Raw genomic sequence first — 123820 nt, 5'->3', positions numbered from 1 at the left:
TCATTAAATACCTCTTAATGTGCAAAATCAGTAGAATGTACAAATTGGAAGAGATATGGCCACATGAGTACAGGCTCTTGCCCCCATCAAACCTCTGTATATTCGTCACCAGGCCAGAATAACAGTAAGGGCTGATTTATACGTCGTGCTTTTCTCGTGTTGAATCAATTATTTGACCTTGAAAATGTTTAAATGTCCATTTGGCTCGACGGTAGCACGACGTATAAAGTGAATCGATTCACTAACTCTTAATTGACTCGAATCAAATACAAAGCTCGAGTGACTTGGCCGTGCTACACGACTAAAGCGCGGCTTCGATTTAAACGTCGCGCTTAAGTTGAGTCAAATCGAATTGATTTGTTTCCAGCCCGACAAATTTACTCCTTGCACATGCGTAGTGCTACCATTTTAGGCGCGAAAAAGTTACACGAAACTGCCTTGGAGTTCTGCTTCACCGTTATCTCTTCAAAAGAATGGATCTAGAAAATTAAAACACAAAATACAGGTATGGTTTTTTGGGGCTGAAAGTGAGGAAGAAACATCATTGGGAAAAGAAAGTGAAGAGGGGAAGAATAACATAGACAGTGAAAGTGAAACCGAGTCCAAAAAACCGAAGGTATCCAAGAAGATGACCCTGCATATGAGGCCACTTTTGTCGCAGACATACAGAAAAGCATATGGAACTGTGTGACTTTTCACATAAGCACCTTCTCATCCTTAGTCACATTCGTCTCAGATATAAGTTCATTCCGTCAAACCCATGTATAGAAAAGCATATGGACCTGTGTGACTTTTCACATAAGCACCTTCTCATCCTTAGTCACATTCGTCTCAGATATAAGTTCATTCCGTCAAACCCATGTATAGAAAAGCATAAGAACCTGTGTGACTTTTCACATAAGCACCTTCTCATCCTTAGTCACATTCGTCTCAGATATAAGTTCATTCCGTCAAACCCATGTATAGAAAAACATATGGACCTACATAGTACTTTGATTGAAACAGCTTCTCGTCTTCGGCCACATTCGACTTTGGCATGCGTTCAGTACGTCAAACACATGTAGTGGAAATCATATGGACCTACATAGTACTTTGACATAAGCAGGTTCGACTCTTCGGCCATATTCGACTTAGGCATAGGTTCAGAACATCAATCTCGTGTAAGCCAAAACATTGGATATGTTATTTGAAATTAACTGCCTTAATGTCAATAAACACTAAGTATTAAGAGTTGTCATTGATATCAATCATGCGCAATTTTATTTAACTCTTGGATGCCAGATTTTTGAATACTTTTCAATCACCTTTCTTTTCATCCTGTCCGGATTTTTTAGATTTATTTTTCTCTGATTTATATTGCTGCAATGTTGCTTCGATTTTTCGATCAAAATTTGTGCATTATTTTCTTGTCAATATACACTTAGATTTGTTTAAGTTTATGTTAATCCTGCTCTGTTCGTCAAACCACATAATATCTTTTAACGCTATAATCGTTCAGGGTTACTCGTCTCTGACGATAAAACATCCCCTATGAGCATGAATGGCTTGTCAATGAAAAATTAAGCGAGCATTTTTCACACAGCTTGAAAAACCCACTCTTCATTTTCATCGACTTTCAATAGCCATAACTGGTTTATAAAAAAGCGTGGGAACATCACCGAAGATAAAAAAGTTCTTGATGGGAAAATGTATTTGTAAAAGAGATCATTCATCAAAGTAGGGAACTGTAACTACGTGCTCATTTTTATCTGGAACACACAGGGCGTTGTACGTTTGGTTTTATTTTTCACTCGATTCTATAGCATTCCCAAGTTGAATATTGTCCAGCTCAAAATATTCACCAAAATATTGAGTTCAATTTTGTTTGGATTGGTATTGGAGCAAACGGGATGCTTGCCAACTGAAACAAGGGTAGTGATTCACTTATCCGGAGAAAGTGGAGCCCTGCACAGGAGCAAATAGGCTCGTAGCGATGCTCCCTCTTTCGAAAAAAATTTATCCCTTTCCTTTGTTATTACTTAACTTGAATTGCTATACTATTTCTCGTCCATTTAAACTCTTCCAGTATTGGTTGTCTACAGTCTCTGATTTGATAATACCAGTGTATTCTGAATATTTTTATTTGACTTTCCCCCCATACCTTGAAGACCCCATCTGATTTATAATGATTCAGTCCAATTCGTTGCTTATTTCTTTTACCGCACTGACGACTAGATCCTATGTTTTCCCAATCTACTTTATCATCTGCAATTACATCATCGTCATCATCAGTCACACAAAAGACTGAATGGGGCGTCAAATGTCATCTTGAAAATGTGCGAAGATTGAAGATTTTCAGTTTGAGATACTGCAACCACCTTTTAATTATACAGTAGCTCCTATGATAGAAAACTTTTCAGCGGGGCTGAAATTTCTTCAATACAACTGCAAAAGAGTATTTTTGTGCCTATGGTTTGATGAAGACAGTTATTTGATTTGAACGAACCGAGCAATCTACAGCGTGTTGTTGCTCAAATGGAATATGGGATTTACAGAGAAGGGGTTTAAAAGGCGTATTTTACACGTGTTTTTTATGAAAAACTAAGGTCCAGTGCTGGTAGGCAATTGTTTAATTCTTCTGGCCATTTTGCTATCAAAAGTTTCTTACATGTTTCTTGAATTTCTTAGGTAATAAATTTTTTAAACGTGCTTCCAAGGTAAAGTAAATAGTTCACTCACATTCAGAGATGAACTGACAAAGTGATCAAGGAATTTTGCTTTCCTAGAATGACTAACTCGGTTGAGATCTGTAAACAGTTAAGTTCATTGAACTTCATCAATATCAAGTTGGAGTCGAAACAATATTTTTAAATGGAAACTTCTTGAGTGTGCAATTTACTGAGAATGAATGCAAACTGCATGTCAAGTGTAGTGTTGCAATATACAGTGATGTTCAATGTCAAGACTATTTCGAGTGCCGACTCGGAAAATTAAAACTCCAAATTATAAAAGTTTCTTAGCTTTTTTCAATTTGGGTAGGGTTGTTTCTTAACTTTCGAAAAATTGAGCCTACCGTTTCTTATTACCTGTTTCTTTTGAAAAAAATGAGTGTAATTGTGCATAGTATTTTAGTAGGATGCATCTTTAGAGTATAACCATCGAAGAAGAGAAAAACCCCAAGAATATTTGCCATCAGAAAGAAATCAGCAGAAGATTGGAGAAACCCTCCTTTTTCGTAAGAACAATTTTATAAGAACACGATCCTAAAAAGTTAAAAACAAATTAAGAATACACTCAGGCTGAGCTACTGTAAAGTGCAATATAGAACAACATTTTATCTCAAAAACGAGGATTTTTAGCCATATGTAGATGCTTTTTCGGTAAATATTGTTTCACTTATTTTGTTGGCAAATGAGGCCTGAACACCCACTCCCCCCCCCCCCTATAGCGAAAATTCAAGCAATTGCACTGCTTCACCCTAATAATTTAAAAGCAAATTAAGAACAATCCAGCCTCAGATTTTCGAAAAAAATTTAAAACCGTTTGCCTGAACTTAAATTTACTAGTTTAGTAAAGAAAAGAGTGTGCTACGGGGGCGAAATCTGCAACTCAACTGGAGATATAAAGCATTCCAACACGGGTCAACCTTTATTAGCATGTTAAGTCTATATAATTTATCTCATTCAATATCAACTAGGCATATTTTTAAACCTTAGTGTGGTGACAAAACGCATAGGAAATGCGATGATTTAGAGACGCTGCATAGAAAACTTGAGAACTTCGAATTTTCTCACGCTTGCATTCCATACTAACAACTGAGAGACCTGGGAAGTGTTTTGTGTTCAAGGCAAGTTGCGGTAACACCGTGTGCAGATGTTTTTCAAGCACGTCGACTTAGAAATTGTCGCCTTGTCTTGTTTTGCTAACAATCCAGCGTTCAGAAGTATGGCTTATTGAGAAACTATTGTGAACTGTTTCCTAGCAGTTGTAATATCAAAACGATTTCAGGCAAACAAAAATATTAAATCAATAAGATTTCTACAAACAATAAAATCCTTGATGTTTCATTGCCCTAAAGGTTACTGTTAAGATTATACCTGCAAGCTTTACATGTGACTCCTTAATAGTAAGCTTTTTGAGAAAGCTGGACTTTACCATGGGAGTTTGTTGTAATTGAAAACCGTATATTTTGGTTTTTAACATTGTCACAAAAATCTTTTCTGGACCATGAGCCTTCAATATTTTGATAAACGAGGGCAACCTGTATTGTTGCATGCTAGGGCTTTCTTATGCTTATGGCCTCGTCTACACAAAATATCAGTAGCATAACCTCATTGCTAACATTTCATGCACCTCTAATCCACATTATATGATGTTTCCTCTCACGCATTCTAATAATTATATCATCTAGATTTTCTTTTTACCATGTACAGCACCTTTTAGAATTAGAAGATTCTCAGTTTTTTTTTCGAGATAAAACCAAAGGCTGATATCTGAACCAACCCAAACAGTTGCTTACAATATCATTATAATGACAAAAGTCCACCAATGAACAATTTAGGACTTCTTTATCCCGCTGCTACTTTCAAACCAAAATAGGCATAAGCTGATACCACTAAAATCATCGTGGGAGTGTTTTCTCAAGATTATTTCTACCTATTCCGGCTAACGTCAGTGCTACATCGATAGCTTAAAGTATTTCCTCTTGTTAATGCAACTAGACCTAAAAATGTGCTATTTCGTCTGTGAGTAAGCAAATTCGTCATTGTGGCGAAATGCTCTCGTTCTACTAGCTGAGCCTTTCAACGCCACCAAGTGTATTGATCTATATCTAATATTTGCGGGTCAATTTCCTTCGTCCGTTATGTATCATTGGTGTCTGTATATGCTCGTTATTAAAGTGACAACCTGTGACGTCGCCTTACAGATTTCCAGCGGCCACCCTTTTCTGTTAAAAGTTTGCCATGTTTTCTAATAGGCTGTCTCACAGATCTATAAAAAAGCCTGGATCGAGCTTCTATTGTGACTAGAGTGTCGCCATCCGAGTAGAGGGCCCAGAAACAGCCGGTGCAAGGATAGGCCCTTTACTGTCACTCCTAGCAATGTTTTCAGCTGCTCTGGCCTTGTTCTTTTTCTGCACTCATACACACAGCATAGCAGCTCTCGCATATTCATAAGTATTGGTTTTGAGGAATGGCTTCTCGCTTTTGTTTGGGGCCCTTTTCCTTTTGAATTTGAGCGGGCTTCAAACTTTGGTAATTTAAGACCAAAGGAAGCTCGATCCAGTATTTTTTTATAGATCAGTGTGCTTTCTAGATTGCAAGAGCTTGAACCAAACCAATCCCAAAGGTGCAGTGGTATGAAATAACAACAGAAGCCCTAGCCCTTGCATATAATTTTCCATAAGATAAAGCTAATGAGGAGAAGATATCCTCTTTTCGGCATTAACAAGGGAACCATATCCCCTGGGCCCTCTATCTCTACGCCGCCGACCAATAAATCACATTATTACATCGAAAACAAACTTTCTTCGACTATCAAAAACTACAACCTCGGCAAAAACTTTGGTGATTTAAGACCAAAGGAAGCTCGATCCATTAAAAAGGTGGCAAACCGTCCCCAAGCGCCACATTTCAGTGTTGAACAGGGACCCCCGCCATGGATTTCAAAATGGGGGGGGCTAAAAAATAGAATAATTTTCCTAACAATGTCGCCTACTTTGGTTGACGGGGGGCCCTGCTGAAGTTATGTGAATTACCCGTAGATGCTGGGGCTGAACAACCTCGACACTCAGAGAGATAGAGGGGATAAGGCTATTTCCGTTATTTTTTCGTTATTTATGAATTTTCCAAAATTGAAGTTTGTCTCAAAATTTTGTCGAAAATCGGGCAACCTTAACAGTCATGTGCTCGTGTTTCTGATTGGCCTATTTCGATCCACAACTGGATATATATATTTCATAGCGTAGAGTTTTCGGTCTATGTTCTAACGTTTCAAACTCTTGAAGAGTGTCAGACTAAGAACTTTAGTTTATTCAAATATTTGCTTTTTTCAAAGCCATTTTCAAGTTTTTTACCACCAAAAGATTGTTATCAGGAATTGTATTCAATTCATGCCAATTAGGCAGATAACCTCTGAGAATATCCTAAGGGAATGTCCGAAACAATTTACAGGAGCCTTGCCTTAAGACCACTTGTCCCCATATCGCTCACCTCCACCAAATACACTCTTTTTTATAAGAACCAGTAAATTTAAGACTGTTCTCAATTTTTTCGAAAATCTGAGGCTGGATTGATCTTAATTTTGTTCTTAAATTAAGAGGGTGTAAGCAGTGCTATTGCTAGCTTTTTCGCTCTAAGGAGGAGTTCAGGCCTCATTTGCCAACAAAGTGAGTGAGACAGCCTTAATTTGCTGACAAATTTGAATATTCACCGAAAAAGCACCCACACATCGCTAAAAATCCTCGATTTTGAGGAAAAATGTTGTTCAAAATTGCATTTTGCAGAAGCTCAGCCTCAGCTTGTTCTTAATTTGTTCTTAACTTTTGACCAGTTTTGAGACTCGTGTTCTTATAAAATTGTTCTTATAAAAAAAGAGTGTATGCCTGACCCACGCCGCTGTTTGGATATGAAACTGGCATCTTGGGTCTGTACCTTTTTATCTTTCGGTAGAGCAAGTGAAGCAACGAGTGTGCAAAGACTCGTTGCTATGTTTTGTTTTTGTTTAGAATTAAAACTCTCCAAACCCTTGAAATACGTATATTTGTTCTAAATGCCCATTTGGTATCGTTTGGTGTCTCTTCTTAACCTAGGTTACTCTTTTTATGAGAACAATTTTGGTCGAAATCGGTCGAAACATCGTTTGATTTATACGCGAGACTAAACATTATGTCAGTAAATTTTTTTAATCATTTTGTATAGTCTATTCAGGTGGCATGGAAGGACAATTGCACTCATTTAAAACCAAATTAAGCTCTCGAATGAAACTAAATTAATCTCTTTTGTTAATTTCTTTAAAGATTGTGCCTACATGATGCATATCCAACGTGTTTAGGTTTTTAAATAACGGCCTACCAATTTAGGAACAAAATTAATCTTGCCTAAGGGTTTTAGAAAAAATAAGAACAGCCAGTTTGGGCCTAAATTTACTGGTTCTTATAAAAAGAATGTACTTTGTTTGCTCTTTCCCCTTCCACGAGATAAATGGCTATTAAACTTATGAAGCGATCTGTCTGCATGTTTAGTTACATAATCAGTTGCATACATTTTAGTAGTATGTTTGGCCAGACGAGGGGGGAGGGGCAAAATAATTAATAAAACTTAATTCTAGCGTAATTTTTCAAGACATGGCTGGAGCATCCTAACTTCCTAAGCCTAAATGGTTGCATTTCCAATTGCCTGTTAGTCTGACCTATGCAGCAAGGATTTTTGAACGGAATATTTGCAGTAGGTCAATCTGAAATCAGGGTTACATGAATGATACCAGTCCAAAATCGATTTTTGTAAATAAACCCACCCTTAACCACATGAACAGGGTTAACTCACAGGTCCTTGATTGATAGCAGTAAACTCATTTTTGCTGAACACGATTACCTGTATAAATATGGTCTTATTATTATTATTATTGTTATTATTATTATTACTTGCTATAGTAATGAAGTATGTTATGTATTCAACACAGGGGTAAAAGGAGTAATTAGAAGTAGCAGGCATGCGAGCACGTTAGATGCACATTCAAATTACAGATCTTGTTGTTATTCGAAGAGAGTATTTTCTTTCCATACTACTACAACTCATAGATTTTATACTTGCCACCCCTTTCGCCTCTTTATTGAGGCTACCTCTGCCTGTAACCTAAGATGCAGACGAAGGAAACGCTGCTCCTAGAGATACACATCTGGGGTCACTGCATAATCGGATCCGCGAAAACACGGGGAATTTAAGCTGATGCGTGGTGGTCAGGAAACTGATCTCATTGTCTGCATGATTTAACCGTGAAATTGTTGCATAAAATGCGATGGTAGATCATCTGCTTGGCTGGATATTAATCTTTTGATTCTAGACGAACTTTTTACCAGCTCAGCCTTGCCCAGTAGTTGTGCGAGGTATATAACACGACGGAAAGCTCATTATAGAAAGCTGAAATGATCAGGTTTTACCGCTGTAGACAATTTAGTTACGGGGAAAGAAGCAACCAGATTCTGTGATGGCGCTTGCCATTAAGGCATTAGCATGCAAGACAAAATTTTCGCGCTGAAGTTTAATAATATCCTACGTTATGATTTTTTGTTGTCAGGATTAAAAATCAGTATTTTCCCTGAACATTTTCTTTTTCAATTAACAATGAAATAACCAAATACGTTTTTTTGTAACGCGAAATTTGAAGATGGCACGAAACATAGCATAATAAAGTAGATTTCGTCCGACTCAAGAGTATAAACGTTAGGTAATGACCGAAAGAACTTTCTTGAAAGAACCAATGAAACACATCTTTTTGCCTCTCACGTTGCTTTCGATCCACACCTGGATGTAAATTTTCTGCTTACTGTCGGTCATTATCCGACGTTTACACTCTGAAGAGTGTCGGACGAAAAGTACTTTAGTTCAGCATGCTACATATCCGCTATTTTGTGCTTTCTTCTAACAATGAAATCAAGGTGTGCTGCAAAGTTAATGCTTTTGCACTGATGGATCAAATGTTCCTAAAATACTTTTGTAGGGCCTTTTTTGTGTGAAACACGTACAAACATACAAAGATTATGTAATTCTGATGTGTTGATTTATACTAAATTATTCTAAACGTCACGATAGTTATTGGACCAGTGTTTGTTAAAAACTCTTATCTTTTATATACGGTATTATAGAAGATAATATTTAAACCCCTTCTGCAAATTATTCACCTTACTGGCCCAACAAGCCCCACCTGACAAAAGAGGCTCCCGCAGAAAAATGGCTGTGGAGTTGTTATCTAATGGACATCTATGCAAGTTATGCTAAAGGCAATGGATACAAATCCCCCATAGATCTAGCCATGCTATTGAAAGCCAGACACCGAAAAAAGATCTGCTAAAATTGCTCAAGAAACTATCAAATATACTTCCTAGTAGACTACAGTCTTAACTTTATAAGAAATAGATAATTTTATAATAACCGATGTAGCGTCCATCAAGTGAGGCAGTAGCGAAACAGAGGCTCATGGAGCAAGTATAGGCTCAGGTGCTCTTGATGCTGTTCTTACTTCAAAATTGATTGTAAGAAATTGATACCCATGACACATGGAATTGTCTAGTTTCCATACTGCTTGACCTGATAGTCATAATAAGCATGATTAATAGTCATAAATTAGCATGATTAATTTTTTAAAGTAAAGGGTTAGGGTTAGATTTAGGGTTAGGGTTAGGGTTAGGTTTAGGGTAAACTAATTACGTCATCAGGTCGAGCAGTATGGAAACTAGACAGCTCCATGACACCTTTGCCCTCCTTAGAATGTTGGTCCATTGCCTCTTTGTGACTCGTTTGCCCAATACGTTTTGGCGTTTCTATCACGAATTTACCAAGAAAAACGCGCGCATCCCAGAAACAAATGAATGAATTTATTTTAGAATAAGTTTAGTTGCATTGCATTGCTAAAGAAGAAAGATTTCTTACATTTTCAGTCTTGTAATAGTTTCTCTTTGTTGCAAAATGTGTGCGATAGTTTTTAGAGGTGAATCTATTCAAATTGTCCTGGAGATGCACATTGAGGAATAGCTGTACGATGTTATCAACCAATATAAAAAAAGTTTCCCATGACGTCATTATACATTCTACATGATAAAACCTTCGGTTGTCAACCAGTGTCGAAACAAACGGTAACAGTAAGAAACATTCGTGGCAATATCAAATTCAAAGAGACGTGCCGACGACCTCCATTGGATTGTGGCTGTTGAATCAGTCATAAGATTAGAAATTCCCACCAACTGCAATTAGGTCTTATTTGCAAATTAATCCAAACACTAAAACCTTGATAATCACGGGCACACAAATGATCCCGAACCTTTGACAATTCCACTTATCCTGTTAGGCAAATCGCGCTTGGGGAATTCAGGTTTTCGTGAGCCTTCAAATGCGCATCTTCAGAAGTCCCACGGTTATTAAAATTGAACAGCTCTCAGAAGCAGATCTGTTTGTAAAGGATCAGTACATCTGTTTTTAGAATGATCAAATTTGAATTGCCAGGAATGATATTTTGAAAGATGAACCAGCTGCAAGTTACACATGTTTATGTATATCACTACCGTTATTGCTGTCCGTACATGCATAAAACGAAAATACCCGTTTATAATGAAGCTGCTTATTAAAAATTGCAGCAGGATCTTTCTAAGTATTAGGGTGTTTACAAGAAATTATCAGAGGTCATCTAGAATTCAAGGACTGTTTCAGTTTTAATGCTCAAATACAGTTTTTATCCTCGATCCCAACTGCCCGTTATCTGAAACAAACGCTGACGTTTTTCCAATTCTCGTGTTTTCTTGTATAGAAAGGCACTTCTCTATATCTCGACTGCCTGTCTCTTTGTTTGATTCTTTTCTGTGTCCTTTGGTGGGAAAATGCTCTTTATCTCGAATTATACGAATTTCTGTTGAATTGGGTAAAGAAACACAAGAACAAAATATTTGTCAGAACCAAATGCTACTTTTACTGTAAAAATAGCATTTATAAAATGTTCACACCCCCTTAAATGTGTTTCTGGATCTTGATAACGTGAATCAAAGAGCTGCTTTGCTAGCCTGCAATAAAAATTTACATCTAGTTTTTTTATTATTGCGTTCTTTCCTATTCGTGAGACTGAAAATTTCGAGACGATCTATAGTAAGGCAAGTAAGTTACAGAAAATTAAGAAAATATTAAACTACTTGCATGAAATTTGTTTTGATCAACTGTGACCAAATAGATTCTAAGAAAGTCATAAATGCAGAGGAAAGCTGTTCATTGCACTGTAATAATGTGCATTGTTTTTATATTTTGAACAGTATTTTGTATATGGTTTAATTTAAAAAGAAAAAAAGGTAAGCTAAAAAGGAGCATTGAAAATGTCTACTACACCTTTCAGTTATATTAAACTTTTGTTTGAAGTCCCGAAAGGGAGAGGAAAGGATAGGATAAAGGGTGAAGATAGAATTCCCTGTCTGGTCTTGATTATATGCTTGTGTTTTCGTCTTTTGCATCATGTTTGAATTAAAATTGTTCCTATCTTGATGCTATTGACCATTTACAGCTCCACACAAGTTGTCGTTAGCATAAGCTTACTGCGAATTAAAGCGAAATTTTCGTTTCTCTAGCATAGCACTGGTTTTAAATACTTATCGGTTGTGCTTAGAAAAATTATTTGATATGTGATATTTCAAGGATGCTGGTGAACTTGATAGCAGAAACAGGTGAGCAGTTGCAGGTTAAGATTCTCATCTTGTACGCTTATAAGATTGCAGTTCCTGATTATAAACAACTATATTTTCAGAATAACTTGCTATTCTTTATAGTAATCTAGATTGTTGAAATGAACCAAATTAAGTGATAGTCCTTCAATTCAACGAAAAAGTCATCATGTTTTTGAATCATAGCTTTATATAAAAAGAAATGTGATGGCTGGCCTCTATGCTTAAGGTGGAGCTCTGTTACCCTCTGCACTTTCTAGTAATCATGGTGGGGATTAAGAAGGTTGTGCTCAAAGGGATGACCAGGGGCGAAAATACCGGGGGGGTGTGGGGGGGTGTGACACCCCCCCAATCTAAAAAATAATCGATTTCGCAGGGCAATCGAAGATTTCGCAGGGCGCCAAGAAGAGCTTTGTTGCCACGTAGAAATGTCACCTCTGAAGTTCGTAAAGGGCCGTTTAGGAATTTTGAAATGGAAATATCATATTTGTTATGAACCTACCTTCCTGATATTGCATTTTAGAGAACGGAACAGGTATGTATAGAAAAGCTCCGTTATTTGCAAAGCGAAAGCATGTCTTACCGAAAGTCATAGCCAATGGATGCAATGATTGATGCATATGTTTATGAGGGCAAGGTTGAGTCCATATAAATAAATTCAAGTTGTAAAAAATTGTCATGACAAGCACGGCGTCACTGGGGGGAGTAGGGGGCTGAAGGCCCTCACTTTGGTCAAGATAAGAACTTTTTTATCATTTTTTCTATTAATTTTTAACAGTGCATGAAATAAAAAGAGAGTAAACTGTTAAGATGCCGATTTTGTTTGATCAATTTTCTAACTTTTTCACGTATATTTTATTTCTTTTATTTGCATTAATTCAGTAAATCACTTTCTGTATTATTGCAATGTTTTAATTTTGGATGGCCTTCTCGATACAAGAAACTGCACATTTCTGTTCAGGAAATAAAATTTCCCCAATCAAAACAACATCTTCGTCTGTCAGTCACAACTATGTGCAGTCTGAAACAAAAGGTTACTGTTTCTTTCCTTCCCCAACGTCTATCACTAGAGTTTTAGCATGACATGTCCCTCCCTATTTTTCCCAATAAACAATAATCAGTTTTTTAGCACAATAGTATTTTGCTAAATTTTATTCTGAAAGATGCTTTTTAGCCCTATTACAAGGTATAATTTCAAAAATTTTCTTCACGTCGGACCCAACCATGGTGGGTCCTCCTATGTCACTAAAGGTGATTCTTAGTCCCCCTGGGCTCAATTTCGTTGCTCCGCCCATATAATGCACCAAAAAATCATTTGCCACGAGATAGAAGCTTTATTATCAAGGAAAACCAAATTTGACATATAATTTACGCTCACGTAGAGAAATAGATGTTTCAAGTTTGTTTTTATTGCTTAGAAGTTTTTCCATGGTAAAGACCAGTGTACACTGGTGAAGCTTTCACTAGTAACCTATAGAGTAAAGACAAACCTTTGCTACCTTTGCGAGGTCTGCAGGGCACCACTCAGTTTTGCAGGGCAGAAACCCTTTTCACCCCCCCAAACCTACTGGCCAAGTTACGCCCCTGGGGATGACAGCTAGGGTGTTGGAGAATAGCAGACTCTTATATGATGGATGTTTCCATTTGAGGACTGAGATGCAAATGCTAGTTTTGTCTTGGTCATTCAAAACTTCTTATATTGCTACAAACAGTTTCCAAAGGCTTCCTTCCATTCCTTCTAGTACCATAATGGGAAGCAGATTAATAATATCACTCCGGCCAGGGATTTCTTTAAACAGCAAATTATGCCTAAGAGCTTCTTCCAACATTGGAAAGTTAGACACATCTCTAGACAGCAAGTTGAAAGTGGGAGGGCTAAGGGCAAATGAAAGATCCATAGCAAAGGATATTGCAGAATTGCTCTATTGCTTTTCAAAAAAGTGAGGGGTGGCTCTGGATAGAAATGAAATTCACTGTTTATCGGTCCTCATATAGTGCTTGAAACCGTACACATTTGGATCCAGTTTCAACCTGGCGTTTCTTACTTTTCCGCAAAATCGCAGCCTCACATGTTTCTTATTTTGTTTCTTATTTGCTATAGGAATTTCCTGTGCAGAGTGTCCAGACATAACATGTTCTTGACAATGTAATTAATGCTATATTGCTTATCGCTTTCTATTTTTCTGTTGCTTTTCTTTTATTTTTCAATTTTTGCTGGTAATTTTATTTCTTGAGTCAGGTTTAATTTCAGCCTGCCTTTCTTATGTTGTTCTTATTTTCTGGGCAAATCTCAGCCTAATGTTTCTTATAAGGGTTGTTCTTATAAAAAAAGCGTGTATAAGCAAAAGTTGCCTTGTGATCGAGTTAAGTGTGAAACCTTCCTGCATATCAACAGTCCTCAGATATATATGTAACGACTCTATCAGGCCCGGTCTACGATATTTGTTATCACATCCACGCTCGGCCATCACCGGCTCCGTGTTCTCAGCTAGATAAATATAAATAATCTTGGCAGGGGCGGATCAAGAGCAAATTTAAAGGAGAGGCAGAAGTAGCGGGGGCGCTGAAAAATTGTCAGAAATTGGTGACGAGTGTACGGTGTATACAGCAATTTCAGACCCTTACTACTGACTGAAGGCTCTCAATTCACTTTATAAGGAAATTTTCACAATAATTTTTTTATACTTTGAGGAAATCTTTGAAGTAAACTAACCTATCAGAAACGTAAACTCACCTGTTTCTCGTTCTTCGAAAGGGGTGCAGTATGTCCAAAAAAGGCGCCAGACTTGCTTGAACTCAGCGAGAGAGGGTCAACTGCCCATAGTTGCCCCCCCCCCCCTTAAATCCGCCACTGAATCTTGGCAAAGGCAGTTCCTGAAAGTTTAGGTAAACATTCTCTGACCTGACAATAATCTTTGATCTAGAATTGAGTCAGAATCTTGCTGACTAAGGCACCCCATCTTAGAAATGGAATGAGCATACCCCTTTCAATCTTAGAACTATCATACAGCTGTGGAAAGTCAACAAGGCTCCACAACCTAAAGTTTCTTCTAAATATTGCAAGACATATGTCTGTTATCTGTCTAGTAAGTTTAAAACATACAGAGAAGAACATCAAATGTTATATTATCTTGTTTCCGTATGTTTTTTTCGATTTTTGAACATCCAGCCCGTTTATGACGCAGCATGGAAAAGAGATTTTGCCAACGTTTCGAGAAGACCAGACAGAGCTATCGCTGGCTTCTCTTTAGTTCTAAAATAGCTTCTATTCAGTCAGCTTAAAGCCATATATTCCTCTTGATTTCCATCCATCTTTTTCACTCGTTGTTCGCTGCAAAATGCATGTAATAGACTAGATAACTTGGTTGTCTATCAATTGCAATGCGAGACCATTGCACTGATCTATAGAAAGACGTGATCCATAGCGAATCCATAGTGTTCTAAGATTCTTTATCTATCTACATCTACCAATTACTGTCTGCCTTCTATAGAGAAGATTCTGAAAGGGTGACATGCCAGCGTAGGAGGTCATCAATATGTTCTCAAAAGAGAGACTGTTCAAAAGTTCAAAACTGAATTACTGGAACCCAGGCCAAGGCAAACCATTAGTATCCTCCATATTTCTGGGCAGGCAAATAAATACTGTGGTGGTGTGGGGGGGGGGGTGACACCCGCCAATCTTTCAACTAATAATCCTAATAATTCTATCAACTCGAGCCCCCAGCCCCCCCTCCCCACTTTGAATTTCTTGGCGCCGCCACTGTGAAAGACTAAACGATCTCATGATTCTTACTTGCGAGAAAGACATTTTGGACAACGTAAATTTAGATAAGATAGTGGAGCAATGGGCAAGTCGTAGAAGGAGAAAAATTAACACCTGATTTTTGGACTACGTTTTGATGCATCAATTAAACTAACAGTCTTTATGCTCGATCTTCCAAATTTATGAAAGCTAGAAACTTTATCATACAGCTGAATAATTATTTACGAGACAATTTATAAGGTTTCGTTGATAAAAAACTATTAAAGTTTAGGCCCTCATACAAAATTAGAATTGACCTTTGTCAGTCGGAAATTTTGAACCCTTCACTCCCCCCCCCCCCCCCAAATATCTGCCAATTTACGTCCATGTTTCTGGGTATCCATATAAATCCATATATTCTGGGTATAAATGGTCTCTGGGCTGAAGGAATTGCACGCAAGCTTCAATTTCGCACATACCATTGCCTTTCTACCCTGGCAGTCACAATCGAACATTAGAACATTAGTTTTTAGTTTTTTTTAAGTTTTGTAAAATAAAATAAAATACTTTTGTGTTTAAATTAATGGCATGTGTGATGTGGCACTTTGCGATAGACAACTTTGCTCACTCTCCCCCTCTAAAACAGTCAATGCTTGGGCTGGTGATCACTCTCCTAACAATAGAAGCTCGATCCAGTCTTTTTGATAGCTCTCTAAGAGTGAAATCTTATAATCTTATTCTTTTGCCCGCCATAGACTTTATAAAAAAATTGTCCGGAATTTTTTCATAGAATGTCTCTGTAATCTACTGAAATTCAGACTGGAATATGTTTACCAGAATCTAGTCGTTGTAGGATGCAAGGACTTATCCCCCTTCTTTACATGCAAATACCATTTGTTTTGCCTAAGAAAAGATAAATGCGGATTCGTTGCAAATCTCTTTAAGAATTCTGAGGATGTTGACCTGAAGACGAGCTAGGGGATGAGATTTTGGAATCTCATATTAGGGGATGAGATTTTTGCAATCTCATATTAGGGGATGAGATTTTTGCAATCTCATATTAGGGGATGAGATTTTTGAAAAGTAAAGGTTACTTGAGCAGTCGCAAAATGGAAAACTGAAAAAAGTCAGAAAATTAAAATTGACTAGGGCTGACATCCAATCCTTTCTAAAAAATCTGGGACTGGATATATTTTCCTTTCCAATTAAAGTGAAGGAAACTTGTACCACGATTACTACTTCCGATGCGAAATTCTATTTTGCAGAAGTCGAGAAGATTTTCTTAATCAAACTAGCATCAAGTAAAGTCAGGGTAGGGTGGTGAGTTTTTCGGAGCGTGATAACAGATTATTTTTTTAGTACATTTAGCTATTCGATCCTATTTTAGTACATTTATCTTCAATATATTTATTGTGATCTAAAGATTGATCTTTTGAAAATTGGGGCTAACTCAAAATCTGCTTATTTAGCGAAAGAGTTGGGAACATGGCCCTTTAAGAAAAACTTTTTCATCTTTAGACTTTTTGATAGAGCACGATATCAATTTTTTTTACTAGAGAAGGGCTTTATTCATATTTTCTGCCTAATCAGGGCGTGCTAAGCATTAGCTTCGAGAGGGGATTCGGAGGGACACAAGTTGAGGGGCTCCTGCTCCAATGAGACCTCCAATAAGACTCCTGCTCCAATCTTACACTATGTTTTTGCTGTGTGTGCAATTGTTGCAAGATCTATTTACAACACAAAAAACCTATTCTTTCTTCAACTTATACTTATATGCAATGAATGCCTGTAATTTTATCACAAAAAAGAGCGATGTCCATGCCCTTGATTTACGAATACCATTTTTTGCACTTTCCTGTTACGAATCCTTAAACATTTTCAACAATTGTACCTGAAGGGGGCTTTGCCTAGTTCTCAGAGAGATGGAAGGGCAGGTTTACAGAAAATTTTCTTGGGGGGGGGGCAGTTTTGTAAATCACTCTTGGGCCCGAACTGGCTCTCGACGGCCCTGATGGAATCAGATAGGGGCCTGAGCGTTCGCTGAAGATTAGGAATAAGTAAATGGCCCTGTTTATGTTTAAATGGCCCAAAATGGCGCTGTTAATGTTTTAAAGGCGTTAAAAGTAAAAACTACACAATTATGTGAACATGTGAACAAAAATGTAATATCCAAAATGGAAAATTAAGAAAAAGGAGACAAGGAGTAGTTACCCACGAGGGGCATTTCGGGGCTTTAATTCGGTATGTCCATTTCTCGTAGGCGCCTCTCGCAATCCTGCGTCCAGGATCACGGTTGCAAACGTAAGGATAAACAGATCAAAAATATATGTTATAACGATCAACAAAAGTAGCAATTGACACAGATTGCTTATTAAAGCATAACAGAGTGTATGGAGGCACTTGAATTGAGTGGGGCAGGATAGACAGTATTGGGCGTGGCTTTGGGAACGAAGAGTTGGGAGAAGTGGGAAGTGTGTATAAGGTATATAACCTGTAGATAGGGTTGGCGGAGTTGGGTGTGGCTATGAGAAGGGAGTGTCAAATGGGTAAGGGAAGAGGGTGTAGGGTACCTTATTTGGAAATGGGTTGATATGGATATGGAAGGAATGGGTTTAGTAGCTACGGGGAAGGGGTTGCCGGTAACTAAAAGTGTACGGGAAAACTAGATAGAGCATGTAGGAGTGGACAGGGCTTGGCGCCGATATTGAAGGGAAGGGTCACTAAGGGAAGGAGAAGGGAGTGTAGGGGACCTCATCTGTGTAAAGTGGGTGGTAATGGGTTGGGCTGAATAATGCAGCGAAGGGTTCAATGGGTTGGAGAGGGGGTGGGTCCTGATCTGTGTGCGGGAACATATCGATAAAATGGATGGGGATAGGCTAGGCGTGACTAGAGACGTGAGAGGTTCAATAGCTTGGGACAAGGGGGGGGGGGGTTGTAGGATGCCTTACCTGTTTCAGGGGCCCCGATCTGAGGCCCCAATTGATTGATGTAAACTTTATATTGTGAACATGTGCATGTTTCTTGGATTGCTTTCCACAATATCATTGTCCATAAAAAGTTGGGTGAAATTGTCGGTAGCAAAAAATGTTTGTTATATTATAATAACAGTTATATCAACGGGCTATTGTAAAATCACTCTAATAAATACAGCTGATAGGTCTATTGAAAATCGAGCAAGTAGGGTCTTTTAATAGGTCCCCTGATATATCAATTTAAAGACTCCGGTTTACATTGTTTAGATAAAATCGAAGCAGTTCGTTTTACATTACACCAAAGCCGTGACTGCTCTTCTGTTGGGCTGCGTTTATACTACATGTGTGTAAACATTACAAGCAAACACACCGTTATAAGCTTGTTGAAGCAGCACGACTTTAGAATTCTTGTCGCCTCTTTTCTTCCATTTGAAAAGCGTAATTTTAAAAAAAATGACTTCACAGAATATAGGATTTTCCAGCTGTTGGGAAAAGTTGTTAATAGCGATAGCAATACTCCATCGTGACAATTGCTAACAAAAACGGAGTAAAGATATGTAAGATGTTAGGAGCATTACTAAAGTGCCTGAAAGAAAAGGATTATATCCCTTTGAAAAGCGCATTCAGTCAAGCGACTATTTGACAAACCCCTGGTGCGAATTTTCATAATTAACTTTTCAAGTGCGATAATAATAATAAACGAAAACAATACTGAGCCTCGGCTGGAGGCCTTTCCACTATGACATGTGATGTTTGACTGGCCAATCGAATCAAATCCTAAACAATAGGCTATCATTGCAATGACTTCAGAGAATGTCAATTTCTCACGATCATAATACGCTGCTCACATAAGTCCATAAATTTCGAGAACGCTTTAGATTGTTATTGTCCACGGTAAACCGCATAACAACTGTCTCAGATGGGTGATTGAATGGCCTAGAAGTCGATCTACCTTGAGATGAATCATTCTCAAGCCCAAGGACAATTAGCGAATTTGGCGGTGGCCTACTCCTGCGAATACGTACAAATTAGGCTGGAAAAAGCTGTGGAGAATGGCAATCCAACGGAACTCAAACGGCTGCTGCAAGAGGAAACTTCTCTTGACTTAAATGCAATGAACTCAGAGGGGCTCAGCCCATTTCATAAGTGTGTAATGAGGGGCAATCTCGACTGTTTAAAGATTCTTGTCAGGCACGGTGCTGATATCAAACTGGCTACAAGGGACGGTTGGTCGCCAATGCATCTTGCGACTTGGAAAGGCCATCGAAAAATATTTCTTTATCTTCTAACGCAAGGAAAAGGAAGGTAAAACCGTAAAACTAAAGCTTGAATCATCTCGTTTTATCACGCGAACAAGGGATAAGAATCGGAGTGAGTACAGATGCTATTTTCAGAATAATATTACTTCTATCGACAACATTCTTGTGCGTAAAAAGAAGTCTTGTTCAGATGAACAAAATCTTAAGTGGGCAATCTGTTGGATTGGGTGAGATGAAATGGTAGCTAATTGATGTTTTAACACCCCTGATGTTTTGACGAGGGCTGGAATATCCAGATGGAAAATGCGTAATCGGACATAAAAAGTGCAGGTGAAATTTTCGCACGATAATTTGATAATTTGAATGTACGTATCCTGACAGACTAATTAAATTGCTAAACGGTCGTCGCCATAATTGAATCAGCAGGTATTTCATTATGTACACTGCAAATTCAAGCTTTACTCGCCTTCGCATAAGTGCTTACTAAAAACTGATTGCAGTAAATATGAAGTATTTCACGCCCGCTTGAATATTTGTAGGCAGTGTCAAAAACATAATGATGCCGTTCGAAATTTTACGAACTCTATTTAGATGGATCCCGGACTAAACCAGACAGCGTTTTTTATTTGAAAGAAATTTCCCCCATACTTCAGCAATGCCTAAGACAAAGCCATTCTATTGTCACATGAAATATAGTAGTTATTTTTTCAAATGAAATTCGCAATCGTTTATCAAGATTATCTGAACTATTTCCCCTTGGTCACTTTAATAGTTTATGTAGTTAAACTTTATGGAAAAATCACTTGGCTAACTTTGTGAAATTAAGATTTGATCAAAATTGTTACTTTTAGAGCATCCGTAGATCGGGAAATTTCTATCTTTAGCAACCAGCCTTGAGATAGATTCCTTCCGTTGTGGACTGATTTTTAAGAAAACCGAGACCGACAGGGAATTATTCCAACCCGTATCTCCTACATCAAATTTCGTGAATATCGCAATTTACCAACTCAAACACTGTGCATTTGAACGTTAAAAACTTTACCCATGTACTATAGCTTTGAGTTTGTTTTGCTATGATACTCGATACACGGAGTAGTGTACACAAGCTGCAAAGTTCGTATTTTTGAAATGGGTGTAACAATCTCAACGTAAAGTAGGCTATCAGATCTTGTTCAATATTGTATGATAGAACTAACAACCCAAGAGATTGGAAACCACTGCAGGAACCTCATTTCATCAAAACTCACTAAATTCCAACAGCTTTAAAACTTGATTGAAATATAGAACATTGGTATCCTTTTTATTTTCTTGACTGGTCCCATATTTATTTTGAGGTTCAGAAATTTGTTCTTTGGAAGTGTTTTCAAAATTAGAACTTTAGAAAGCTAAGGTTTACGAATGTTTTGCGTATTGTCAAAATGTTTAACTAGCCGTATCTTCAAGCCCTCGAATCATGTCTCTGTAATTTACAAAATACCTAATGTCTCTGTTTTTTCTGCTAGATCGAGAATCGCTACCCGAACTGCTAGATCGAAAATCGCTACCCGAACTCTATGACGTTTGCCTAAAGGCACAACAAAACGTGTTTTTGTGAAATCTTTTGCCACTTTAGCCGGGATTTGTGTCTATAGAACCTCCCCAACAATTTTTCCCAGGCTAGGAAACCAATTTTCTGCTTGTACACCCAAAAAACTATCTGGATCCACTGATAAAAGCCGAGAAATACAAGTTCAAACAATGCACAAGTTTAGAACCTTCACAATTTTTCAGATTTCGAATGAATGCTCGAAAAAAAATATTTTCGTCTTTAGTTGATTTTATTCGACTTTAGTTGAACCATTTATTTCCCCGTTTGGAATAAGCATAAATATTAACTAGAAAACAGATGTTTCACCCCGTGAGACATGTTTTGTTTACTAGAGTTCTCATATTTTGTGCATATTTTCGTGTATTTACGATAAACAAAAGTATGTTCTCTTATCAAAGATTCTGTCTGTTAATTAGCCAATAATTCTATATTTTTTCCTATACAGTAAATAAAAATTGTTCTTTGCAAATCACAGTCCTCATTCACTATTCGAAACGAATTTAATTTGTAAGAAAAAAAACACTTTTTCCTGATGCCCCGGACAAACACACGATTATAGGAGCATTTCACAATTTATGTTCCACTAAAGTTTATTGATTCTTTTATGACTATGACTATTTTTATTGATTCTTTTGAGCCTTTAATATTGAAAAATTGCGCTTTTATTATTTGCCCCAAGTTTCTAAATACTAAGGGCACATGTGATTTAACCCCCTCCCCTCCGGAGATTTGTTGCACACTTGCGGACGAGCTTTATGTCAAAACTCAGAGAAAGGCTTGTATTATCCTTTGCTCATTCCGAGCAATAAGCTCTGCAGTTAAATCTTTGTAAGATAAATTCAATTGCAATATAAAACGTTTTCCCTACGTAAACCTCGTCATTAATCAGTTTTATCTAGTCCTTTCGAATATACTTTGTTTTCTGGGGCCATCCCCCTCATGTGATGGTCCCCTGTGGAGCATACTCTCTAGTTTTGTTTGTTTGCCCTACATATGAATATATATATATATATATATAATTATATTTTGCCCTACTTAAAGTTTCATTTGCAGAAATTCTGTGTTTAGAGGTAGAAGGCAAGCGTCGATAAAATGGCCTAATTTTTCACGATAGAACTGTGAGTTAGGAAGTTCACGTTTATCGAAATCTGTGCATGTTAAGTCGTGGATTTTAAAATGATATTTCTGTTTGTAAATAAAGCCTTGTGAAACATCTTGAATGGAAATGTAATAACAGAATATTTTCTACATAAGCATTTAATTATTTCAAAGTTGTATTTGTTGATAAATTCGACTTTTAAAGCATGGGTTGCCAGAATATATATGCTGTTTTGCTTTTAGATCTTCCTCTCAAGTTGCTTGTTGGTAATTCATTGACGTTCAAGGTGCGATTTCTGCAGTAAACTAATAGATTGTGGCCTATGTAGGGCGATTTTTACCAGATATAAAAAATGCCTTATTTTTATCAGAAATTCAGTGCCCAAAACTGTAGACGAGATTACATTTAGCAGAAAATCGGTTTTTATCAGAAATTTAGTGCCCAGTACCAAATATAACTTCATTTTTTAATAAAAATAACTGCAGAAGAGATTACATTTAGCAAAAAATCGGTCTTTATCAGAATTTATATAAATGTTAAGTTGCAATGAACAGAAACAAATTTATGTATGTAAAATATATACGAGATATGCATATATGAGCAATATAAAAATCAATTGTCCAACATGCCCGGTTCCTTGTCGTAACAGGTATTATAAGGTTTAAGTAACCGAACCCTTAACTCTCATTTGAAGTAACTCTCATTTTAAGTTTTAATTAACGTAACTCGTTTTTGTAACGAAACCGAACCCTGGAATGACCAAATGAGGAAACCGTGGTATTGAACATTTGATATCTTAAGAAACTGTTCGAAAATCCTCCTTTAAACACGATTAGACATCTATTTCCTTTTTAATTGACATAGAAAGAAGGAAGTTGAAAGAAGAAATGCTGAAAGAAGAGCTTCTTGTTGCTTATCAAGGGCTGCGTTTCATGTTTTCTCATGTTTCGTTTTTGTGCTTCTAAAAAGAAGCTCATTTGGTGTTTAAGGAATTTTTAAGGAAGTTTTGGCACTGAAATCAAAAGAAATATCAGGAAACTCAGTGCTAATCCCGGGCTTGGTTTGATATAAAACAAATTAATGTACCCTCAAGCCGTTTTTGAATGGATAAGATAAGAATGTTGATTACAAACTCGAATGAGTGAATGGCTCAGGAAAATTCACGTAGATTCAACAAAATGATAACCATATCTCTTCTCTATAATGCAAACAAAGGGGAATCCAACGATTTCCGAGAACCTTGGGGCATGGTCATGTAGTTTTTGTCGTTGGCTGTATCCCTGAAGTCTGATTTATGTTTTGCGATTAGCGTGATAAGACTTAAACCGCTTCAAACCCCATATTACACCGCACTTGTAGGCTGCAGAGCGGTAAAAAGAACTAACGCGAAAGGTCTTGAACTTGTTTTGATAAGGCAGATGTCTGCTTTTGCATAAACATGTTTCAGAGATCACAAAGAATATTAGCAGTACCTGCAATTCACCCATTCAGATGGTCAAATCGTCCTATTTAATTGGTAGGCTCTGGTTTATGTACCTTTCAAGTAATTGCACAAAACAGGTTTTTAACTAAAAACCTCAATTAGTTTCCAATTTTTGTTGAAACATCCATCCGGCTAATTTCTGTAAGTTCAACATCTTAGAAGCATTGGTGTAGAAGAGATAAGCAGTATTATAAAGTGTAGAAAACTTGCAAAGAGTACTTGATTTGTAGCTGTAAACTTTTTATCGTAGACTGTCATGATGTGGGAGTGAATGTACAGTAAGTCCTCGAAGAAGGCCCCGGGGTTTATATCACAAAAATATTGCTATGTGTGGTTGGGGACTTAATGGACAGGGGGCTTGTTCGAAGGTGGGGCTTATTTAGCGGCACCCAGTAGAATCTAATGGTATATTTTTTCCTCTATTGGGGGCCGAACAGTATGCTAAAAGATGCAGATACCGTAATGCCTTGAATAAGTGCTCGGGTGCTTATTTTATTTTTGAGGCTCCAGAGTGGGCGCTTAATCGAGGGAGGCGCTTAATCGAGGGGGCGCTCATCTAAAAAAAGATTTGGAAGTCATTCAAAAAAATGAATGTGCTTTTAATTGAAGCACTTTTTTCTTTCTTTATTAATAATGATAATTTGAATTCGCGCCCGTTTCTGAAGGTTGAAGGATGGGCGCTTATTCGAGGGATGGGCGCTTATTCGAGGGGTAGGCGCTTATTCGAGGGGTGGGCACTTATTCGAAGGGGAAGGGCTTATTCAATAATGTCACCTCTAGTGTGGGCGCTTACTCAAGGAGGGCGCTTATTCGAGTCATAACGATGTATTTGGATAAACCTTAGCCCATGCGGGCTTATTCGAAGGTGAGGGCCTATTTCACAAGGATAGCTTTAGAATGGGGGCTTATTCAAAGGTGGGGGCTTATTTTAGGTAGTACTTAAGCAATGTTGCATTTACAAGCCTTGGAAAAGAAGGATGCTATCGAGATGAGTTAAAATGTAATATGTCAGATACCTAATTTGTTCAAGTGATGGATTTAAGGCAAATGTGTAAATTCAAAAATTTGAAGTCTTTCTTTGCATACATGATAAATTTCTCATTTTGATATGTATTCGATAGTTAGATGATAAGGGGTTATTTTTAACCTGCACTGTCTATCCAGGGCAAATTACCCTTGAAATAAGAAGAAAATGTTATGTTTTGTCACCAAGGTGAAACTCAAGAGTACTGAATCCTTTCAGATAAAATTTACAATTCTTATCTAACTGAATTTTTATAAACCTTTTCCTTGATATTTTATTTTCAAAATTTTCGTGGGGTTCTTGAGAGAGGAGGGTTGCAGAGGGCTATTGGTCTTGCCACTAGCCAACCTTTTTTCATCGACATAACGCCCCTGGCATTGAACTTGATCTTGACACACGCCCTAGAGATTCTTGAATGATATATAAATGATATTATAGATAATTTGTAATAGATATGTATTGAGCTAATAAAAACAAACTTTTTTATACAAGTAACACTTAATTTCTATACGAAGTTTTAGCAAACAATAAAAATTTTTGAAAATGCATTTAATCTACCTTTTACACAAACTTTCTCCTGTAAGTTAAGCCTTTCATTGCACCTAAGCCTCTTTCTAATCAAATACTTTCGATTCAATGATTTAAAGCCCAGAGACATCCTAAATCAGTTCTCATTTCATAAAACAATGGACGTTTATTACTGGTTAACCGTGGATATAAATAAACTCACTTTTCCCCGAGATAAAACCCTCTTCAATAACCTAGAACAATCCATTTATTTGCTTGAACAGCCTAATCGCGTAAATTAAGAATCCCAGCTTTGTCTGATGGTTTCGAAACCGTGAAACATTATGCATAGTTTAACAAGATTTCCATTCTTGGTTTTCTTGATACATTCACGGACCATTTAAATTAGAACCTACCCCACGCGCCATTACAACCTACCCCACTGTTCAGGGGCCTGGGAACGTGTTTAAAATGGGAGCATGTCGCAAAAATGCGCTTCCTTTTTGTATTGCTGAGACTTGCAAAAAGGGTTATAAGAACCTTGGCTGATAAAAAGTAGATGGCACAAGCCCTCGGGCCCCCGGCTAGAACGCTACTGCTAGTGCTACTGCCCCTAGGTCGAGAGGAAACAGTCCCTGATTTGGGGTGGGGGCGGATGAGCTGCACAGAGCTGTGCACTGTATGTGCTGTTTGTGATAGGAATAGATAGGAATTAAAGTTGATATGTCATAGAAAACTCTACTGTTTATGCTTTTATACTTAAGAGATAAAGCTCTCTTAATTCTTAGTTCCTTTCAGCATGCATGCATTTCTTTCCAAATTATGTTTTCTTGTTGTGGGTGATTTTGAATATTCAAAGCGAGTGAACCCCTGTATGTTACACGTAGAGTAGGGAACAGTTCCCCCCATGTCCCCATGTTTCGTTCCTGTGACCCTGATTGTAAGAAGTAACTGGATCCGACATTGGAAAGAAGGATACTGAAAACAGTTACAACAGCAATTTGGGGAATTGTGTCCGACACTCGACAATCACATACACCTGGCTTGACCTCGACGCGTTGCTTCATTCTCATCGAATTGTCGTGGGAATCACAGTTTCGTTCTAGCTCCCAAAACCACTCTACCTGATAGATGCAACTTTTTCACGATATTTCTTTACTGCAATTTTCTTTTTTTTCTGAGGGGCAAGTCACTCCATGGAAATCTTACACAAACCTTTGCTTGTTTACTTACTTATTTTTAAATACTTGGAGGAAGTGTTCAAGAAATAGTTAAATTATTACAGCTAATTGATGCCTACTAAATGGGAAATATAGAAAAGTTATTATTCATTGCTACGTTTTGTAATAAAATTAATAAAGTTAAGATGTAAGTAAAAAAGATTTGTTACAGAAACTAACCTTGTGCTACATAATTCCTGCATAATCGGCAGTTGCATTCGTCGCACTTCTACTCTTTTATACTTTTTTTAAAAGTGGTTATATTCAAGGACTGTTTGCTGTAATTTGAGACTTCATGTCACAACAGATTAAGTTTTTAAAAACTTACGCTATTTGGTGTCTGGAACAGAGTGGTTCTGAGTTGCCACTCCCAGTTCCACGCTTAATGCGATCATCAGGCCATCGTTCTGTCCCAAATCAAACTGTCAGGGCTTTGGACAATTTGAATAGAGGGAATCTTTTCAATGAAAATTTCAGTTAAAAGGCTTGGGCTGATATTCAATATAGTTTCTCAAAACTCTGTCATTAAAAATTGCAGATTATTTTTGTTGACATACACAGAGTTGGTCAAAAGTGGATCAAAGTCAGATACTATATCCTTGTATGCGATGCTTAGTGCTTTTTTGTGAATGTGGTTGACCTTGTTTTCAGGACGTCTATCGCTGAACATCCACAGTAAAGGACAGTAGCTGAACTGGGAAAGGGTGAAAGGCCGAATATGTTGAAATATAGAAAAGTAAACAAGTATAAAAGGTGAAAAGTTTTCAGTGTCAAGTAAGTAAGAAATGTGAGAAAACGCGTGAAGCTGCTTTCATTCGAAAACAATTTTTTGTGTGTCTTCAAAGAAAGTTGTTTCCTCTGTGCTCTCCAGGGTGGTTGTGTTTTTAACTCGTCTTTAAATCATTATTTTTTCGACCGAAAATCATCAAATGGCACTCATCGCCATTTAGTTTCACGTAGTTACTCTGAAACCACTCTGGAAAACATAAACTGGTTATTCAGGTAGATGTTAAACAAGAAAAGCCCCAGAACAGATGCCTGTGGAACACCTACGCTAGTCTCCTTCCATATTCTGAGAGCCTTATTGACCTTTTCCTCCACCCAAATAGCTGTGAATAAGCTGCCGTGCTCGTCTGCTAAAGCCATACGCTTCTAGTTTTGCAAAAAAATACCGTAAAAAACAGTTGAAAAAAGAAATACCATACTTGAAAGAATCTATTGTTGACAAATGAAATATTGACAATTTCTGAATTGAGAGTGTGTATGCCAACAAGAACGTAGAAATCTACCCAACAATACGCATTCATTCACAGTAATAGCCCCTGCCCTCCCAATTCGAGTTAACAAGATTTTGTATTCATGGAACTTCGAGTAACCCTGAAACAATGCTGGCATTTCACCTTCAATATAAGTTGGTAATTACTGAATATATCTCTGTTATATGATCATAATGATTGTTAAAAAAATTTATAAGCAAGATACGTAAATAGGTCTAGGCCTATTAAGGTGTATAAAGAGAGACGAACAAGATCGCTGGACCGCACATTCTAACGAGAAAACATAAGACACGCCGAAGCCGCACTCAAAATTGTATGGTCAGATATAAATGAAAACACGCAGCCTATAGTCCAGAAACAGTGTTTGTTTGAACGAATTAAAATAAAATTTACGACAAAATTGTGAAATTTTATTGAATCGTATTAGAGTCCCTTTTTAACTCTTTGTAAATTATATGATCGCCGTTGTTTCAAAAGCTTTTGTAACATAAAATTTTATTTTTGGCATGCTGATGTCTCCTAGCAACATGAAATATGCCGATAAGAGGATTTTTAGCTTTAAATCCGTGCAGTCTTTTAATGCCTTTTTAATCTTCGTACAATTCATGCAATGGATCTCAGGTTTATTCAACCATGTATCATCTCATTCATTTTTTTGCTCATTCATTCACCTATTCATATGTTCGTTCCTTCGTGCACTTATTCATTCATTCGTTCCTTCGTGCACTTATTCATTCATTCGTTCCTTCGTGCACTTATTCAGTCATTCGTTCCTTCGTGCACTTATTCAGTCATTCGTTCCTTCGTGCACTTATTCATTCATTCGTTCCTTCGTGCACTTATTCATTCATTCGTTCCTTCGTGCACTTATTCAGTCATTCGTTCCTTCGTGCACTTATTCAGTCATTCGTTCCTTCGTGCACTTATTCATTCATTCGTTCCTTCGTGCACTTATTCATTCATTCGTTCCTTCGTGCACTTATTCAGTCATTCGTTCCTTCGTGCACTTATTCAGTCATTCGTTCCTTCGTGCACTTATTCATTCATTCGTTCCTTCGTGCACTTATTCATTCATTCGTTCCTTCGTGCACTTATTCATTCATTCGTTCCTTCGTGCACTTATTCAGTCATTCGTTCCTTCGTGCACTTATTCAGTCATTCGTTCCTTCGTGCACTTATTCATTCATTCGTTCCTTCGTGCACTTATTCATTCATTCGTTCCTTCGTGCACTTATTCAGTCATTCGTTCCTTCGTGCACTTATTCATTCATTCGTTCCATCGTGCACTTATTCATTCATTCGTTCCTTCATGCACTTATTCATTCATTCGTTCCTTCGTGCACTTATTCATTCATTCGTTCCTTCGTGCACTTATTCATTCATTCGTTCCTTCGTGCACTTATTCAGTCATTCGTTCCTTCGTGCACTTATTCATTCATTCGTTCCTTCGTGCACTTATTCATTCATTCTTTCCTTCGTGCACTTATTCATTCATTCGTTCCTTCGTGCACTTATTCATTCATTCGTTCCTTCGTGCACTTATTCATTCATTCGTTCCTTCGTGCACTTATTCATTCATTCGTTCCTTCGTGCACTTATTCATTCTTTCGTTCCTTCGTGCACTTATTCATTCTTTCGTTCCTTTGTGCACTTATTCATTCATTCGTTCCTTCGTGCACTTATTCATTCATTCTTTCCTTCGTGCACTTATTCATTCATTCGTTCCTTCGTGCACTTATTCATTCATTCGTTCCTTCGTGCACTTATTCATTCTTTCGTTCCTTCGTGCACTTATTCATTCTTTCGTTCCTTCGTGCACTTATTCATTCATTCGTTCCTTCGTGCACTTATTCATTCTTTCGTTCCTTCGTGCACTTATTTAGTCATTCGTTCCTTCGTGCACTTATTCATTCATTCGTTCCTTCGTGCACTTATTCATTCATTCGTTCCTTCGTGCACTTATTCATTCATTCGTTCCTTCGTGCTCTTATTCATTCATTCGTTCCTTCGTGCACTTATTCATTCATTCTTTCCTTCGTGCACTTATTCATTCATTCGTTCCTTCGTGCACTTATTCATTCATTCGTTCCTTCGTGCACTTATTCATTCATTCGTTCCTTCGTGCACTTATTCAGTCATTCGTTCCTTCGTGCACTTATTCAGTCATTCGTTCCTTCGTGCACTTATTCATTCATTCTTTCCTTCGTGCACTTATTCAGTCATTCGTTCCTTCGTGCACTTATTCATTCATTCGTTCCTTCGTGCACTTATTCATTCATTCTTTCCTTCGTGCACTTATTCATTCATTCGTTCCTTCGTGCACTTATTCAGTCATTCGTTCCTTCGTGCACTTATTCAGTCATTCGTTCCTTCGTGCACTTATTCAGTCATTCGTTCCTTCGTGCACTTATTCATTCATTCGTTCCTTCGTGCACTTATTCATTCATTCTTTCCTTCGTGCACTTATTCATTCATTCGTTCCTTCGGGCACTTATTCAGTCATTCGTTCCTTTGTGCACTTATTCATTCATTCGTTCCTTCGTGCACTTATTCAGTCATTCGTTCCTTCGTGCACTTATTCAGTCATTCGTTCCTTCGTGCACTTATTCAGTCATTCGTTCCTTCGTGCACTTATTCATTCATTCGTTCCTTCGTGCACTTATTCATTCATTCGTTCCTTCGTGCACTTATTCATTCATTCGTTCCTTCGTGCACTTATTCAGTCATTCGTTCCTTCGTGCACTTATTCAGTCATTCGTTCCTTCGTGCACTTATTCATTCTTTCGTTCCTTCGTGCACTTATTCATTCATTCTTTCCTTCGTGCACTTATTCATTCATTCGTTCCTTCGTGCACTTATTCATTCATTCGTTCCTTCGTGCACTTATTCATTCATTCTAATAGGTTGCCAGAGCTCGAATGTAGCAAATATATCTTCACCACTTCCCTTAACAAGGCCTCAGTCAGTTATCTAAGAAGGCAGGACCATTTGATTTCTCAGCAAGGTGTACGATTTTCACATTTAAATGGATTCAATGCATTCGTAGGATTCTAGTTATCTATGCCAATCTTCTGTTTCCATGCAGAAAACTGATGCTATAAAGAGCAGAGTTGAAGTAGGTAAGCCTAAACTGTCCAACAGTATCGTTTTTAGCCATGATTAACGAAGAAATGAGGCCAGATTCCTTTTAGACCCAAAATGCTCGATTTTCTTGTTCTTTAAAGTCCTTCAAGGGAAAATAATGCATTTTGATCAAATTCCTATTAGTACCCATTTATTTTTTAAGTTGCATTGAAAATCTCTATGCTATTTATAATTAATATAATAACTTTCTATCTTTGTTTTTGATCCAACCTTAACAGTTTGACACTGAGTTTTAGTTTTAAGAATCTGGAACAGAAAAATAGGCGATGCTATATCCCTGTGTCTCCTTTAAAATTTAATTGTCAATATTCGCGTTTTTGTCAATATTCGCGTTTCTGTCAATATTCGCGCCAAAGTATTTTCGGAACACTGCATCTGTATGGCCAAGATAAAGATTGATTCATTTATGGAACAATAGCATTATTTCATCTTGGTTTGGCATATGCTTTAAGTTGTCACAGTCCGGAAACATGGCAAATATACGGTCAGAAAACGTGAGAAAGGCCCATGAAAATGAAATAAATGCACCTCGCCAAAACTTGATATTGTTTTCTTTGTCCTGAGGCAGGATGAACATTCCTCTGGACTGATAAACCCTTTTGTCATTAGTGAAACATGCAAAATGTCCTTCCGCGAGGATAAAAGCTATTCCTATATATTTCCCAGCTATTCCAAACAATTAAACCTGAAAATTTTAAACATTGTTCTGTTTGTATAGCTTTTCTGTAGATAGACTAATTGCTTTCGAGAGTTTGTGGCTTTTCTTAGTTTTGGCCTAATTTTTAGAAATCATTTGTGAAAGAGGTATTTTCTTCTGCTGTGCACCTCTTGACGTTATTACAGCATTGGGCACTGTTAATCACGACTTACCTTTTGATAAGCTCAGATATTACGTATGGTATAAGAGGGCTTGCCCTGCCATCTTTTAATTCATACTTAGATAAACTAATTTTGAACTGCGATACATGGCGTAACTGCAAATACTCTTGATCTTAATGGCGGTGTGCCACAGGGAAACGTTCTTAGACCCTTACTATTCTGCCTTGCCAAAATGATATCTATACCACTTTTAAGAAGCTGAAATACCCCCTTATTGCAGAAAACACGAATACGTTACTTGCTTGACTTAATTTGAACGAGTCTCGATCAAGAAATTCGTGTAAAATATCATGGTATTATAATAGATGAAAAGTTAAGCTGAAACTATCAAGTAAAACAATCACATCTTGCAATTTTTAGTGGTTTTAGAGTTCCTGTCTCCCAAAAAGTTATCTAAGAACATTATAAAAGTCTTTCATTCAACCAGGAATGTGCTGCTAATTCAACTTTACAACCAAATATGTAGTTTACGCAATGCTATCAGAATATTTGTCTCTGCAGGTTTAACCGCACCCCAATTTTTAAACGTCTGTAACTCTAACTTTTTGACAAATCTTACACGCTTGCTGTGGCGTAGAAGAGGCAAAAAACCCTGTTGAGCTAAATTGATATTTTGTCGGGAAATTTCTGGTCTTGTTGGAAATTTAACATGGCTGTCATTTATATCTGAGTGTTAAATTTTGAAAGGAAAGGTTCTAAAGGTAAATATAACGATTCCTGCCGTTGTTTAGAATCAGATTGGCAATCTCTTTCAGTTATATATTGTACTTGAAAATGCCTTTCTTCAGAAAAATCGTCAAGTAGTATGACTTATGACACCAGACTTTTAAAAATGATTAGAGTTTATCTCCAGTCTAATTTCAGTAGCAATGTCGTTATGTTTTGCTCAAATTTATAAAAATATATTGCTTCTTAGACTTGTGCTGAAAAATTTAAATATCTCGCCTCTTCTATGAATTTTCCTATCTTCTAAGAAAGCATCTAAAGTTACTTTTGAAATGAACAAAAACTAAGTAACACAATTTCATCAATACAATACGATAGAAAATGATTCTCCCATCTTGGCTTTTCTTTCACGACAACTTTCTCATCTTTGATGGTATTCAGCTTTGGAATTCTCGGTCAAATTTTTTGAAAACATGTATTGCCAAAGCATCTTTAAAAAAGGTAAACAAAATAATTATTCTCGTGAGAACTGGTCATGTGGCTTTGATTGCTCTATCGTGTTAACTGTTGTAACATTAACACTGATCAGAAACAATAATGTTAACACTGTATTATTGTAACTAACAAATTAATGTTGAAATAAGAACAAGAAAGAGTGAAAAGGCAAAAATAACAGCTGAATGGAGACTCAAGGTGCCGAGGGAGCCCTATGAGACGATGGAGGAACGAGATCGAAGAGGAGACTGCAGACTGGGATCAACTGGATGCAAAAATGAATGAATAAGTTGTGGAGCAGACAGCCAGCAGTTTCTCAGATCTCTGGGGCAGACTTTCAGTAACTTTCATGGTCATTCATGGTAAGAAGGTATTGATTCAAAATTGAATCCTTCCTTTAGCCAATCTGTTATCTTCTAGATCTCGTGAAGCTATTATAATTCTGGTTACTAAAGCTCTTGATTCTTTGTTTTTCTGTTCCCTCTTTCAAGACATTTCGATATTCAGTATCACATTTTCACTGACTTTTCACACTTGAAGCTGCAATAGAGCTAACCCCGCCCTGCTTTAATATTCTAGGCAACCCCCCCCCCCACTCTGAAATGTTGTTTGACGTCAAATAAGATTGGACCTCGTCTTCACGATAGATTTTGAACTGTAGGCCTGGAAACTAGTGTCTTCGTGTAACAAGAAACATGACAGCCATAAGAGAGGTGGAGAAATATTTTCTTAGCTGTAACAAATAAAGAGACAGGAAGATTTTTAATACAAAGAAAGCTATATAGACTCAAAGGATAGTGCAAGATGTCTGAGACATCACGACAAGAGAAATTGGCTTCCGCCAAGCGAAAGGTATGGTTTTATAGTGACATTTCCAATATGTGGCTAAATTTTTTAATGATTCCCCGAAGATGTTTTCATACTATTTGACTCGGCTGCTTGCTGTTGGATGGGTTCCAGAATAAAAGCAGTTGTACTTTTATCAGTATTTTTGTTGGAATAAGTTATTTTTTACTTATCTCTGGACATGTTCTGCAATTTGTTGTGATATCTTGCGATTTCGTTGTAGGAATTTAGGCCGTTTCAATTTATTGCGGGTCCTGTAAAAATCATTTGAAAACAAGTCACATTGAAACCGTGTAACCCATGTAATTCAGCTCCACCCATTAACTCCATTATTTTCACTGCACATATGTGGCTAAATAGTATATAATATCGACTGAGAAATCACAGCACAACTACTGGTACAATTGGTCCCAAAATCTGCGAGATCGTGTGTTGCTTGCACGACCAGACAAATGGGTTGACAATTTGCAACTCTTGTTGATTGTGTTAGTCATAACTTTTTATAAAATGTATCTAAACAGCTGGTGACTTGCTGCCCTTAGCATTTGCAAAATGTGTAAACATAAAATTAGACCCTGTTGTGTTAAGAACTGAAAAATGTCACATTAATACATTTGCTATATTCCAAGTATACTTCAACATATTTTGTGAACACAAGATTAGAAAGAAAAAAAATGATATATGGTCAATGACACAAAAAATGATATGATATAAAGTATGATATATGGTCATAACATTAAGGACAAATCCATTCATAAAATCTAGTACATGGTATCTTATAGCAAACTGAATTCAAACACTCTAGCCTTTGATTGTTCCAAAGTTTTTGGAAGCATGAATTATTTGAGTAAAGCTTGGGTAACATGAGGCAAGGAAGCAAAAAAAGTTTTTATTCATTTTCATCCTTACTGGTGTGAAAATCACTAGAACTTCTTATATGCGAGTTCAGTCAGACAAAATTGTTTCCTGCTTGCAATAAAACAGTCTTTAAAGTGTTTCTCTAAGAACTCTAAGGTAAAAAATAACTTAGGTTGAAAAGTAAATTTTACCAATCTGAATTCAAGTGTTATTTCGGAATTGCTATATATCATTTCATTTCTTTGCTATTGTCACTCAAAGTTTGGCCTAGACTGTGAAAAAAGCAAAGAATCTGTGACGTAATTGGGAGTCACTTGGTTCCATCCACATAAACAGCTGTAGAGGTGGTGTCGACACTAACTTAAACGAATTGAGTTCTCCTTGGTGACAATATCAAGTAAATAACAAAGATAGATCAGAGATAGCCATTTGTTTTTTTAAACAGAAAGAGATAACTGTGCAAAGTTTGCTGATAAATCTGATTTTCGAAAAACCATTGGATACAGTTGATGCTAAAGACATGAAATTGTAAAAGACAGACAGACGGAAGGTAGAAGATAGCAGAACATGGACAAATTTCAAATATGTGAATATTTTACATACTGAAGAAGATACACGTTGATGCTTTGACAAAGGAAACCCAAACCCGTGCAAAGCTCTTATTACTTAAAATTGAAATTTAGGTCATTTAAACTTTTCGAGCAGGGAATAAAGATAGTATATTATAAGCTACAGAAAATAAACATAAAAGGTGATGAATTGAAAGTTCTTTGTTCAGGAAGCTCTTAAAACAAGAAGCATGTAGTCCACACACTGTTGACAGTATTGATACCATTTTAAATATAATGTTTTTAGTAAAAAACATTTATGCTTGGAGGGCAAAAATTGCTGAGTAGCATTTTTTTTCAGCTAAAGCAGTTCCAGCAGAGGAAAACACCAAGCAATTCTCCTGCACCAAACCCAAGTCCTAGCCATAGTCTTCAGAAGACATCTAATGAACTCATGTTTGGACCAGGCTTTCAGTCACCATATAATCAAAGTCAGGTAATACTGTTTTTTGGACCATTGAATATGCTTTAATTGTCCGAACATACCATCTGTAGATGTGATGTAATGTTCAGTTTTGAAGGCCCTAAATCAAAACTGTCATGCATAACTGTAAGCTGCAACAACAAATTCACAAAAATATGAAAGCAGCCCCTTGTCTCAGTTCTCAGTTTCTCAAGTATCTCTTTTCGTATTATCCCTAAAGAGCATGCATTTTGTATGGATGGTACAATACAAGTAGAGTTTGTAATATGTTTGAATTTGCCTAAGGAAATTGGAATCTTATGAGGAAAAATAATCACCAAAGATTGGGGCTTATTCAAGAAAGGGGTTCAATAAAAGGGGATGATAGTTATTTAACTGACATCTGTTGAGATTCTACATAAGTTGATCAAAGTCAAGTTTGGAGATGTCTTATGCCATTTCACTACAATTCCATACTTGACAACCTTTAGAAATGTTTACATTTTTTGTGTGTGCTATTGTGCATTTTGATGCCCTTCTATACATGAGACATAGAGGCTCCTGTTAGACATATGTGACTCAAACTGAATTTCTTACTCTATAGAATTGAAGGATATACTTAACATAATGGTTTGGCAAAGAATGATTACACTGGTGATTGTACCTAAATGTGGTTCTGATTTACCTTGAAAGTTAGAAAATTATATTTTTCCTTGCAGACTTTGAGTCCTCAGTCACTTCAATTTACTCCAAAGTAAGTATAAGAAAGTAGATAATCATGAGTTGTATTTTCATAAAGCCTGACCTGTGGTTTATTTGTAAGGAAACATCAATGACTATTTATTCAGCTTTGAAAATATTGTGGTACAGACACTGTCCAAACAACAGCAGTTATCCAAATATCTAAGCTGTTGAAAAACAAGTATATACCTGCTTTGTTTTAATAATCTTGTAAAAGATATGTTTTATCTACATAAATCACTTCTTTCATCACAGAGTTTAAACACAGGTCAATTTACATTTATCTCAATGCTGTAATTTACAATGTTTGTGACAAATTTTGAAATAAATCCAGGATGTATTATAGGGCCAACTATTTTTTCCTTACAGTAGGTTACATTAACAACAAAATAAGACAACAAATTATAATGAAATTACATTTGTTTATCATTTTGTCTGTTCAATGCAAACTAACATCATTGATCTCAGTTTCATATTATCTTCATATTATCACCATCATCATCAATATCATCATCATCATTGTTTGTTTGTGAACTGAATTCATTTTTGCCAAAGTGCTAATTGTAATTGTTGCTGTTTTCAAAATATTCCACCTCTGCTTTTTCAAAATAACTGTACTCTTTCATTTGTTTAAGGTATTTGCATCACAATTACTGAACTTGGCTGAAATCAAAATTTCTAGATCTCACTGCAAAGTTTTGGAGAGAAAATGACAGATTGCACTATTGTCTTAACAAAAACTTTGACTTTGAGCACGCATGAGCCAATATAATCTCTTTTTATTTGCCTTCAAAAGGGCCCAAAAAAGATATATACTGCCTTTATTTTCTGTTTTCCAGAAATGCTTCTCTGTATTAAGTTGCTGCCTGGGGGGGAGGGGGTCAATTCCCTGCCAAAAAATTCCCAAGGGGGATCAAGCCCCAAATTACCTAGAGTCTGTACTTATGGGACTGAATATTTAGAAGACTTTATAGCTCTGCCCCTTAGAATATTAGTAATATGCTCTTATGTTTGGTATCTTAAAAATCTATGATGGAATTTTGTCAGATCCAATTTCTGAAAATTACCTATTCAAAATTTTTTCACAAAGTTTATTTGCCCATAACTTCTTAAGCAGAGTTCAGTTTCAACTACTTTCGAGTGTTCTGTAATTTCTGTTTGGTAGTTGAATGATCTATCATGGATTTGATATTTGCAGTATCCTCCTGAATGATATGTTTTTTTGTAGAAAAATACAAGATGCAGGCACACCCAACTCTCCAGCTAAAAATGTTAATGGAGATCATCGGGTCAGTAGCACCAAATTTTGAGTCTTTTTTGAAAACTTTTTCATCCTCCTTCTAAAACTTTTTTGGCGATTTGTGCAGAAAGAATATAAGCACAAGTTAGTTATTTCTATTGATCTATATTACAATCAAAACAAATTCAAGCTTACACTTTGTACTGCTCATAATGATCTCCTCAAAACCCATAGGGGTTGCTACCTTGCAAGTACCAAGTACTATGTGTAACCAGAAACCTCTAGCTGCTACAGACATGTTATGATTAATCACTGAACTTTTTTCAATATGGTATTGTTGTGTGCCATTAAACCACTTATTAACACCCAACTATCCTTGAGATTTTCCTTGAGATTTTCTTTGAGATTTTCCTTGAGATTTTCCTTGAGATTATCCCAAAAGTCCTGATAAAAGAGTGTGTCTGTCTAATTTAGAGTTGTGTAGCTGTTTAGTCTTGTTTTGTAAGCTGGCCATAAATATTTATATTACAAGTCAAGGAATGTTGAAAATAGATGTGAAAAATCTTTTCTATAATGCTTTTAATTTCACTCACAAAGTGTTTGTCTTGCCCCTTTCTACAGGACTTGTTGATGTATTTTCCTTTTCTGTTTTCAAGGAGGCTGACAAAAAGGATGGAAATCCAGCCATTCATGCAAATTCACCTGATATTACTAAAAGTGAAAGTAATAAAAGACATGCCATCCAGACATCAGAGATGATGAAGGCAGAGGATAACATCAGCATTCAAAGGTTTTTTATTAGTCACATGAATTTTATCTTTTCAAGCCATGTAGCTTAAATTCAGGGATTAATATCCACCAAGACTGTTTTACCCATTGATCTAGTAATTCTACCAGAAGAAGTCTTTTTAAAGGTTAATCTTAAGGTTTTGTTTCCAATAGTAAAGATTAAGAGAGACTTCAATTTGATTTGCTTGCTTATTAAGGCTGAACAATCATTGAATTGGTTCCGATGCAAATGTATTTTGTTGTATTCTGCTCCGAATCTTTATTTGCAAAAGCTATGCTTCACAAAGATAATTGATTAATTTATGTTTTTGCAATGGGGGAAATGTTTTGACAGTGTCACATTAGTCTCATGCTTTCCAATAACTGGATCCAGTGACAGCCAGGTCATACAGAGAGTTTCATTCGAGTTAGTGTCATCAACTCTTTGTCTTCATATTTGGCAAAAGTGAATCAATGAATTCGAATCTCTTTGTCAAAACCAGTCTGTGCTGTTAAAAATTCCACTGCAGCACCAAATCTGGGGAAATCTTAAGATATATAATATTGAAAACGTAGTTCACCACAGAACCGTCCAACCGATATGAACACAGTATTTTTTCAACATGGTGATTTAAAATTTGAGGTCCATTTTGCAATGGTCTCTAGATAGCAACCTAGATAGTTGACGTCTTCCTGAAACCAGAAATCGACGTAGCAAATTCAGGCTTGCCTAATTATATCATCAAAGTTTTTCATAAGATAAATGGCTAGCATTTTAGTCCAACAGTTTTCTGCAAATTTTGAAATCTCTCATTTCATAGTTACAAAGGAGGGTTTTTGAGAAGCCAGTCGAATTTTAAAAATCACCCTCAACAGGCTGTCAGGCCAAATGAGCTGCGTGACCAAGGGTCTAAACCTAGGTTAAAGCTAATTTTTATCTTCTAAAACAAATCGTTCAGTGGGTGAAAGTTGGCAAAAGTAAGCTACAGTGATAGTTCTTTTATTCTAAATTTTCTAAATCCTCCATAGAAAAGAATGGAATTTTATAAGCTGGAAAAATTGTGACGAGTTAAGCTTAAAAAGGAAATTTGTTGGTTTGTTGAAACTTAGTCTCGATAACGAAGGGAAAGTTTTCTATATTGTTTTGCAATACAGTTATCAGAGTTAGATTTTATAATGAAAAATTCAGAGTGAATGATTAATCACCGAAAAAAAGTCTAAAGTACACGATCTCCTACTCAATTAGAAATTATATATGTTATGGAGTAAATATGTTATTAGTTAAAAATTCAAAATATTGAAATGTAATTGATGAAGTCAAAAGTATTTATGATTGCGAAAGTTAGAGTGGGCATATTTGATTGAGGAAGAGATAAAGCCTGAGTATGGTCTTCGTCTAAAGAGCAATTATTCAGTTCCAGATCCCAGACTGACTCATTTCCAGACAAAAAGTAAAACGCGTGTTCAGTTAAGACAGTGTCGGCCAAGACGAATGAGGCTCTCATTTCTTTTTATCACCGTATTCATTTTTTTGACAAGGTTAAGACTCTTCAGGAAAATGTAAACACGGCTTCGCTTGCACAGCCAGTTCTGTTATTTGGGTCAAGAGGGTGTAGTGATCCGCAGACCTCAAAAGTTAGCTCGCGAATGTGGTATGGAAAACATGCTGGCTAAAGGTCCAGTATTGCTTGTGAACATTCTTTCGCGCATCTTTTATGAAAAAAACAGGTTTACATTCGGTTGTTTTCACTGTGATTTCATTATCTATTTCGCACTAGAATTTAACCAACTCTCTGACGTTTCATTATTCTGATTTACTACAATTTGTTGATATGAGGCAAATAGGAACTGGGTTTATATGAAGTGAAAGTCTATTGGGCTCATTTTTCAAATAGGAGAGGCCCACTTCCCTCAAGACTCGAAATAGCTAGAGAAAACTTCTATTTTTTCATTTTCAAGAGTATATCCTTGTTCCGTAAAAGGGCCTGCTATCAGGACTGAAAATCGATTTAGTATTGAAGTTTATAGTGAACTAAAAATCTTACAAAATGTCGTACATTTGCGAAAATTGTTGAAAACAATTATTTCCGATTTACTGGGAACAATGAGTCCTTGAGGCGAATGAAAAGATCTTGTAGTATTATAATGCTAGACTAAGCTCCTGGGATATGTTATATGTAAAAAATGACTAAAACTAGTTTGGCAGCTCCCAGTCTCCCTGAAAAGTTCAGCAGCCTTCCTTCGGCTGATAGAAAATGAATGTTTTGCTAAGACTCTAAGCTAGAACTCGAAACGATCCTACAAACCTAACGTACTATGGGGATATGCTGAATTCGAGTCAGGTTAGAGGCGCGTATTTCCAACGGCTGATAACCAGATATTGATTCTACATCCCGTTCTTAATTTCTGGTTTCGGAAAAGGAGAAGAACTTATTGACGGTCATCAATAGGAAATGAAGGTTTTCTAGGAGAACAGGCATGGCTGAATGAAATATTTTTTACTGTATTACAAAAAGGCGATATTTTTTGAAGATCGCTTTGACGGAAAGGAAGGCCAATTTTATTGCCGATTCGCCCTCTCTGGCTCTCATTTTTATATTTCTGGATAGGAGATTCATTTTATATTTTGCAAATTCCTTTGCACTGATATGTCTCTTTTGAGTGCCTTGCTGACGAGTTGCTATCATAATATCAAGTACCTTTCCTTTTATATGTTTCTCTACCCTTTTCAAGCGATTATCCTCTACATTTTCAATTTGCCCTTACAGCCCACGCCTTTTTGGTTATAAACTGTAACCATGGTGGTAGTGAATGCTTCTTTGTCTCAATTGTTCTTATTCCTTCGTTTTGAATTCTCTAATTTTTATTTGCATTTCGTGTTTACCTTCCATGCCTTAACAAACATTTTGACCTGTTGTTGGATGTTCTTTTTAATTGGCTTTTCTTAAAATTCTTTTCTTTTTACATCCCACAGAGATTTCTCTCCAGCTGAGAAAATAAAGCATATTGTAAGTATGTCTACGGTTTCATCAAAGTATTTTAAATTCACCAACTGACTTAAACAGTTAGTAGAATACTAATTTTTGAACGAAAAGGCAACTTTTATCCTCAAACCCGAAAAACGAATCTGCCGGCTTCTGTGGGACCTTGTCCTATACATTTCGATAGTCAATGTAATAAAGTGTCAGGACCTTTTTTGCTATCTATAAAAACGTGTTGCCCCGTGTAATTCCTTGCATACAGGTGCAAATCTGCTATAACAGTTTTCAGCTGTGCTTGATTTTTTACAGATTAGGCTCTATTTTGCCAGGTACGAATAAAATCTTTGTTATTTTCCAGTCAAATCAGTTAAATGGAATGATCACAAAGGTGAGACCGCTGATTTTGTAACTTGATATTACAATTCATCATTTTGATCACAATTTGTGCTACTTGTCCTTGAGATATATAAATGCTTGTTGGTGCTTACCAAGAAGATCAGAATAACATAGCGTCTCTTAACTTTACTTGTTTTTTCTTTTCCTTGTGGTTTGTCTGCTAGCCTGTCTGTTTGATCCCGTTTCCTATTATATAATTTGATAAATTTGGTATTTAAAATTCACGCAGCAATACCGAATTCATTTTCAATATCCCTAAAATATGTACAATTTTGGATTTGTTTTTGGAATTTGAAAATAAACTTTGTCAGAATACATTTTCTTTCTCATGAGCAAATTGTTTTTGTAACAAACAGTTTCATTTAGTAAAAATTACTATTTTACTTGTCTGTCTTATAGTGCTTCATACCATATAGTCAGCACGCTTTGGTCTAAAAAACAATACGGTTCTAGGTTTCAGGATCAGCAGCTGCAACTCAGAACCGTCGTGTTCCGTGCACCTAAGTGTGCCCTTTCATTGATATCATCACCCATATCTTTGCAAATGGCCTAACAATCAGCGTTATCTAACCGTCGATTTACCTCTAGACAATTCAACCTCGATACACTTAAAAGTCTTTCTACATACAAGTGAATGAATTACTGATTGTCCACGCTATCAGTTCTTTGGGGCTATATCTTAAACTAATACTGTATGTTCCGCTTCGATGAATTTTTTATCTTTCCAACAGGACATTCTTCTAAATGCAGATGAACAAATTCTAAAGGAACTAGGATCACTTGAGGTATTTTTCTTGTAAATATTCTTTTTAAAGTTTTGTGAATTTGGACTATGTAGACCCAACAACCACAATTTTATTCATTTATGATCTGATTGCAATCTTTTTTATATCTTTCCAAAGAATAATATTTATCCTGATATCTTTCATAGAAAAACAAATCTCGAAAATGCTATCTGATAGACGTGGGTGTCTGAATCGAACAATTGAAGTTGAGAATGCCTTGAGATAGCTTAATTTGTGGCAGCTTAAACACTGTCCCATAGTATTCCGAATGTATTACCATTCTTTTGGCCTCTTAAATTTTTTTTGCTTCTTCTGCTCGTTGAACGTCAATAATATAAACTTATAATGACTTGTGGCCAGCTTTAGATAAGAAAGGTATTTCTTGTGTTCTAGAAAAGAAATAACGAGTTAGAAAGTAGCCTGCAATCATACAAAAGATCAAATCAACAGTTAACCAATCAACTTAACGAACAAGTGAGTAAAACTTCAGTTTAGAGGTTTAAAGTTAAACGTTGCCTCCAATATTGCCAACTTCTAGGACCCTATAAACGAAAATGTCGGTGCAATTAAATCGCTTGTTTCTGGACTCCTTCAATCAAGGCACAAATATTTTTTCAAAAATTTGATACCACTTTACTTGCTCTTTGATCGAAAATCAATGGGTACTGCCTATTGCTTTTTCGAGATTTTTGAACACCCGCGCTCTTTAATTCAACCCCTTGTCCTATTTCGTGGTCCTACACACGGAAGTAATTTCCAAACAATTGAAGGAGAATGAAAAAGGCACGGAGCAAAATAAATTCGTTTGTGTGTTTATTGCATTTTCACGTTGCTTTTATATTTTCAAGTAATTTTGGCATCTTTTCTCTAAATAATGGAAGTTACTTGCCCTATAGTATTCGATGCCGTACAGGCTTTGCTGTACAAACTGATCCTCTAGGGTTACTTCCTGTTAATTTATCACGGATGGTGCACCCTTAAATGTTGGCAGATTTCCTATCCCAAGAGTAAATATTCTTTCTATTAAGCGATTTTCAGTTAGTGGTCATCGAAGCTATTGTATTTGAAACCTCAATTAACCATATCTATCTTCGTCTCGAGGCTATGCCCCAATGTGGCTGAGTATGTCTTCGTCCTTCCCTTTAGAATTACCATTGGTTTATCGCCTTATTCATTTCCAATTAGGTTGCATTAACTACATTTTGTACCTGGTATTGGCCTTTCACCTTTAGTACATACAGTATGTGGGGATTTAGGGGATGGGGTACCTGCTTAAAAATGACACATTTAGAGACACACCCGTTAATGCTAGAATTTAAAGAAATTTAAAGATGTAGAAAGTTTAAAAGATGGATTTAGTACATGGGTTTTTATTCAATTCACAACGGTATATCTCCAAAAGACTTGATTGAAATAATTTATTGGGATGTTCCACAGAAGGGATTTTGCATTCTTATGTCACCTGTATGATTTTTGAATGTTTTAATGTTACATATAACGTCAAGCCACAATGTTTACTCGTTTCGTGCATATCTCTGTCAATGGACCCTTGTTTTTGACTCAGTTCACGACCGTATCATATGTTATGCGATTTTTCTTTTGTCTATTAGAGGAAAATGTTAATACATTATCAAGAGAAATTGAAAAAGGTATGTTAAGTGACGTTTTAATTGAAAATCCAGGTAGCTCATCTGTTTGTCAAGTATTGATGTTTCCATCGAAGGACGATAAACTCTCCGTCATGACTGCAGTGTGATTTTCTTGTGGCGTAATGCGTGTATAAAAAATCCAGATCAAACTTCTCAGCCCTTGAGGCAGTCAGACTTAGATAATGGTTTTCAACAACAGATCTTTTCAGTAGCCCACATAAAGACTTTGTTTTTCGAAGGAAAATGTTGTTTGGAGTTTTTATAACGAAAAATAGTAGATACTAGCCCCACGATTCAGGGACCACCTACGGGTTTGATAGGCTTCAAAAACGTCTGACTGAATTGCAGCAATTCCTAAGGTTTTGATTTGCAAGCAGAGAACGCATGCATATTGTGGGGAGAGGGGCATAAACCTATACGTGGTTTGTTAATATTCATTTAATGTGTTTTGAAGCAGCTATAATGTACAAAACCAATAAACCAAGTAAATAATTGCCAAAATAAACAGACCACGAAACAGTCAATCTTAGTATTCTTTTCAGTTTTGCAAAATATTTATTTTTTGTTTTGTTTTTCTCTTGTTAAGGAAAAGTCGGAAGGCTCTGGGGTGCAGTCGCAAGAACTAAGAGCAGCAAAAGAGCAGCTTGAGGTATATTGAGTCTGTGTCTTTGAATGTCGACTCTGCTCTTGCTGCGTCATTACGGCGTCATTACTGCGTCATTACTGCGTCATTACGGCGTCATTACTGCGTCATTACTGCGTCATTACTGCGTCATTACTGCGTCATTACTGCGTCGTCTTGAATATTGTGAAGAGAGCTTGTAGAAAGTGTTCTGTATGTATCATCTATATTCTTATACATTAGACTCTGGTTACATTAACACCAAAAGTTGTTTGAAAATTGAGACTGCAAACGGAGTATAACTGTAAGCGGAGTTAAAATCAATAGTTCTGCATTTTTGGGTTTGAATTTCATGTGACTGTAATGGGTAGTGAGACTTAAAGCAGTGTGACTGTAAGCGAAGTCGACTGTATGAAAGTCAAGTAAATTAAACGTGTAGTGTGATTTCGTTGGTTAGACGAAAGAGGAATATCTTGTAATGAGCAAGGCGATTCCCATCTAATGGCCCAAAAGTGACTGTGACTGTAAGCGAAGTCGACTGTATGAAAGTCAAGTAAATTAAACGTGTAGTGTGATTTCGTTGGTTAGACGAAAGAGGAATATCTTGTAATGAGCAAGGCGATTTCCATCTAATGGCCCAAAAGTATTGATTTCAAATATAACCTGCATGCATAAACCCAGCCAAAGATTCTTTTTTGTCAGCCAGGCTTGGATTGTACCCAGGTTAAGAGAATCCAACTCAAGCAACTTTTAACGTTTCTCTTGTTTAATCTTTTGCAATCTTACGTTTCCTAAGATTGCATTGGGCTGAAAATAGAAAATTTTAAAAGTTACTTTTTACATATAATCTGCCATTATATCTTCTACAAATGCGTATACGCATGTGCTAGTTGTTATTATTGGTTCACACCAGCCTCGATTTAGACGAAGGTTTTGAAGAATTTTTTTGTTTATAGGTTCATATTCAAACAATTGGTATTCTGGTTTCTGACAAAAGCGAATTACAAGAAAATCTCAAAAGATCGCAAAAGAAATTGCAGAAAAAGGAGGGTCAGTTTTAGTGTTGACGCATGTTTACTTTGTTTTTATTCTTTTTCCTTTCAAGAAACCTGGCTTCTCTTCAATGACAGTTTCAATTTACTATTTTTTTCATGAAAACTGCGGCGTCTATTTGAGAGCGGATTCTATTTGAGAAAATACAGTACCGTATTTCCTTGAAAGAGCGCCCTCCTTCAAAAGAGCGCCCCCCTCGAAAGAGCGCCCCCCTCGAAAGAGCGCCTCCCCTCAAAGGCGGACTTTTAAATGAACGCCCCGAGCCCTCTTTTGGGGAAATACGGTATACATTTTTATGTATATGATACCCATTGTCGTTAGTTTTATGATTTGTCTATGTTTGTGTTTCTGTAGATTCATTTTTGCGCTTATTTTTACTATGTTTGCTTTGGTTTTGTAGGTGAAAACGAGGATTTACAGAACAGACTCCAGGCCGTACGTCAGAGAGTTGTTGAATTGGAAAGAAACTTATCCAACTTGCAAATGAATTGCGAAAAATATCAAAAGGTAAAAATCTGTAGCGATAAATATCAACCAAAACAAACATATTTGATAAACTTTTGCCCCTCAAAGAGAATAGCCTCCTCGATCTTGTAGGTCTAAAGACACAGTAAAAACTAGTGACTCTGCCATCGGACAACATCTTTTAGACAACCCATATTGTGCAAAACTCTATAATGACGACATGTTTCAGATAATTGGCAGAGCTCAGTCGTATTTTCATCTAGCAATTTTGGAATCGATCTACATTACATACAAACGAAAAAGCCACCATTGTGTAGACAGAAGGAGTTCGTTTTCTCTCTTAGTCTCTAGTGGTAATTTTTCTTTAGGCACGCGGCACTGATTGGACAACTTTGCTGGTCATGTGCTTGCGTTTTTCTGATTGGCCTATTTCGATCCACAACTGGGTATACATTTTCCATCGTGTTCTTTCAGACCCTTGTTCTGGTTTTTTATACTCTGAGGAGTGTCAGACGAAAAAGCTTCTAGTAATATGTTGTGAAATGTTTGTTTTTTCATAGCCATTTTTAAGCTCTGTACCGCAAAAGAATTGATAAATGTTTATGAAACTTTCGGATAGTCATTCTTCTACGGACCATCCTCTATCAGAAAGAAATGTAACAAGTTGGATACCTCATTCCATATAATCGCTTATTTCCAATTCTATTATAAACTTTGTTTGCTTCGCAGCTACTAATTTTTGCTGTTGGCTGCTCGCCTTGAGAAGTTCACGGTTGCAAACATTTAATCAAAGTTTTGAAATCCCTTAATAGTTCTACGAATCAGTAAAGTCGATCAAATACCCTGTGTATTTTCCTTTGTAGCTTTACTTGGTCTCCAGTCATGCCCCGTTGCTCATTATTTAATTAAAAGAAAATTTTAATCATTTACACCATACTTATTTCCCTATTTTAATCATGATAAAATTCTTCAGTGGTTTTCTGGTAGTTTCCTGTTTTAATTAAATTAAAGACCCGTCATCCGCTATCTCTTTTCAAAAACTGTTATCTACTTTATGACTATGTCACCAAATTTGCTTTCATTGATTAAGTCTCTACTTCACCTTTTCGTATCTTATCCGTTTATAAACTGATTAGGCTAATCATGACTTCTTCTCACGTTATTTCTATTTATCAGTAATATCTTTTTCAATTTTCTGCCTTGTTCCTGCTTGTTCTAGCATTCCCTTTGATACAATGCTTGGTGTCAGCTTCAACATGTGTATAGAGTGTTTTAATATATTGACTAAACAGGAATTGTTATTAGAGAAAAATATTTTTGTGGTCGTTTTGATAACTTTAATTTAAAATGTTTTTCTCTTGGTGTATTTCTAAATGTTTAAAACAGAAGTTTCAGTTGATGTGTAAACTATTTTCTCAGACATTATATAATTGGCTCTTTATAATTGGTTCTTTATAATTGGCTTGTTTGTTGCTGAGGGGGTGCACCGTGTTGATTTTAGTAAATGCGATCTTTTTCTGAAAGTACCCCCGCCGCCCCCCCCCCCCCAACACACATCGATCATAGTTCGTGGATGGCTCAGTGGTTAGGATCGCTGACTACAGACCCAAGGGTACGTGATTCGAGTACCTGGAATGACCAAACTTTCACCCAGAGAGAGGAGAGTTGCCAGCAATCTGTAGTTCCAGGCGCCGGAATCACGAGGTGTGGTCACATCGAGAGGAAGGACCAGGGCACTGCCCGAGATACTGCATAAGCTTCTCAGTGTCCTGAAAAACTACCTTCGGATGCTAGGTAGAAACAGATACAAAGACAAATACAAATACATCGATCATTTATACTGCTCCTAACCAGATTCTGTGCTGTGAAATAGATGCAATCTGAGAATTTTAAAAAGAAGCTTTGGCTTGTAGTCTAACTTTGTCTTATTTTTTGTTGAGTTTTCATTCTCCTTTACCGTCCAGAACAACAAAGACCTGGCACAGGAATTAGAGAAATCCAACACTAGATGTCACTCTGCTGTGTGAGTATAAAGGAATCCTTAAGTTTCAAGACTCCCCATTCAATTATCATTTTCATTTATTGGGATTAGATTGACATGCTTAATGAAATGACAAATGATACTATATGAACAGCATTCGTAATTCACATATATTGAGTTTACAGCAGCTCACAATATACAAACATTTAAGTAAAACAAAATATTAGTGCCAGGATATCTTCAGCTACAGTCATATGCGCTTAGAACTACTTAAAGTGTGTTTGCCTTTCTTTATTTATTGAATGAATGGGCCATACGAATCATAAAGATACTCAACCCTATAGTGTTTTGTGATTCTGAACCCATGGCTACAAAGCTATCTATCATGTTCTCGATGTCTAGTGGATTGAATCTCTTCCGCATTGTGAACATTGTTCACTGATACTTCTAAGATCGATATTTAGAATGGAACATACTAAGATCTTTCTTAGTATACTTTGTAACCGCTAACGTTAGCCATTTGTATAGTCTTAGAGTTGCTTACAGGTTAATTTCTAGTTATGTTTCTTGTTTGAACCAAGAAACCTCGGCTGCTCTTGTGGCAAAGACCTTGCTCGTTATGTAAACGATTCTTGTGAATAACTGTAAACATTCCACGTAGATTTTAAGTGTATCAGCGTTGGCGTGGCTTTTAAAACTTTTGGATGAGTATAGGCGAGAAAATATTTGAAAGAAAAGCAGGGTCATTTCCCCTTAGGCAAATGGCTCTCACAAGAAAGAAAGTTTTCCAGGAGTAACTGGTCCACTTTTCTATTTGGAATTTGCCATTCATTCTGGTCAAAAAAACAAAAAGAGACCTACCATTGTTGAAAATTGGTATCTTCTTTAAGGCGCATTTATTTCAAGAGGAAGTGGATGGGTAAGGTCCGTGGGCACGTATGAATGTTTTATGTTTTAACTCGTGATCACTACCAACATTCCAATAGCGCTATTGGTTGACTTACATCTACCAATCAGCAACTGTCCATCAAGTGACAATCGGGGTCTTCTGTTATATCTCACTTTTCGCCTTTTCTTCACATAATTCTTCAATCAATATAATGTGTAAATTTTCATTATATCTTCTGATTTTTATGTCCATCGTGTCTATATTATTTGTGATAATTTTGCTTCTATTTTTACTTAAAATCTGTATACTCCATTGCCATAATCTTTACTCAAACTGCTGATGTCCGTTTTTTAGAAAAGAAAAAGAGGATTTATCTCAACAGACGTCTGAGCTGCGTGAAATCCTAGCCACGAAGGTTCGCTGTTGTCAGTCTGTTTATTCTTTACAAATAAAAATTAAACCACTACCCAGACCCACAGACCACTAACTACTAACATGCTGGGTTGTGGAGCTGGAGGGAGTTGGGTAGGATAGGAGTGTTTAGGGGCTGGATAAGTTCGGGATTATGTAAACTCATCTTTGGACATTAAAAGGTCGATGACAAAACTTTAGATATCTAAAAGCAATTGGTTGGCTCAGAGCCAGAGCGCTCTTTTGTCGTTGGTTGTATGGGCATGTAGGGTTCTAAGTGTGTTTGATGCTCGAAAGTTCCCTTCAAAGTAGACTTTGACAGTTAAATAAAGGATAACAAATTGCTGGCACAATTATTAGGAAGTTGGTTAGAAGTAACGAAGAAACTATCTTTGTTTTGATTTTGAGGACCTTTAATTCTACCTTGAAATCTGCTTTAGTCTGTGTTGTTTCCTTGATGTCCTTACGAAGGGAGCAATAGCTTTGTGATATCGCGAAAAGCCATTGGTTCCACTCTTACTAATAAACTTGAGAGTCAACTTTTCGTCCCCTACTTACCTTAAGTTTTACTTTTTTGATGTTCAAATCCTTTATATTTTAGTCTGCTGAAAGTGATAAGTTGCAGAACAAAGTTTCTGAATTGACCAACAAACTTCAGAAAGCGGAGAACATCGCTCAACAGGTTCCCTATTTCTCTATATTTCTCATTTTTGCAATACCACATGTTTTTTGCTGCTGTTTTGCTGAATATTTTTAACTTTTTTGCAAATATTTTTTTTAATAACAGTCTTTCGTTCTAAAATAATGGACAAATGTGACGTCATCTTATCGAAACAATAGCCTTACCCCCCTCCCAGTTTTTGACCAAATGAAAAGAGGGAGGGGGCATAAGCTTGTTATTTTGACAAAGTTGATAAACTGACACCTTCTGAAATGCTTTTTCATTTGTTGAAGGCTCTCTTGAGAAATTGATTGTGTTTTGTATTTTTATGCAGTACAATATTAGGCCGGTTTTTAAAATATAGTCACAAGGCATGCCGGTTGGGCAAGAGCCTTTTAGTGAGATCTTTAAAAAAATTTATGGACACCCAATTTTATCTATCCGCTTTTTACGCAGAAAATTTTACTGATGGATCGGTTAAATTCTTGTCCATTAACGTAACCTTGTTTGTTGTCACAGTTGTCATCAGACTCGAGTAGCTCAGAGTCGTGGGATAAACTTCACACTGAATATGACATGTTAAAGCAAAAGCTCAGTGAGGTATGTGTTGTTCATCGTCTTTTTCCTTTAACCATGTATTTGACTGTGATGTTTGCATATGGTTGCTGAAGCTTAGCCAATTTCAGAATACATCGCTTTATCGGGTTAATGGGTTTGCAAGGACGGGCAACGTTTTACCGAAATCATCCTCGGGTGAGATTTCTGGTGCCTTTCGTTAGTCTGAGATTTTCAGATATCACCATCTTATAGACTGTTACATGGAATTTTCTTCATGACCTGATTCGCTAGAATCAAAACCCATTGTACAAAACAGAGTTATTAAAGGGATTGAATCATCATAGAGGGAGAGGGTGTAGGTATACCCAAATGCATTGAGTCATGTTTTTCATGCTGCAATGCTATTGGTTGGCCTGAAACTGATCACATGAGCTTGCCTTGTACTGGTTTACAAAACAGCTTCCGTAGATAGAATTTTTCCAACTGTGCATGCCGATATCACATGAAGCTATTGTGATCATGCGAATGCAAATTGTCTCCTGTAGAGCAGGCACATATACAATGGCTCAATGCCTTTAAAGCATATAACGCCCCTCGTTAGGGTTTTTCAATAATTAGCCCCCTTACAACCCCTGTCGGAGGAAAATCTCTATTTCATTGTTTCTTTGCTGCGAATCATTGTTCGTTGTATCAGAATTCAACTCTATTGTAAACAAATATAGGCATAATTGTTCGGGTTGTTTCGTATGACCCCACATGACTTTGCTCCAACATAACCCTATAGTTCGGCGCCTAGTAGTTAAACCGTAAAATTTCACTCAATGTCTACAGCGAAAATATTGTTGATGTTTGTTTGAATTTTTTTCCAAAACCAGACGCCTGCCAACAAAGTATAGTTAACTGAATTCTTCTTGCATAGTTTTGTAAACATGAAACAATTCTTGAATTCTTCTGTTTTTCATCCTTGATATCGTTTTGCTTTTGTTATTCACACTTTCATGATTTTTATTTTAGCAAACAAAGCTTTTAGAAAAGCTTAGTTCAGAAAAGGGGGAGATTCTAGAAAGAAATCACGTGCGAATTGAAAGCCTCGAATTGGCGATTGACGATCAGCGTGCACTGGTGAGTGGTCATGTTTACTTTCAGTTTTGGGGGTGGGGGTGATATTAGGGAGGGGGGAATTGAAATGGCGGCTACTCATATTTTTGGCTTCGGGCTGTAAGATTCAAGCCAATAGATGAGCAAAGTGTGATTTTTATTATTGCCCGTATAAAAACATTGAAGTGACAATGCTGCTTGAATTGACAGAGGATTTTGCGATACTGATTAAAGCAGAGTCCTCGGCACTAGCTTAACATAAATGTCATTGTTCTTAAGTTCCCTACACTGCCGATAGCCAAAGGTACAGTTTTTAAATTCAAAGTTGTTAAAATTCCACAAATTTCTTTCAGTTCCCTGATGAATCGCAACATATTTATTCTTTACATTAAATGCTGATGCATCATTTTACAAGCTCTTTTCCTGCCAGCAACTGCAGAATATCAAATTTCCAGCATGTCTTTGAAAATGAAAATTAGTAAAACAGCCATAGTTTTATGTCCCGACATTTTAAAAAGGGTTGTTTTATGGTGTCACGGTTTCCATGTCTGGGGTAATCAACCAAAGCGCCTCCATTACAATGCCCACACTTGATCCAAACATTTGCACGCCCCCGCATTCCGACCAAATATAAGACTACCGTTATGAAATTTGCATGCCTTGACGCTGCCAGTACACAGCTGGTACGGCACGATACCTTCGTTGACCAAATATTGGTAAGGATTTTCAAGATACATTGTACTTGAGTTCAAAGTTTTCGACAGCTGTCGCCGGTTTTGGGTACACAGGAAAGCTACAAGCAAATTGAAAGATGTGGGCCTAATCCGCTGTTTTGTCCCCGTAATCTTTTACTTGCTTATACCACGCTAGAAACATTATTTCTTATTGCATTATTAAAGTATAATCATTAGCAACTATGCATGATGTAAGGCCGATTTTTACTAACGAAGGTTAAGCAAGCACAGATTTTAAACTTGCTAATTTCCCCTTGGTACATTGCAAAGATTGAGCAGCTTAAAGAAAGATGCTTAGAGCCAATTTTTCAGCCCTGTGTTTAAGACTGCATCATATGCTACAAATCCTGATTACGATGCAGCTAATTTTTTTTTGTTTTTATTGCGTTTTATATTAACCCACCACCATGTCAGCGAACATAGATACAAATGCTGTAAAACACGACAAAACGCTCCACGGCGCCGCATAGCGCTGCCCAACGCTGCAAAACTCCATAAGGTTAAGCTTAGTGTTTCCACAAGTATGATACAAAATACATCGGTTTATTTTTTAACCCTGTCTTTTTTATGTACTCTGCAAATTGTTTGCTGCGTACGTTCCGTGTGAGATTTGGCATTTCCTAAGCAATTGGCTGCCTCTCTGCGTCACTTTGATATAGAAATATCACCGAGACTTCTTGATTGTCTTCTGTGGCTATCTTCCTTCAACAAACGCCCCTTCAAGTAAGATACACTCGAGTTAACATCCACTCATGCAGATTTGAATGAAAAGAGTAGGTTGTTTTATCTTGAGCAAACTTTGACGATCCATCTAGTGGCGATAAAAACCGAGAGTTGGTCATGCACTTGGGCAAAAAAATAAACAGGGTTTTCGGCACCACAGCAAGGTACCCCATTTAAGTTAATGCTAGATCAGTTCCCTTGAGAAAAGTGTTTTCAGCTATTGTGAAAATACCCAGAAAAGCCTTAGGTGGGCATAAAACTTTTAATAATTTGCAAAAGAATAATTTTCAGAACCTTCTTGAGACATAATTTGAAGAAGCCTTGGCTTTAGGTGCTAAACATGTTTTTAAATTCTGAAATCAAAATTTTGATTGTTTTTAATGTTATCTTGCTTTCAAACTCTGACATTCAATTTATTAATATTTACTATTTCAAGAGCAGTTTGATTCACCTGATTAAACTGACAGATACTGAAGGAAGGTTTTTTTAGATAACATAGCACAGTTAGATTTGATTCTCACAACATTATATAAAATGTCTCAATTGTTTTGCTCTGATACATGACAAAATAAATACACTTTCGATGACCCTTCCCTAATTCCTTTCTTAGAGCTAATGTACTTACAAGTACAAATAGTGTTATTTTTACAAATAAAAAAATTAATGTCCCCTAGTCAATATTCATGCTACACCTCATTTCTTTTAAATTCATTATTCTTAGTTTGGCAAAACAGATTATAATCGGAAAATAGAGAGTTCCTCTCTGAAACAATCTCAATACTCTCATCTTACACAACATCAATAACAAAAAAGGCCATTATAAGATTGAAAACTGAAAAGACTGAAAAGGTTAAGACAATACTAATTTCATGCCTCATTGTATCTCAAACTTGCATTGCATGTCTCTAACGAGCAATTAAAAATCATTTTCTGGAAAGTTTTTTGGTCATGCTTGGCATGACCTGCATGACCTCTAGCTTCGCCACTGGATCCATCTTGCGGAGGTGATGGGATTGTAAGAAGGTACTAGACTCCATTTACTCGGCCACATTGTACGGCCAATGCCAGGCACCTTTTAGCAAATAGAATTGGTAGTTGAACTCTTTTTCCATTCTATTGACATTGCCAACATTGTTGATTTATTTTAGGCAAATGTCTAAATTCTTCTACCATTTTTCCGAACCCTCCCAAAAGCCGTCGTGTCTCAATTCTCACACAATTTTCAAATCAATTGATTTTTCCCACGAAAAACTTCTATTCCTTTTCAGATATTTTGTCTGTCTTAACAAAAAGAAACCCATTTTAATCTCAATAAGTCTGGAAAACATTTTATGATTCTTCAATCTGCAAACATTTTTTATTTGTTTTGTGAAAAGCGGAATTGTAGCTTTTGAGGCTGCATAAGTTACTTCAAATTATGAATTTTTGCCTTTATGTCAATCCAAAACCTTATGTTTTGCCGTATAGAGATAGCCAACATTTTTTTGTCTTTCATAATCAGATCGAAAAGTATGAGAATCGAATTGAAGAGCTAGAATCGAAGGATGCCCTTTCACAGCAACAGATCGTTGAATTTGAAAAGAAAATTGGTGAGTACGTGTTTATTAACGATGAAAGATTTCAAAGTTAGTTTATCGATAATGTTTCTTTGCCAAGCTAGACGTCTAGGCCCAACATGAATATTTGAATTCCGTGAACATCTTTTCGCATCAACACATTTCTTGCTTTTCGTGAAAGTTCTCTTTACTTCCAAAATTTTTCTTGACGATTTAGACGCAACTAAATGTATACCAGTTTTAATGTGAAATTGGTTTCTTTCAAGTATCTTCTTGGCGTTTAGGTATTGGTAATCTACAATGCATCTCAATTAGTTGATGCAATGCCAAAGCTAAAGTTTCCGTGAACATTATTTATCAGGCATTTTAAACAACGCGTTTTTTAGGTTAGAAGCCAAAACATGGTTGATAGATTTAAACTTTGAGGCAGTAGCTCACTGCTTTAGTTATGCTTTCCGTATCAAATCAACAAACAATTGTTTCATTGTTTATTTAAAAAACATATAATCATTTTTAAAATGCCAAAGTGCTAAGTCAAATATATTTTGAGAATTCAACCAGGACTACAGATGTCTTTCTATTGACAGCATATCCTCCGTCAAATCGCAATTTTTCTTCTGCCATTTTTACATAGTTTCCACCTCTACGCTACTAAAATGATTTTAATCTAGTTAGTTGCTTGTCTTTTTTAGCATTTTGTTACTTTGTAAACACTGCCTTTTTGTCTGACTTTGTCAAGATGTCTTCCAATTAATTTCTTTTTATTTGGACTCTTGATTTAAACCCAACTTTGTTACCAATGTATTTGTTAACATGGCAGATCAAGTCATAAAAATGGAATTGTATGTTAACTCTCCCTTACAGCGGAAATGCTCGATAAAGAGGCAATGCAACAGACAAAAGCCACCCATCTTGCTGCAGGCGAAATCGAGAAACTAACGAACGAAAAGTCAAGTATAGAAAATGAACTGGACATACAGGTAAAACGATAATATTTTTGAGATGACAAATATTATAATATATTTGAAATTAATTAACATGTTTTCCCTTCCACGCTCCATTGTCATTATTTGGACAGAAACTGTTCTGATTCAATTTACGATCTCTCTTTGAAAAATACTCCAAACGTTTTGGTACCAAATTTGGTTTAGGGACCAGAGGTTTAATCTACTTATAAGTTTTCAAAATGCTGGCGCTTATGATGAAATCAAGTGGAAAAATTGTTTGACCTTGAATAGAACTTAAGGTTACAATGTAGAATTGCTGACGTTAGAGTCTGTGCTTATATCAGCTCCAAATGCTCTAAGAATCAAAGTTCTTCCAACTGAAATAATGTTGATTCTCCTTTATGTTTCAGGTCAGCGAGAATAGACGATTAAGCAAGTAAGTATTTAATCAATATTTTCTAGGAGTTTGATATGGCAGCTTGTCATGTTACTATCAATGCGAATTTTGACAATTTTTTTAGATGGATTGTGCCAACTCTCTCCCATAAAACGCTTGTGTCAAGGAAATTCATATTTGAAGCATTTTGTTGTGGTCTGGTGGGGATGCAGTGTGGTAGGGTGGGGTATGGTGCCTTGGGGGTGTGATGGGGTTGGGGAACAGTGTCTCGGGGGTTCGGTGCGGTGGGTGTGTTATATAAAGGGAATATGGCTTTAAGACAGGATGATTAGTCAAAATGCATTTATTGAGAAAAGAAGGCAGTCCTACGTGAGTAAGGGAGATAGGAAATTTCCACAGAGGCAAGACGACTACAATAGTCGTGTATCAGGATTCTTTTGCAGGTTTATCAAGTGCACTTTTTGTTCCTTAAGGCGTTCTTTTTTTCAACATGTTGTTTGTTTCGGAAGACAATTTCCGAGAATCTCGAAGCTCGTTTGATTGCTCAAATGCATTTGGAAATATCGTGAAGTGGAAAAGCTGAAATTTTACATTTTGCTGCAAGACTGGAAAACACGTTTACGCAATACCACGAAACGCACGCCACACTTGCTAGATGACCGAAAATACTATCCCATCATCTGCTTGTTAATTATTCGATTGGTAAAGTTGTTGAATCTCACGACCCCCTATACCACCCCCTCTATATCATTTCCTCTGTACCATTCCCTCTATACCATCCTCTCTTTACCAATCCCTCATACCACCCCCTATGTGCCACGCCCTCTAAATTACCATCATCTATCCCCCCTCTATGCCAACCATCTGTACCATCATCCAATCTTAGAGGTCAATATACACGACTAATGCTACAGTATGATTTATTTGTAAAATATCGATTTTAGGCTAGTTTTGGATCAAGATGAACGAATCCAAGAGTTGGAGTCTGCCGTTGCTAGATTAGGTGAAGACGCCGTTGACCGTGTGTCATTGCTTGAAGATATGCAGAGCGATAAAGAAACAATCAGTCGTGCCATGCAGCAAAACAAGGCGCTCAAGGATCAATTAGAGCAGCTGGAAAGAGGCTTCGTCAAGACAGTAAGTTTAGGACATATGCTTTTTCAAGTTTCATTCGCTCTTGTAGATGTTTTTCGGCCCTAAGTTGTCGGTGGACAGTCTAGAAACATTGTAGAAAAGGAAAGCGAACTTGTCGGGCTTGCGACTCCTTTGAATTGGGGCGGGGAGGGTGCAGTCGGAAGTTGGTTTTTGACCAGATTGACTTACTTGATTTTTTTCGTTGTTATCAGGAAAGTATCAGAGACATTTTAGAGTTCAAAATATTCTCTTCACTAAAGTGCCAGACCATATTTTGCAATTTATTTCCACTTTATGTTGCGTATGGCCCCCAAGCTATATTGTTCATTTCCTACTATAAAACGCGATAATGCTTTTATGTCTTGGTCCCCATTACGTGCTTTTGTTTTAGCTCAATCCGTTCTTTTTCACGTGACAGTTCTTTTGTATTACTTGTATTGTCACTATAGAAGGATTGTCAGGTAAGCGTTGTCAAAAGTGCAAGCTAGGCAATTAGGGTGATTGGAAATTTTGATGCAAAGAGTGGCTATAAAATGCTGTCATTATTAACTGTTCTTAAAAACTGTGCTTAGAGCTCTTTATTGGTCTGAAAACTATTGTGATGTTGTGTTATACTGAATCATAGGGCATTGGGATCTGTATGCCAGGCTTAAATAAAGTAGTACATGCTGCTGTGTTAACGGTAACGCTCGAACTGTTTGCCTCTCTTGAACTGTGATTAAGTGTATCCCATTTGCAATACTTATACGACTTTTCCTTCAGACCAATGCAAATGCCGAGCTTACCACCAGCCTGCAGAAAGAGCAACATCTAAACACAGAATTGGCTTCAAAATTGAGTGAAATTGGCGTTGAATTAGAAGAGAAGAAAGCCGAGGTAGGAAATGGCATTTTACTTCTTATGCACGTTCGATACTTAAACCCGAGATGCATCCTCCTTCGAACGAAACCTAGGAAATGGTTGTCGAAGTTAGTATAGCATATTCTTTGGAGCTTTGGTCAGTGGGCCAAAGTATCCGAAATCAAATGAGGAAAGTACCGTGTTTCCTTTAAAGAATGCCGCGGCGTTTAATACAAAATCCAACTTTGTAGTGCGGCGTTCAATAGAGAGCGGCGTTTATCAGAGAGCGGCATTTATCAGAGAGCGGCGTTTATCAGATTATGAAAAGTTTGTCAAATGAAGAATGACAAGAAAAATTCGATGAAAAAAATAAAAACAGACTTCAAACAAAGTTTTATTTTTCCCAAAAACACGTACTAAAGATTGGATGTAAAAATCATTTAAAGTTCACTAAAGATTTGTTCATGTTATCGAAATGTCAAGGAATGTCAATATTTCTGTATTTGTCAGAGTCCTCGTCCCTATGACATAAAACTTTCATAGCTTTCGAATAGTAAGCGTATCAACTATTTGTTTAAACTACTATTTCAGATCGCATGGAACAAAACAAAAGTAGACTGTTAAAAAAATCAGTTCGGTTGATAGTCTACAATACGTTAAATACAAGAACTTGGAACCTAAGTACGTGTCTGTAGAGTGCGGCATTATCATACAACGTTTTTGCTCATTAGGCCTTAACTTATCAATGAACACAAGCGCACTTATTTCAGGGTTTGGGCATTCATTCAAGGGGAAGGGGGTCTCTATTTATACTGTTCAAGGGCTATATTCATTCGAGGGAGGAGGGCTTTTTCGGAATATACTAAACTCCATTATTTGCGTTTGTAAAAGCAGCTCATTTGGATATACGAAGGTGACAGCTTTCCTTAAAATTTATTGAAAGCTTGAAACTCATTCATTCAGATGTTATCCAAACCATATTTGTGACACAATTGGTCTTTCAGAGAAGTTCTCAGGGAAGTCTTGGTAGTTGTCGTCACGTTCCTCAATGTGACAAGGAAGTGATTCAAATTTTTATCAGTGATTTTTTTTGTGGCCGTCCCACATTTCATTGCTTTGGATTTTCCCATCCTCAGCTCTTTCTTAAAGACAATCATGGAACCTTTAACTTGATTATATTATAGCTGATTAAAAGATTTATTTCTGTTGTGAATTTGAGGTCTTTGTTTCAAATTAGATTTGCATCGACATTGTTAATTTGTATTCAATATTGAGGAGAAAATTTAGAACAAAGTTAATTTTGCTTTTGACGAAAACTTAAATTTAATACTTAATGCTATCAATGGTTTGAAATGTAATAGTATTTTCAAACTCATCGTCAAACCACAACAGTTTCAGAAGCAAAAAATCCTGTTTTATATTATGACCTGCTATCGTCAAAAGCAAATTTCCACAGTATGAATCAATGGCTTTGTGATAATTTTGCAATCAGATCACTCAGATCTAATTCAAGCTTCCTGATTTATCTGTTTTGAAATCCTTAACCTTTACTAAGCGATTTCCCAGCACAAAAGTAAATTTCCAAACTTGAGAAAAAACAAACTAATCTGGGGTTTAAACTTGAAAACTTGTTTTATTCCTGAAAGGTATTTTTTCGTTAGAATCTATGTATTTTTTATATATCTAAAATATTAAAAAGCTTTAACATTATAAGCATAATCCAACTAAATGAAACATGAGAATTCATTGCAGCCGTGTAGCCTCAACACGACAAGTGATAAATTAACATAATTTTATATAATAATTAGCATATTACTAAAGCATAATTTGCACATGACAAAAAATAAAAAAAAAATAAAAAAGGGTTGTGAAGAAGAGAAGAAATTCCATCGAATTGATTTAAAAAGTATCTCTGATAATTCAATAAACTCTGGTGTTGCTTTGATGATTTTTTTTACATTGATTCTCTATTTCTGCCAATCATCGATGTTTTTTACGTTTTTAACAGCTTCTGAGTAAACAAAGCATTTGTCATAGTTTGAGGGAGCTATCAGAATTAAATATTGATAAGGAAAAATATTTACCAAGAATCGATGATACCTTTTATGAAATTGTACGTCCTAGCGAATATCGTAGCATACATTATTGTTTGCTAGAATTCAAATTGATGGTATTACCCTATTATTGCAACTCAGTCTGGCTGATGCTTCGCTTAACGATAATAAGTATTTCTTATTTTTCTTAATTTTTTATGATTTGGTAAGCAGACCTAAATTTACAAAACAACATGGCAGATTTGTACCAGTTATGTCTGCTAACAGGTCTATACATTTCCCGTACGAACTAGTTTGAATTTCAATTTTTTTGTGATAAGGAAATTCCTTCAGAGAGTCAAAGGAATGTAACAAATTAAACCAGGAAGCATTTTAGCACACTATGTTGACAAATTACTTGGATAAGAGTTACATATTCCAGTCTTGTACGTCCTAGTGCCATTCTTGCCTTTATTTTGAATATCTATAGTATTAAATCCTGATCACAAGCTTTGTTATATTTTAGCTCCAAAAGATGGATTTTGCGTCGAGGAGTCTTCAGACTGAGATTTCGGAATTGAGAAACAATTCTTCTCTAATGGTAACAATTTATATCACCTATCATTTTTGGAAAGCTTACTTGAACACTCCTAGGTTCACAGAATTTTATTTTTTTGGAGGTGTTGTTGCGTATCACCCTATGGTAATTTTCAGGACACACCGAAGCCATACTTACGCCCCTCCTCGTGATTCCAAAGTCCAGGAATTACAGACTGCTCACCATCTCCCCTCTCTTTGTGAAAGTTTGATCATTGAACTGTTATATCTGTAGTCCGCTACACCAACCACTACCTAAATGTCATGTTGATTTCAAACCTAGGGTTTGTAGGGAAGAGTTGCTAGAAGTCTTTTTATAGCAAAGCAGCGTTTATGGATTTTAGTTAGCATATTAAAGCAATTTGCTTAGTTCTTATTTGTCATACTGTTCGTTATTCGTACTTGTGTTGCTTTCATATTCAAAGAATGTAATATAATTTTTGTGGCAGGAAACCAACGTGGATAGTGAAAAGCAAGAACTTCTAACAGCAATCGAAAAATTACAAGAGCATTTAGACCGCCAGGTAGAGTTACCGTTATTTATTTGAACGAAAATGAGTTTGATGAATGCTTGGTGTCAAAATTGTGGAAAATTTCATGAATGGTGATAAAAGTTTCTAGGAAAAAGTAACTTAGAACTTAAGATGTCTTCCTATGGAACGCAAAATTTTGTCCTGATTTATAAAAATCTGGAAGTAAATTGTTAAGATGTGAAGGAGATAGAACAACGCATGGGTTTAACAGAACAGAACGATAACTTTATATTAACTTCAAACGGCCTACACACATAACTGTAATATTGTAAACTGTAATCTGAAACTCTATATAAACATGGGTCACATAAAGTAATGCTCCTGCGCATAGTCAATTAGAGTACTACATAAATTATTAGAGCCAATATGATTTGAGGAGTTGAGAACTCGAAAAATTAAAGAGGGCATGCTGTTTTCTATGCAACTTGGAAGTAAAATCATGGATGGATTGTTTGAAACAAGGGATTTCAAGTGTCGACAAAATGGGTCATGTTCTTGACCATATAGTCAAAGGGCTAGCACAGTCAAGGGAAGGTAATTGTGCACACTCCATGTCTGTATCTATGGAGGTGGCCCCGTCTTTCGCCCCCCAGACAGGTGCAGCATTATTTTAGCCTTATACCTATTTAGAATTGTATAAGTGTGATAATTTTGGTAAAATATAATTGTTCTCATGTTTGATCAACAATGTTGCCTTCGTTTAGCCACCCCTTGAAACATTTGTTTTACTAACGCAAGCGCAGCAGATTAAAATTTGGCAAATGCAACGCAGTAACTGTAGGGAGCTGTGCGGCAACGCTTGACCACCACAGATGTTTTAACATCTGTTTGATTCGTTTGGCCAGGTCATAAAACATCGTCCAACATTGTTGGTACAAAAATGTTTGACAATGTTTTACGGATGTTTTATTCATTTGGCCGGGCCTAAAGAGGCAGTTTGTTCGTCATCAAAGTCACACTTGTTTTAATTTAGACAAAAACTTGTATTGTGGTATGGATTTTAAGAAAACCTTCCTCCTTGTTCAATTCACTCCTAAGTTTTGTCAGGGGGTGTACCATAGTGTTGAGGATTACCATAGTCCAATATGAAGAGGTAAAACCTGACGGTATTTCGTTTTATGCAGATTCAACAGAACGAGAAACTCAGACATCTGGAAGGGCAGTTAGCGCTAACAGATAAATTACACACGGAGCTACAGTCTGCACAGGTAAATGATACTGATCTTATCTTTTTTAACTTTGCTATCAAAATCGCTATCAATATTTGAACATGGTTCTGAGTCTCCTTACAACTGCAGCTCTCCAGTATCAGTTTTGATGCTTTTAAAAACCAACGACCGATGGATTTTACCTAATGTAAAGGATGTGGATCTAATTGTTTATAACTGCAATGAGCAATCGCCTGTTAATTAGGTAATAATTTGCATGTCGTGTCAGTGTTTAATGCGTTTATACGTTTTCTTCACAATATGTTCCAGAAAACCTAATATTTTCCAACAAGTTTTTATAAAGTTCGAAAAATGTGTCCGTTTTCCCCCTTGAAATTAGAATCTGTTCAGTCCTAGTTGTGGATTAGGACTCGAAGCTTTTTTATGACGGGCCTAGACAGTCATTTAAATCTAAACATATATTTTCTTGCTGTCTGAGACGCTATTACGAAGCCTGAAAATCTTAGTATACAAAATAATTGCGCGGTGTTTTATCTGGTGGGGTTTGAAAATGGCGTTTACCATAAAATGGAATATTTTTGGTTATTCTCTTCTTCCGAGAGAACTGTTATCAGTTGAAACTGAGTACCGTAATCTTTATTGAATCTTATTACGTTTTTGAAGGACACTATCAACTTATTGTCGGTGCAAAATGGACAGCTGCGAGAGCAACTACGCAGCAATGTATACATTACTAACCAAGGTAAATGATGCTGTTTTTCATTCGTACAGAATTTGCACAAAAGAGGAAAGATTAATTTTTATAGATGATTCGACTTTTACTTAGGTTTTTGTTATTAACTTGGTGTGTTGAGTAGAATTGTTTAAATGGCTGAAACCATTCAGTCACCCACTCACAAAATTTTTGAAATTTTAGCGAACCATTTTGTCATACATCCTCCCCTTTTTCTTTTTCTAATGACACAAAAAATAGCTAGAGAATTTAGATGGCCGTTCAGGGTTAAATTTTTCAAAACCGTTTGACTTTACTCTTGTTAATTGCACGCGGTTCGAGTATATCTAAACGCATTTAAAGTGTACAATGTTTTATAGTGTTAAACTTTTTTTATATTGATAATCTTCAACCACTGAAACAGTTATGCCAAGGTAGCTTTTATTAGAACTTAAAAAACTTTCGTCTGTTTTTCTAGCCTGCATATGTTTATATTTTAGCTATTTGATCAATGTTTAGAAGACGTCATAGAATTTCTACCGAATGATGAAATGGGATGCGGTGAAATACCTCTAAATGTGAAAAATTGGCAAGGCCTGGGTTTTACTAAGGGATCACTGTTGTTTTGGCCTGGTTCATAAGGTTTCAAATCAAGGCCTAATCACAGTGATTTGATATGGAGAGCCTCTTTTTAGTCGGTGATGTTAAGGAAAGGCCCATGAGCCAATAACAAAGCTTTAACAAGGAGAAGGAAGGAGTAATTTGAAAGAAATCAGTCTTGTTTAGGCCAGGTTGTTGACTTTAGTTTTGAATAAGGGTAGGCTACAAAAGTCCGCGAAGAACAAAGCCATATTTTATGTGGCCATATTTCAAGCTATCTGTAACAATCTGTTCTCACTGATTTTGCATTTAGGGGTATTTATGCTGCTGCTCTTTTTGGCTGTGTTTTTTAAATTCAAAAAATTTGAATACCGGTTGCTTGAATTACGCCACTTTCCACTCTTTTATCATTGCTATTATAATTACTTTTTATAACATCAGTTTCATTTCTACCACATTAATAGAGAGTGTCTTTGTAAAATAGCTATGATTGTGTTTTGGTTATGTTTGGGGTGGCCTTTCTGAATCCTTCTGTCTTGAAAACAGTATAATACTTTCCAATTAACCTTTTATTTCAGATGACGTCGACTCTGGGATGGACCCAAGGAGACAAAATGGTTATGATCATGATCATAACGCTGATGATGGTGATTCGCATTTGGATGACCATGACCATTCTGATGTGGATGATCATGATACACAGAGCAACGAAGAGAGCTCGGAGGAAGTCGATCACGACTCATATGGCCAGCAAAATGATTCAATCACCCAGGAAGTGGTATGCTAAAGTACTGAAAAATCGTCTGAAAAATCGTCTGAAAAATCGTCTGATTTACGTGAATTTGTAGATGAGAACAGGGCAACCGAAAGCAAGGCTAGGCCCTAGAGCATGCCTAATGCTTAGGCCCCTACCTGCCAAAGGCAATAGGGTAGAATTCTCCACATTTGACCTAAAGTGTGATGATTATAAGTGGAAGAATCTTGCTAATGGTAAAAAACTATTTCAACATGGAAACCTACAAGCCTTAAATCAGCGATTTTTAACCACTGCGTCGCAGCAAACATGTATCATGAAAGATTTCTATTTGTGCCTAGGGGCCTATAAAACCATATCTAAAATGAAATTGATTATCTTTTCTATTTCATTTGCCATCGCTTAATTTCTATTTTGTAAAAGTAATCGTCTATGCACTGTGTAAGTTTTAACAACGACTGAGTTTTCTTTATCAGGCTGTGCATGTCATTTTGTAGGGTATTTGGTGGGACGTTTTTCGATGATGTTTTTAATGTGCTGTGGGCCAGAAAAGGGGGAAGAATAAAACCCTAATTTATTTGTCCTGTTATTATTGTTTAGATTAGTAGAAAATCTTAGCAAATTCTCAGTTTAACTTTATGGCCATCAAGTGCTTTGCTTAACGATAGTCGACAGATGAATCAAAAAGTGACCAATCAGTGACTGTGATTCCACTTACATGCTCATTGATTGGCTAATATTGATTCGCAGATGGCTTAAACCACTTAACTTCAGGCGGTTGAGTATTAAACGTTTAAGAAAGAAAAACTTTTGGCCTGCCTCCAGCCTCACGCTAAGGAATTTCGCTGATTTTTTCGTTTTTTGTTGTGTCCACATGGCTCCTTTGCTTAGAATATCTTACAGATTACTGTTTATATTTATTTTCCAGTTATACTCATATCGCAATGCCATTGGACAGCTAGAAGCAGACCGTGATGAGCTCTACGAATTACTTCAGAAGGAGCGCCAGGATTCTGCAGAGGAGACGCAAAAAATCAAAGATCACATGGAGATGCAACTGCAACAACAGTTGAAGCAGCAACTACGCCATGTGCAGGAGCATTACCACCAACAAATCCATGAGCAGCAATTGCAAATAAATAAATTACAAGAAACCATTGATGACCACAAGAGGCAGGAAAACATTATTCAAGCTGATGTTAATGACAATGGGATCAACTTCGACACCTTAAAAATCGCGTTTCACCAACTTCAGGTAGACTGATACTTTCTTCGGTTTTTTTCTACATTATTCCAGTTTTACTTTCAGCTTTACTTACTAACTTTCAGCTTTACAAACTACTTACAGTTAATAGCTTCAGCGTGTTTCAACATGTTTGCTTTTTTCAAAGCCATTTTCAAGTTCTGTACCGCCAAAAAATGGTTCAGATTATAAAGTGTTATTTGTACACGGGTCGAGGGGACAAATATGTAATAGAGTTTTTAAGAAAAAATGTTCGTTGCATTTTGTCAAATACTCATATTTGTTATCTGTATTCATCGTCTGATATTCCATAATTGATGGTCAGCGTTCATTTGTTTTAATCCGAGTTAATAATTTTTTTCAGAATCGATTCAAATCACTTTTGGATGAGAAAATAGCTTTATCAGACAAACTTCAAGAGATGGAGCATAGCAACTTCCAGCTTGCGTCTGAAACTGAAACCATTGGTAATTTCTTAGTTATGCCTTATAATTATGTATAAACCTTGTGTAAACCTATATTTTGTATAAACCCTGTGAGTACCATCGTGTACATGAAACATTTATTCGATATTTAGTTTGTCACAACACATTTTAAGCCTCTTTCAGACTTTCCCCAGTTGTATGTGAAAAGCACATTGCCTTTCATCCAATATCGTTTTGCCAAACCACTGTTTAGTTTTTGCTTTTGCTGCTAAATCGAGCCGTTTAAATGTTTGGTGCTTACTCTAGGTGTTAACAGGTCGCAACCTTGTTTCGTGCAGTTTGCCTTTGTTTTCGTTTCTGATTATTACGAAATAAGTTTCACTCTTATCCTTTGTGCAGGTGAATACATAAATCTCTATAGAACACAAAGATTGGCTTTGAAGGATAAATTTTTAGAGAAAGATCGTTTGATCTCTCAGTTATCAAATGAGCACAGCCGAATGCAGGTTTGTTTTTTTTGTATTGGTTATGTGTTATTATTTTATCTGTTAATAATAAGATGTTGTTCTAATGATAGGCTATTATATTACTATTTTTTTAAACAATGTACATTTAGTATTAAGCACTTTTTCTCTCAAACTCGGACCTCTTTGTTATTTATTGCGTACTATGTACTATGAGCACTATTCCAGACTTTTTGCTTTATTTGAAAAATATATTAAATATATTCCCAGAGACCGATAGATATCTTCCTTTATGGAAATATAAAAGATTTTGTTGATACATCTTGCAAAGATCAATCAGGTAGACACAGCTGGGGGAGAGGAGGGGTTGAATCAACAGCCAAAAGTTGGTGATTTTGTTTAAGATGGTATCCTCACCCTTGGAGTTGAAATTTCCAAGCGAAATAAAGTGCCATTAAATTGTTTCATTTATTTAGTTTCCACTATTCGCTATGTTGATGTTCTGCAATTTTTGCAACAACTGTATACTTTAAGTCTGATGCTGTGTGGTATATATTTATGTATAACATCTTTTTAAAAGTTTTTATTGTGGTGTAATTTTTTCAAGTTTCAGTGTTTTGTTACTTTTCTTGATGATATCAGGATAAGAAGATTGCATTCATCAATATTTACTTATATTTCAACTCTCATGCTGTCTCTTTACAGTCGAAGATTTCGCATCTTCAAGAACTTGTTATGCAAACTTTGGCTGAGAAATCTAGAGTAGAGGAAGAAAAGGTACAGCTACAAGAGCTCGTAAACAAAAGACTTGCAATACAATCTGGCGAAGAACGAGAAACTGAAATCCCTAAATTTGATCTATCGAACAATTCTCTATACGATGAGACCATATCTTTCCCATCAAACGACGAGGATCATTCGAAACACATAGCGGGAAGGAGAGAAAGGACAGAAAGCGAAACAAGTGGTTTTAGTGATGGTAAAAGACAGCAAATTATGCAGTTATTTGAACAATTAAACGACACTGGGGAGGGGTATCAAAGGGGGTGGTTGTCGCCTGCTGTCAGGCGAAAGGAGTTTACTCCATGCAAACATTGTGGGGGTAGGACAATTAATTTATAGGGTCGGGCATTATTGCCCATGGCTAGGTGTTATCCAGGCTGTACATGGTTGGTTTTTATTAACAAGCATGTTGTTATTAGTATTTGTATTCATAAGCAGTTTTGTGGAGGATATCTTCAAGATGGTGATTATTTTTGTTGATAAAATAGAAGCGAAAAGTTAAACGAACACCTAGGCACTGAAAAATGCTTGAGTATAATGACATTTTATACGCATTTGCGTCGGTCATACAGAATGCCCAGCCTGGATATCTCCTGTCCAATCATACCGTTTTCTGAGGCAACTAGAATTTTTGGCAAATTGCTTAACAATAAACAGAGGTATAGAGGCAAACTTTGTATTTCTACTGGAAAATATCAGGTTCAGTAATTGATTTTCTGCACAAAAGGTGAATTGCCTTTGCCATATCTGGGTATTAGACTGCAATATTTGGCAATACCTGGGTATTTTACTAGTTAATAATTGAGTATTTTTCTTGGTAATAACTGGGTAATTCACTGGTTAATACCTGAGTATTTAAAAATGTTATGTACCTAGGTATTGTACTTGGCAATACCTAGGTATTTTTCTGGTAATACCTTGGCTATTTTTAGTAGATTTCAGGATAACATCTCATTCAGGTAGTATAGGATAGGCAAGCATATCTTGACTAAACGAAAAGACATCAGAACGTCATGAAGTTATAGAAAAAGTTGCCAAAAATTCTAGTTGCCTTCTTAATGAATTTTAAAATTGTGCTATTATTGAATGGCAATGTATTGTTTGCTATGCAGAGAATGATATTTACATTAGCAAATTATTAGATTGGTAGAGACTTTGATGTACTATTCTTAAAAAATCACTCAAAAAGCTATCGAATTTACACGTGGGTTTCTCTTCTGTGCTTTCTAGCTTTCGTCTTGTGATCTTCTTCAGGAATATTTTCTTGATATTTTCTTTTTGCTACTGCATCATTTGCTACGGTGACACACGGTGCAAAACTAACATCAGAATACACCAAAAGAGGTTTTTTTAACATTGCACCACATAACATAACATTTCTGTGATTGCACACTGTACAATGTCCAATTGCTTGGAATGATATCCCACAATGCATTAAAGGTATCGATTTCAAAAAAAACAAAGGTCTCATCTTTTGAGCTAGCAGAAATCAGCTCACGCCCAATCCACAGAAGATCAGGCAATTTATATTTTTAAACTCCGACTGACCTTAAAGCCTGGTTTCCATATAGCTTTAAGCGAGGCTTTAAGGCCATTTAATTTTAATGCATCGGTGATACGTTGGCGATGCATCGCCGATGATTCTCTTCAGCCTGGCTTCCATATAACTCTTACGTGTCGCCGACGGAAAAAAGTTTAACGCTGATTAAAATCGGTCAGCCTGATTTCAAAATACAAATTTCGAAGCCTGATTTGACCTCACTCCCAAAGGCTAATAGCTTGATATATTGATAACACTAAAACACGGAACCATTGGCTGATTAAAATATTTCACTAAAGTTCTACAGCCACATAGAGACTCACTGAGAAGATCATTTGCTATTGCCTTTATTATAAAGAGAAGGTTAAGAAAATTGACTTTAAATTATTTGGTGAACTTGCAATTGAGAGAATGAGCTGGTCTACCCTGGGTACCAGACTCTCTATTTTATTTTATATATAGTGAGTCTGGTACCCAGGGTAGAGCTGGTCATACCAGTGTATTTGACAGGAAGGATTATGACGTCATAAAACGATGAGAACGTCATGCAAAAACATTAAGAAGTAAAAAAATAGTAATTCCTTACATTCTTAAAAAGCACTGAGCATGTGATATGCAAATATGGAGCTTGGTTTACAAAAATAGTTGCGATAAAACAATTGATGCTGTTCAAAGCGAATTTTCCTAAGTTGATGACGTCATCAAAAAATTTGACTTTTTGAAAAATTTGCATGGTTTATTTAGTTTAAAATACAATAAAAATGGAGGTCAAGTCTTTGGCTGGTTTTCAAAAGACTTTTATCAATTTTTGATGATGTCATCAAAAACAAGCAACTTCAGGTGTAAATTTTTTTGGCCCATCTTGGATTTGAAATCTCAATGGTCATGGTATGTGAAATAAAATTTGAGGTTAGGCAGTTTGCTAGTTTTTTCTACAAAACTCCCTGTCTATTAACCATTCTCAGCAATGCGTAGGTATCCCTTGTAGTAATTTCGTGTTTTACACAGCCTGCGTGCAGACTCAGAAATTTAAAAGAGGAGAGAAAGTAGAGTCTGCGCAACAGAGCCGCTTTTCTTGTTCGCTGACATCAAAATTTTATTCTAAGCACTAGAACAACAACTCCATTAGCGTGCAATGTTTTTCTGTAATTTTATTTGTTCAAAAGAACAAACAGACCTATTCTATCACCCTGATACCATTCATTTATACTTCTGCTCGAAGGCGCCACTTTGAAAACTGAGAAAAGCAATTGAAATTCCCCCAACAAATCAAATTCGGTTCCTTGATTTTGAGGAACCTGTGAACAAGAAAATCGGCTCGGCTTCACAGACTCTACTTTCTCTCCTATTTTCAATTTTGACAACAGAGTCGGCATGCAGGCTAGTTTTACAGGGCTTTTTGAAAGGTCGTGTTCATTTGTGATAATTGGCCTAGTTCTTCAGGAGATAATGGCTTTTGTACAAGTTTCCGGACTTTCGCTATAGTACAATTGTTTGCATCGGAAATTCCTTTGCTTTGCAGTATTTCGTGCTTAAAAATGTCAATTTCCTTTCCTTTGGGAAGAAAGTAACGTCCCAAAGAAAGGATGGCATCTGTATTTTTTTATGTTGGTTTGCATAATCTTTGTTGTTTTTGTCTTGTTCTGAGTTCTGAGTGTTGAGAGAGACGAGGCCTTAATGTTTAGACCGCGGGCACCCAATGTTAATGTTACGGTCTGAGGTCAGACAGACCTTTGGTCTATCTCTCTAGCATTGTCCAATCATTGTAAGATTCTATATCACGTGGTGATCCCTTGCTGGTCTGTTCCTTGCATTTAGCCAATCAATTTCGAAATTGAAGTCACGTGACAGAAGTACCTCATATTCTCCTCGCAAAAATTGCAAGCGTATTGCTTCATGACAAAGCAAAATGGCGGAGTCACGAGAGCATCTTCATTGCTAATTACCTGTGCCGTTCGTTGCCATGGGCGAATAGATGGCATGTCATGTAGAAGAAAAGAGCAGTGCTCGCTCTTTTAGTATATTTGTTGTGCCCAGACTGAAAGATCTTCGAAATTTGCTTTCCTGGAACAATATGTGTGCCGCCGTTGCCTGTCTGAGTTTTTAGCCCAAAGCACAACGACGGCTTTCAAAAAAAGAAACAAGTTATGAACAACATGAAAGCCGTATTATTTACATTTGCTGGGACATTTATGTTGCTTGTTTTGAACCTTTGGTAAGTTTGCAGTTATGACAAGTCAATTGTCTTCACTAAATTTTTGAATTTATTTTAGGGCCAACCAACTTTACTGATGTGTAGACTTAGTTTGGCTTCCCGCTGAAATTCTCCTTTTACTTGCCAACAGAATTCCTGCCTTCAAGGATGCAATATTCAAATTCGAATAAATCGAATTGGCAATTTGTATCAATATGTTTGGTAGGCCTGGCCAAATAAATAGAGGAAGTCGAACCCTCTTCCAGGCTTGGCTGTTTTCAAAGCTCGTATATGTACTGAATTTGTAAAGTTTGATAATGTGTATTCTCAGAGCTTATGCTACTGGTGAAATAAAATGATAAATTTTTCTCTCAGTTTTTCTATTTTGAAAAGGTGCTTCTCTTTTTAGGCCTTTTACAATCAATTTCAAATGATTGAAAGTTAACTGCTGTTTATAAGCTGCCCTTTATTCGTGCAAACAATATTTAGCAAACAGTGATGATAATTGCCTAGTTGCACTTAGTGACTTTTCAATTGACCCTGTTGAGATGAATAAAAACGCTAGGCATTTTATTGTTAAATAAAAACGCTAGGCATTTTAAACTGGTAATATTTTGTAGTGGTTTTTCCTGTGCTATTGTTTGATTGCAAATTGTTGATTTTGAAGTTCGCTTTTTGGGCCTTGTTCATAGGTTCCTGTCTTTTTTTAAAGATGAGCCATGTATTTTTCATGGTTTTTGAAAAATTCTGTTTGACATTCTGCATTTTTCTTCCAAACTATTGTTCCCAAGATTTTCCCCCACCAGACCATTGAGATGGAGATATGGTCATAGTGTCACATAATAACAAGAAATTGTGAAAATGTCTGATTTATTTATAAGAATACAATTTTTCCAGCTTCAGTATCCTTAAAATATTTTTTTTAAGTTTTTTAATTTAAAATTTTTTTAAATTTTGGGTCTGAATATTTCCTATAGTATTCTTATTTTTTCAATTCTGATTTGGTTGCAGGGAACATCGCCTACCCTCAAATAAAAACCATGCTTTTTGAAAAAAACAATAAACATCAACCATGCTCTTCTTTGTTCTGAGCATCACAAAACAGGCAACTGCTGAAAGTGATGCACAAATATGCAAGCTGAGGCTGAGCAAATTGGTATACAATTTTTAAAAATTGGATGAATTTGAGCCTCAATATTCCTATAAAAAAGAGTGTATCTTCTAATGTAATCTGAGGACTTTTTGTGTTACAATAGTATGAAGGTATGCAATGCCTGTTTTATTTTCTGTTTATTTGTAGCAAGTTTAATGCAGAAGAGAACATTTTGCCGGTTGCTGAGAAAGAGAATGCAAAGAATGAGACAAGTAAAAGTCCAAAGGTTGGTTCTGAAAAGTAATATGTTAGCAAACGCTGAATGTGCTATAAAAGAACTTTGTTTTAATGTTTTCATGCCAAACAGATTTCAATGACAACAATAATGGGGGAGTTTTTGGCTATTTGATCAGCTAGGCAGCTGTGTTTACAACAAAAGTCATCAATTGCTTCTCGATTATTTGTATGCTTCTCTTGAAATACCTTCAATTGATATTGAAAGTTCAAAGTCAAAGTTTTTGATAAGCAGTGTCTGCTTTCTGGGAGTAAGATCATGTCTGCTGTATTTTGTCAAATTATTGTAGAAACTTGGAGCTAAAAATGGAGCTAAGATATAAACTTAAATGAACAATTTCCACATCACAGAAAGCAGGATAAAGTTATGGCCTTAGTACCTTCATGGTAGTCATGCTATTTTGAGTTTTATGTTAGAAATTGGAGATTTTTAGATAATTTTAGCAAGACTGATAATCTTTGCTAAATGATCCTATGACTGTTGATCTACACAACTATGACATAAGAAGGGCATTATAAGTAGTTGATTAATAGCTTTTTAATGTCATTTAGACCAGTCATCATCAGAATTCCATTTTATTGCTGATATTCTTGATTTGTATGTTTTAGAATGACACAAAGGTTCAGCAGCAAGATGCCCCAAATGATAATGGTCCAGAAGAGGAAATTGGTAGAGACGAAAACATTGTTCTACCCACAGTTGCCCCAGCAACACCTGTACCATCATCTTTCATATTGATTTCAACATCAGATAGCTTACATTCTGTTTTGCAAACTATAAAACAAAAATCAGATGAAAAAGAAGAACGTAGCATCATACAGGAAGATGATTCTCAGAATTCAAGGTATGCAGTATCGCAGGTCTTACATTTGAAAAGTTGGTATAATGAATAGAATAGGGTTGCAGATGTTCGCCTGGCGGGAGACGATAACTCAGGAAGAGAATCTGTTCAAGTTTCATGACTTTATGATTAATGGACTCTGACTACAATTCCCTACAAATCTACTAATCATAGGTTATATACAAGTTACACTTGACCGATTATGCTTGATATGTAATTGGCAGTTTGATTACAATTATTCGGTAAAAGCATTTGAAGATGTTTCACTGATGTTATTGTCTTTCAAAAACAAGGTGAACTTGCAAACGAAAACGGGTCGATTTTCCTTAAAACAATTATGTGACAAATCCAGATATTGGAAACGAACATTTTGTAAATTAAAAGACTCAATACAATTAGAGCTAAAATCTAGATTTCTGCAGTTTGTTTTTACGTTATCTTATTATATGATTACAAGGGGCTGGTTGGAAAAAATTTCTGCCTTTTTTCTCTGAAACCTCTTGGCTGTCCTGATGATGAAAACTTTGTTTTTAAAAAAGATGACAATTGATTCTAATAAAACCTCCCAATCCGCTGTTTTGAATGTGATTTTCTCGATAGGAATGCTACTGAATACAATCTAGACATGATTTCGGTATAGCTAATGAGAATGCAGCATGGTGCTTGTACTTGCCTTGCCATTAGGAGAGTAGATAAATTATCCGCATGCATGAAAAATGCCATTATATGCAACCCTGTTATGATTATGTTTAGCTTAACTCTTAGGTGAAAAATTATTTGTTTTATGAAATTTTGCTATATGTTTGTGAATTATAAGGCAACATTGTTTTTATTTTTATCCATCCCTGGATCACCTATGATAGTTAGTTTCAAAGAGTTTTAGCTAGTTTTATTATAATTTTTGATATGATAAAATCATTAAAGCAGTTATGCATCCGATAATTTTAGGATTCAGAAAGAAAGCCAAGTTGATGAGGTTGAATTTGATACATCTGGATCAGATCTGGCTTCACAGCAGGTTTCTTTTCAACATGAAACAAATCAGAAAACTGAAACACCCCAAGTAGAACCAAAGGATCCCATAGCTGAGCAGTCTGTTGACATAATGAAGTATAATGTTGATCCAGGAAAGGAAGATGGTGACATCGAAACCAAAGATCCTGTAGAGGTCAACAAAGAACAAGAAACTAAAGAAAGTAAAGAAAGAGTTGTTGAAAACATTACTGAAGCAGCCAAGGATGTTACAAGAAGTACCAACAGTGCTGATCAGTTAAAAGGAAGCTTGGAGACTGAAGCATCAGAGAAAGGAATTTTAGAATCATTTAAAGACTGGAAAGAAAAACTAGAGACAAATGAGAAAAAAGTAATTGCAGAAAATGTAGTCACAAAACCAATAACAAAGAAAAGAACTTCCAAAAAAACAAATTATGCCTCATATGAGTGTGGAGCTAAAGTTATTGCATCAAATAATGAGGCAGAGAACATTGGAGCAATATTAAATGAAAACAGAGATCTATATATGCTGAACCCATGTAGCTGTAGTATTTGGTTTGTGATTGAACTTTGTGAAAAAGTCAGAGCAGAAACAATTGATGTTGCAAATTTTGAGCTGTTTTCATCCTCTCCTGAAAAATTCAATGTTTATTTTAGTACCAGATATCCTACCAGGGAGTGGGAGTTTGGTGGAAATTTTAATGGCAAAGCAGAAAAGACTATTCAAAGCTTTCACATGACAGAAGAGTTCTATGCAAAATTTGTCAAGGTTGGTTTTATATTTTAACATAATACCTTTTTTATAAGAACACATTTTGTGAGGGCACAGAGGCTCAATTTGCCAACAATAACAGGATAAGAACATGTCCATCCTCAGATGGAAAATTGAAAGAATTGTAATGTGTTTTCAAAAGTTTTACCTGTGTTTACGAAGTAGAGCAGATTTATTAGGCTGATAAACTATACTCTCAAAAATGCCATGCATCTATAACTGTTATTTTGTTTTCTGAGAATCAGTTTTTGGTTTGTGGTCGTAGAAATATCAGCGTGAAAATAAGAGCAGCTTTAAGAGCACCAGAGCTTCAACTTGTCTAAAAATACAATCATTGAGCCTTGGCAAAAATTATCTGTTTCTTCTAAAAAATATTGTATGAGCAATCGTTTTTATTTTTGATTGAAGAACTGTAGAATAAGTCTGCTTTTCAAAAATTTTTAATTTCTTGCTTTCTTGAATTTTTTAGACTTGCCATATGTCTCATCTTAAAATCTCAACAGCTCACACACATTGTTTATGATTTGGTCCATTGAAGTGATGCCTCTATTTGGCAAAAATAATAAATTCTTGATCTTTATTATACCAAAATTTTTCAGTCTTGTGTCACACAGTCTGTTTCATCCAAACCTCCTACCTATTGGTAGAGTACAAGCCCCCTCCCCTGGAGTGAGGCTGTGCTCTGCCAGATAGTTTATAGGTTGTTTCGTAATTATTCTCCCTTTTAAAGAAAGTAACCATCTTACATATGGCACTTATAAGTCAACTAATGCATATACCTGCACGTTTTGGTTTATAAAGGGTGACGGTTCAAAGTTGCATCTGTAGGTTTCCCGCAAGAGATTCCATCACCAGGCAACTGGCAACGTCATTAGGCATAAAGCTCGGAGTTGCAACTTAAAACTGTCCTGTTCTTTACACAAAAGAGTGTCAGCTATGCCTATAAGGCATAGATCACTTGATGCCAATAAAGTAATTTCATTAATGCACTTGTTTAGATAGCAAGTATTTAACTACCAATATTTAATCAGAAATTTTTAAATTTTCTAGATCGAGATGGTTAGTCACTTTGGCAAGGAACATTACTGTCCATTGAGTTTGGTGAGACTCTTTGGAAGGAGCGAAGTTGAAGAGTTAGATGATTCTGAAGACACTTCTCATGATCACGATGGGAGTACTGAGGATGCAGAGTCAAATGGAATTAAAAGCGGGGAGCTCCCGAATGGGGTAAAAGGAGGGGAAAAGAATTTTTTGAAAAGTGCAACTGATATGGTTATTGGCCTTGTAAATAAAGCAACGAAGAGTTTTACTGGTGTCGATGAAAAAAAGCTTAGCAATAGTACTGTTAATGGTGAAAGGAATGCAACAGAACAAGATGCTGAGAATAAAACTATTGAAGGGGACAATGCAGATGCAACAGAAAGGCCAACAGTTATTCAAATTGTGGAGACCGATGAAAAACTTACGAATGATTCTAATGGTATTGACTATGAGAATAATTCGACTTTGACAGACAATGGAAATGCAACAGCAAGTTCCTCAAAACTGGTTATATTACTAGAGGGTGATGATACAGACGAAGAAACTGAAATTAAATATTTAAGTAAAAACTGTGTTTTCTATGGTGAAATTCAAAACCAACGCTGTGCAGATCCGAGAAAGAAATTTTGGATTGAGTTTCTTTTCATTCATAGAATGTGTCCTTCATTTTTAAAAACTAAAAAAAAAATTGAGATTCGCTCTGTTGGTTCTCATAACCTTAGCTCTTCCATTGCACAAAAAAATCAGACTAAAGAAAATTTAAGTTTTATTCAAAGAACTGTGGAAACCAGTAGTGGGATTGTTTTAACCGGGGAATCCATGTTAGGATTGAAAAACACTGCGTCTTCGTCTGCAGATCAGGAAATAACCACTGCCTCCCCAAGCAGCAGCCTTAATAAATCAACAACGTCGTCACTAACGAGTAGTGTTAATGCTAAAGATGTATCTAAAGAACAGGAAAATTTGTCGGCTGCCACAAAAGTGGAAGCTGTACCAAAAACTTCTCAAAGCAAAGTTACAGAACTGACAGAGCAACAAGTTGATAAAGAGATGAAAGAGTCTTGTAGTGAGCCACTTCATGTTAATCCTGATCTTTCACAGATCCTTGAAGCTGCAGAAAGCTTAAAGGCTAAAAAACAGAGAGAGGATTCGATGAAAAAAGAATTTGAAACCATAAGTATTCAGAAAAAAAGTGACGGTACAGAATCAGACTCCAATAAATTGGCACCGGAATCAACAGAAAGTGTCCAGAAGGCAGCTAGCGAACATGTGGACGTGTTGTTTATAAGCTACGATGAAAAACTAAAAGAGGGTAAAGCAGAGGCATCCGAGAAGGAGAACCGAGGGGCAGCGGAGAATCAAACGAATGATCCAGATGCAAAAGATTTGGGCAATCTGGAAAAGGATAGCTCAAATGACAACAAAACAGAACAGGTCAGATCTTCAGATGACCCTGTGGAAGATCAACAAGCGATGAATGGGCACAAGGAACAGTCCTTGAATGATCCAGAAAAGAATGGAGCTTTTGTAGATGCGAAGAATGCTGAGAGTTCTGAGCTTTCAACAGCCCAAGAAGCGCAAGAAAGTTCCACGATATCTACTTTTGTTGCAGAAAAAACAGTATCTGTTCATGAGAATGCTATTGAAGATCTTGATTCGGTGGGATTGGGGTCAGATTTAGACATGGCTGCTTTTATAGCACCATCCTTTTCGCAGCCTGTAAGTGTGAGCCAGAGCTCTGAGAAAACTAGTAGTGATTTAGGTGTTGGGTTATTTTCTTCGAACATTACTGGCATTGATAAGCTTAACCTGCCTGTTAGCCCTGCTGCAGTTCTAGAGCGATCGCTTGAAAGTGACATGCTTACAGTTCCTGCCACGCAATCGCTAAGTGATATTCCGCAGTCAAAGGAAGAGTTTACACCACAAGGTATGCCTATTGACTTAAAGGAAAGCTTTACCGTTGCCACAGAGCGATTGGATGTACCAAAACAGGAAAACACTGAGAAAGTTGCTCCGGGAGACGCATCAATGAAAATTGGCAGTGGTTCATTTGGGAATAACAAAGAATCTGCAATTCTGAAGTTAAAGAGCAGGGTAAAGGGGTTGGAAACGAATCTAAGTTTGAGTATGCAGTACCTTGAAGAGATGAGTAAGAGGTACGGAACAGCTCTTGAAGAACAGCAAAAACAGTTTAAAGTCAAAATAAATGCGCTAAACCTGACGTTGATAAAGAACAAGGAAATCATGGAGAGGCAAGAGAAGAATTTAGACCAACTAACGAAGCAAGTACTGTTGTTATCGATGCAGTTAAGAAACTTGACTGAAGTAAGCAAGGAACAGAATTTAAAGGTGAATTTCTTTTGTAGTTTGCAAGCAAAGTGCATTTTTATTGGTGAGGAATATTTTCGCAGGTAATATTGAGCTGAAGAGCAGGGAGACTAACTTACCCCCATTTTGTTTACATTGTATTAGGATAGGCCTACTAATTCTCTTTTTTTAATTTGATACTAAACGACAGATATGTATAAATTGAAGTCTTGCAGTTGTGGTGTGCAATTTCCGTGGGTTTCTGCTTCTCGGCAAACGATTTCAAAGATCTCTCTCTATGCCTTGTCATTGACCTTTTCCCTCCAAACTTTTCCTTACAAAATACCAGTTAATATAGTGTTTTAATTGATGTACGTTCTGTTACTGAAAAACATGCCGCTAGAACTGATTTTCTCTGGATTTGCAGATGGCAGAAAGATACGCGTTTACATGTACGGTTGAGGTCGTCATTATAATCATCATACTTTGGACCTGCATTCGAAGACCACGTGCTGCCGAGCACCAGTTGGAGCAGCGAAGGCACAGTGCTCCGTCGGCCTACAGTCATCACAATGATCATGGTATGTATTTTATTTAAGTAGTAATAATTTTACACAGAATATTTTAAAGGCAAGGTAGTGACTTGAATACGTCAGTGGGCAAAATTGTGGTAAGTGTTAATATCCTTGACATTTCGGTTCCTTTGAAGTGTTTTTCACAAAATGGTTTTCACAAATGATTTTATTAAGTTAGATTGTAATTCTTTTTTCCTCCGAAATTAAAAAACCTAAAATCCCATCCAAAAGTCTTGGAACATTGTCACTAACTTTTCTATTGCATCCTCTTCGTCTACTCCGAACAAGGCTGATTTATGTAATGTTTAGCGGTTCGGTGTGGCTTGATTGATTCCAAGCAGTTAGTTGTGATATTTAATGGTTAGCGGTAATGATGTTTAACTCGACAACCAAACTGCTTTTGGGCAAGTGGGGTTGTGGTGTCGGTCTTTTTTACCGGAAACAGTTGATTTTTGGAAACAGCAGTTAATGGCGTTGCATGCTGGCAGGGATTTTAATTTCATGCCAGCAACTGCTTACTTTGTAAAATGTAATAGTGTTAAGGTTTTCCGATATTTTTTACCAGACTTGATTTTTTGAGAATGGAGTTAGTGACAGGTTTTGTGTATGGTTTTATTGTGACTGGGAAACCGTTGGCAAAACTGCTATTTTTTGTACATTCGAAATTCATTTCATTTCTAACAAAAGTTCCTTGTTTTTTGCATTTTATCATAAATTTTAAACCTTCATTATTTACCATCACAATCTCCTTAAAAATTATTTATCGCTATGGACAAGCTTTTTCTCTAGAAGTCATATTTTTCTTCATATTTTCAAAAATGTACACGGGCCAAAGATATCGCAAATCAGCTGAGCTTCAATCAAGTAGTCAGCTGAGATTGAATTACCAAAAAAAAAGGAAATTTGGAGAGCTGCAATTGTAAACCAGTCAATAAAGACCGAACGGCTAAAAAGATTGTCATGTAAACTTTGTGTTATTTTGTTACATTGAAGAGAAGAGAATTTAGAAAATATTGTAGGAAAGGGTATTAGAGAGTAAAGAAACGGGTTTCACTTTGAAGTCATAGAGGCAGAGGAGAACACTCTACTGTTCTTTGGGTTTGTTCCTAAAAGTATTTTTAATTCAGGGACAAATGATCCCAAAATGCCTGTCGTTATTCTATGTCCTTTACTTTCAGATACCAAAAGCTTAGTTCTGGCTGCAAGTGAAAACCGCATTGATGACCAACGACCGTCCAGACATGGATATCTACCATCACTGGAAGCTCCTGTAAGTTCTTTGTACTCAAAAAGCTTCCACCACTGACTGTATTCCTTGTCATTAAGAATAGCATCTCTCATTAGAGTTCCAAAACGGAATGATTTTTTCTTCTAAATAAAAGACCTCCCATTTTTCTGTATTTCTAATGTTCTCTAACATGAATCGTTCCCCCCTTACAGGTAGCAACAAAGCGCAGGCGACCGAGAAAGAAAAGCAAAGGTGCGGATGAACCGGTGTTTGATAATTTAGCCCAACTCGAGGCCAGCAGTGCAAGAGAGGCTGCTATGATCAGTAAAACTGCAGGAGTCCTGTTCTCCGCTGGGAAGGGAATCTTCAATGGACTGACAGGTCGGTTAAGTTATGGTCCTTCGTTGCCTTTTCTCTTTGATTTTTCAAACAATCTTTTGGTGGTACAAAACTTGAAAAAGGCTTTGAACAAAGCAAACAGTTAGTAAACTAAAGCTTTTCGTCTGACACTCTTCAGAGTTTAAAACGTCAGAACATAGACCGAAAACTCTACGCTAGGAAATATATATTTATCCAGTTGTGGATCGATAGGCCAATCAGAAACACGAGCACACGACTGTTGAAGTTCACCAATCAGTGCCGCTTGTCTATTGAGAATGTTACCAATGGAGTCCTAAGGCGAAAACAAACTCCTTTTGTCTACACAGTGGCGGTTTTTTCGTGCTTATGTAGATAGATTCCAAAACTGCTAGGTGGAACGACGATCGGGCTTCACCAATAATCCGAAACCTGTCGCCAATATGTTTACCAATATCTTTGCTTTTTGTTTATCTAAAATCCAGTTTAATTTTCATCCTAGCTAACTGCTTCTGCTCAGTTAGGCGCAAATATATGTTGGCAAGCCTTTGGTTTTTTGCCTTACATGATCCCAACAATCAGAATCCGCCATTTTAGCGTGACACCTGTTTTCTCAGATATCGGATATTTCGGAATCTTAACTGGAATGTTTAAAAAATGAACCTTTTTCTGGTCACGAGAAAGCCATTGTCAAAATGTTGGGACTGAATGTTCAATATTTTCCTATCATTTAAATACGACGAGTTCCCGTCATCTTCTTGAAATGTTTGTTGTTCTTTTTGATGGAAAATATAATTTATTATGTCAAACTATCAAGAAACTGCTCACTTCTTCTTAGGAGCATTTACAAAGCAACCAAAGACGCAGATAGCTTCTAGACGAACTCGCGCTCTTGTTGACGTCACAGGGTACGAAAATATAAATGGCTTTGGAAGATCTAAGAGCTTGGAGACTGTTGATGAGGACGAGGAGAATCTTCCTCCGCAGAGGCATCGAAGCCTTGATAGCATTCGTGGAAAGAAGTACAGTAGGATAGCTGCGAGGTTGTCCGACAAGAAACGAGGCTGAGATGTGCTATATAATGACCCTATGATTATAATTTGTTAACTCATTCTTTTTAATCAATAAGGTGGTTGCCTGAAACCTCAAACTGATTTTTGAGGATTTGAAAGTTAAGGGCCGCGCTGATACCGTGCAAAATGGTGGGAAGAAAGTAGGTAATTCAATTTAGATCATTTTTAAAAATTGGTTTTGACTGAGAATATTTAATTGTAATTTGATGGAACTGTGACAGTTTTGAAAATTGGGACTCGCTGGATATTTTGATTTTTTTTAAGTAACACTGCATGGGCGTGAATGAGACAACGGCAAAAACATGCACATGATTTCTCCATGGTTCAGATCTGACACGTTTTGAAATCCACCGCTATGCTATTGCTGATTTCAGTCTTAGAATGTCCAGGGAATTAAGAACACAATCAAATGATTGAAGTAAAAGAAACACTAAACAATTTTGTGTTTAAAACCCCGTTGGGACTGGTTATTGAGAAACATGCCAAACGTTTCTAGAACGTTCCTTTTTGTGTCTGCTGGAGATGCCAAAGATTCATGCTACTAATTTCAGTGTTTCATGGCCTAGATAAGATGCAAATAAATGGATTCAGTGTCAACTATTGTCCAGGTTAGCACTTTATCATTTTAGTTTAAGCCTTTTCAAATTAAGGAGAGACTGCTCTCTGCGAACTACCCGAGGCCTCGTGTTAGGCCCAAAGAGTCCTCACATAGATCCGTTTGTTTTAAATCGGTTATGTATTTATCTTGATTTGCAATAAATGTGAATACCACCATAACATTTTCAACTCACCTAATTATATTGCTTTTGCACACAAAGTAAAAAAACTGAAATTATTTTTGTTAAGCTTCATTGTTATTCACAGCTGAAAATTTATAGATTGACATATTTTATCACGACACAATTCACAACCTGTTTAAAATTTTGTACTTAATCATTAGTTAATATTATTAGTTGAACGTTCTAAATTTGTGTTAAACTTTCCTTTTTGCAAGCGCGATTATTCATTTATAACCTCCATAGCAGTTTTTCGTTTAATACTTGTAACAGTAATTCTTTTTATGTTATCTTTAAAAAGATGCCTAAGCTTTTAATAAATCTGTATTAACATTGACATAATATGTCAAACATTCATTGCTTGCATATAAGTTTTGTAATAAAAGTGCTCTAAGTACGAGATTTAATGAGAACAATACCTTGAGATGTGGCCGTTTCTTTCTATCTACTCAGTTGGTTTATGATACAGAAAAGAAGGCTGTTTTCTCCTCGAATCCTGTCCGTAGATAAGGGTGGCCCCTCAATTAATGTGAACCTCCAAACAAGAAGTTTACTCGGATTGAAGGGGTTGTACACGTTTGTTTTCGAAAGTTCCACATGCGGGACGGAACACATCACCTCACTTAGTGACGCCAACTCAGTTTGGGAAACTAAGATTGGAACATGCAGATATCTATCTACAAAGTAATAAATTGGTATGATAATCGTATATTATTGGCAATGCCATAATAAGGTAATCGAATTGGCAATGGCATCACTGCAATGCCTTCTTTGAGTTAAAAAGCCTCGAAGTTTTTAGAAACGGAAACTGATCTTCATCGCTTAGTTAAACCCTTTGGTGTGGAGATGACCAACCCCTTCCCTCGAATTGAATTGCCTTGATTCTTCAATAAGACCTGCTTGATCACAAAAGTTTGATCAAAATGTACACCCTGTACAAACTTTAAGAATAGTTTAAAAAAAATTTGTGTTCTCAGAATTACATTTTTCTCCGCAAACAATTCACCAAGCAAAACCATCGAAAATACTTGAAAATTATGGTTATCTCTGAATAATGCAAATGATAAAATTAATTATAAGAAGTTATTATATGAATTTAACTTACCAATTATATGAAGTTAATCACCCAAATAGCAATTTGAATAAAATGTTCTCCCTCTGCTCAAAATTGAGTAACGGTCATCGAATTCAAACAATTTTAGATTAATTCGAGTTTCTAGATTAATGCAACGATTCAACTCTAAACGCCATGATGAACTGATAGGGTAACACATCTGACTGAATTTTTCTTAACACTAAATTATTTCCCCGAAACACAGATCATTTCCATATAATTTGCCATATTCCTTTATCATTTTAGCCATAACCTTTTAGTTTCGTAAAATTTGCCTCAAATATTATCAACATGCAGGGCACAATGTATTCAAGTGTAGCGAAAATTCGAATTTTCTTTTAAGGGGGGGGGGGGGGGGGGCTCTGTAACGTAGAACTTTTTATGTGCAAAACTAGAATAGGCATCATTAGATTTGAGTTAATTAGAAGCAGAAATGTGTTATTCAACATTCCTCACCATGTCAACTAAGATACACTGACAAAAACATCGTCTCTGAAACTATTTTCATTTGTTTTATTCTAAATCTGAATGGAACAATCAGAATCGATATAACTCTTCTACGAAGCCTGGTTAGATTGAGAGGACAAGCAGAATTTTGCAGGAGATTCTTTTGGGCTTCAAAATTAAAAGATAGCTTCAAAAAAGGACACGCAAGATCAAAGCTATAGCCTTCATTGACTGTGTTTGTAGCAACTTCAGATACAGCTGCATGTGCAATCAACTGCTGGATCTCCACCACGCCCCGCTTAACATGAAGTACCTCTTATGTGAAGTACTCTCTAAAGATAATGTACCAAACGTCTTCTGTTCTTACAACCCTTATTGGTAAGGGATCAGAGGCTTGATTCAAAGGGATTTCTAGTTTGAAATGTTCAACAATAGAAGGATACGTACGAGTCTACGAGTCCCTTAATCTAAATAAAATCACATTTTGCAATCTGACGTTTTGCACTAAATGGTGAATGCAAAGTTAGACTTAAAAAAGCTTTTCTACTCCTTGGAAGCCTAGCTTTCCTCTCAAGACACGAATAGCTGAGTAGATCTCATCCCAGTCAAAAAAACAGACATGAAGATAGCGTTGTGACGTAGCATCAAAGGCGCCTCTCCCATGCAGTATCCTCTTGTTGTTAAATGCAAGCAGGTCTCCTTCCCTCATCTTGTATGTGACCAAATTCTCAGGTGCATACATTTTTTTTATTAGTTTGGAATAGGCCTCGTAGGTTTTCTTCACTGTTTCGGCAGGGGCGTTAATGAATGAAACTCTCGCAGGATTATTGTGTGCAATTTCCGCAATGTTTCCAAAACTGTCCAGGCTGAAAGAAGCATTTGAACGGGATTCAAAAATGGATACAAATAAGTTGAACAAGGAAGTACAAACATAACTAGCAATGAAATATAAATCTAAAAGAAATATTCACACCGTTGAAATTGTGAGATAAAGTTTGAGCTACATTTTTTTGTTAAATTATGGGAGGGGAGTAGTTGCTTCCCAAAAGGCCAATAACTCTTGCCACGGCATTAAGATAATCTATTGCTAAGTTGGGGAAAGAAATGAAGGGAATAGAAATTAAATGGAATGAAAAATGAAATAATTTCAATTGTTTCAAGCACTTTTCTTGACAATGACGTGTTATTTATTCAAAGCTGCAAGCCTGTATCGTGGTTATTAAGGAGGGCGAAGGTGGGGGCAGTCACAAACGTTTCTAAAAGCCGCCAGATTTTTGGCCTGCTAAATCTCTCTATATTTAGATTTTTCTCTTTGTAACTTTTTGTGTTGACGATGCTTTTGGTGCCGAGGGGGTACTTTCTTTAAACGTGTAAAAGATGCTCGTGTGACTCCTTTATCATATAATTTGAACACTTTCAAACATAGGTATGTTGCAGAATGGTAAATTGCCTTCCAGAAGATAATAATGGCTCTTAAATTCCAAAACATTCATTTGAGGATATTTCTCTTGCTTTCTATACAATTTTTTATTTGGCTGCCTGTCCCCAGCTTAGAATCAGCGCGAAATCTGTCTTACTTCATCTTAAAAGATTATGCATTTCTTTGCAGGACTTGTTCAATTCAACTAGGAATTCATAGAGAACCAGCGTGACAAATCACCTCACCCTATAACTGGTTTCTCGTTAACCTTATTGAAATCGCCGTATTTGTCAGATCCCACGTCTCGAAACAAAAATTTGACAGAGGATAGAAGTTGGAAAGCATCTGGGTCTTCGTCTCGAAGCTGCTCGGCAATATGTCTTCCATCTACCAAATGGTTTTCACCTCCCTCTTTGGCTTGCTTGATACAGAGAAGCAACTGTACCTATTGGAAAAATTCTTCCATACTGATAATGCTTTAACGAACAATTTTAGGTAAGGGTCAAAACAGACATTGAGTATTAGTTACAAGCTTAACTGTCTGTCAATATTACTGTTTTATACTACTTAATTCCCTCTAATTAAGACGTATATAAGAGATAGGCTTTTCATTACAGGAGTTGTTTATAAGGAAATTTAGAAATTGAGCTTGATATATTACTTACAAAAGTTATATCATTATTCATGAGAGAATAAACGTTAAATTATACAGTCGATGAAACTATTCGGCATTACTTTCAGTGGTGTAGGGGCTCCAAATCGGCTAGGGGGCACCAATCCTTTTTGGCGCCCCTTAAAGAACTCCACCCTTGGTACAACTCTATCAGGGCCAGCAAGCGTAACTAAAAGTGGGGGGGGGGGCCTCAATGTTATGATTGTGCCAAAGATTTTTGAAGGCTGCAACCATGCTTGGTGATCAGGACAGTATGTTGCTCTATGACAGCGGAAAGCGGAAAATTTAGACCATAAAATCATCCTAGGAAATGTTAACAAATTTTCCTTTATTATTATAAGCCAAGATTGTTATTCAAAGAGCTGAGTGAAGGTCGCCACAATATTTGAGGTAGCCCGAAAAAGAAAAACTTTCAACGGGCTTTTAGCACCCTTTCAAGAGTTGGAGTGCCTTCGGCGCACCCAAGATTCCTGCTCATTCGGAGGGGGACATGTTCCTATCACCACGTCACTGATTACTTCATCGCGAAATTAAGCAATTTTCTATAATTTGCTATTGTTTACCCTTTTCCTTAGCACGTGCCCCCCTCAGCAGGCAGCTTTCCCAGCGTCTCTGAACATATGAAACACAACTTTAACTTAAAATTAACAACTAGCAACCATGGGTGTTCCATACTTGGAGAAAGAGACAAACGGTCAATCCTGCTCTATTTACTGTTCACTTACAAAATCGATTGAGGACTCTGAGGACTCTAAAATTTCAACTGCAAAAAACAAAATTTAAAGGGCTCAGTTTTGTTTCTTTATTGTGACATAATGTCCATAATGAAAAATGAACCCAGCAGTTTAAGTATATGAAATCTTTTTTGCTTTTTTCCAAAAGTTTCCTTATACAGTTCAAATCTGTTATTGCGACCTAATCAATGTTCGCTTGAGAGACTGGCACGTGAGCTAGCAATAACAGCCAACCTTAAATAAAGAAATTATTATTCTTATTTTATTTTTATTAGACTGGCATATATTTGAAGCTTGGTGCCTATTAGAGGAAATACAGTAAGGGTGAAAGGGAGCCAGATATGAACCCTGTAAGAATTGGAGCTCGACTGTAAATTTTTCCATGAAGATAAACCATGCACAAATTGTTCTACCCTGAGTACCATAGCCTCATAAATCGGGGTTTAAAGTATTGTAGACAGCTGCGTTGCTAAAAAAAATTATCTGTGACTAGTTTTGAACTATATTTCTGAGACGAAGTTATGGAGACTCTGGAACCCAGGGTAAAATTTTCCATATTTTTAACCGTCAAATTATAAAAAGTACAGTCAAAAAATTTTAGCTTCTTGATTTTATATGACTACTTATTCTTTTTATCTCATCAGAGGAATAATTGACATAGAAAGCTAAACGAGGTCGCTTACCTCTGGCTGGTATTTGTAATACGGAAAATCAACATGCAGTGGTAAGTCGTCTGCCGTATATGCAAGATTATTTGGGCTTGGTTTATTCTGTATAACATCGGTTTCACTGCAAGATGAACGAAGTCAATTAGGATCTTACCTTTTACCAGGATTTGCTTTTACCTCTAGCTGTTTAATTGTATTCATGCAAACTTTAAACGCTGCTGAGTAAAATGTGTTTGAGTTTGAGTTTTATCATGACTTTTTGAACACAATAATAGAAGACTGTCCTGTGTAACAAGCCCATGGAGATGAACAAGCCACGTGGAAACTGTCCCCCGTATTTCCTGACCGGGGAGTCCCCTTTCGAAAAGCATTGTAACGGGGGCATGGAAGAAGGGGGAGAAGGTGACAACTTTCTTAGAACACATTTCATAGCAAAAACTAGGAGTGTAGTGGTAGTTCGTCGGCAAATGTCCAGACTTTTCGGCAAACAAAGGATGGATTACCTACGTTGTTGCCAAATTGGACCTGAACACGCCCCTTGAGCACAATAGCTAGCGATGGCCCTGGCTGTGTCTTTAAAAAAAATGGAGACAATTTGTAAATTGATTTCTATACATGCTCACATTTTGCAGAAAGTGCTACTTTCATTCTCAAAGTAAAGACAGGCAGTAATGCCAGCCTAACAAGGCTTAGTCCCTAAAGTTCCTTATTTTCGGACCTCTATTGATCAAATTGTAGCACCAGCTCCTTAGTGGTTTTTAAAATTCAATTGCATATAAAATTCCATGAAAAATGTGCAGGCGCATGAAAACATCGATATTCTGAATTTTTCTTTAATTGCGGCTTTATAGCAAGGCAGTCATCGCGGGGCAGGAGGTGCTGGGGGGTGGGGGGCTTAAGTCAGATTTTTACAACAACAAAATGAAATGGAAACTATCAAAATTTTTATCAATAGTTTCTTTGGCAAATTCTTTAGCAACGTCCGTTCTAGGTCTGCCCCCGTTGATTCCAACAACAAGCAGAAGACGGGGCATATATTTTGCTGACCATCTTTCGGCCTCTGCACAGAATAGTCGAGTGATGATTCTAGGCACTTATCTGGTCCGTATTTTCTGAATCCAGAAGCTTGTTTGTCAATCGAGAGCCAATCACCACTTGTTTGACCTATGCAAACGTCTTGTAAGCCAATTTATCAAATCAGAAGTTGAGCTTGCCTCTGCAGCGGTACAGCCAACCCATAGGAATCAGAGTTGACAACACTGCTTCACCCCTGCTAAGGAACTTCTAGCTAAGTCAGTAAACCTTGGAATGTCTGTTCAGTAGTGTTGTGGTCAGGGCCGCGGAGAGGATTTATGGGCCTCGGGTCGAGACGAAAGATAAAAAGTAAAGCATGCCTAAGGCAGATGTTTCTAGGGGTATGAGGGATTTTCGAAAATTATGGTTGCTTAAATTGCCCTGGTGGCTATTTTCGTTGTTAACAATGCTATGATGGCTGAACTGCTCTCGTGGCAGTGATGTAGATAGAAGAGGGTCAGAGGGGGCAAAAAACCACTGTAGAGCTAAACTCCTCTGGTCTTGCCGGAAGTTTAACAAAATTGTCTATGTTTATCTAATTATATGTTTTGATAGAAAATAATTTAAAGCTAAATAAAAATAAGAATGTCTGAATATGTCAGAATATTTATTTATTTCTTTTCCGATGTCGTTATGCTATGTTAAATTCCTGAATATAACTATTAATACTTGTTGCAAAGTCTACATTTATTGTTTACTTTAATACTTGTCTACATTTATTGTCATCTTGTTTTGTCTACATTTATTGTCATTTTGTTTGCATTCAGCCCAAGCCCACAAAGATGAGAAATTCTTAACAAAAATATATTGAACACTCAGGCAGTCAGACTCAAACTGCCTCTACCTTACTTCATTCATAGACTTTTGTCATTATTGTCTTTATTAATGACAGTTTGTTGTAATTGAAAGGCTGGATTATTACTCAGAAATGTCTTAAATTGAGTTATTACTTATGGGCCCTCGGGTCAGTGACCCCCCTGACCCCCTCCTCTCCTCAGCACTGGTTGTGGTATGACCATTGCGCTCGGAATGCGGGTGGCTCTGGATCGAGCAACTCAAAGGCTTTTCCTTTGCATTGCAGGTAAATGTAGTCTTCTCTTTCCGGTTCGTTTCCTTAGAATTCCTTTTTGGAACCCCCTATTCAATATCAGTGATACTGATTTTATTCAGAAAAATTTGGGCGTTTCTAACACAAAAGGGCGTGGCTTCTCTTTCTGACTACCTTTGCATAGGTCAGAATTCAGGCTGGATCCGCGCCTGCGCATTCCCCTCTCCGGCATCCCCTCTCCGACATCCCTGGAAGTATCTTTTCACTCGATCCTATTACTACCGGGTATTTTGGATCCTTTTAGCACATTGTGCCCCCACCCCAACTCCAGTGGCTAATTTTGGAGGGTCATGGAAGAACTTTTTCTATCAACCTGTGAATTTACTTCACCTACTGCATCGATATTTACTCATAATAATTAACCTTTAACATAAAAACACTAAATGCGATAAAGGAAATCTCTAAATTTAGACGAACGTAACATGAACATTTAAACTTGTCTTAAGAAGTAAAGCAACATCTAAGCATAACCAGGACAGTATTCAATAAATTTAATGATAAAAAGCAATAATCTTTCTAGTAAGGTATTTGCTGCAGATTGATTTTATCTAAAATATCTCTTTCAATCGAAATCGGTGGTTTGAGAGCAAGTGCATATGCTCGTATATAAGAACCTTGTTAAGAACCTTTTCGACTGGAAATCAGTATAGCAGCCTGTTAACTAAGAACATATGCAGGCAGCCAAAAAGCCTAGGTTCTTCTATGCGGGTGTCTATTGTATTCAAAATCTCTTACATCCATTGTTTTCTCACAACCAAAAAGACTTTTAAATAGCATTGTTGTGGTCAAGAAAGGAAATCTCGAGCAATTGAGGCCAGATAGGCTGTCCACAAAGATTTGAAAGACTTGTTTTTGAGAGTTTGAGTTGATATTTGAGAACTTAATCGAATACTTACCCATAATGGATTGGTCGAAAGACACATCCTAACTTGTCCCTAATCAATTCGAGAGATTCACTTGTTCCAGGCGTGTTCTCCAGCAACGTCAGACCTGTCACAGCCACTGTTTCAAGCCAGGAAAGTAAGGTGGTGTCATCCGTTAACACTTTGCCGAACTCGTATTTTGGGATCTTTTCAGCAAGCTCGCTCCCCCAGGTAACTGGTTTAAGGCCACAATCAATCATTGATCCTATCTCCTTCTCTGGTTTTGGAAACATCCTGTCCCTCAGCCACTTGAAAGAAAATGAACTCCGATGTCCATCCTCCCATTCCATTGTAACTCCATCTTCGCTCAGCCAAGTTGACTCTGGTTTTATGTCGACAGAAAGTTTTCCTACAACATCGCAAGTTCTTTGCATTGCTGTTGCATGAAAACAATGCTCACATTGACAATTGTCACGTAGAAATATAAAAGGATACTTGCTTTGATCGCCATCGTCCCAATTTACTTGCAAGCTATCGTTGGTTGTTTCAAAGTCTGTGTTCTTGCTTGTTGGGATTTTTCCTGCAGTAAATGAACTGCATAAACGTCGTTCGGCTGTCAAGACAGTTTTCGGAAGGTAATTGTAACTTTTTGACCTCGCATAATGGATGAGAACCCTGAAATTTGTAATTTTGCGTAAAGCAAGCGCCATTATCGTCCCGTCAAAAATAATGATGTATCCTTGTCTATCCGAAATATTTCAGTGTTGCCAGGTTTGACTTTTCGTTTCTCCCTACTGCGCAGGCGATTTCTACCCTTACACACGTCAGCGCTCATCCATGTCATTCATCCAATTCACTCTTGGTCGACCTCGCTTTCTCGACCCTTCCACAGTCCCATGCATAATGGTGTGCGCCAGGGTCTCTGATCGGCGTGTTACGTGTCCAAACCACTGCAGCTTCCATTTTCTGGCGATTTCAAGTAGTGGTTCGTATGGGCCTGCTTTCTGAGTAACTTCTTCAATCGCTGAGATGTTTGTCCGATGGTCTTTAAAGCTGATCCCCAGGCTTCTACGAAAGCACCGCAGTTCGAAGGCATTCAACCACTTTTCAAGTTGCTTCTTGTCAGTCCACGATTCACATCCATAAAGTGCTATTGATGCTATCATCGAGTGCATCAGCTTTATCTTTATTCTAACCTGAATGTTTTTGCTGTTCCAGATGTTATCCAGTTTGGCTGCCTGGTTGCCATTCCAAGTCTAGTCTTCATTTCCTTCTCAGACCCTTTTTACACTTTGCCGCATAAATTTTATCCGCATAAAACTTGTTCGGGTTGATTTGCATTTACACTGTGCAGCACAAATTTTGTCTACTTTTCCCTTCCGTTTACAATGTGCCGGATAACAGCAGTCACCTGACCTAAATCATGCACAGAACGTCAAAAACGAAGTCAACTCTGGGCAACATAATAACAACTAAATTCCAGCCAACGTAAAAGACTTTTAATTCTCTCTTTAGAGTCATACGCTTCTCTTTCAGACGAAGTCCGAAGATATTGTCAAAACAAATTAGGCAAAGTTAGTTTTAATAATTCGTTCTCTGAAAAAAATGACGCTGAAATAGCGAAGAAAGTGGGGAAAGCTGACAAGGATGTCAATTTACGTGGACTGACGAAGATGCTGCACTTTTAACACGAGTATTTATCGACTAGAAGGAAGCCAAGATGGGGAAAGGTTTTTATTGGGAGACAGTGAAATCTAAATAGGAAGAAATAGCCAATCGCTTTCGAGCAAGATACGATGTGGATAAAATTGATCCGGATAAAACCGTCTATACTGTACCACATAGCTATCCGAAAAAATTTAATCTTCTTTCCTAGGTGAACTAATTTTGTCCGGATAGCGTGGGTCTAGTGTAAATGCGACGCCTATCTGAACTAATTTTGATTCGGATAAAATTTATCCGGCACAGTGAGTGTAAACGGGGTCTCAGTTGTTACATCCTCATTCAAAGTGGATCATAGACATTTAAGGTGTCGACGGGTCCCAGACATTGGCCGTCCATTTTGATGTCTACATCATTTTTTCTCTCCCTCTCTCGATGTTATCATAACTTTACTTTTTTACTGCTTATCTCCATTCCGTGTAGTCTCGCTGTGCTATCTAATCATTCTGTAATTTATGCGAGTTCCTCACTACTGCCTGCAATAAAATAAGTATCGTCAGCAAATCTTAGATTACATACCTTGTGTTGTGTCCTGCTATTGAAACGGTCTCATCAAAGCCATCTAACGCATCCAGCATTAGCTGTTCCAAGAATAGGTTAAATAAAGTAGGTGAGAGTATACAGCCCTGGTGAACCCCAACCACAGTTTGGAAGCTTACCTCCACACTCTGTCGAAAGCTTTCTTAAAGTCAATGAAATTGTGATGTAACTCTCGTTGGTGGTCTCTAAATCTCTCACCTAGAATTCTTACATTGCATATTTGTTCTACAGAACCATGACCATCAAGAAAGCCAGCTTCTGCCACGATCCTCTTGACATGTGGTTTTATTCTTTCGGCTATTATCTCAGCATTACTTTACTTGCATGGAAAGTTAAACTGATAGTTCTATGCTTATTACATTGTCTTATGTTTCTCTTCTTTGGAATTGGAATTATCAAGGATAGTGTCCATTGTGTTGGCCACTCTTTTTTCTTCCCCATCATTGTGCATATCTTGTGTAAGATTGTGACGGTGACTTCTCCGGATTGTAATACCTCAGCGGGGATGTTATCCACTCCTGCGGTTTTTTCCTCTTTGGTTTAGCGATTGCATGTTTGTTGAACAATAATTATCTTTTGTTATATTGATTCATATCTACATCCGCTTCCTGTTCCGCAAAAGCGGTTATACATCATGTGACTGTAATGAGTTTTAAGTGTCTTGCTTGCTGAAGTTGTGTTCCCTATTTTTATTGAGTTTTGTTATGTTGTCAGATATACACTCTTTCTTTACGCTATTTCTGTGAAACTCGACATAACTTTAAATAAACATGTTCGACTTCTCTCCTCGTTATGTCAGGCTCTTTAACCGTGTCTTCATTTGTCCCAGGTCTTCCCCTTTTCAATCCTTCTAGAATCCATAGGCTGGTTTTAATCGGATAATTGTATATATCCTTTACATACTGTGTCTTTTCGATTCCCTTTCTATCGTTAATGTTTGCATCTCTGTATTCTTTTTCTCTGTCACTGTTATCAAATCTTGTAGCCTTTAACGCACGACTTATCTCACAAGCATCTATGATTTCTTGGGTCATCCAAGGTTGTTTTCTTATCTTTGCTTTTCCCAAGACTTCCATTGCTTGTTTCATTTGGAATTTTGGAGAACTCAGAGCTTAGAATTTGAACGTTTTCTTCTTGTTCTATCAATAATTGAAACCTGCCACCAATTTCTGCCTCGAATTTTTCCTACAATCTTGATTTTTCAGCTGTTCTAGGTTGTATTTTATTCTGGTTTTTGGTTGTGTTTTTATTTTTCTTAGTTTCAACTTCATGGACATCATTATGGTCACTGCCAACATCTGCACCTGAAAAACATTGATACTAGTTTTGCATCTTCTATCTATAAGTATAAACTCGATCTGTTTCCTGGTGATGCCATCCGGTGCTTTTCTTGCTGGTGCTCATCCATCCATCTCTTCTTGACACCTTGTGCTTTCCAATTGTGTTGGTCACTACCAAGCTATTTAGCTTGCAAAATTCTAATAATCTGGCTCCGCGATCATTTGTCTTCCCTACTCCAAATCTGGCCTAATGGCGGGTGGCGCTAGACAAACAAGAAGTTTTGAAGCCTTCCAGGCTTACTTCGATGAAAAGTTCTCAGAGATGAAGGGCATCATGGCTACCAAAGACTGCATTCAGAAACTTCATACTACGATTGAGAACCAAAATGATAAAATCCAAATTTTGGAGTCGCGGATCGCTGTAATGGAAAGGCACATTAACCAGCTGCAGGGTAATGTTGATGATAACGAACAGTATAATCGCAGACTGTGTCTACGAATTAATGGAATTCCCTCTGTACCAAAAGGACAAAGTGAATCTAACGAAAGCTGCTTAGCTAAAGTAAAAAAATGTATTCAACGAATTGGGGGTTGACGCTCCAGATGTCGTCATTGACCGCGCGCATCGAATCGGTCGCCCAAGAATGGTACAGGGAAAGAGAGTGCACCAAGTATTGGTAAGATTCACAACTTGGAGGCATAGGATCATGGTCTATGGGGCCAGGAAAAATTGTACCCAGTGCAAGATAAAATTGGATTTGACAAAGAAAAAGATTGACACAATAAGGAAGATAAGCGATTCACTTACAAGGAAGAAGCTCGGTTTTGCATTTGCAGATGCTAACTGCCGTTTATGCGCGAAGATTGGCGAGGAGTTTCATTACATAAATAGTGAAGAAGATCTGCAAGATATCATTAGAGAAAATGAAGAAAGAAGTGCTACTCGAAGTGTTACCAGAAATGATACTAGTAGGGTCACTGAAGATCAGCAAGACGACCATGATGATGATAAAAATGGTGATGGTGCCAATAAGAATAATTCTGGATAAGTACCTTTGTTACAGACCATTTATATGAACCCTTTACTCCGTTATTATTTGAATTTTGCTGATGGTAATTTTGGACACATTTCACTGTGATCATCCAAGTGATTCCAAAATCGGGGATGTCTGCATGTACTTTCGAGAGGGTCTGCCAATTTCACGTAGAAAGGATCACGTACAGGAAATAATAGTTGCTGATTTAAAAATAGGCAGAAAGAAGATATTCTTAGTTAGCGTTTACCGCAGCCCTAGTCAAAATAATGAACAATTCGATGTTTTCATGGATAAATTGCAGATGACTTTAACTCGTCTTAGGCAGGAGAAACAAACTGCATTGATTATAACAGGTGATTTTAACTGTAGATCATCTCAGTTGTGGGAGAGAGATGATAAATATCCTGAAGGAACTGTTCTTGATGAGTTGATAGAGACAAATAACTTGTACCAATTAATAACTGAGCCCACACACATACGTGGTGAGAGCATGTCTTGCATTGATCTCATCATAACTGACCAACCTTTGTTGAGTCTGGGGCTCATCCTTCTCTGGATGACCATTGCCAACACCAACTTGTCTATGGTAAATTGAATTTGTCTATCCCTTCTCCACCACCCTATAAGAGAACTATGTGGGACAACGCTAAAGCTGTGTTCCAGTCAATTAGGGATAGAATTAATGGGATTGATTGGGTTTCTCGGTATATGGGTCTTGATTCAAACCAAATGACTGAAGTTTTCACTTTCTTCCACGTTGTAATTCATCACTAAGGAACATCTCTATTGACAGAGATAAGGTTTTACAATTAATTCGCGCTCTTGATTTAAAAAAAGCTAACAGCAGCGACAACATATCTGTTCACATGATTAAGATATGTGATGCATCAATAGTTGAGCCACTATCTTTAATCTTTAAAAAATCTGCTTGGAAAAAGGCTAACATAATTCCTGTTCACAAAAAAGACAGCAGGCAGAACAAAATGAACTACAGGCCTATTTCACTTCTACCCATATTTGGGAAGATATTTGAAAAAGTATTATTTGATGAAATTTACAAACACCTTTGTGAGTATGGACTTTTAGCCCAGCAACAATCAGGCTTTAGACCAGGAGATTCCACTATCAATCAACTGTTATATATAACTCACAATGTCTATAAAGCCTTTGAAGCATGTCCTACCCTTGAAACTAGAGCTGTCTTTCTTGATCTCTCGAAAGCGTTTGACAGGGTTTGGCACGAGGGCCTGTTATACAAATTAAAGTGCAATGGTATAAATGGGAATCTTAACCCTGCTACAGAACTGCTTGGCAAATCGTAAACAGCGAGTTGTTTTGAATGGAAGTAGCTCAAAATGGGCACCGATATGTGCTGGTGTGCCACAGGGCTCTGTCTTGGGGCCATTGCTTTTTCTTGTCTACATTAATGACCTTGTCGAGAGTGTGAACTGTGATGTTAGGATGTTTGCAGATGATACATCTCTCTTCTCGGTTGTTGAGATGAAAGAAGATCTGCTGATGAGCTTAATGCTGATCTTGACAGGGTCCGGTTGTGGGCATGGCAATGGAAAATGCAATTTAACGTAAATAAGACTGAAGAGGTTGTTTTTTCTAGCAAAAGAATGAAACCGGTCCATCCACACCTTCTGCTAGGCAATGATGAAGTCGTTAGAAAAGCCGAGCACAAGCATCTTGGAATGCAACTTGATTCTGAACTTAATTTTCTTAGTCATATTAAGGAGGCTATTGGCAAGGCTAGAAGGGGCATAGGGGTGATAAAATTTCTGTCTTAGTATGTGGCTAGGGGTGTGTTGGACCAAATATACAAATTATACGTGAGACCTCACCTAGACTATGGAGATATCATTCATCACAAATATGATCCTGAAATGCGCTTAACATTTACGCAAAGGCTTGAACAGACCCAATACTCTGCAGCCTTAGCTGTTGCTGGCGCCTGGAGTGGTACAAACAGGCAGAGATTATACGAAGAATTAGGTGGTAAAGAAGGCTATGCCATTTTTTTAGCTTAGTTAAATCACAATCACCAGATTACCTTTTTCATGAAATCCCTCCCGAACGTCAACCCAGTTACGGTCTTAGATACACTCGTGATTATGAAGTAAAAGTTGCTAGAACTAATCGTTTTTCTAACACATACTTTCATAACACCTTGCTTGAGTGGAATTTGCTTGATAAAGAGATTAAGAATTCAACATCCCTTTTTCAGTTTAAGAAAAAATTATTAAAAATGATTGGACCGGAGGGTAATCCTGTTTACAATAACTCTGATATTGAGGGCGTCCGATTGCTCACCAAGTTGCGTTTAAAGTTTAGTTTACTGAATGAACACAAATTTAGACACGACTTTGATAGTCTTACTCCATTTTGTGTTTGCGGTACTGAAAAGGAAGACAACGAGCACTTTCTTCTGCACTGCCCCTTGTTTGAATCAATGCGGCTAGATCTCTTTGATCAGCTCTCAGAAATCCCTGTATTAAATGTCAATCCAGATGATAAATCTTTGACTTGCTTCTGTTTGGAGACTCTCATTATAATGTCATTATTAATCGAATAATTCTTGAAGCAACAATATTGTTTATCAAAAATACGAAAAGATTTTCAGGTTGAATTCAATCGCAAAGCAGCAGCAGCATTTTTCTTTTATTTTCCTTTTTCCCTGTAATGTTTGTACCGGGAGTCTTGTAAGGAACCACTTCCTTGCTCCACTAATAGCTTTGTCTGGATTAACAACATTAATGTGGATGGGGGATGTGTTCCTTCTAAGACACCCGGTTAAGTTGTCGTTTATCTTTTTGTCATTTAGATTAATGTTAATATTAATGTAAGTGCTGTCGTAGTTGGAGCTCGATGACGTCATGTCTTTTCCGGCTACGGCAGACATAGAATATTTATATGTAGTTAATTTTGAGTTGTCTTTATTTGTGATATATATATAAAAAAAAGATCATATTGAATTAGATTTATAAATTGGTATAAACAAATTGGTTTGGGAGAAATAGAGCCTAACATTCATCCGTATCCTGCCCCTTCTGAAAAAGACAAAATAAGTCAAAAAGATATTTTTCCTGATTAAATAAAACCTCAATGTCATTAAATTCTCCTTTTCCTTAACTGCGTGAAAGTGCATCAGCATTCCCATGATCCTTCCCTGGTCTGTGCTCAATGTCAAAGGTCGTAACGCAATACTCCGTCGTGTTAATCTTCCATTTTCATTTCGCATCTTTGCTAGCCATTTCAGTGGGTTGTGGTCGGTCTGCAGAAGAAAGCGCCTGCCCAGCAAAGCAAATAAACCTGCAGTGTATCGATTGCCCATTTGATTGCAAATACTCTTTTTCAATTATAGCATAGTTGCGCTCCCGCGATAACAGCTTTCTACTGATGTACACAACGGGGTGATCGATGCCATCATCAATTTTTTGACTGAGAACAGCTCCAAGACCACAATCACATGAATCTGAATAACTTGACCTGTAGATTCTTCATAACTGCTCGTTAGAGATTCATCTCTGGGAATCGCTAGATACGAAACATTCTCTGGAGTGTTCCACAGTTTCAGCATGTTGATATGAAAGATTCTTCTTCTCTTTCTATGGTCATGCATATCAATGTCATAGTCAACGTCACTAAACTTTTTCGTCACCAAGTAAGGTCCTTGCCATGATGCATGTAACTTCTTTTTGCTAAGGGGCAATAACACCAAAACTTTCTGCCCCACATGTAAGGTTCTACTGCTGGCCTGTTGGTCATACCATCGCTTCTGCCGCTGTTGAGCCTTTCCTAGACTCTCTTGTGCCAGTTCCGCCATTGACACCAATCTTTCTCGCATATCAGTAGCGTATGACACCAATATTTTGATTCCCAGCTTTCCTTCAGTACATCAAGTGGTCCTGGGACATGTCTACCAAAAAGAAGTTTGAATGGCGAAAACCCTGTCGAGTCTTGAGGTACCTTCCTGTATGCGAAGAGAAGATATGGCACCAGGCTGTCCCTTTTCATTAAACCGCTCCACCAGTCCATCTATCTATGGGTGATATGACATGGGTGATGTTTTGATGTGTAAAACATTCATCAGCTTGAAGACACTCTGCAACAAATCTGCCATGTTACTGCCTTGATCCGTCAGCACCTCCCTCGGAATTCCATATCGGGTAAGCACCTCTGGATACCGTGCGGAATTGCCTCTGGATACCATGTCGCATAATCGCAAATTACCAAAATGTATCTGTTCCTCGGCTTGTTCGATCAAGTCAATCATATCCATCGCAATGCCGCTAAAAGCTACTTCGATGATCGGCATAGGCTGTAGCTTTGCTTTCAGATCTTTTTTTGGCGCCTTCTAGCAAGCTGCACAGGATTTGCAGTATTCCTTCACATTATGAGACAAGCCGGGCAAAAAGAATCTTTGCATCATTCTGCTTTGGTTTTCTTTTGTCCCAGATGCCCTGCGAGTGGTATGTCATAGGCCAATTCCAAAATTTTCCTTCTGTACTTCTTGGGCACAACTATTTGCTGGGTCTTGTATTTTTGTTCTCCGTGGCCTAATATATAATTTCTGCACATAATGAAGATCCCTTGACAACAACTTTTCTGACTTTTTCTAACGTGACATCGCGTTTCTGCAACTCTCAAATTTTCTCTTGTACCACCAATGTCTTCAACATCTCCTTCCTTGTCATTTTTGGTGCTAAGCTGTTCCTTTGCTCTCCATTGTTTCTTTAAGGCCTTCCTCTGTCTCCTTGATTTTCTCGGCTTTCCCTCTCCGCTAAACATGTCCTCCTCGAATCCGAAGATGTCATTTAGGGGTACTGGTTTTGCTTCCGATGCCATCTCCTTTGCCAAGCAAACGGCCTCTTCTTTTTGCTCTAGAACCTTTATCTCCTAGTCATGACAGCAAACGTTGGATTGGTTCTTTTCCTTTCTTCCTTCATGTTCATTGCCACCAGATCCTTTACATCTCTACCTAATACTACTGGCCTCGGTAGTCTTTCAACAACTGCTGCCCTCACTTTATACTCCCTTCCGTTGACCTCCAGATTTACCAATGCCGTAAGATAATGTCCCCATGCGCACATTGCATTGTTATCCACTTGTTGTTGATTACTTTATGCGCCTGCACCAAGCTAGAATTCGCCATGGTTTTTTAGCAGCATGTGTTTAGTAACAACTCGGTGGTGTGTCCCTCCACTTTAACTACAGCATGATATTCCACAGGTTCACTGTCATTCTCCTCCTCAGTCTCTAATTGCTCTTCTATATCTGCAAAATTGGTTTTCCCTTGTCGAATCTGCTGAAACCCTCTAGTCTCCGTGCAGCGCATTGCGATGTGCCCCAATTTGTTACACTTGTAGCACCTTAGCTGTTGTGGACTGTGCTTAGTTGAGCTTCTACTGGTGTTGTTGTTGCTAGCTGTTTCATACGCTGTTGCGCATCCTGAATATTGCTTCAACACTAGCATAGGCTCCAAATCTTAGATTGGCTGAGCGACCTAAATACTGCATACCACATTGACCAATCATAATTCAAGAATATGACAACAAACATGCCCCGCAGCTAAATTTAAGCCAATTTCGAACGTTTATACCATTATTCGCAAAAAACCAAATTTTTTTTAAAAAAATTGAACCTTGGATGAATTTATGAAAAAACTGCCGTTGTACTCAGTAAAAAAAATTTCCGCGATCGTTAGTTACGAAGGCTTGATATTTCCCTTTCAAACCCTTATGATAATTAGGGAGGAGGTAGGACAGAAAAATTAAAGTTTTTAAACCTTAAAGTTGTTTTATCCACGTAATTAACAAAGATAAACTTACCTTTACAAGCCAAGTTTAAAATCTTTTCTAGTCGGCATTGATACTTGTGTTACTGACGGGAAAAATCGCTTAATTCCACATCGCAAACACTTTATAAGGAGTAGAGCGCAAAACCATATTTTACCGACAGAAATTCTTTTGTTACACTTGGCATACCCCCAAAAAAGGAATGGATTTTGTGTCAAAATATTTCATTTATTCGCTCGGTCAATCAATCAAACAACAAATGTGGCAGCAAAATTCACAATAGTGTCAGGAATTTGACACCAGGCCAGAACAACAGTAAAACTTGAATTCTTCATTGGTCATATCTCGCCAAATTTTGAACAAATCTAGCTGTTTTTTCATATTGAAAGGTATTTTATGCCGTTCTTTTAGGTTATGTGGTCAAAATTAAGGTATTCTAAAAATTGATTTTTGATGACGTCACACTTCGGTTCTCAGTGTCTCTCGTGAGATCACCAAGGAGATAAGGAATCTTTTGGCGCAACACTTTTATACGAATACGTTTGGAGAATCAATTCATTATATCCAACCTCATATCGACAGGATTGGTGATGGTATATATTTGCAGCAAAACGTCATGAGACTCGCCACTTGCTAGCAAGTGTAAGAGATTTGCGGCAGAATACATCAGAAATTCGTCTATTTTTGAATTTTCTCTCTTTCTTTTCCTTATCAAATTTTTCCATTGTGAGCAGGTAAACTCGCCTTTGTCGTTTAACGCAAAAAAGACCCACTTGAGGGGAGGTTTCTCTTAAACTACAAATGGAACTGTTTCTAAACGCAATATTTGGCGCATTTCAGAAATATGGTAGCATGAAAGCTGAAACCGCATTCTTCTGTTCATAGTTTGATAATTTCAGGAAACGAAAAATATTTTCAATTCCAGAACGACGTATTTCGACCGAATTTGAAAAAAACCATTGAAAAATAAACATTTCTAAGACCACATTCGACAGAGACTTTCAAAATTCACCACACTACGCCCAATCAAGTACAAATTCTAAAATATACCCATTTACAAACCGAAATAGTAAGGAAAAAATATCAGAAAGGTCATTTTGCATTATGGTGATGTCATTTACAGTAATGACAGTAAACACCAACAAATTATATATTAATCGATAGCTCTAAGTCTTCTGGGATAAAAATTCATACAATTTTGTATTTTATTGTAAGAAGCACAGATAAACACAATTTCTGGATTTTTTGGACTCACGTTATCAATCTGACACATTTCCGCTTCAAATCAAAAGTGATCTTGGATTTGAAATCTGCAGGGTCTATTTTGTCAGAGTCAGTGAAAAAATTCAGGACTTGGTATAAATTCAGTTACCTAAATTTGATTCCCTGCTTAATAAGTTTGGACGCGAAAATTTTTGAATCTGTAGAGAAACGTTTGCGGATTCAAAAATATCCGCAGAAGTATAGATTTAGGCCCAACAATTATTAATTTTTGTTTATATTAGCAAATTAGCGAAACCATTTGAAAGGGCTTAGCAGAAAATTAAAGCAGTTACGCTTTAACAATGAAGTGGTCTTTAAAACTCTACAATTCAACAAAGAAAAGTGAATTATTTATGCCAATACCTGTTGTATTATTGTCTCGCAGAAATGACAAGAAAAACTCAATCCCATTTACCAGAGGTGTGACATATATGTATTTTCCAGAATGCAGAGGCCAGTGGAATGCAATGCTACACAAACGTTTTCAGACCTATCCCACATATATTGCGGAAGCGTGCGCTCTAGCCTCCTTGTAAAATTCAAAATAACATATAAATACCACTTAATTTTACTTTAACTCTTAGTCAAACTTGGGCTGAAAAAAGTCTATTATACTTTCTTTTTTATTGCTATCTAAAAATTTACAATAATTATATTTGCTATCTTCTTGCCTATCCCATCTAGAGTCCGATTAACAGTCGGCACGGGAAGAACATGAACATACGATATCTGTAACATGTGTATAAAGTAATGTAAATTAAAATTTGTCTGTCTAGCAATGAAAATTGACATAGTTCCGAATAAGAGTACGAAGATTTGTGTACCTTTGTTGGGAACCTCTTTAATTGAATTTTTCCATAAACCCGAAAACCTCAGCCCTACGGCTACAAGGCCCCCGATCAAGGGACAAGCTTGACGAATACCAGAAAAAAAATCCTTTTTAAAAAATGAAGGTATTTGTTTCAGAGAATCTAACACAGCAACAGAAGGAAACAGTATACAGAAAATCACACAGACAGAAACAAACCTAATTCTAAAATGAAAAATTAACAATTCATAATTACTATTCATAAATGAACACAATTCATAAAATAAGCTGGTAAAAATTGTAGTTAACTCAAAATTGCTTTCAAATAATCGTTTTTCAGTTTTACTCTGACTTCGCAGGTAGTTCGTGTAGTAAATCAATTCGAAATCACATATCAGCGTTTTTTTCCAAAATGATTTACTCGGAAGTTAGTACACATTTAGGCCTGTGCCTTTTAGGGTAAAAAGGTATCTTTCGAAAACCAGATATTAGTACGAAAACGGTCTTTCTTTCTTATTAATAGAAAAAAATGGTTAGGGGTAGGTCACATTTCTTCAACATTTGCTAATTGTAAATAGCAGGAAACAGGAAAGGGTGTAGCCATGAAATTCTGCAAAACGTGGGCGCTCCTGCAATATATACGATGTCAAAAATTAGCTGAGGGCCACGCCCATGAATACCGGCGCCTAGATTCAGCCGCAGCAGGTGTAGGTTTGGAGTTTGGAGAGCAGGCTACAGCTGGCGATGTCACTTCGAGACGTCATATGTGTTTTTCAAATACAAAATTAACATCGTTAGAGTCATTCGTCTTTGAAAGAATACTTTGTCAGGAATTGTACTTTAATAATGAAAGGATGCTTGTATGAAATACTGGAAATTACTAGAAAATTGTTTTCAAAAACGTTGCTGTACCCCTTCCCACACCAGTTATAGCCACGGCTCTATATGTAGCACTGGAAGTTACACCACAAGTTTGAAATAGAAAGCTAATGGAATTTTTTACATCTAATCAAATCTTAATAAAACTGTTGGGAAGTCGACCAAAAGTTGCAGCTGAAATACATGATCAGTTTTTTTCACCAGTGTTTTTCTCATCAGTCAAGATATGTGACGTTTGTTCGACTGACAAGGCAAAACTGTAAGTTTTTTAAAAGCCTGCTTAACTTCTAATTCAAACTTGTCACTCAAAACAAAACCCCGCGTGTGAGGTCAAAGGACATGTGTATCGAGCTCAATCATTATTACGCATGTCCTTCGACCTTTGACCCAAGAAGAGGTGACGCCTCACTCATTAGAAGACTTTCGCTTGGTTATCTCCCCAACAAATTTACCCGTAACTTCATTTGAAAAAAGAAAACGTCAGCTCTTCAAAGACCAGCCCCCCTGCTAAAAACTTTAATTTCCTAAACGTCCTAGACAAAACGACATATTACTGCCCAATATTACAAAGTTGATCCCTTGTATCCCAGCTTCCTTCTCAAGACGCGAATTGCTGAGTAAACTTCATCCCAATCAAAATAACAACCTTGAAGATAGCGAGGTGACGTAGCTTCATATGCAGCTCGTCCATGCAGCACTCTCTTGTTGTTAAACACCAACATGTCTCCTTCCCTCATCTTGTATGTGACCAAATTCTCGGGGGCATACATTGTCTTCACCAGTTTGAAATAGGCCTCGTAAACCCTCTTCACCTTTTCTGAAGGGGCGTTGATGAACGAAGACCTCACATGGTTATTTTGTGCGATATCTTCTACATTTCCAAATGTGTCTAGGCTGTAATAAACAATACAGTTAAGTGGGGATTACGCAACTAATGACCAGTGATAAACAAATAGAATAAAGTGGTAAAAGTATAATTCGGAAAAAGAAAAGAACAATAAAAAAATAAAATGTACCCTATAATCGGTCTTTCATAGTACTTATTGTAATCTCCATACGCATCGACTCCAACATCTTGAAATGAAAATTTGACAGAAGAGAGAAGTTGGAAGGCATCGGGCTCTTGTTCTCGAAGCAACTCTGCAATATGCACTCCATCTACAAAATGGTTTTCACCTCCCTTTTGGGCTGCCTGTTGAATGCAGTGCAGCACCTGAACCTGAGGAGAAAATACCCTGTTATCAATGTACTAGACTATACAGGATATAAGGCTTAAGCATTCTCGAATCAGACCAAAGCAATCTTTTATGTCCATAGTTGAAAATGGAAAGTGCTTAAAAATTTGGAGAGATATAGAAATATATCCCTTCAATATCAGCATAGGCACCAGGGGTGTTGGAGCCGGGAAGAGGAGGGGCACGTGCCCTCAACTTTCGAAAAAAATCCCCTTTATCTAGCTAGACCCAGTTTACACTGTCCTGTTCAAAAACGAAACCATGACGGTACAAAATTCTTTCGCTTTCGTAGCAGGGTCAAATCTGTTACGCAGAGCAGAGCAAAATCGCATCCGTGTCACATTGCTAGTGAACACGGAACAGTGTAAATGCGATTTCAGAAGCGTCTTTGCTAGAAATTCGGAAATAAACCCCCATTCTATGACACACATTACCCCTTCCTACTTGAAAATGCTTCTGAAGTCCTGAAGGGTACCCTATTTTCATGTGTTCCTCTTGAAAACACTATTATGTAAGAATAAAGAAATCTTAAAGAAATCGTTACATCCCTTTTCACGTGCACTTTTAAGAAAAAAGCAATCACTTGCGAAATGCAGAACATTACCCCCATTCTTTACGAAGATCATCTTTTAGCAACTATTTTTTCACTTGATAGGCGAGGTGAGTCACGGGGGTGAACGTCATGTAGCAAAGAAGCAAAGAAAAAGGATCACTCACCCCTGGCTGGTATCTGTAAAACGGCAAATCGACGTGCAGAGGTAAGTAGCCTGCCGTATAAGCAAGATTACTTGGGCCTGGTTTGTTCTTCACAACAAATCTCTCCCTGCAAAAAGAAAATTTAATAAGATTGAAGCTTGTTAAAAGATGGAAGAACAGATTACAAAGCGGCGATTTAAAAATACTCGACCGGTAATTTAAAAATTATTCGTAAGATGGTTCTTTAGCATAAAGGCAGCGACGACTTCATAAAATATTTTTACTTATTATTACTTATTACTTATTATCAGACTTGGGCCACAAAACTGAAAGAGAATTATAAATTGTCCTACGAGTGACAAAACCATTAAATCCAATCTATATACAATGGGCTAAAATATAAGCCTTCAAAGGACAGGTTCCTTTCCCATCAAGCTACTGTAGATGGTCTTGGGTTTAGATCTAGGTCCGCCAGATATCCAACTATAATCCCCAAGTATCAAATGTAAATTCTCGATCCGATTATAACAGACAAAAACTGACTTTCAATCTTCAACCACATTGACAGTCCTGATATCCTTCTCAAAACCAGAAGTAAATGGTTTAACCCCCCCCCCTGCTCCTTATCCCCTGATGCAACGGCTATTATTTCATGATAGAAGGAGATTTGAATAGGGCAATGCATACTATCATTTCCCGCCAAAAGAACACTGTCGAAGTGCCTACTTTGAAATTCTAGACGTAACCACAGATTCTTTAAAAAATCATTACGATCAGTCCAGTTTGAAAGATTTTCAATTTAGGGTAGTTTTTCATTAGAAACATTTATTTGCGAAAGGTTCTACAACCAGATTTTACAAAATATTACCTCAGATTAATCAAACTCCTTAATGTTCTAATTTAGTTGATGTATTTATGTTTATTGCTAAACCGTGTCTAATCTATTTCTCTTCTCCATGTTATTTCGGTTCCTTGTGTACAATTTAATTATTTGCTGCATTAAAAAAGAGAGTTCAAAAAAGGTGTCAATATTTCTCCGACCAAGAAAACATTGTTACAAAACCTTCCTCGCATTTGGCACCATTTTTTTAAAATTGCCAAAAATTGCTTTTAAAAATTGCAAACATTGCTTTTAAAAATTGCTTAATTGCTTAAAAATTGCAAAAATTGCTTAAAAATTGCTCAATTTTTAAAATTCTTTAATTTCTGGTTGACATAGTTCTTCTGTTCACACCACTTTTATGTTAATGTTTTATTGATAAACTGTGTTTCATTAATTTCTCTTCTCCATCTTATGTTGTTTTTTATTTATTGTAAAAAAAGTCATTATACTTGATGCACTAAAAAGGTTATTTTAAAACGTTCCAAGACCTTTCCTATTTCATGTCAACAGTAAAACAGATAAAACTTTTAGGCATTATGATGGAACCTGGGGAATTGCGGGATAAGGTTGAAAATTTTCATTAGATAAAAAATGTATTTCTGGTGCAGTTTCTGGCAATCCCTGGAATACCATATCTCAAATTTTCTTGCTGCCAATCATGGTGGCTTTTTGGCCCCTCCACTTTCAAATACGTTGCACCGGCCTGTGCTCGTGGCACTGAAGAGATGACGTAGCTTTCCAGCATCAAATTAAACAAGTCTACAGCTTTGTTTTTCTCTTTTATTAGCAAATACCTGTAGCTCCGATCCAAAGTGTTCAGTAGAATCCTTGGGATACAGGCTCGATAAAATCATTTAGTTTTTTGAAGATTTCTTCATTGGTAGCTCATGCTAAGCAATTTGGAAATAAAATATTAGACGTTGAATTAAGCAAATATTGACCATAAAAACACTCTTTAAAGGCTCTTGCGCAACCGGCATGCTTATCGGCAGCTGTCTTGATAAATTGATTGTGTTTTTTATTTTCATGCAGTACGGTATTAGGGGCATACCGGAAAACAAGGACCCAGGACCTTAAGACAGGACCCAGGACCCAGGACCAGGACTTAGTTAGTACAAAGGAAACATACTACAGTTTGACAATTATTGGAGGGGCTCCAGCCCCCCCAGCCCCCCCCCGGTTCCGACGGGCCTGAATAAGAGTATTTCACATTTCAAGGCGTTGCTTTCGTTTAATCGTACATTTACATATTCCCGAGCGACCTGAGTTTTCGTTTTTCACACAAAGTCAGAAATAAAATCAGATTCATTTCCCTCTTACAATGATGTGCAGTCTTTTGTTCGATGTGTAAAACTTTTGGATTTTATGGACAATTTTTCATGGTATGCAATGTTATAACTTGGTATTCTTATTAAGGAAACAGCGAGTGCATCGTCGAAAACATAAACGGTCCTGGGTCCTGGGTCCTGGTCCTCGGTCCTGGTCCTGGGTCCTGGTCCTCGGTCCTGGTCCTGGTCCTCGGTCCTGGGTCCTGGTCCTCGGTCCTGGTCCTCGGTCCTGGTCCTGGGTCCTGGTCTTCGCTCCTGGGTCCTGCCTTAAGGTCCTGGGTCCTTGTTTTCCGGTATGCCCGGTATTAGGCCGGTTTTGAAATATGATCCAAAATTATGCCCGTTGCGCAAGAGCCTTTAAGCTTCATTTAAGTATTCTAAGAATTAGGGATTTAAAATTCACGAGCAGTCGTGCCAACCTCTGCAGAATTTTTCCCCAAATAGCAATAAAAGAACGAATTCATAAGAATTCAACCTCTCTTCGAAACTCTTTGCATCATCTCGTTCATTTTTGTTTTTCGATGTAACGTGAGTTAAAACTATCATTCTTTTATACGATCAGCTACGTCACTACAAAATCCCGATTCCGCCGTTCCTGATGATAGTAGAAAAGCATTACAATCAAACATTGACTTATAGGTAAGTCTCGTTTAATATTTCAACCATGTGTGAATACCTAACAAGGACCACAATGCTGAACTGATCGTCTCCTGTTACATCACTAGTAAATTCTGGAATCAAAAACCAGAGCCTTGTTGATCTTTTGAACAAGATACAAGTCACCGCTTTCAACAGAGTTCGACAGAGTACCAATAAGTTATTTTATGTATTTTCGCTCTGAAAAATTGTGTAGCTTTTTCCAGTGAGGGAAATAATTCAAAAAAGAACTTCGTATTCAGTATGGTATTCTGCAAGGAAAGTAACTAATCCCAGAAAACTTCCATCCTTGGAATAGCAAAGCAAGTATTTGACTATCGGTATTTGACTATCATTTATATCAAGGGTGGGCAACCTTTTTGGAGAATGGGCCAGATCCTTCAAGCCTGTTCTTTAAGCGGGCCAAATGTAATAAGAAAAACGATTACGATAGTCTTGTAACAATTATAATAATAATAATGAAAATTTTCCATACAATTACACTAGAATCACAAACCTCTCTATAACATACGTACTTTGCAACTGGCTAGCCTGGGTTTACAAGATAGGACTATTACAGTTAGACAGGGAATTTAGCATAACCGTCTAACAACCTGCCTTAACAAAGTTTTGAGTTTAAATAGTAAGAGTTAAGGTCACTGATAATTTTAAGCATTAGGAACATTCTGGCAAATGACCGGAAGCTGCGTTTCCAGAAGCATGAAAACTGCCTTAACGACGATCTAAACATGAAGTTTGTTGGTCTTTTTTCAAAGTGGAATTGGTGACTCGCACCTTTTGCTTCTACGTTCTATTTCCTCGCGGCAACTTCGGAAGACGACCGCCATTCGCCCTCCTTCCCTGCGTTCAAAAGCGTCTAGTAAAGGTTGCGGAAGTTTTAGAACGGGTTTCTCTCGTCTCTCTTTCATTCCTGCTCCGCACTCTCCTCCGCAACCCCTTCTTGACGCAATTGAACCCATAGTTTTTCCCTCAGGAAGGGGGGTTTTAGACACTAATTGGATGTTGGTGTCACACTCTTTAGGTCACTGGTGTCACACCCTTTAGGTCACTGAGAATTGACGGTAACGCCCATTTTTAAAATGAAGTCATAAACTTTAAGATAAAGAAGATAAGAAGATGAATCTTGATGTTATTTGATTACCACTGACTACCAAAAAATGATTTTCACCGCATGGAACAAAATTTACCGAAGGACACAGAAATATTTGATCAAACGAGCTTATAGCACAAATCTACAGTCAACTTTGTGTTGTTCGCAACCTCTGGGGGATCGTGGAAATGTTCGAATAACAAAATGTTCGATTTATACGGGTTTTGCCTCAGTAATCCCTGCATAAGCTATATGTAGCCTTTATCGGTATAATTGCAACTTGCACAGCAATTGTAAATGAAGAAAAACACTATTTGTAAACTTATTCAAAAGAAATGTCTTAAATAACAGCAAAAAATTGAAATAACGTACAATTTAAGGGAATTTAAGGAAATGAAGTACTTTTATCACCGGCTTATTTCTTAAAATTGGCAGAAAGTCCGAACTAGAAAGGTTATTTTTCTGAGGGGACCGACAAAAGTTCGAATTAAAGAGACTAAAAGTTTTTTGTAAGGCTTTGTTAGGAGATTTTTAAGGTACCTGAGAATTTTGTTCGGATTAGTAGAAGTTCAAATCAGTGGCGGGGCCAGCTACTGCAGAGTGGGAGGAAAATGGCCGTGACCAGCGAGACCACGCCCCTTTTGCCTCGTTGCCGTGCTTTGTACCAGGTTAATTTTCCTTAGGAAATATAAACCATCCCTTTCTAGCGATTTTCAATCCGTTTTAGAAGAAATATGTAGACCATGTTTGATAAAATTGGAGTGGTAATTACCCGCCATACCCCCCTGGGCGCCGCCACTGGTTCAAATTACCCAGAGTGTTCTGTTCTTCGTTCTCTGGACACTTGCAGATTGTACGTGCAAACGTCAAAGATGCTGATCTGCAATTCACCTTCTGTGTATTTCTGTTCTATGATCTAGCCCTATTATTTCTGAAGAAATTTCCAAATAATCGATCGACAGAGACTTCAAAAGCTTGCCCCTTTTACCAACCACACCGTATTAGGTTCTCTGAAATTTTTATACCCTTCAGGGAGATTAATTAAAGGGGGCATTAAATCAAGGGGCATTTATTCGAGGTGATACCATATTCACCAGATTAAGGATAATCTCATTCATAAACAAACTAATAGCATAACTCCAAACTTACATCAACGTAGGAATCATTGTAAAAATAGGGGCATGTAGACAAAAAAGGGCATCTCTGCGAGCTGAGGATATACACCTGAATACCTCCATTTCTGAAAAATGGGGGGGGGGTACACTAGATTATTTCTACAAGTATTAACCATTAATACCTCCATGTTTGAAAAGTGGGGACACATCCAGGGATTTCATAAGCAACCAGCGAAAGTCCGCCGATTACTCACCAAACCTTTGCCGCCTACCTTCGTGCAGTAAGACTGTACAAACTTTAGTAAACCTGTAGACGCCTACTTTTTATGAGAGCCTTCTACTTAAAAAATTATTGAAAACCCCGCATACCTATGTATACTTACCCATAATGGGTTGATCGATAAGCACACCCCAACTTGTCCCTAATCAATTCGAGAGATTCACTTGTTCCAGGCGTGTTCTCCAGCAACGTCAGACCGGTCACAGCCACCGTTTCCAGCCAGGAGAGTAAGGTGGGGTCATCCCTTGTCACTTTGCCAAACTCGTAATTGGGGATTTTACCAATAAGGTCACTCCCCCATGTAATTGGTTTAAGGCCGCAATTACTCCTCCTTGTTCCTATCTCCATCTCTGATTTTGGGAACATCCTCTCCCTCAGCCACTTGAAAGGAAATGAACTCCGATGTCCATCCTCCCATTCCATTGTAACTCCATCTTCAGTCAGCCAAGTCGACTCAGGTTTTATGTCGACAGAAAAGTTTCCTACAACATCGCAAGTTCTTTGCATTGCTGTTGCATGAAAACAATGCTCACATTGACAATTGTCACGTAGAAATATAAAAGGATACTTGCTTTGATCGCCATCTTCCCAATTTACTTGCAAGCTATCGTTGGTTGTTTCAAAGTCTGTTTTATTTCTTGTTGGCATTTTTCCTGCGACAAAAGAACTGCATACCCGGCCATCGGCTGCTAAGGTAGTATTCGCAAGCCATTTTCGTTGCTTGAGTCTCGCACAATAGGCGAGAGCCTTGAAATGTTTAATTCTGCTCAAAACAAGCGCCATTATCATCCCGTCAAAAACTTAGCAACATGCAAAGCAAATCCATGAATGACAAAAGCTCTGCTTCTCCTGTCGACCAAAGAAATTACGAAATCCCTGGACCCGTGGACGCAGGATCCAAGGACCTGAAGATTAATTAAACTTTGTCTTTGTATACAATCAAAGACTTTTGTCTTTGTGTGCGTGCCAAGGAAAAAGCACAAATATATGTTTTAGTGATAGTGGTTATTGTTTATTAATACCTTCAAATACCAATAACAGTTGCCGACCAACGGACAACCATCCTATGAATATGGAGTGAAGTGCAACATGAGACGTGAAAGGGGACCGTTATTTTTGTCGAAATCGTTTAGCATGAGCTGGTCATGGGTTTTTGCAGTAGATAGGCCATAGGAGCTCTAGTTGAATCTGAATTTCATTTTCAAAGACGTTGTGGAAAATCTGGAAGCACCAGGCGATGATGTAGTTAGGCATTACCTTTGCTTGCCAGTTTATGCCTCCGGGCTTAATGAATCTTCAGACATTGCAATTTTTAATTTTTCTTAGATGTAAATATATTTCATCTTGGCGTATTTACTTTTATAGAGAGGGGTGGTGTCAGGGCCGCCGAGAGGGGGGCAAAGGGGGAAAATTGTCCTAGGGCCTCGAGCTATAAATAGTTATAAATTGCGTTTTAAAATGGAATAAATAAACAGTAGCAAAATTATGCTTAAAAAAGTAGAACATTTTAAACGAATAATTCAATTTAAGCTAATCTAAAGGGCATGGTCGGAAAAGTTTTCTTCTCGCTTCGCCCGCAAGGAGCCTCGTCTTTTGGACCCCGGATGGTGTAACGAGTTTGTTTTTATATCAAAACATATAAGATCTTACAAATAGTATCTCTGTGTTCTATGTTATGTTACGTTACGTTGTGTTTTACGTTATATTGCCAGTTGGTTCGATGTTCTTATTAATCCCAATGTTTGTCAGCTGCCATTAACATTCCAAGGTATTGCATCATGCATCATGTTACTGCATCATTGCATCACCATTCCATATTTTTGTCAGACCTTTGTTTAAAAAGCCTATAAGGATTATTATATGACCTTGACAACAAACCAAAACTCAGATTTTGGAATAGTCGGAGGGTCATGGTAGAAGATGGTACCTGATGCTGATAGGGATTATTACACACAGTAAGGATTTGAGGCTTTTATAGGTTGCAGGTAGGGTATAACCTACGGGATAAATCCTGAAATGTAGGTATTTTTCGTAATTTGCAGGTAGATATTATCAGAAAATGCAGATGGGCTTTAATTCAAACCAAAGAAGCTTCCAACACAGATTGAAAGATTAAAATTTGAAAAAACACTTAAACTTTCCATTCATGACTATAAGAGCATTGGATTCTTACAATTTTCCTATAAATAATAGCAAAATCTGCAAATGCGTTGCACGGCCTTAAAACGGCAAACTCACATGGCCTTGGCAACTTTTTAGAGATGTCCAAACGAATTCAATTTTTTAGATTCACATTTGCAAAACAGATACATTTACAAAGAAAATTACAAAATCAAACTATTAAGTCTCAAATAAAGTTTACTGGATCAACAAAAACGTTACAATTTCATTAAAATTATTGAATTTACTCAAACTATTTTTAAAGCTGCATACCACAGTAGTGACGATTAATTTTTGCTTTGAGAAGGCATCCTTTTCTCATAAAGCTGGAAAATTTGCATTTCTTATGACTTTTATAGTCATGTTTTTGCCTGTGTTCCTAAATCTAGCTTCCTTTCACACGACAATATAATGTCTAGTGAGGATTCAAACCTATTATTTTGCACTTTCCTCAGACTTTTCTCGGTGTCGTAAACTTCTTCGGTCTGCCAACCCTTGGTAAATTTTTTGCTCTTCTTGTAAGGTAAAACTTTTCACACACCACAAAAGCTGAACTCATTGAGCAGCCAACAAGTGATGCAATTTCAAGAAATCCATTCGTGTTGTTTTCGCAGAAAGCAATTTGCAAGCACTTCTTCGTAATTCAGTTCTTGATATTCCTAAGAACTCCCATGTTTACGTCTCAAGGCCTATATAAACATTATGGCTGATGTTTTGTGAATTGTTTGGCGTACATCAAAACATCAACAATGTCTTGCGAAAATTTCATGGAAACAGCTGCCGTACATTTTTAATGAAAAGGATTTTTAAAAAGTCTTTCCAAATTTGTTGCATATAATGTCTTCAAAATTTGTCCCAATACCTTTTGAAGACAAGTGTACTTGTTGTACTTTACAGGCTTATCTTTTTAAATCGTTTGAGCTGATTTAATCTTTTATTTTGTTATTATTTTATTATTGGTGTCATAATTTTGTTTATTTGTAGACATCTAACTAACAGCATAGAACAGCTAACCATTTTGTAAAATAACTACATATAATTATGTTTATCTAATACTTCAAATCCTGTAAAAGGGTATCTTTAGAAAGGATACAAGTCAGTGGGCTGGGGAGGGGGGTACCCTGGGTACCAGACTCATTATATATAAAATAAAATAGAGATTATATTTTATAGTGAGTCTGGTACCCAGAGTAGGGAAGGGGGCTGCAGCCCACCAAAGTTTGAATTCGTATAATAGTCTTCCCTTATTATGGCAAAAATTTTGGTAAACAATAGAACATTCGTCGGGCACCACCCCCCCCCCCCCATATATTTTTTCTTCCCGTACGCTTATGCCCTCACAGGCAACCTTGGGTGGATTTCCGGAGGTGCACCACTATGGCGACGTGTGGAAAATAAAAAGCGGTCTGAAAAAACCCTTGCTTCAAAGGATATAGAATAACTTACAAGTTTTTCTCAAAGTTTTAATTTTCAACGCTTGACGGGGCTGCAGAAGTATTGCAGTTGTATTTATATCAAAAACAGAAGACAACAAATAAACAATATTTTACCCTGCCTGGAAAATACAGTCTCAAAATGAATGGAACTCACTTTTCAAATTCTGCAACCAAACTTTGAAGTATTTGCAAAAATTATGGCATGTAAACCAAACAACGCTAGGCAGCAAAAATATTAAAATGGCTTCAGCAAATTATTTTCGCACGTGGTTTTGGCAAACCTCAACTTTTATCGCCTCTTCTTCAAACTCTTATACGAGAGGTTCAAAAATCAAGATTCGACTAGTGTACCAACTCATGGCGCAAGGACAGGTTTCTACACGTAGAGCTTTCTCGCCTCACAATTCAGAATATAAATGTTAGAGAACCTGTGAAGAAAATAGACAGTTGTAAAGCAGGGCTAGCCACATAAAGCTTCATATGACGCATGACATTTATTGTGTTTGATTAGCCAAGCATTGCCATGTAAAAAAGCCATAGCTTTTCCAAACGCATTAACAGAATGGGGCGTTTTTCTAAATTCTCAAGGATATGGTCAGCAAAAAATTTTCTGGTGTCGGACACCTCTTTGCCCCTCCGATCTTTCAATTCTTGCTACGCCACTGCTTCCAAGGTTGATGTCATCCACCCTAGTGCCCCAGTGCAATTATTGTTACGATTATGTCACGTTTAAGTCTAAAGAAATTGTTATGAAAAAGAAAACGAAGCCAAGAACATTAAAAATACACAAATTTACTTATGAAAAAAGTTGTGAAATTCTCTGGAAAAATTCCATCACAAAAACGAAGAGATTCTGCCATCTAGGGGTGCTTTGTCGGTGAGTTTCAAACTTTTTCGCCAAATAAAGGATGGCTCATTCACTTTGTTGGCAAATTGGGCCTGAACACTCCCGTTTAGCACAATAGCTAGATAATTCACTGCTAATCCTTTAAGAACAAAATTAGAATAACCCAGCCTCGAAGTCTTGGAAAAATTAAGGGTAATCTGCCTGAATTTTAATTTACTGGTAATTATAAAAAGAGTGTCACAGAGGATACGAGAGCGTACGAGAGCGGATGGGATTTCCAAGAAAAAGAAAGGATTTTTAGGGATATTTAGATTAAAACAATAGGATTTCCACCAGAAGTGCACAAGTGATTTGCCCCTCGCTTTAAACATTCACCGTCTTTTCGCTAATTCTCATTTAAATACACTATCAAATGTTTATTATGCAGTTCGTAGCCCACATTCTACACGTTTTTGATATGAACCATCCTTATAAGAAACACCAGGCTGTGGTTTGCTCAAAAGATAAGAAAAAAATAAGAAACAATGCAGGTTGAGATTAAACAAAACTCGAAAGAGAACAAACCAGCAGATAAAAAAGATAAAAAAATAGCAACAAAAAACAGAAAGCGTTAAGCAAAATCCCAGACAGAGGCTTTATGAAGTAAATTTCAACTCCACACCAGAGTCCAAAAAAATTGTTAACCTTCCTCCATACAAAAACATCCCAGAAGGCAAACCTTCCTCACAAAATAATAGAAAATGGGCGTGACTGAGGTGTGTCAAAGGAGTTTCTATTGTTTTTATGGACCTTCCTCCGGTCAGTGGCCTTGCGACCATAACGTTTTCCTAACTCTGGTCCACACATTACTATGCATAGGAAATTCAATTAAAAACCAGAAACAAAATAAGAAACATTTGAGGCTGAAATTATGCGATAAAATAAAAGACATCAAGTTGAAACTGGAGCCAAGTGTGCTTATAAAAAGCGCCTAGCTCGTAACGGCTTTGCGCCTGGAATATCAACGGTGAAAGAAAGTTAAAAGTAGATGAGACCTTATGTGATATTGACAATGGTCCCTCTATCGGGAGAAGAACCTTCAGTCCTTTGTTTCGAAAAATACCGTCTTAGACCCCATTTACACTGTGCCGGATAAATTTTATCCGCATAAAATTTGTTCGGATTGATTTGCGTTTACCGCACGAATTTTGTCCACTTTGCCCTCCCGTTTACATTGTGCCGGATAACTACAGTCACGTGACCTGAATCATTCGCGTTCAGTCCGAGAAAATTGTCAAAGCACATTAGGCCAATATAGTTTAAATAATTCTTTGTTTGAAAAAACACGTCACAGAAATGGCAAACAAAGTAAGGAAAGCTGAAAAGGACGCCAATTTCACGTGGACTGACGAAGAGACAGCACTTTTGATACAAGTAGTTATCGACTATAAGGTAGCAAAGGTGGCGAAAGGTCTTGATTGGGAGACGGTGAAAACAAAATACGATGAGATAGCCACTCGTTTTCAAGCAAGATATCCGAAAGCTGATTCTGGAGTTAATCGTGATGAATATCCCAATTCTGAAAGTCCAGATAAAATAAACAAAGCAACACGATTCTGTCACAGAATTCTGTGATTCTGTTTACGAGAAATGAGATTTGGCGCCATCTCGCGCCACCTTCTTTCTCTTTATTGAAAGAGCCTCGCTGTAAATCAAAATCAGCCTCGCAGCGGATGTGGATAAAATTTATCTGGATAAAACCGTTTACACTGTACCACATAGCTATCTGAACTAATTTAATCCGTCTTCCTAAGTGAACTAATTTTGTCCGGATAGCCGCTCTCAAATTCGTGCGGATAGCGTGGGTATAGTGTAAACGGGAGCCCTATCTGAACTAATTTTGATGCGGATAAAATTTACCCGGCACAGTGTAAACGGGGTCTTAAACCAATCAATGTTGCAGGGTTATGACACATGCGCATTAATAACAGTATTTGCGAAGTGGTTCCGACAGTGACCACACAACTCTTGAACTTCCCGCCAGAGCTTCAAGTGATAATGCGCATGTGCAATGACCCGAACAGAATAATAATAATTTTGTTTGTCTATCCGACACTGGAGAGATTGGGTTCGGGCGCACTAGCACTTGAAGAATGCCAAAACCTCCTGTGAAACGAAACAATTAATATGTTGTAGCTTCTGTGTTGCTTGCTGAAGTTTTGTTTTTAATCTTTTTTTAATGTTTTATCAGAATTAACCATTAATACCTCCTTTTTTGAAAAATAAGGGACAAATCCAGGGATTTTAACTGCCGAAAATCCGCCGCTTACTCGCCAAACCTTTGCCGCCTACTTTCAGCCTCACTTTAGTAAGACTGCACAGACTTTAGTATTAGACGCATGCTTTTAAATGCGAGCCTTCTACTTCGAAAATTATTGAAAACCCTGCACATCTATGTATGCTTACCCATAATGGGATGATCGATAAGCACATCCCAACTTTTCCCTTATCAATTCGAGAGATTCACTTGCTCCAAGCGTGTTCTCTATCAACGTCAGACCGGTCACAGCCACTGTTTCAAGCCAGGAGAGTAAGGTGGGGTCATCCCTTAACACTTTGCCGAACTCGTATTTTGGGATCTTTCCAGCAAGCTCGCTCCCCCATGTAACTGGTTTAAGACCGCAATTGCTCCTTGTTCCTATGTCCTTCTCTGATTTTGGGAACATCCTCTCCCTCAGCCACTTGAAAGAAAATGAACTCCGATGTCCATCCTCCCATTCCATTGTAACTCCATCTTCAGTCAGCCAAGTTGACTCTGGTTTTATGTCGACAGAAAAGTTTCCTACAACATCGCAAGTTCTTTGCATAGCTGTTGCATGAAAACAATGCTCACATTGACAATTATCACGTAGAAATATAAAAGGATACTTGCTTTGATCGCCATCTTCCCAATTTACTTGCAAGCTATCGTTGGTTGTTTCAAAGTCTGTTTTATTTCTTGTTGGCATTTTTCCTGCGACAAAGGAACTGCATACCCGGCCATCGGCTGCTAAGGTAGTATTCGCAAGCCATTTTCGTTGCTTGAGTCTCGCACAATAGATGAGAGCCTTGAAATGTTTAATTCTGCTCAAAACAAGCGCCATATCTTCCCTTAAATCAATGTGGTCTTAAAATTGAATGGCGTGACTTATATAATATACCGCTACAGGGACGGATTCAGGGTGTCGCACAGGTCGCGCGGAAGACCGTCAGTTTTTCAGAATTTAGTTTTAGTCTTTAGTCATTGAAATAAGGCAATCGTGTTCACCACAATCTTTTATTTTCCTCCCTACAGATAATACATTTACCTCTCTTTACACATTAAACACAGGACCGAACTTGGTCGATCTCACACACAATGCCACAATTTGATTCAACATAGAAGAAATTCAAAGACCATCCTAGACCGTAAACAGTATGATTTTTAAGCATGACGCCCGTGCCGCACGAAGGTGCAGGGCTCTTTGTTATGCAAATATTTTACCAAATCTCACCAATCAAAATTCGTGTTTTCACATGAGGTTGGAAGTTTTAAAAGAGAAGAATCCCAATTTTTCTTTATCTGAAGAGGTGGATAGGTAGTGTAAACTTCTGAATCTCAAGATTTTGTTTTAACTACGTGTTGGATTTGCTGGAAAATTTGGAAAACCTTTTCAAGGGAAAAATGTTTGACTGAAAAATTTTAACGCTTCAGGGCCCCAGTCCCGTCGCCACTCTCAAAACTACTGCAAGGCCTGCAAACCTCGTTTGTGAGCCAACTTCCGCTCCTAAAGAAAAGGCCATCTATTAAGGCGTTAAGGCGTTCCATCGATCAAAGTGTATCATTTCTTGAAAAAGGGTGAAATTATTTCTTTTATTTATAGTGGTTGAAATGATTAGCATTGTGAACTTTGGGGTTCTTGCCTTTAAAATTAGACCTAGTTGCTCTGGTTCCGGTGGGGCTGGGCCCCCATAATGGCTCCACCTTTGGCCACGCGGGAGGCCCCTCAGACCGCCTGCTGTATTATCCGCCCCTGCCGCTAGTTGGACGTTTTATTTGGTTATCCGTGATGTTCAGTTGCCTGCTGTTTCGATGTTCTCGTTAGTTCCGTTGTTTGTCACCTTGCCATTCATGCATGTTATTGCATCATCCCATCGCCACTATTGTTGTCATCAGTATCTTTGTTTGTTTGAAGTAATTATTTTGTTTGCGTAATTAGGTAGTTAGGGTAGGGTGTGTTTGTCATGCTCGTTCAAAACGTCGAACTTCTCGTGTGCGGAACTAAATTCAACTTGGTTTTGTGCAGTACCTAAACTTGGTTACCCCCGTTTCAAACTTGCCAGGGGCGGATTTACCAATACCAGGCCTGGAGCCTAAGCTATTTTAGGGCCGACCACTGTCAAGAAAAAGAATATCATATTATGATAAAGCATAACGGCATTAATGTATATTGCAATGAGTTTAGATGTATGACAATTAGAAATTAAGAATATAATTACAAAAATATCAAGCAATAAGTTTGTGAACAATTTTTTTTTCGCGGTACAGAATTTGAAAATGGCTTTGAAAAACGTCGTTTCTAAAAGACTGAACACTCCAAGAACAGGCTGAACACCCCAAGAACACCCCAAGAACACCCTAAGAGCAAGCTATTAAGCGGCTGAACACCCTTTTAAAACATATCAAAATCGGCATATCATTCAAAAAATAATTCGGTTCAATCAATCAAAATTAATTTTGGGGCGGAAAAGGGCCTGATAAGTATAATGCTGTTGGTGTTGTTACAACCAACTGTTGTTTTGCGAGCCAAATGTGTGAACGAGGGTTTGTAAATTGTTGTGTGGCTAAAGCCCCTATAACCCGCCTGCTACTATGGTTCCTGGCAACAAAAAATTGAAATTCCAATTCGTTTCATGTTCAGGGACTTTTATAACAATAAGAAAATTATATACTTATTTACAGTCCATATAATATCTTTACAATATATGGTTGCCTAGGAAGCTGAGAGGAACCGCAACACCCACAAAAACAAGCAAATTTTCGACAAAAGCCCTTAAAACTGTGCTTTAACCAAAACTCACGCAATTTCTGCTACATACATAAACATAGTTCAAGTAAGATTGTCATGGCCCCATTCGAGCACAGGCCTCAAAATTTGCCCCTCCTAAGCCCACTTTTAAGTCGCATCCTGTGGCCCTGCCGCTACCCTCTATCAAGTCCTAACACTGTGCATTTCCTGTTTCATTTGTCAAAAATTCCTTAAAAAAATCCTATCCAGGAATTGGGCCTGCGAGTGCCCCAGCTGGAGACGTCACTGCCTGGAGAATAACAACACAACAAGAGAGTTGTGTAGCGTGCACTTGCATACCGTGACCACATAATAGTTTGGGCAAATTAGCGGATGGGAAAAACAATTGTTTGGAGGACAATAGGTAGTCAAGTGACATTGTCACTGGATGTGAAAGATTTGAAAACAACGGGAAATTGCTTGAGCTTGAATGCACAAAGGGAATCAAACTCGAATTTGCTCCGCGTGTACAAACACCCGTTCACACTTTTGGCGCGCAAAACATCAGTTGGTTGTAACAACACCAACAGCATTAGACTTATCAGGCCCTTTCCCGCCCCAAAATTAATTTTGGTTGATTGACCAAATTATTTTTCGAATGATATGCCCATTTTGATATGTTTTAAAGGGTGTTCAGCTGCTTAATAGCTTGTTCCTAGGGTGTTCTTGGGGTGTTCAGCCTGTTCTTGGAGTGTTCAGTCTTTTAGAATCGACGCTTTGAAAAAAGCAAACATTTTACGACAAACTAAAAGCTTTTTCGTCTGACACTCCTCAGAGCATAAAACGTCAGAATAAGGTTCCGAAAGAACACGATGGAAAATATATACCCATATATTTTCGAAATAGGCCAATCAGAAAAACGCAAGCACAAGACCGGTATGGTTGACCAATCAGTGCCGCGAGCCTAAAGAAAAATTACCAATGGAGTCAAAGAGAGAAAACGAACTCCTTCTGTCTACACAATGGCGGCTTTTTCGTTTTAATGTAGATCGACTCCAAAACTGCTAGATGGAAGGACGACCGGGCTCTGCCAATTATCCGAAAAATGTCGTCATTATAGAGTTTTGCACAATCTGGGTTGTTTAAAAGATGTTGACCGATGGCAGAATCACTTGTTTTAACAGTGTTTCTAGACCTACAAGTCCAAGGAGGCTGTTCTCTTTGAGGGGCAGTTTTATTTCTTATGTTGGAAGGAACATGCTGTTTTATCCTATCCCCCAATCTTTGGGTTGTGCGTCCTACGTAGCCAGAATCACACTGGCACGTAAATTCATAAATGACGGAACTTTTTTGGTTGGTAGGAACGCAATCCTTTTCAATGGATGGAAGGGCTCTCCTAGTACAGTAAACAATCCGAGGATTGACAGCAAAGAAACATTTGGTTATGGCTTGCCTAATCTGACTCTCGAATCGCAAGGAAGTGTTACCAATCCATGGTAGTTTCAAATAAACTGGGCACTTTTGCGGACCAAACTTTTGAACAGCCGAAAAACTTGCGATCTTCTCCTTAGTATAAGATAGAATGACGTCTTCTGGATAGCAGTTGTCCAGGGACAGGGCCGTAAATCCCGGGGGGACGAGGGGGACTGGACCCCCCAAAAATCTGGAGCAAAATGATTTTTTTGATAAATTATCATCATTTTCTTTGAAAGAAACAAATCTCTGGTAGCCGGGTTTGAACCAAACTACGTTTTTCTGTGTTATTGCAACAAAACTCAGCCACTAAGTCATGGTGTCAAGTGCAAGTTGACTTATGCTGATAGCCGTTATTTTTGTAAGCAGAGTGGTTTTTATCTGTTTTTAGCTGTTTTTTACCGTTTTATTTTTGAAAACAGAATATGAAATAAAAAGAAAGCAAACTGATATTTTATTTGACCTATTTACCAACTTATTTACGCATATTTCTATTATTTGTTTATTATTTGCTTTTATTTAGTAAATCACTTTCTGTATCATTAGAATGGATTCATTTTTGCTGTATAAAAAATATGGCCTACTTAAAACACTCAAAATAAGGAAGACGCACATTTATGTTCAGGAAGTAAAATTCTACCAATCAATGCAACATCATCCCTACTTTCCCCAACGTCTGTCACTAGAGTTTAAGCATGGCTTTTCCCCTACATAATTTCGCTCAATAAACAATAATCTGTGTTCTTCTGAGAAACGTTGAATTTCTTATCCTGAGTGATCTGATATTTTATTAAATTTAGTCTGGGGGATGCTTTTTTTACCCTTTCTTACCATACGTACATTACTTTAAACTGAAAGCACTTGTGGAAAAGAAATTCCTCTGTATTTTGGGCATGTATTATATTCTAATGAAATCGTCCAAATTGTATGCCATGTAAATTTTTAGAAGGTATTTGATATGGTATTTCTGAAGATGTTCAATGCATAAAATGCTGAATAGCAATCTATTCAAATACTCGTGTTCTGTGTTATAAAAGTATTAAAAAGTAAAAAAGGGGTTTTTGAGAAGATGCAAAACAGGTTTAAAATAGGGATGCATGTTAGGTCCAGGATCATTTATATTGACTAATAAATGGGATTGCACTGCTTCGTATGTAGGTAAATGTGGTGGCATCTTTACTACGGTAGTGATATTCGCCTAACTTTGTTATGATAGAGTAATTTTTGGTGACTCAGTATGCGAATAGGAGTGGCAATTAAACGCAGTGTGAACATTTATGTAGTAAGTGAGTAAGCTTAGATAAAATCAAACGATTGTTTTAGAAAATGCGGAAAGATAAATTCATTGGTTTTTATTTTCATCCCAAAAGCTTTGTAAAAAGCTGCCAAAAATCCTCATATCTAGAAGAAGACGATAAAAACTATAAAGAACTAGATTAAAAAATAGAGAGGATTGTCGTCTTCTGCAGCTTTTAAGATACTTTGTATTTTGTATTAAAATTCTTTATGAAAATTATAGATCTGTGTCAGTGGCCAGCAAAGCCTATTCATAGAGTTATAAATAAAATAATTAAGGGGGAAGCCTATAGTTTATCAATAACCAAAAACTTTTTACCGAGTTTTCATCATGCCCTCTGAATGACATTAAAGAAGTCATCAAATTAAGCATTAATATTTAGTTATTCTTTGAGTGA

General features: G+C 37.1%; 4 protein-coding genes and 1 long non-coding RNA gene across 7 annotated transcripts; 2 read left to right on the top strand and 3 right to left on the bottom strand.

Annotated features, from left to right (window-relative positions):
* The first annotated feature begins 33411 nt into the window (after positions 1-33411).
* Positions 33412-68605, top strand: LOC135694063 (golgin subfamily A member 2). The gene is made up of 32 exons (XM_065212719.2): positions 33412-33599; positions 35361-35495; positions 36182-36216; positions 37432-37492; positions 38100-38233; positions 41186-41219; positions 41551-41580; positions 42320-42373; positions 42767-42847; positions 43984-44022; positions 44609-44671; positions 45601-45694; positions 46098-46204; positions 48127-48185; positions 49387-49447; positions 50045-50125; positions 50624-50704; positions 51677-51784; positions 54719-54806; positions 55638-55753; positions 56131-56156; positions 57062-57254; positions 58014-58127; positions 60651-60725; positions 61171-61245; positions 62379-62462; positions 63087-63165; positions 64314-64513; positions 65418-65744; positions 66097-66199; positions 66557-66663; positions 67327-68605. The coding sequence occupies exons 1-32, from the start codon at positions 33552-33554 to the stop codon at positions 67741-67743; spliced, it is 3309 nt and encodes a 1102-aa protein (XP_065068791.2). The 5' UTR covers positions 33412-33551; the 3' UTR covers positions 67744-68605.
* On the bottom strand, positions 35532-38173 carry LOC135694065 (uncharacterized). The gene is made up of 2 exons (XR_010517100.2): positions 38037-38173; positions 35532-36866 (listed from the first exon to the last, which is right to left on the bottom strand). It is a non-coding gene; the product is annotated as an uncharacterized LOC135694065 (long non-coding RNA).
* A 2209-nt stretch (positions 68606-70814) lies between the features above and the next one.
* Positions 70815-82913, top strand: LOC135694061 (uncharacterized). Its single transcript, XM_065212718.2, has 9 exons — positions 70815-71159; positions 72439-72517; positions 73135-73370; positions 74316-75129; positions 76183-78522; positions 78908-79061; positions 80234-80325; positions 80496-80664; positions 81479-82913. The coding sequence occupies exons 1-9, from the start codon at positions 71092-71094 to the stop codon at positions 81706-81708; spliced, it is 4182 nt and encodes a 1393-aa protein (XP_065068790.2). The 5' UTR covers positions 70815-71091; the 3' UTR covers positions 81709-82913.
* Positions 82914-83012: 99 nt separating this feature from the next.
* On the bottom strand, positions 83013-93347 carry LOC135694064 (gamma-butyrobetaine dioxygenase). 2 transcript variants are annotated; one of them, XM_065212720.2, is made up of 5 exons: positions 93051-93347; positions 90624-92788; positions 87561-87666; positions 85716-85915; positions 83013-84916 (listed from the first exon to the last, which is right to left on the bottom strand). In XM_065212720.2, the coding sequence occupies exons 2-5, from the start codon at positions 91298-91300 to the stop codon at positions 84580-84582; spliced, it is 1320 nt and encodes a 439-aa protein (XP_065068792.2). In that variant the 5' UTR covers positions 91301-92788; positions 93051-93347; the 3' UTR covers positions 83013-84579. The 2 variants fall into 2 exon arrangements, with proteins under 2 accessions (XP_065068792.2, XP_088967180.1); XM_089111054.1 differs by having other exon boundaries at positions 90624-93347.
* A 9904-nt stretch (positions 93348-103251) lies between these two features.
* On the bottom strand, positions 103252-118959 carry LOC135694066 (gamma-butyrobetaine dioxygenase). Of its 2 annotated transcripts, none has more exons than XM_065212722.2 (4): positions 118093-118959; positions 105873-105978; positions 104937-105139; positions 103252-104814 (listed from the first exon to the last, which is right to left on the bottom strand). In XM_065212722.2, exons 1-4 carry the CDS (start codon positions 118767-118769, stop codon positions 104484-104486), a joined length of 1317 nt encoding a protein of 438 aa, XP_065068794.2. In that variant the 5' UTR covers positions 118770-118959; the 3' UTR covers positions 103252-104483. The 2 variants fall into 2 exon arrangements, with proteins under 2 accessions (XP_065068794.2, XP_065068793.2); XM_065212721.2 differs by lacking the exon at positions 118093-118959 and adding an exon at positions 111308-112356.
* Between the last annotated feature and the right edge of the window lie 4861 nt (positions 118960-123820).

This window comes from Rhopilema esculentum, chromosome 11 (genome assembly GCF_057945365.1).
Source record: "Rhopilema esculentum isolate cy_ngs chromosome 11, ASM5794536v1, whole genome shotgun sequence".
Classification (NCBI taxonomy): domain Eukaryota; kingdom Metazoa; phylum Cnidaria; class Scyphozoa; order Rhizostomeae; family Rhizostomatidae; genus Rhopilema; species Rhopilema esculentum.
The sequence above is the reverse complement of the archived record's forward strand: the minus strand, read 5'-3'. Positions and strand labels throughout refer to the sequence as shown.

Excerpts from the sequence above, each read along its gene's own strand:
- LOC135694061 (XM_065212718.2), top strand. The coding sequence starts at position 71,092 with ATGAACAACATGAAAGCCGTATTATTTACATTTGCTGGGACATTTATG. Across the intron at positions 71,160-72,438 it reads TTGCTTGTTTTGAACCTTTG|CAAGTTTAATGCAGAAGAGA; the intron begins GTAAGTTTGCAG and ends GTTTATTTGTAG. Across the intron at positions 79,062-80,233 it reads CAGTCATCACAATGATCATG|ATACCAAAAGCTTAGTTCTG; the intron begins GTATGTATTTTA and ends CTTTACTTTCAG.
- LOC135694066 (XM_065212721.2), bottom strand. The coding sequence starts at position 111,993 with ATGATAATGGCGCTTGTTTTGAGCAGAATTAAACATTTCAAGGCTCTC. Across the intron at positions 105,140-105,872 it reads TTTACAGATACCAGCCAGGG|GTTCAGGTGCTGCACTGCAT; the intron begins GTGAGTGATCCT and ends TTTTCTCCTCAG. Across the intron at positions 104,815-104,936 it reads TATGAAAGACCGATTATAGG|CCTAGACACATTTGGAAATG; the intron begins GTACATTTTATT and ends TGTTTATTACAG.
- LOC135694063 (XM_065212719.2), top strand. The coding sequence starts at position 33,552 with ATGTCTGAGACATCACGACAAGAGAAATTGGCTTCCGCCAAGCGAAAG. Across the intron at positions 48,186-49,386 it reads ACTAGATGTCACTCTGCTGT|AAAAGAAAAAGAGGATTTAT; the intron begins GTGAGTATAAAG and ends TCCGTTTTTTAG. Across the intron at positions 56,157-57,061 it reads GAGAATAGACGATTAAGCAA|GCTAGTTTTGGATCAAGATG; the intron begins GTAAGTATTTAA and ends TATCGATTTTAG.
- LOC135694064 (XM_089111054.1), bottom strand. The coding sequence starts at position 91,300 with ATGGCGCTTGCTTTACGCAAAATTACAAATTTCAGGGTTCTCATCCAT. Across the intron at positions 87,667-90,623 it reads TTTCGACCAATCCATTATGG|TGAAACCGATGTTATACAGA; the intron begins GTAAGTATTCGA and ends TTCATCTTGCAG. Across the intron at positions 85,916-87,560 it reads ATTACAAATACCAGCCAGAG|GTACAGTTGCTTCTCTGTAT; the intron begins GTAAGCGACCTC and ends TTTTTCCAATAG.